Source organism: Triturus cristatus, chromosome 4_1 (assembly GCF_964204655.1).
Source record: "Triturus cristatus chromosome 4_1, aTriCri1.1, whole genome shotgun sequence".
NCBI classification, from domain to species: Eukaryota; Metazoa; Chordata; class Amphibia; order Caudata; family Salamandridae; genus Triturus; species Triturus cristatus.
This window is the reverse complement of record NC_140585.1, coordinates 1202758465-1202890646: the sequence shown is the minus strand read 5'-3', so window position 1 is coordinate 1202890646 and position 132182 is coordinate 1202758465. Positions and strand designations below refer to the sequence as shown.

Sequence of the window (132182 nt, the reverse complement as noted above, 5' to 3'; positions counted from 1 at the left end):
GAAACCTTAACACACATCTTGACCTGACTGAAGACAGTTCGACATGCGCAGAGGGTTACTGTAAGCATTCAGCTTGCGTCATACGGGAGGAGATGGAAGGGTTTGGTATGATAGATACATGGAGAATGAGAAACCCAGATAAATACGAGGGCACATACATCTCAACGACTCGTGCATCATGGTCCAGGCTGGACTACTGGCTGACAAATACGGGGGTGCACGCCTGGACAATTGTGGTGACGCATATGGCGAGAACACTATCAGATCGTAAGCCAGTAATGCTGGATCTAAAAATGCCCACACAGACAGAGACAATTTTCTTGGCGTTTCCAAGCTGAGGCCCTACTCGATCCAGTACATAAGAACACTATAAGGAAGGCCACACTAGATTAGTTTGAGCTAAATAAGGGCACAGTCAGGGGGGTGGGTATCTGGTGGGAAGACTTTAGGCCCACAATACGGGGAATCTATACAAGTACGAGTACAGGCATCCTGAAAGTCATACATAAGCAATAAAAAAAACAGAACACACACTACAAACTCTGGAGAGGGAATATGAGACTCGGCTGGGCATGGCCATATTAGCTGAGATAAGAGCGCAGATCACCGAATATAACGACCTAGCACAAAAAGAAATACATTACATATCGCGCAGGCATGGAGCCAGGACATACTGGGAGGGGAGAAGACCGGGACACACATGGACCACCGAACTAGCCTCAGGTAAAGAACAAACATGTGTTCTGAAGATCACGGAAGAGGATGGGATGGATCACTATAACCCCTTAGAGATACTAGAAGTCTTCAAACATTTTCACATACGCCTGCATAAGTCCTGTGATCCAGCAACAGAACATGAGTTGGGTACGTATCTTGCCGATGTGGCATTGCCATGGTTATCAGAGGGACAAAGGGAATACCTGACACAGCCTATAGGGGAAGCGTAGATAAAAGAAGCCATAGAGGCCCTACCTAGTGGAAGGACGCCGGGACAAGATGGACTGACGAGGGAGTTTTATAAGGAATACACAGACATATTAATGCTCCATCTAATAGAGATGTACACAGAAGCATAACAATAAGGGTACACTGCCGATTACGCTATGAGAGGCACTCATTATTGCGCTGCTGAAACCTGATAAACCAGGGCAGAATTGCGGGTCTTACCGCCACCATATTCCTCATGAATACGGATGCTAAAATATTGGCGAGGATAATAGCCACAAGACTGCTGCTCTTGTTACCACACATGACATTACCCGATCAGTTAGGGTTTATTCTGACTAGATCCACCATGAACAACTTGTGTACAATATTTGCGTTAATCCACAAATAATCCCAAAAATGAAAGCGGCGTCAGCTCTACTGGTTGCGGTCAAAGCATTTCATTCAAAAGAGTGGCGGTACATGTTTAATATATTGGAAAGGATGGGGTTTCCTGCAGGCTTCCTTAAGGGGATAAACCTTCTCTATATGGGCCGAAGGTCTAGATTACATATAAATGCATTTACGTCAGAGCGTTTCTCTTTTCATAGAGGAACACTTCAGGGGTGCAGTCTCTCCCCAATTTTATTCACATTGGCATTAGAGCCACTGACTTGCATAAGACAGAGGCATATGGACTCGGCCTTGCGATTTTAGCTAAGGCCTATCAAGATATCGCTATATGCGGATGATATGGCTCTCTACATCAGGGATCCAGAGAGGAACCTCGCGCCTATACTCCGTGAATATGTCAGTTTCTAACTCTATTCAGGGTTCAGTATAAATTGGTCGAAATCAGTGATAATTCCACTGACAGACTCCACAGAACCTCATGCCCTAGAGTACCCCCTAGAATGGTCAACAGAGCCGGAGAAACACCTGGGGGTATGGACACACAGAGGCCCAGACTTATTGAACAGGGAAAAGTACAATAAAACGCTTGAGAAACTGGAGGACCAGGTGGCAAGATGGAAGAAGCTGCCACTTTCGCTAGCAAATAGAATAGCAATCATGAAAAAAATTATAATATTGCCACGGTTTCTCTATTTATCCACTAGCATCCCGATAGTGTTACTTGATGCATTATTTCGAGCCCTTAGTACGCAACAAATTAAACTCTTGTGGGCTGGGAAACAAGCCCATTTAAAACTGGGAGGAGCTGACGATGTCATATAAGCAGTGAGGGTTTGGTGCACCGGGCATTCACTTATACTACCTATGCGCACAGGCACAATTTGCGTGTTACTGGCATTAACCACAACACACCTGCCGATTGAGGAGGGAGAAGCCCACACGTCCCACTCCGATACATGCTACAGAAATGGCGCTTTAATATACCACGCTCTGAAATCAGCACTGTACAATTAACAACATCAGCGTGGCAGGCCTTAGGAATGAACGTGTGTTTGTGTTGCACACACCTAATAAATATGTGACCTTGAGACACTGTTCAGTGTAGTGTACCAAAGTGTCTATTTGGCGTGCTGGTCAGGGGCGTGTGACTGCCTAACACACGTTTGATACTGCTGCTTCAAGTGTAACCTGGCCGTAAAGAGCGTGAATCTATCAATGATGAATTTTATACAAAATAAAACAATATCGCAATGAATTTGTTGAACAATATCTGAAGTAATCTATTTTAATGTGACAATTTCATCCATAATATATTCCACTGCTAAACAATCATATATGTTAACATTTGCACCACTGTGCTATATCTCAATTATAAGCAACAACCTAAACAGAAAGAGGTTAAAGTAGCCTATTTCATTTGGTTGTCCTGGTAGAGTCCGTTCTTGGAGGAATTTGGGTGGGTATACCTCTTTGTTATACAGTTTGGTACGCGCTCTTAGAAGGGTCGTAAAATTTGAATGTCACTATTTAATTCCTTGGCTTGGACATTTTACTCTCACCTGTGTTATACGAAATAGCATTGACAGTGAACACTCGTGTTGATCTCAATGTAATGATTCAAATGGTAAATAAAGTTTAAAACAAACAAAAAAAGTAGCCTATTTCACAATTGAAGTTGTCATTTCCAAGCATATATGTGTTGCTCAATGCATTTCGGGATATCTGTCCCTTCTTCAGGGGCCACTATAACAAAATTTAAACAACGATAAGGAAGGAAGAAATATCACCAATCTAATATATAGTTTAATTCAGGTATTGAGAATAAACCGATGAAAGAAATATCAAACAGAATAAATTCATGGATGAGGATATAAAAAGTCTTGTGCAAATAGAAAAGAGCTCCCAGTGCCTGGGGGGAAAAGCAATATGAAATGACCTACAAATGTTTGGTGACGTAACAAAGTCATTCTTAAGTGCATTTTGAAAAAAGGTATCCAAATGTGTTACAACACTGCATGTATCGTCTGAATTCAATGCAAATGTGCTGTGAAAAAAAGAACATCTTCAGTGAATAGCCTGATCGGCTCCTAAAGTACTCACAACGTGAATGAAATACAATTCATATCACCCTCCTTCTACGGAACGAAACCATCGTGCCTTCTCCACAAACTTGTAAATAAAACCAACTATGAAACATACGTGAAGAGGAGACCTTTGTGCTACATCCTTAGTTGCATGTCTCGCCGCACATACCTACACACTATCTCAAAGGAAACAATGCAACAACATCCAATAGTTTGTATTGAAAGAGGTTGGTATGAATGCAGGGAAGCGAACAAAATTAGAGAACCTATTAGCATACTCGTAGTTTAAACAGGAGGAATCTCCTGATATACAGTTGAATAAAACTACTTACCGCGGGGCGGTCTAAATAGTATCCGAATGTTCAAATCTGGTCTTAGGAATGAGCACATATAAACTACCTATATACACCCCGGAACTCCCCATAGGCCATCACCCAGAGTTGTCCATCCCACAAGACTCCGGAACAATTGCGGCACTACACTTGGCTGAGATAGAAACAATGGGTGACCTATATCCACAGGGCGCATTTCTGATGGTTGAAGATTTGAAATTTATACAAAACAAAACACCACTCTTTATATTTATATATTACCAACTCAAGAAGGTAATACAAGTATTGTACCTTATGTTCCCAGAAGAACCCGAGATCTTAAGGACCTTACAAATATGACTTACTTGCCCGTCTAGGCGGCACCCGGTCACTAATCTATATAAAACAGCTCTCGTAAAAAAAAACACAGGTTGGCTAATAAAACACTGGGAAGATGGAACCCATCCCTAGAGCCACCGTTAACATAGGAGGGGTGGGAATATAGCTGCACATAAACAGAGAAACTCACATCCAACTGTAATCTAAGGATAATCCATTTCAAGTATATACAAGAAATGTACTATACACCTGCAAAACGTTTTTCAGATTGCGGCCAGCTGATCAGATTTTTTTGTTCTTCAGGAAAAAAAGGCAGACAGAAGAAAAAGCTCTCTTGGTCAGTCAGAAACCCTTACTTTTTCAATTGGACCAACCGTTCAGAATTACAGCTTTGCAAGCTTACTCCAAGAACTCATTAAACCAGATTTGCTCTAAAACGCATAAACGCAGGCAAGTAGCAGATTGTTTCTGTGCTCTCGACTGACTGAATTTTAATCTATTGGCTTTTATAATTGTTTTTAATACCTCCTGTGCACCGCTACTAGGAGAACTTGTGTCCCCAATTCCTCTTCGCCTCGCTCTCTGGTCCACCGCGTAGTCTTCCTTTTGCTGTGGAGAGAGTGGGCAAACCCCCTCACTTCTGGGACCTCGGGGGGGGTAGCAGGCTAGTAGCCTCACATTAATCCCTATATTAGGCTGATGGCGGCCCCCCAGGATGCCCCGATACTATTACGCACTGCATCGGCATACTGGAAGAAAGCGCTATAGTACACGTGCCAGTGCACCCCATACTCAAACAACACACCGCTACTCGGTATCCCTACTGTGAGAAGTTGGCCTGGCATATGCTGTCTCCTAGTTATAGGGACACCTTGCACCAGTCCAATTCGACTCTTATTGATGATAGGTTTAAGGCAACCTTTAAAGAAAGCTATCCTAGGGGTAGCTGTGGAGAGCAGCCTTCAGGCTAAGTCTTGAAGGAGTGATAAGCTTATTGTTTTACCATAATAACCTCTTGAATAACCAAATGAAAGAGTAGTCCACACAGGTATATATATAAAATATATGTATTTATTCTAGACAGAATCCCACAGTCTCTTTGTGAAGCTGTGGCAAAGTTACAATTTCAAACAAGCATTGATAGATACAATAAATAGCACTGTTAACATTGGGCCCCGGGGGGGACCAAACCATATACTAAAAAAGTGGTATAAGAACCACGACAATTCTACAGACAATGCTTAGGGCATTTAGGATCGCTGCCCACTTTAGAATCCACCCCAGGTTATGAGGAAGGGGACCCACGGGAGGCGCATGCAGTGGAAGTAGCTGCTATCGGGAACTCTATTATAGCCTATGGAGAATGTCGCGGTTGGAAATAAACAGTTTTAAAATACTTCTAGCAGGAGTTCTAAGTTAAAACTTTAGACTTAAGCTTTTGAGGAGCCCACTACTACGAGAGTACCGAGGTACCACGGTTACCTGCCCCAGGGAAGCCGGGTGCATAGGTCGTTTTCGATGTCGGGTCGCGGGCTGATTTTCAATGGGAAAATAGTCAAAAGTTCTGCTAGCCAAAAGCGTCGCTGATTCCGTGAAGATCAAAGATGTGAAGATTGCAGAGAAGAACCTGAAAGCAGAGGGGACAGAGTCTGGGTCACGGCAAAGTGACCAGGGGGCTCAAAGCAAAGAGCCCTTCGATGTCGGGTGCTTCAGGTGGGAAGTGGTGTAGCTTGGATCTGCAGCCACGGGCTCCGGGAGGCTTCAAGGAAGGCCAGCTTCTGGAGGGCAACTGTCCCACGTCGGTTGAGGGTCGCTGCGGTATTAGTGTCCAGATTGGATCCACTAAGCCTTGGCAACCGCAACCCACGCAAGATGAACAAATCTGCTACAGTGCAGACCCACGAGGTCTGGGAGAGGTCTCCTTTGGGGAGACTATAGAGCAGGCCTGGAGCAACCAGGGGAACTCTTGATTGTTGAACCAGACCTCAGCTGGGGCCCACAAGTTGAGAGACAAGGGACCGCGGGAGGCGGCAATTTGGAGTGCGTAAAAGGGCACCCACGGGCCACCGGAGGAGGCTAGGGCGCTGGTCTTTGGCACAATTGCTGTAGAGTGGTTGGCTCGTAAACGGGCCAAAGCACAACTTCCCCACTGGTCAGGGTCGTGTGCTACGCAAGAGGTGACCGCTGTCCTGGGGTATTCGGGATCTCGGCACCCACGCGGTCCACGGTGCCCAAACTCATTGAGCACACTCACTGGCCTCTGGGATGCGCTGGAAATCCACCTCAAGGGTGCTGGAAGTCGTCGAAGTCCATAGGAGCAGCGAGGTTCCAACCGGGTCACTTGCAGTGTTTCAGGTGCCTGCCAAGCTGGGGGGTAACTCCTTTACCCCAAGGGAGATTTCTTCCGTCAGCTGGGCAGCAGCAAGTTGAAGGTCAAGACCGTAAAGTTCAAGATTAATCTGAGGCTCTGGTGCCACGTTATTCACCTTTATCCCCAAGATTAGGGGAGTGTCCAGAGTAGTGTCCACCAATGAGAGGTGAGGCGGGAAAGGGTGGCTACACCCTCTCCCCTTTGTGTGTTTCCAGCCTGGGCGAGGGGCAGGATGCCCCTGAACCGGTTCCAAGCAGTGTATGCAGAATGAGGACTCTGCAGCTGCCTACGTGCAACTCTGAAAGGACATTTGGTGCATCCACTCTGTTCCAATCCACATTATCCTGTCTGGGGAGATGCTAGCACCTCCCTGCCACAGGAGCCTTATTGTCCAGCTGGCGAGGCTGGGGTTTTCCCCAGCAACAGCCAGCCAGGGTTGTGTAGGTGGCGGGCAGTAGCCATTTTGTGTTACTTGTGCACTTTTAAATTGGTGTCCAAATTCTACCGCTTTTCCCATATCGCTCCTCTAGCAGGGGGTAATCGTACCCTCATACCCATGGCTGGACTGGGGGTATTATTCCTACATGTTTGACACCAAACACGATATGGTTCTGTGTAGCCAATCTCAAGTTATCACACTATCGCGATAAACTTATAATGCGGTTAAGAGTATATGGTATGGCTACACTACAAACAACCCAGCAATGATTTTACGTAGGTTGCAGAGGGGCCCTACTCAGGTAGGGGTCCCCCCTCACACATACCTCAGTACCCTGCCTTGTAGGATTAGCAAGGCCTGCTATAGGGGGGACCTTTGAGAGTATATGTGTTGTAATGGGGTGGGATATAGGGTACCTATATCCCTGTAAGGGGTGCTAGCACCACCCTACCCAGACTACAGTAGTGGTCTGGTGGTGTCAGTTTGTATGGCTGTCCCAGGGTGGCACAATAAGTGCTGCAGCCCTGGTAGGCCTACTGAGGGACCCATGCCCTGGGTACCTAGGGTACCATCTACAAGGGACTGTCAGGGCATCCTCAGCATCCAATTGGTGTGTACCTAGGGTACTCAAATTGTTTAAGAGAGGAAGCAGATAGGCTGGGGTCCTGGATAGCAGGGCCACAGCCTGGCTAGAGTCATAAAAACAGTCAAAACATCAGCAAAAAGTTGGGGGCAACTATGCAGTCGATGCCACTCTCCTACATAACCCCCCCCCCCCAAACGCAGGGACATTAAACTAACCTTGACCAGTTGAGTCTTCATGTTCTAAGTGGAATATCTGGAGAGGCCATCTGCATTGGCATGGTTGCTCCCAGGTCTATGTTCCACTGTAAAGTCCATACCCTGTAGGGAAATGGACCACCTGAGTAGTTTAGGGTTTTCACCTTTCATCTGTTTTAGCCATAGGAGGGGCTTATGGTGTGTTTGAACTAGGAAGTGAGTGGCAAACAAGTATGGCCTCAGCTTCTTCAAGATCCAGACCACAGCAAAGGCCTCCCTCTCTATAGCTGACCAACGTTTCTCTCTGGGGGTCAACCTTCTGCTAATAAAAGCTACTGGTTGATCCTGGCCCTCCTCATTCAGTTGTGACAGCATCTACCCCCACCTCTGAAGCATCAGTTTGAACTATGAATTCTTTGGAGTAGTTGGGGCTTTGGAGCACTGGAGCAGAGCACATTGCCTGTTTTAGGTCATCAAAAGCTTTCTGACAGCTGACAGTCCACTGAACCTTTTTGGGCATCCTCTTAGGGGTGAGGTCATTCAAGGGGGTCACAATGGATCCATATCCCTTTACAAACCTCCTATAGTAACCAGTCAGGCCCAAGAAAGCTCGAACCTGAGTCTGGGTGGTGGGAGCAACCCAGTCCATGAGGGTCTGGATTTTGCTCTGAAGTGGTTAAACCTGGCCTCCACCTACAAGGTGACCCAGCTACACAACCTGACTCTGCCCTATCTGGCACTTAGTAGCCTTGATAGTGAGCCCTGCCTTTTGCAGTGCTTCCAAAACTTTCCTCAGGTGGATCAGGTGATCCTCCCAGGTGGAGCTGAAGACAGCAATATCATCTAGATATGCTGCACTAAAGTCTTCCAGGCCTGAGAGGACTTGGTTCACCAACCTTTGAAAAGTGGCAGGTGCATTTTTCAAACCAAAGGGCATCACAATAAATTGATAATGCCCACCAGGGGTAGAAAATGCTGTTTTGGCTTTTGTAGACTCCGCTAACCTTATCTGCCAGTAGCCTGCTGTCAGATCAAATGTGCTCAGATACTTGGCTGAGGCCAATCTATCTATGAGCTCATCTGCTCTGGGAATTGGGTGTGCATCAGTCTTAGTGACTGCATTGAGTCCCCTGTAGTCAACACAGAACCTCATCTATCTCTTACCATCCTGGGTGTGAAGTTTTGATACAAGGACTACTGGGCTAGCCCAAGGGCTATCTGAGGGCTCAATCACTCCTAATTCCAACATCTTTTGGACTTCTTTCCTTATGCAGTCCCTGACATGGTCAGGTTGCCTGTAGATTTTATTCTTGACAGGCACACTGTCCCCAGTGTCCACTTCATGAGTGCACCAGGGGGTCTGACTTGGAGTCAGAGAAAACATATGTCTATAAGACTGAAGAACTTGTCTACAGTCTGCTCGCTGCTGGTCAGTGAGGCTGCCTGCCAAGGCTACTCCATCAACTGACCCATCGTCAGGGTTCTGAGAGAGCAGGCCTGGGAGAGGGTCACTCTCTTCCTCCTGTCCCTCATCTGTTGCCATGAGCAACCGATGTCAGCCCTGTCCACATATGCTTTCAACCTATTGACATGAAGTACCCTGTGGGGACTTCTGGGAGTGCCAAGGTCTACCAAGTAGGTAACCTCTCCCTTTTTCTCCAACATGGTATGGGGTCCACTCCACTTATCTTGGAGAGCTGCTGGGGCCACTGGCTCCAACACCCATACCTTCTGCCCTGGCTGGTACACCACCAGAACAGCCTTTTGGTCATGCCAGGTTTTCTGTAATTCCTGACTTGCCTCCAGGTTTTTAGTTGCCTTCTTCATATACTCAGCCATCCTGGAGCGGAGACCAAGTACATAGTCCACAATATCCTGTTTAGGGGGTTTGAGAGGTAACTCCCATCCCTCCTTCACTAGACAGAGTGGCCCTCTAACAGGATGGCCAAACAAAAGTTCAAAAGGGCTGTAACCAACCCTCTTCTGTGGCACCTCTCTGTAGGCAAAGAGAAGGCAGGGCAGAAGAACATCCCATTTTCGCATAAGCTTTTCTGGGAGACCTTTAATCATACCCTTTAAGGTCTTGTTGAATCTCTCAACAAGGCCATTGCACTGAGGATGGTAAGGGGTGGTGAACTTATAGTTAACCCCACACTCCTTCCACATTGGTGTGTACCTAGGGTACTCAAATTGTTTAAGAGAGAAAGCAGATAGGCTGGGGTCCTGGATAGCAGGGCCACAGCCTGGCTAGAGTCAGCAAAAAGTTGGGGGCAACTATGCAGTCGATGCCACTCTCCTACACTTCCGCTATTATCAAATTATATTAACCAATTGCCTGATAGTGCTAGTAGTCACTTAATGAAGCCAAAGATAACCATTGTTTCGTGGTAGGTTAATTAATTCTTTCACTGCCGCCTCCCTAACACAAGGCTAAAAAACTACAATGGTTATTAGGACCTCCAATACCTTCCTTATGTAGTCAAGGTGTGACTCACCTCTTGTTCTCCCTACTTTTCCATGACTCTTCATGATAGGTCTGAATAGTTAATCTTTAATATCTATGTGGCCCCACTTGCCAGGCTAATAAGATCTTATGGGATGGAGGTGGTATCATACGCTGATGACACCCAGATTATGGTGTCCCTCTCCCACCCGGGCAGTGCCTCCGCTCTCAGCTTCAGGAACTGCATGGAGGCAGTTTCTCAGTGGATGATTTACAATTCACTGAAGCTGAACGCAGAAAAAACCGAGGTACTGGTCTTTGGTGGAAATAGGGACATTTGGTCTGCTGAATGGTGGCCCCCCTCTCTGGGAGCGTGTCCTATATCTACGGACTCGGCTCGTAACTTGGGAGTTTTGATCGACCCCGCTCTTTCCATGGCTCAGCAGGTAAACAGAACGGTTGCTACCTGCTGGGGCATCATTAAGATTCTCAGGAAAATCAAGCATTACCTAGCTCCGCAGGCTCGCAAACAGATTGTTGTTGCATTGTCCGCTTCACGGCTTGATTATTGCAACGCTCTCTATGCCGGCATAAATAAGGGCCCTGTTCAACGCCTGCAAACTGCCCAGAATGCGGCAGCTAAATTTGTGCTCGATGCCCCTAGGCTTTTTTCAGCTACAGCTGCTAGGAAGAGTCTGCACTGGCTCCCGATCCAAGCCAGTATTGCTTTTAAGACCCTGTGCCTGACTTATGGGGCGCTATCCGGCCATGGGGCTGGGGGGGTGAAGGACTTGCTGGTACCTTATGCCCCCTGCAGAAACCTTCGCTCTGTGAGAAAGAGCCTGTTGTCAGTGACCCGTTTTCGAAGAGTTAAATGGGGTGGAAGGGCTTTTTCTACTTTAGCCCCTAAACTGTGGAACACCCTTTCCACTGAAATCATAACTCAACATTCGGTCCTGACGTTCAGGAAGGCACTAAAGACATGGCTCTTTGCCAAGGCATATCCGTAATTTGGTTTCCTGGTCTGTTTGATGTTTTTTGGTTAGGCGCCTTGATGCCTTTGGGCTTAGTCACGCATTATAAGATTTCCTTCATTCATTCATTAAACAAGAGTGAAGCTTGGAACTGTAAATATCAGTTGGGCCCAATGTGATTTAACATTCACTTTTGATGAAAGATCACAGTAAGTCTATAAGTCTAAATTAGAAAAACATAAAGCACCACCAATAGCTGCCAACATCTCCTGTATCCCAGGCAAAGTATGACAATCAACTACGATATTTTTGTTTAGAGAACGTAAATCGGCCCACAAAAGACACATTCTGGCACCAAGCTTTTTATCCTGCGCAGCGTGTTAGCGGAGTGGAGAAGCAGGGCAGAAAGTCTGCTGTTTGCATAGTGAGGTGGCGCAAGCAGTATTGAATTGCTTCTGGGAACCACGCCACGTGCCTTTTAATCATGCGCGACGTGTGCGCGGAAAGATGCAGCAAATCGGTAAGCATCTAGCCTATGCACTGCATAGGGAAGGTGGCGAGGCGGTTCAGTGCAAGTAAGGCCCTCTGATTTCATCGTGCATACTTGCACATGAAATGCTTTATAAAAAAAAAAAATTTGATGAAAACTCTGCCTTATTTTAATGGTTGCATGTAATTGCATTATGTAGGACACATATGGCTGATTTTGCCTAAAGTGCACCTGTAAAGTGATGGTCATTGTTTGAGTTGTGCAACAGGGACAAAACATACGCATTGGCCATTAAATTCTATGCTGATTTTGTTGACACAGGTCACTGGTAGTTTGGATAAAATGTTAAAGGAGTGGGGAAAGGCACACGTCTCGGGATGTCTTCGCCGAAGCTGTGATTTATGAGGTATTGGGTAAAATGTATGAAGAAACTGCAGTATCAAAACAGTCAGAAACTGGTTTGCTACCACAAAACAGGCACTGAGTGATATACAAAATGGTCAAACAAACAGATCTGCAACAAAAAGCAAGTTGCTGCGATTGGCAAATAGTCGCAAAAATAACAAATTCTCCTTGTGAATTGGCATGAAAGTAAAGTAGGTGATAGTCCCTAGCTAAAATTCGAAGGAAGCAGTATAAGCTAGCCCTTAGTAAGTGCAAGTAGTCTATGAAGGAGGAAGCTTGGGGTAAACTCATGGAAGCAACAACTATCAAGTGTAGTGCGATGTTTTGGAGAATTGTTAACAGCCCCTTTCTGGGAGTTGAGGCCGCAAATGTCCTTGACGAACACATTACTGATAACGATTGAGTTAGCCACTTAAGGGCAAGTTTAAGGGAGCCTCGGCCCTGTCACCACCATCTGAGAACGGTGGCGAAACCTTAATCCTATCTGTAATGGAGGATGAAGTGAGGTAAGGTATCACTGGTATGACACGCAACAAGGCTCTGGGACCTGATGGAATCCCCCCCCGATCTTTATTTGTCGGATGTGGTATTCTGGGCTCTATTGCTTACCTCTGTAATTAACTCGGACATGCGGTCTGGCACCCCTGCCTCCTGGGCCACCTCCATAATTGTCAGGGTATTTAAAAAGGGGAACAGAGATAGTACCCTCTGTTATAGACCTATATCCCTGTTAGACTCTGTGGTCAAAGTGGTCGGGCGGATACTGTTGGGAAGGTTATCCTCTTGGGCCCTTGACAATAACATCCTGTTGGAGGCCCAATGTGGCTTCTGTTCTGGCTGCTCAACAAGTAATCAATGTCTAAACCTTTTCATGATAATGAATAAGTACACGGTAGCCCGCCCTGGTACCATTTTTTTGGCCTTTATGGATATGTCTTCTGCATTTGATTGCGTGAACAGAGGTAAATTGTGGCAGATCCTTTCTACATTAGGGGTGGACAGGGACTTAGTCTCCTTCATATCCGATCTTCATCGAGATACCAAGGCAGTCGTGGGTTACTCGGCCGACTTGACTGTATCATGCTCATTCCCCGTTAGGGGCGGAGTCCGTCAGGGGTGTATCTTGGCTCTGTTTTACTTAACCTTTATATTAACAACCTAGAGAAAACCCTCTTGGAGACCAAGGCAGACTTCCCCCAGGCAGGACGGCGGGGCCTCCCGGTCCTTCTATACGCAGGGAACGCCGTCCTGATGGCTAGGACTGAATGGGGTCTGAAAACCCTTTTAACCATCTTTGCTCAGTTTATGGGAGACCTGGACCTGACGATTAATAACTCGAAATCATACCTCATGCAAATAGGGACTCAGCCCAGAAGACAATATACCTTCAAGGTAGGGCTTACCCCGGTCCCTAAGTCGAGTGTGTTCTCCTACTTGGGGGTACTCCTGGATTAAAAAATGAAATGGGGGCCCCAACTCCCACACAAGAGAAATGACCTTAATAGGTAGACTGCAGCAATTTTTTATTTTGCCTTTAGACTGGGGTAAAGACCTGTGGGGGCCCTACTTGAGCTATATAAAGCTAAGTGTATCTCTGAGGCCCTCTACGGCAGTGAAATCTTGAAATACGCCAATCAATCAGGGAATTGTAAGCACGCTACTCACCCGTGAGGGTCTCAGGTGCTGGGGGGGGGGGGTCCGCAGATCTGTTTAGCCGAAGAGCCAGGTCTTGAGGGTCTTCCTGAAGCTGTTCAGGGAGGGGGCGAGTCTGATGTCTGCCGGTAGCTCGTTCCAGGTATTGGTTGCAATGTGAGAGACGGATCTTCCGCCTGCTTTGGCTCTGTGGATGCGCGGGGATTCGGCCAGTGCGAGGTTGGAAGATAGGTTTCTTTTGGGTACATGAAAGTTGATTCTGTCGTTGAGGTATTTGGGTCCGTTGTTGTGTAGGCATTTTTAGGGATGAGTGAGGATTTTGAAAGTGTCCTTTTCTCCACGGGAAGCCAGTGGAGACTTCATAGGTGTTGGGTGATGTGTTTGTGTCCGGGGATGCCGAGGACGAGTCTGGCGGCGGTGTTCTGTATTGTCTGGAGTTTGCAGAGTAGGGACTTGTTGATGCCGGTGTAGAGTGCGTTTCCATAGTCCAGTCTGCTGGTGATAAGTGCGTGGGTGACTGACTTCCTTGACTCAGGGGGGATCCACTTGAAGGTCTTGTGGAGGATGCGGAGGGTGTTGAAGCAGCTGGAGGTGACGGCGTTGACCTGCCGGTTCATGGTGAGTGATGAGTTGAGTATGATGCCGAGGTTCTTGGTGTGGTCTGAGGGGGTAGGTGGGCTTCTGAGGGTGGTTGGCCACCAGGTGCTGTCCCATGCAGAAGGGGTGGTACCGAGGACTCCTGTCTTCTGGGCGTTGAGGGTACCATCTACAAGGGACTGTCAGGGCATTCTCAGCATCCAATTGGTTTGTACCTAGGGTACTCACATTAGTTTTAGGGAGAAAGCAGATAGGCTGGGGTCCTGGATAGCAGGATCCCAGCCAGACTAGTCAAAAACCACTCAAATACCAGGCAAAAAGTTGGGGGCAACCATTAGTCAGATTCCACCTTCCTACACCTACGTACACAGGCCTCATCACAGAAAGGAACACCCACAGCTGGTTTGAGGGAGGAGTCACTACACTAGGGTCACTCTTCAATGCTGGGGCTCTCATGGATCACTAAAATTTCACCAGGGAAAATGGGGTCATCGGGAACTTATATATGACATATGCAGCACTAACTGCATATGTTAAGAGGCACTGGGCTCCTGCAAGAGAAGAGCCTCCGACACATGCACTTGCACAATCAATGTATCTGATGGGCGAGGGTCGACATCTCACAAGATGGCTCTACAAAGGTATTCGGGCACACGTGGAGACTACACTTACTGATCTGCGCAACAAATGGTCTGCGGAATTAGGGAAGGATCTGAAAGACAGGGAATGGACCGCCTTGTTAGAGTATCTAAAAAAGGTGTCACGCAATGCCGAATTTGAATTTATTCAACATATGGTCCTCCATAGAGCTTATCTCAACCCACACCGCTTGCAGCGTATGTTCCCGCACACACAGCAACATTGCCCAAGATGCAAGGCGGAGGATGCAGACCTTCTGCATATGTTGTGGTCCTGTCCTGCGCTAGTGGAGTTCTGGACGGAGGTCATCCGGAATGTCAGGATGCTGACTAGTATTCCTACAAAGGAGACAGCTGGAAATTGCATACTGGGGATGTATCGGCGACCAAAATCCGGGAAGGTACACTCGCGGTTTGCTGACTTAGCAATATCCTCACAAAGCGTGCAATAACCATGAGGTGGAAAGCAGCAAGGGGTCCATCAGTGTACTTGTGGCATGGGTTAATGGTGAGATGGGGCAAAGCGGAGAGTGCTGCCATTAGACGGGAAGAGGCTCAAGGGTTGCGTAAAACAGAGATCTCAATGGACAGGACTTAATGCTAGAAGCATTTAAATCCTTACAACCTGCACCTGTCCCAATGGAAAATTACACATAGAGGAACATTTGTAAACAGTCCCCCGATGGCACAATTCCGACCCAATAATGTTTACATGTGTAACTCTGCCAAATGCAAATAGCATTAATTGTGACAACATACGTAGAAGAAGGAACCAGGGTGAACTAGGCGAGGCTTGAGGGAGGGGGGAAAGGAGGTTTGATAGTTGTTGAAGTTAATATAAATGGACTTGCCAGATTGTGCTGATACTACTGTGTTACCTCTTGAATAAGGTTTTTGCAAAATGTACTGTAAGAAATTATGCAAATGCTTGAAAACACTGGAATACTGAGGTGCATGTCTGTAGTTATGCAAGATAAACATTGCTATGATGTTTTTAAAAGTATGCAATGAATGATTTATGAAACAAAAAAACCTCAATAAAGTGTGTTTTAAAACAAAAACAATTAGGCTGATGGCGGCACTGACGCGAACCTAGCATAAACGCAGGGAAGTAGCAGATTGTTTCTGTGCTCTTGACTGCCTGACTTTTAATCTATTAGCTTTTATAATTGTTTTTAATACCTCCTGTTCACTGCTATTAGGGGAACTTGTGTCTCCAATTCCTCTTCGCCTGGCTCTCTGGTCCACCGCAGATTCTTCCGTTTGCTTTGGAGAGAGCGGGTGAACTCCCTCACTTACGGGACCTCGGGGGTTGGCAGGCTAGTTACCTCCCTATATTCAGCTGATGGAAGCGCTGATGTTCAGGGGACATGTGCAGCGGGCACTCCGATGGTGCACCAAAGGCAAGCCTGTCTGCGCCCGTCCGTGCTTGACCATTGCCAGAAGCCAGAATCCCTGCATTTCTCACCTCAGAAATAAGAAACAACACCAGAATCACCTACTCGGCAGAGGAACTACCTAACACAGGTAATCAAGCCAAAAGCGTTCTCATTTATCCACACTGAATCTAACACTCTCTCTCGAAGGCCCTTTTTCCTGTCTTAATTGCCACTTTCAAAGCCACAAGCTGACTAACGAAGGAGTGCCTTCTTTGACCACTATGGATTCTCTGAACATTGGGGCTAATTACACTCACATAGCCCCCTCTAACTCTTATACTAGGTCCACAGATACATGGAAATATTTTCTCTGCAATGTCAGATCACTGCCTAAACACAAAATTGAAATCTGACACATGATTATGTTCACCACACCAGACTTGGGGTTACTTACGGAGACCTGGCTAAAACCTCACTCAACCCCCGCCATTGCTATGGCTCTACCTACTAACTACAATATACCTAGACTAGCTAGGGTAGGTAAAACGGGTATGGGCAGAGGTATGTTTTTTTAAAGTTGACTTCTTGCCCCAGAGCAGCTGGAATGGGGGGCACTTGTTTATCACCCACCCGGCCCCATAGGACCTTTTAGTAATACATTTATGGAACTCATTGCAATCCAGCTACTGTTCTCAAAAACATTTATTTTACTTGGCGACTTTAATGTGCACATGGATGACCCTTTAAATTCAGAGGCATAACAACTTCATACTGATCTCACTTCCTTAGCTATTAAACAATTTGTGAATGGATCCACTCATATCGCCGGTCATACTGTAGACCTGATTTTCACTAACTCCCCCCTCCTGTTCTGTGAACCTCTGCGTTCCATTATGTGGACTGACCACTCACTAATTAACTTCCCCATCTCATCGGCACACATAGCTGTACTTCGCAATAACCCATTCAAGCCAAACTATAGCAGACAATGGCATACATTTTCTCCCGACGTCTTTTCTAAAGCATCACCCCTAACATAGACCAGGCAGAGGATATGCAGGAAGCACTTGAAACATTCCACACATCTCTGAATACAGCCATTGACATCCTGGCTCGAATTAAAATTCATTCCTCGCCAAGACAAACTCCTCATGCTCTATGATACACTTCTGATTTACAGAAGGAGAAACCCGAGTGTAAAAAATTGGAAAGAGGCTGGTGTACAGCCCACAACCCTAGCGACCGAGAAGCCTATAATAAATCCCTATCAAACTATCACAGTAATATGAGAAAAGCGCGAAAAAACTATATCTTCCAGCACCTTGACAAAGAGGGGAATTCCTCTAAGGAACGTTTTAAAACCCTCAATTCCTTCATTAATTCCCAGGCTTGCATAACAAACACTCCTCCTTCACAAATGCTCTGAGATGATATAGCACACAATCTGGAGACTAAAGTAAATGTGATCTATAATAATCCTGCAAGCATGACATTCCGTATTAACCCGGAACCTATATGTGCCGCTGGAAAGACTCCTTACATCTGCACTTTAGGGAAGTTTGGCACCTTTAATATGTAGTCTGCTCAAATAGCTTTCAAAGCTGTAAAATCAGGTTCTCCTTTGGATCTTATTCCAGCCAACATAGTAGCCTTGCTATCTTATCAGATGGCCCCGACTATATGCTCATTACTGAACCTTTCATTAAGCTCGGCGAAATTCCACCTGAGTAAGAAGCCACACAGGTCATTCTGATTCAGAAAAAAACAACCTTCCTGCTACAGACATATCTAATTAGTGCCCTATATCCTTTTTTCCTGGATAAGTAAAATAATAGAAAGTAATACTAATAAACAACTGATGGAGTACCTGGAGTCCAATAGGATCCTTGACCCATCACTGTCAGGTTTTAGACCAATACATAGAACCAAAACTGCACTCTTAGCTGTTACAGACCATATTAGATGCAGCCTAGACAAAAATAAACTGTCTATGCTTGTGCTGTTAGATCTGTCAGTGGCCTTTGACACAATATGGGACACAATCCTGCTCCTGGAGATTGACCCACTTGTCCTGGGGGCAACTGTAGTCAGAGTCTTTAGTCCGGATAGATATCAGGGGTGCCTCCAGTGTCCAACAGAAAAACACAACCAAGAGAGAGAGCACCTTTGCGCAAGACCTTTTAAGTAGGGGCAGAAGGTTCCAGAAGCAAGGCACTTCTAGCCTATCCTGGGGTGCCACATCACCTCTCCGCCCCATCCCATACCTCCTGTACAGCCTGCTGGAACATTTCAAAATGGTATCACCCAGGAGTCACTAGTCGCATCACCTCTGGGGGCCTCAAATATGCCCCTTGCTGACATCATTGCCAGGGCCTTTTCCACCAAATCTTTAAAGGGAGCTCCCTCCTTTGTTGGCTCCTGGGTTCTGGGCTCCCTTTCTTGTTCAGTGAGCTTTGGCTGGCATATCCCTGGTACAGTTAGAGCTGATTGATTGATGCAGATCTTTCCTCCTCAGGAGCTGAATGAAGCACTGTTAATTGCTCCCTTTGTGTGAGGAGGCCTTTGTTCCTGCTGATTTAGAGAAATGTAATTACCTTGGCACAGCAGGGTGACAAAAGGCCTGTGCTCTGAACCTGAAATGAGCCCGAGAACTTTGACAATAGTAGATGACACAAAAGCTGTACAGATATCTTTGTGGAACGCCCATATTTTGTTTTGGCATACTGATTCCACCCCAGTTTGATAAGTCTCCGGTCTCTGTAGGGCAAAGGGAAGCAAAGCCACACTCTAACGTAGTCTTCCCCATAGGTGCATAATGAAGCGTCGCTGCAGACAAGACAGTAAACCACACTGACTTTCCCTTTGAGTGTGCGCTAGCATTATGAAGCCTACCCCAGGTCAACATCCAATCCTGCAGAGTCCCCTCTGCGACAGGCTACCTGGGCATAGTTATTGGGCTGCACACAACAGGAGTCTCCCACGCGCAGCCCGCACATGTGTGCACACACATGCGCACACGTGTTCACGGGTAACCACCCAAATGTCCCTTATCTTTGATGTTTCACAGCGGTCAAATCTTAATAGGCAGACACTGGCGGTAACACACATATTCGTTTTACTATGATTTTACCGTGGGTGGATGCAGGGCCGGCTTTAGCGCTGGTGGCTCCCAGTGCGAGAATCACTTTTGGCGGCCCCACGTCCCATAACCGCCTCCTTGGATTCTCTCCCTAACACCTGCAAAAGTGCCCCTCATCTTTCCTATCATAAGATATTGCTCAACACAGCGCCCCCTGAGGTCACATCGCCCCCCCCCCCCCCCTCAACAGGTCAGCTCCCAGTGCGGCTGCACCAGTCGCACTGCCCTAAAGCCGGCCATGGGTGGATGACCAGTTGAGGCTCATCCACGGTAAAAGGTTCAAAGATCAGGTGGTCAAAAATTGCAAAAAATTGAGAGATTTGATGGGCTGAGCCCATCGCTTTACAGATGTGATGTCCTGTGCACTTCATTTGATCCAGGTACACACACCTTAAAACAATCATTTAAAAAAGAAAAGCCCAGAATGTGTGCATTGTACCTTGGTGTCATGGAGTCCTCTGGTAACCTTAGGTTAGTGGAGTTTGACCCTGCCCATTAGGAGGAATGAATATGACACAGCTGGTCCTTTCACGAGGCTGTGGCGCTTGAGCCTGTCCCTTCCGTGAGAAGGGGATCTGAAGTCTGTCCACGCATAGGGATAAGGGAGATAGAGGCTGTTCATTCACAAGGATGGTGGAGCTTTAGTCTGTGCCTTTCATGAGTTGGCCGGAGGGAGCATTTTGAACCAATCCATGTAAGACAATGTTCTTCTAACTGTTTAATATGGCGCTCCATCAGTAAAAATTTCTTTTTTTTTAATTAAAAGCCTATTTTATTCTAATTATTATATAAAACTTGGTGTTCTGAACATGTGTAGCAATTCATACATTGCAGTTATGTCTAGTTATTCCTTGCATTTAAATAAATGATTGCCAACAAGCTAGTGGAAGCCTGGATTCACTAAAAGTAAAAAATATCTACAGGAGAGGTCTACAAACTGTGGGGTGCCCCCCCCCCCGGGGGTCCTTGGATGGTTTCAAAGGGGGGCGCGAATGCCTCTGCAATTACATGTAAATGAAGATGGCCTGGAACTGTGGCCGTATTCATTTGCTGCATTTCCTGGCTGTCTTCATTTACACAAAGCCCAGATTGCTGTGAAGGGAGGCCACTGAGTGTCAAGAAGTTTGCTGTCAGCGAACTCCATATAAAATAATGAACAAAAAGATTCTTTGAAAAATAAAATCAAGATAAACTAACCCTTAGTACTCTTTTATGTTATGAAACATCAGTTGGCACATACCATCACTACATATGTCTGTGAATCTGAAACCTGAGCAACACACGATTGAACCCTAGTTGACACATTGGGGAATATTGACCTTTGTTCTAATAGTACTGTGAGGTCCCAGCGTGTGACAGCACTGTGAATATGTAAGTTATTATTTTAACCTTGCATTACACACAGTATAACATAGGCTGCTGCAAAGTGATGCAGTGTTTGAAATAAAAACATGTTCCTTCAAAATATAACTTTTAGTAATACGTGATCAGACTGCACCTAATGTAAGCATTTTTATAAGAATAAGATAACACCCCTACATTACCTCTACAAAACAAAATCTTTGTCACTTTGACGCATTAAGCAGGGCCACTGGAATTATGTGGTAAGAGAGGATCAAATTATGCAACACGGTTAATTAAATTATGCACGAAGAAAAGGTAAACTATGCAGCATAATCCGACACATTTTGTGGTTAGCTTTATTTCATTTTGTTTTCATTTTTTGTTATGGTAACACTGTCAGGTGACATATTATGCCTCATTAGTACCAATTTAACCCCTTCAGCGCGGCGTGGATTTCCGCGCCACGCTGAAGGTTCCGTGCGTGGGCGGGGCCATGACGGAACGGTTCCGTCATGCGCACAGCGCAACCGACGTGCATGACGGAACCGTTCCGTCATGCGCGTCGAAGGGGTTAACACCCAAAATACATCAACAAGCAAATCCAAGATGACCAATGAACCTTTATGAATGGCCTTCTACTGCTCTGGAACATGTCACCAGACACGTTTTAAGTAACTTTTGATCGGTTTGAACTAGAATCACATTTTTTTGTTAAATTCTGAAGATTATGCTACAGATGAAGGATTATGTCACAAATGCAGTAAATCCATAACAATGTAGGAAAACACTTCTGCCTCAGAAACTCATAATTCCACTGGCTTTAAGTGACTAATCAATTAATGGCTGGTAAGAGGATGTAGTGTAACGGCCATAGTGGCCGATCTTGAAGCTGGGGCAAAAAAGTTTGAGTTTTGACGGGAGGCTCAAGCATACTGTGATTCTGGACAAATCACTTAATCCCCCTGCATCTGGAAAAACATTAACGTGTCCCTCTGTAATGCAACTGGTGCTCATGTAAAGTGCTCTCATACCTCCTGGTCAAGTACGCGTTATACAAAAATGCTAAATTTCAAGCAGAGGCACCTTAAAGTCAGCATTGACCATTCAGGGGCAGTTGTTTTTGTAAAAAGTAAGTCCAGGGGGTAGCAGGGAGGAAGTCAGCAGGGTTCCATTCAGATGCAGAGCTTTGGTCCTCTTGACGCCTGGGACCTCTGAGTAATGGTTCAGGAGAAAGAGGAAAAGAGTGAGATTCATAAATATAATCACTGAGATGGCCCAGAAGAGAGAAAGCACTGTGTGGGGGCTACATTTTTATGGTTACCAATGGCCAGAGACCGCTTCCTCAGAGAGATACCCCAAGAAAGGGGACAAAAAAAGGGAGTGTTTTTTTAATACATAAAAAAGGGCCATGCATTAGGCCTGGGCGGTAAATTCCATTCCACTCGTGGAATTTGCGGAATTTGGATAATTTCGCTTTCCGTGGAGAACGCGGAATTGCCCAAAATTCCGCGTTCCGTAGCTTCGCGGTATTTTTTGCTTGTTCGCATTCTCAAAATGCGTGTTCGTGAGATATTTCCCCCCAAGCACGCAAACAGCGTTCGTGAACAGGAAAAAAGCATTGCGAACAAGCAATTCCGCGTGTTCGCGGAATTTCTGCCTGCTCGCGAAGATTTTTTACCGTTTCGCGGAGCTTTGCATAGCGCGACTACTCAAATTACGCTCACCCCTACCATGCATTAGTGCAGCAGGTAATGCTGCCAGGTGTGTAAGTGGCCACTGCTGCTCAATTACCATAAAGTGGAGTGGGTGCCCATTTTCCTTGCTAGTTTCATAGCCCATGTTACCCTTGCTACTTTTTAACATAAAGGGGCAGAAGGAATCAATGGTACTGCAGGTACAGTGGCACCAGGACACCAGAGGTATAAGGAGCCAGCTAAACCTTAATTATGGCTGTATACTATCCTTCTTTCTTAGCATTAGGGCCCACTGTACACTTGCCAGTGTTGATTTGGGCCTCAGAGCAATAGCCCATGGGAGGGGGGAAATTAAAGCAGTGGAGACACCTTTATTTGGCCTCAGAGGGATGGCAGAGAAGGGTGTGTGGCTAGATGGGAGTCCGTGTTTTTAACAGAGGGCAGAGCAGACTGCCCTCTTTGCAAGGCAATAGTTAACATTAGTGAAGCAGGTTGAGCAGCACTGGGGCCCTGTGCATCACACATATGACTGTCTCACTTTAAAAAAGGTACCTGGGTGCCTATTTTCTAACATTAAGACCAAGGGCACCGTTGCAGATGAAGGAAAAGAACATGTGGGAGCTCTTTTTTTCTGAAAGGGCCTGTTTCAAGATTAAAGCGATGGTACGTCATGTTGGCGAAGGGTTATAAGAGGCAGAGGAGATAGCCTGCTACTCAGGTCTGAAGTTATCATTTGTGCAGCAAGTGTAGTTGCAGTGAGAATCAGGAATGCGAAGGGCTCACAACACCTCAATGTTAGACTTGGGGGTCTCTAGTTGGCACAGGTAGGTACTTGTGACAAATAGGGACCCTTGCCTCTAGTCAGGGTAAGGGGGTACACTGCTAAAATAGCCCCTGCTCACCCCCTTGGTAGCTTGGCACGAGCAGACAGACTTATCTCAGAGGCAGTCTGTAAAGCATTTGTGAACACATACAGTAATCAAGTGACAACACTACATATGGACACCACACAAGTTTTATATAAAAAATAAGTATTCTTTATATAGATTTAAAACAAGACCATAAACGACAAAAATCCACGATACTGTTACTTTAAAATGGTAGAATTTAGCTTAGTTCTCTTTAGATCTTAAATGCGACACTTTGAGTCAATGTACCTTAAGATGCGACATGCCGGGCAACGAAAGTGTTGCAGGGAAGTTGATGCGGTAGGTCCTTACACGCTAGGGCGGTGATGTGTTGAAGATCTGGTGCAAAGAAACAAAGATGGCGTCTTCTTGTGGATGCAACACGCTTCTCCGATGTTGCGAGATGTCTCGGCTCGATGAGTCAGCTGCAGCGGCGACACCCTTGTCCAGTGATGTGACAACAGTGGCTTTGGCGGCGACACTCTTCTCCAACGATGCGAGACCGCTTCCGCTCGATGCGACAGTTGCAGCGGCGACACCCTTGTGCAGTGAGGCGACGAAAATGGCTGCGACGGCGGCACGCTTCTCCGTGGATGTGAGGTGTTTTTTGTGATGCGGTGCAATGCGACAGCTCCAGCGGCGACACCTTGTTCAGTGATGCGACGGCAGCAGTTGCGACACGCTTTTTCGGTGTTGCGCGATGCTTCTCGTGATGCGGTGCAATGCGACAGCTACAGCGGCGACACCCTTGTTCAGTGATGCGACGGCAGCGGCTGCGACATGCTTCTTCTTCTTGAGTCACGCTTCCAGCTCCTTGCAACAACCAGTCCCTCAGAAGGCCACAATACAGCTACAGGCACTTCCAAAGAACTCTTGGGGAGCTGGTGGTTGAAGTCTGTTGTCCCTGAGACTTCAGCAGGAGGCAAGCTCTTCTATCAAGCCTTTGGAGATCCTTAATAAGTTGAATAAAGTGCACACAAAGTCCTTTCTCCTAACTTTGGCAGTCAGGCAACCACTGCAGGCCAATCCCCCAAGCAGTACTTCAACTTAGAGATAGTCTCTCCTCAGTTTCTTCTGGTTCCTCTCCTCAGCAAAGGTTTCTTCTTGTTCCCAAAGTGATCTAAAGTTCTGGGGTCTGGGTCCCCTTTTTATACACAGTTTCTCTTTGTTCTCTGAAGGCAGAGAGGTCTTTGCCTAGTCCAAACCAGTTCTGGTCAGTCCTGGAGCACTTTGTTGACATGACTCCTTGTTTCCTTTCACAGTGCAGGGCAGTGACATCAGATGCACCACAGGAGGTGGAGCCAGCATTGTGGAGGGAAAGCACAGCCCCATTCAGGTCCCAGGTGCAACTCCTCCCACCCATCTACATGGAGATCTTTCTATTCAGCCCTGTGCTGACTCACCCTGTCTCTGGGAATTTTCCAGCCCCCTGGAATTCCCCAGCCCCTGTCACTCAAACTCCAGACAAGGAATACACAACCTAGCAGAGGCAGGTTTGGATGGTTAGACAAGAAAAAACCTACTTTCTAAAAGTGGCATTTTTAAACACAGAATGTTAAAACCAACTTCACTAAAATATGTATTTTATCATTCTGAGTTCAGGCATACTAAACTTGAATTTCTACCATGTTCCCAGAGTCAGTTAGGATTATAGGATGTAATAATCAAACTGCCCATTCTGGCCTATGGGGAACAGGTAGCCTTGCAATAGTGAAAAACGAAAATGGCTGTGATTCACTATTAGGACAAGCCACACACATCAGGGCATGTCATACCTTATACTTACAAAGCACCCTGCCCTTGGGCCTAACAATGGGGTGTCTGATATGAAGAAAAGGGAATGTTTAGGGACTGGCAAGTGGGTGCACTTGCCCAGTCAGCAGGACAGTACCAGAAAGCACGCAGGCTCTGCAATGGCAGGTCTTAGACACACTTTTACAGGCTGCTTCTGTGGGTGGCACAACCAGTGCTGCAAGCCCACCAGCAGTATTTGGATTTACAAGCCCTGGGCACTCCTGGTGCACTGTACTAGGGTCTGACAAGTAAACCAAATCAGCCAATCATGGAATCACTAATCCATACATCAATTTCATATGCACTTTAGCACTGATCAGCAGTGGTAAAGTGCCCAGAGTCATAAAACAGCCAACAGGTCAGAAAAAATATAGGGGCTAGGCCAAAAGTTCAGGGATGAACCTGCAAAAAGGGCCAAGTCCAACACTCAATTATAGGGGGTAGTATTTTTGGGTCAGTAACTGTTTTTGTTAGATTAATTTGCTGTTTTATGTCCCATATTCAGTGTGGTTGATGAGCTAAAGACAAAGTACTCCTGAAATGATCTCATGAGCCATGCCTCCTGCTTGCAGCCCTCTCCCTCCCACTCAACCAATCCTTGCGGTAATGTTTTGGAGGGGGGGCCTGACATTAAAACATTTTGCTTGGGGGGGGGGCTCAGTATGAATACGTTTGAAGATCTCTAATCTACAGTAAGATCCTTTATCAGAAGGTGGGGAGGGACTTTGAGCCATATTTGAAGCCCTCCATTCCACACTCCCAACGTAGAAAGCCAAGACAAGTGAAAAAAAGAACATTACTGGTGGCACATTACAGAGTGGTTCACTGCCATTCTGCTTTCTTTCATTAAAAACATAGCACTATTTTACACATGATGTTCGTCTCTTTCTCTTTTCCCTAGGAGCATAATAAAGATTCCTCTTGTTCAGAGCGTGCTGCAAACCTGAGATCAATTCCAACCCTGTTTGAAGACTTCTGATGTAATGATAAGTATGGCTGGCACTAGGCAGAGATGGGGATGGTGGGCTCCCAAGGAGCTGAAGCTCAGAGGGGCGCTCAGACCTGCCAACTCACACGACATGCAGCACTCTACCCGCAGCATGGAAGCAGATTTTTTTTTTCTTTCTATTTTCTTACTATGTCAGTTTGTGCTCCTGTTCAAGGGTAGCAAGAGCTATATAAATGCAAACCTTTTTCCCTCTTTTATCCGTCTACTAACCTTCTCAATCCAAATAACTGACTAACATATCCACCACTCAAATTACTTTGATATTTTCACTATACTAATTCACCACTAATACTTTATGGGTTCCGGAGTAGCGTGCTACTCATCGGAAAAGCGCTTTGACGCCTTGTCAGCGGTAGTAAGCGCCATATAAATGCAATTACAATTACAGTGGACCTCAATGCTGCCTCCCATTGGGGTAGCATTAGTGACATGGGACTTGTCGCAACACCATCCCCCCCACTGACCCCACGTTAACTGTGATGCCATAATTGGGGTGCTGTGGGTCCATCATAAACCCAGGTCCCAGTGCACTGGACTAACACGTTCTCCAAGGATCATACAAGACATTTGTTCATATTTTGAGATTCTGGAAAAGCAGATCGCTGGCACCTCCAAAAGAATGTTTGTAAAAACCTAAGTATTATTTTATGTATTTAGCTCTAAAATACGTTCGCATTGATTTCTTCATGTACCTTCAATATTACATTTATATTTCTAAGAGAAAAAACAGGTGTTTACTAATGTTCTACTGTGTAAGAGCTCCAACATTTCCCACGTCTATGCACAAATAGCTTTCTTTTGAGCTGCATTCTATGACGTACTAAACATTAATATACGCCCCAGAATACAACTCAAAACCCGGGACTGAATGACCTATTCATGCATGGCCTTGGACGCCTAGACCTGGGACAAGGTCTTCTTATTATACAATATTTATCAGCAGTAACTGCACCCCTCGCACTATTGATAGTCACTCCTCACCCCCACTCCTTTCTTCTTTCCTTTTCACCTCTTACTGGCACCAGAGGGAAGGCAGCCCGCTCCGGTGCATTTCAGGTGAAGCAGGGAGGCGCGAGGAGACAACGCCTCCAATCTGGCGGACTACGACCAGACTCTGACGTCAACGCCGTTGCCAGCGTCAGTCCCGCGCACACATAAGGGCTCCTCTCTTCATCGTAGATCACCAGCGGGCGCGAGGTAGAGGTCAGTGGTGATCCACACAAAGCATCAGCGGGACAGAAAACCGACGTTCGGACATCCCCAGCATGCATTGGTAGCCTGTGCACGAGACACTCGTAAGGCCAGGGGCAAAGAGGGAAATGGGAGTAGGGCCGCGGTGAAGTGTCAAATTGCTGTTCGGTTTGGATGTTTTGTGTTGTTCTTATTACAGGTGGGCGCGTCAACAAATTAACAGGGTGAGCACAGACAAGCCAAGGGTCTGGTGGGATCTTGGAGCCCGTGCACAAGGAGAGTCCTAAATATGTATGCTATGTAAATCAAACAAACATCATCTGAAATATGATCATCTCTTTAACATTCAAAAAAGTGTATTTCTTTAACATGTGGAAGCTTTGACATTAATACCTCACAGTATAACACTGCGCTGAGAAGAACCGGTTAAAAGTTATAGTTTTTAAACATACATGGTGCAAGTAAATCCAGAGAGCTCAAGCAGGAATTTGGGTAAAAAACCTGATTTTTTTTTAAACATGAACAATTAGTTAACTGATAACTGAGAGACGAGACAATTGTCATGTAAACCCTGTACATGGTCCAGATTATTATAGAGGAATATTATAGTCTATTAAATCAAACACAGTCGCTTTTTGTACAATTGGAATTCTGGACTCACATATTGGAAGGTGCTTCAGAAGTGATAATGAAGAAAAAAGTTTTGGTGAAATAAAATACTTGCCTAAGAACACATACTTTAGGAGCGGAAGCCGCGATTTATCCATGTTTTTTGGATTCACTTTGTGCAAATTAGCTAGTAACTAGGTATTTCTTTGTTTTTACTTATATTAAGGCTTTGTTCTTACATTTTTCTACAGTTTTTATATGGTGCAAACTTGGAACACGTCACATGAGTACAAATTACTTTACAAAACCCACATTTATGTTATTTATAGACAAGGAGAGATTTAAGGGATTTGCCCAGAATCACATGATGTTGAGCCAACTAGACTGGAACATGGCACCCCATGTACAAAGTGGGCAGCTATTTCTGTGAGGCCAAATTCTAGGTAGGAGGAGGCAGGCAGGCAGAAGCCACACATAAGGTCGGCTCATTTTGGGTTACGAGATTCCAACAGGATCTCAAGCTGAGGCAGAGCCAGACTTGAGGCTCGAGACTGGCCTCAGTAGTGTAGCAAATGGGGGGAGGGGGGTCTGCCCTGGGCAGCATGAGTTTTGGGGGCGACGGCCTCCCCTGTTCTTACCTGCTGTCTCGGGATGGCAAACACAGGGACCGCCACGAATGGCCAAAGGGCTATCTACGCCACTGGACTGGCTCAAGATTTCAGTGGCTTGCCCACCTTTAGTTCTTAGTTTTGTCTTTTTTTTTGTTGTTGCAGATTTATATAGCGCGAACTCTACCCAAAGGTATTGTAGCACTTTACTTGAGCACCAGTTACATTACACAAGGACACATTCATTTTTAAGTCTTTGCATTTTCTTTCGGGCAATTTTGTTCTCCGAGTTAGACTGTATGCAGTTGGGACTCAAACAAAACACCTATCCTATATAATAATTTAAACAACTTTGCATAATCTTAGGCAGCCTGCAAGGACAGTAACAGCATTTAACTCCTTATGCTTGCATAGTGTACACAACAATGCGCAGCAGAAGCCTGGGCTTTCCTACTCTGTACAGAAACAGTAGAGCACTGCGGTAGCAGTGTATACAGGGCTTCAAGCGGTGCGGGTATCCCCAGTCGCAGACCAGGCAAAAATTAAACACCGGCGCTGAAATATCACCCGTCTGGACCCTATAGTCATGTCCTAAGCAGGCAAAAAAACGATTGATTGCTCGATAATGGCACTCAATACCCTTCAGGAAATCCACGTCAGCAATTTACATTTCTCTAAGAGTATTAGCTTTTTTTCTGTATGTTGTAGTTCCGTATTTGTTTCATGCAACATAGGCACTTTCGTCAGTGGCGGCTCCTCTGCTATGTTGGAGGAGCGTCGCCCCACTGCTTTTAAGCAGTGGCAAGTAGAAACATAAAATGATAATAGCATTATTATCATTTTATGCTTCATGTCCTGCTGTTTTGCGGGTGGGCCTGGCTGCTCTGCTCTCGGAGCAGGGGAGGAGTGGAGGCCAAACCAGTCAAAGCCCACTTTCCCCGTTCTCCATGCAGGCTGCATTACAGCTTACATGGAGAACATCCCCACCCCTCCAGCCCCTGGCTAAGCGCCGTGTCACGGTGCTCAGACCAATCACAACGCTGCATTGCAGCGCTGTGATTGGTTTAGGGGAGGGAGCCTGGCTGCCTGCTTCCTGTTCCTGGAGTCGGAGGCAGGAGAGCAGGAGCGGGGACACGGGACCCGGCCTCAAGGTACCTTTTTTTTATTCCCCCCCCGTTACCCCCCTGTGACCCCCGCACCCACCGCGTGAGCCATGCCGGCCACCACTGACTTTCGTGTAAGCCATACTGTGAACTGAGTATCCTCTAGGTGTATGGGAAGATAGGGAGACAGGTGTTCATTAAGGTCGAGCCACTGGAATTATGCGATTAAGTGACTGTAGCTTTTTTCACATAATTATGGCTTTGTCGCATTTGTCATATAATCTTTGCCCAGACAGTATTACCATGTGCAAAAATGCTCTTGAGTAGAGGCTGAAGGCATTGCGAGTTTCTCACATTGCTTGTCACAAGGTTATAATCAGGGCCACTGGAATTATGCGGCAGGGGAGGGTAAAATTATGCAGCAGGCTTCAGTAAATTACGTGACAATGAAAGGCAAATTATGCAGCATTATACGGCACATTTTATAATAGCATTACGTTATTTTGTCAATTTTAAGCTTGGTAACACTATCTAGGCATTAGTTGTACCTCATTAGTGCTAGTTTAACACCCAAATATAGCAATAAGCTACAGAAAGGTGACCAGTCATGCTTTGCATAGGGACTTCCAATGCGTGGTAACATACATTGCTCCGTTTTTACTAACTTTTGAACCATTTCAGCTAGAATTTGTTTTTTTTGTTAAAATATGCAGATTAAGCGGCAGATGATGGATTAAGTGGCAAATGCAGCAAATATACAACTATGTGAAAATCTTCACAGTCGGACAATCACATAATTCCAGTGGCCCTAGTTATAATACTGTTCGTTCTAAATGTTTTTCAAATCCTTTTCCTCTCTGCAGAGTACAATGATAACAGATGTGCCAACTGTAATTACCAATTAATGTGAAAGTGTGTGAAGCTTGTATAGAAACTATTGAAATATTCACAGTGCTAAAAAGAAACAAAAATGTTGTGCTTATAGGTGAGGAATGAATGTGTGTGTATTAGCAAGGGATTGTGAAATGGTGGTGATGCAAAGAAAAACATGCAGGACACAGTGTAAAGACTGATGACGAGGAAGGAGATAGCATGAGGTATGCAGATGGAGGATTTCAGAAAGATGTCAGAGGATAAAGGGTGCAAGTATCTAACAGTCAGAGACTGCAGAGAAAAGTTGTCCCAAGGGGAAAACAAATGTGATCCAGACACTCTGAAGAAACCTACCTCTTCCATTGACCTTAGTAATGTTTCATTTACAGTCTCACATTTTCAGAAATTGAATATTTTTAATTCTGTGAATTCACAAGAAAATCATTGTTGTTACTTATTAAAGACACAAACAGAGGGCAACTACAGAAAAGTGTCTTTATTGCAACCCACAGAGAGGAGCAATGGAAAGGAGATTAGACACCACGTCCGAGAGCTTCAATGGTCGTGGACCCTAATACTCCACGCTAACACACTACAAGATTCCTGCCACATGGACAGGCTCATGTGGAAAGGCTCAAGACATATCCATGAGACAAGACAGAAGTAAACAACATCCTACAGAATTTAACATTTCTCTTTTATCTGATACTGATAACAACCTTTGGCAAAGCTAATAAGTCTTGTGTGATATGCCTGGATGCGATAACATGACTCACTGAGACACACCCAAACAATGGTCAGGTGGCACACAGTGTAAAGCAGAAAGGATTCCTAGTTGCGGTTCTTTGGCCATTGCCCTTTTAGAGATCCTACATCCAACTATTTAATCCCACTTAAAGTACTGAGTGTATGTGCACAGATGTGATGTCGCCCCATGCCATGTGAAACTTACAGCCAGTCCTTGCTTATCAGGTTACTGAACTGGGCATTGTGGAACCATGAATTTTACCATTACAATTCTAGTTTTGAAATAAAGATAGTAGGCAATGTTGTTGGATAAAATTCTAAAACAGTCTGTAGGTGTCACAGAACAGTGAGTCAAATGGAAGTATTAACATCCCAGCCATGGAAGCACTAGTGCAACCTTTTCACACAGAGAAAGTACAGCAAATGAAACAGAAATGCAAGAAAATAGACAGACACATGAAACATCACTTGTTCAGTGCTCCACGTCTTGGCATGCTTTGATAGAGGCTCTTTGATTTTGAATGCACTATGCGGATGGACGCTATCCAAGACCATACCCAGTGATTGCCTCCACAAGAACCACCCAAGATATGTATGCACCGAAACTGAGTAGGCCCAGCTGTACTGTAAGGGCAACCCCCTCCCACCAAGTCATTACAATCCCTGTTTCCAGACCTGGATTTTCTTGTGATAGCCTAATGCATTCTGAGTGCTGTAATCTTGTTTTGGATTAATGAGAATAATACCGCAAAATAGTGATCTGTAAGTGAAATGTTCTGGATTGGAAACGATGTCCAAAATGACCTGGAGTGAGGTGGCCACGCTTTTGATGGTGTATGTGTCAATGCTCTAATTAGCCAATTGCAAGGATCGATGGATACAATCTGAACTCTGTGAGTCTATCTAAGACCCTTTGAGTCTTCGTAAGACTGAAACATGGCTAATGAACAAACCAACACGAAACAAGGATTCAGGGTTAAAACCTTATGGGTTTTTTCAAAACTATGATCATTAGTGAAAGCAAAAGGTAATTAGTTAGTCATTAGGAGTTAGCATCAATCAAATTAGTCAAAACCTTATGTTACAGGAGGATTAACATTAAGTCAGCCTCTGAAGAAAACCCATAGAAAGAATTAAGTATAAATCAAACAGACAGACTGACATAGAGTCTGATCCCAAAGAAGGCCCAGAAAGAGCTTAATATAAATTAGAAAACAGACTAGCACAGAGTCTTCCTTCTAAGGAAACTCAGAAAGAACTGGCTCCTCTCCTAAAAACAGCCGTTTTTATAAGGCTTCAGACTACAGTAGACACATACTTGATATGGCATGTTATGACATATTAGCAATGTTTCTAAAATGCGAACTAATGATTATTCTGTTAAACACAATACTTCTAGAGACCCCTACTTCCTTATGTAATCTGTTGGAAAGGCTATGCGTAACTAATTAAGGAAACAAGCTAACATTTCATGTAATATAGAAATAAAATGACTAGTTTAGTAATGAATTACATTCATGAAGCATTGGCAGGAAACTTTGAAAAGTGACAAAATATAGGAACATCCTGAACCCCTGCTTACTTGTCAGAGAACAAATATTATAATACAGACCCACAGAATGAGGCTTCTTTTCAATGATTTGCCTGAAATGGAAGCGCACAAGCATACACAGAGAGGGTTGGACTGGGACTGGAACTAGGCTTGGGCACCAAAATAAAAGTGGTCCCTATTAGAAAATCAGATAGCTAAAAGAAAGTGGCCCACATTTGCAAATAGGGCAGTTTTAATCCTGTAAATACACTTGCATAGATATTTTACAAGGTATAGGAGACTGTGTGCATGTGTGCTTGTTACTGGCAATGTTTGGAGTAACATCAAGGAAATCAACAGTAAAAACTGGCCCACCAGGCCATAAAACCATCCCACAAGCCTAAAAATAAACGGCCCTAACACTGATCTATCAGACCAGCCCTGCAGGCACTACCTGATTGCCCTATGGACCAGTCCAGCCTAGCACATTGAGAAAGGTTTGCTCTCATCAAATAAATGTGCACCATTATTTTTGCAAATGTGAATAGCAGTCAATGCAGGCTAACTGGGTCCTAGTAATGCTAACTAAAACATGTCTAAATTAGGTATTATCTCTAATTAGTAAAATTCAGCCAACGTATGCTCATATTCTCCACAGGCCTCATTATGAGAGGGGTGATAGGTGTAAGGGAGATCTATCAAGCTTACCAGATGTAGTCCAGGTCTCCTGCTTACATTCTGGAACTTGTAGTCTTCACCTTATAATTGGATAATCTAGACTACAAATCCTAGAATGAAGATCTACTTGTTCATTGGTCTGGGAAATTTAGGATCTCTGGTGAGGTGTAGGCAAGCAGCGCAGTCCAGGCTCTTTGTGCTTCCTATGAAAGTGCACATTTAGACGCAGGGAGCAGGATAAATAAGGACCACCGCCAAGGTGGCACACCTTCCCCAGGAAAAATCTTGCATGCTTGCCTGTATTAATATCAGCTTGTGTGATGGGAGCACAAAATCCATCACTCGTTTGTGGGTCCAAGCGAGGCAAATGAGGGACCACCTTTGAAAACACACCTGCTGCAAGAGGCTTGTGGCACCTTCTGTAAATTTAAAACTATCTTCTCCAACTTTTGAAGCTCTAATGGGGCAGGGAGCTTTTTCCTTACTCCATGGCCAGCGTAATCGTAGACTTGGACCTCTTAACTTTCTTCATCTGGCTTCCTGTATGGAAGAGGTATTGCTAAATATTAACTGAAGTCAGGTGTCTAAATTGCACTGTGATGTTATCAATGTGGTTGTTGTGGTGCCCTATGTAATTTCATATGAGGCTGAGAGCAGTGTATTGCTGGGGTTGAATAGTTTAAACCGGTTTGTTTGAGGGTTTAGATGACTCAAGCAAAGATTTGACATCAAATTTCTCAGAAGGGGCTTCTTTACTTGGGCGCGAGGGCTGCGCCCACCCTATTACCGGCATTTGCATTTCTTTTAAAATGCTAAATAACACCAGTGATGTTGTTACTTAGTGTTAGAAATGGGATTTCTGGTTGGCTAGGGCTTGTGCCAAAGCCAGGCAGAAACCACCACTCTAGTCAGGGCTGGGGAGTTACACGCCAAAGATAACCCCTGCTCACCCCCTTGGTAGCTTGGCACGAGCAGTCAGGCTTATCCCGGAGGCGATGTGTAAAGCGTTTGCGCGCGCACCCAGCAACAACACCCAAGGCCCACCACAAAGGAAACTCCACACAAGGTATTATATAAAAATAGCCTTTGTATTATACCAAACACATTAGATAAAAACACACACTTTACAATGGGCCAACAGGCACGGGCAGAGTTTACAAGGGATTATATGTACAGGGGACAGGGCCACATGGACCACTGTCAGGAATTAGCACTTTGTAGAAATTAGCACATAGGACATAGGATATAGGAATAATACTTTAGAACATAGCACATACAATCACTGTAGCACTAAAATAGAACATGTAGCACACAACCAGTAACTACTGGTAACAGGTAAGTACCACCTACGCAACCCTAACCACCTTAGGAAAATGTCATACAGGGAACTAGGACCTCACTAGCACCACCTGTACTAGGAGTAAACAAACAACCACCTAAGTATCACAATACCTGTAGGGGTAATAGCACGTTACACATGATGCATCACATTCAGAGGTGTAGGGAAGGAAAACACATGATGCATAAAAACATTCAGCGGTGTAAAACAAGGCACATGACGCATAAAAACACATTCAGAGGTGCAGGAAAGGAACAATAGCGCAAAACTCCCATTAGCCACCACCTGTGGCAGTCCCTAGGCCAACTGGCCTCGTAGGGGGGCTAGGACGCCCTGTGTCACAAAGTCAGGGCTGGGCTGCGCAGGCTGCGCAAGCCAAAACGTGGAGGGGCCCAACCTAAACGGTGCAGCTGCCCACTAAGTGCTGGGCAGCTGTAGAAAGGAGCCTGGGCACCACGGTGCCTTTGGAACACAAATCGCAGTCACGTGGGGCCTCTCTGGGCTCTAGACAATTGAAATGCCCCGGGGCGCAGGGTAGGCTCCTGCCTGCTCCGGGGCTGGCAATGCAACGCGAGTCCTCGGTGGGAGGCGGGGTAGGCTCCCGCCCTCCTACTTCCGGTCCTGGGTGTCCCGGAGGCCCCGCCCTTGTCCTGCCTGACTTCCTGGCTGTCCCGGCCCGGGCTGCAGCGGTGATTTTCGTCGTCTCCACAGTGGCGATGAGGGGTGGGCTCCCTTGAATTATAAATCGGGACAAAACGACACAGCTGCAGGGTGGGCACCTGCTAGTTCCCAATAAAACAACAATCGAGGTGGGCACTCGATATCGGCAATGTCCCTGGCAGGGTGGGCACCTGCCAGGGGACTTCAGAATCGGCAAAGACGGGGCAAACGCCGGGTGGGCACCGGCTTTCAGAATTAAAGCGCTCCGAGCGCTAAAGGCAAATAACAGCGCTTCCAGGCGCTTAGGGATGCAAATAAAGCGCTCCCAGCGCTTTAAGAAGGATAATAACAAAGTCCAGCAAAAAGTCTCCCCTGCACACAGCAGCAGGTGGGGGGCAAGGCTGGACCCAGAGCCAGCTCACTGGGCTTCCAGGCAGGGAGGTAGTCCAAGTGGCGGTCCTCTGGTCCAGCAGCAGCAGCAGCCCCCCTCAGGTAGGATCCTGGCAGAGAACAGTTTCTGTGGGGACATAGCCCCATTTGTATACAGTACAACCCTTTGCTCTTGGTTCAGGGTTGTGGAAATTTAGCGTGCAAACTGAACATTATCTGCGCCATCTTGCCTCTCCCCAGCACCACGCACCGCGAATGCACGGCCGCCATTTTAGGCACCCCACTCTCTCCCCGCTCATTTTCGATCACCAGCGCTTTCCCCTAGCGCTGCGAGCACCCCCCCGCGCGACGGCCACCCCCGCTCTCTCATACAGGCCATAAACCCTCTCCTTCTGCGGAACCACATCCGACCGACATCCCATACATGGTCATGCCTCTCCTTTGATAACCCCCTTCCTCTGCGCCCCATTGTCCGAACTGGTCCCAGGCCATCACCTAGCCCTGCGGATGCAGTTTATTGCCCCTACTGTAAGGGAAACACCCCGCATCAAAGGGATTACAGTAGATCAAAGCCCCTACCCCCTGAGACCCGGCCGGTTGCACACACCCCCGGGAATTAGCGGAATTCCCTGCTGCGCGATAGCCATCTCCCACTGCGGGTAGGGTGGGAACCTCTACTGTAACTATGTGTGGGATCGGATCTGAGCCGGGGCTTCAGGGGATGTTCTTTCAGGCATCAAGAGAATCTCAAGAATGTACTATATGTAATAAAGCAATAAACCGGTGTATAAGAGACCAGGTCTCAGAGATGCGGTTAGAGCACCTCGTGACGATACCTTGCTGTCTGATCTGATGTGTTCTGCTCCGACGGAATAAAACTTTGTTTCCTGCCTTCCAGTCTCCGGCGCCTGCCTCTTTCATTGGTAAATTATCGAGTGGTATAAGAGGCGATTACCGCCGGGCAAATACTTGAAAGGTTATCGACTGAAACTGCCGCTACCATTTAACAATTGGCGTCCCAAACGTGGGGCCCATCAGCGACACGTGGATCCAGTGGGAGAGGTCCCGACGACAGAGTGAACGACTGCAACGATCGGGAGAGCTCCTGCCCAATAGACCCTCGTCTGGCAGCCGATCATCCGAACTTCACTGGTTCCGAGCAGACCTCTCTCGAGTGATCTACGGTCCTGACTGGGAACCATCAGGAGTGCCGCGGCAAATACGGAGAGTAGAGGACGATCGGGCGCTGGAGGCGGAAGACGAGAAACTGTCCACGCGGTCCGGGTAAGGTCGTGATACACGACAAAATGCGAAATAATTGATTGATTGTTTAAAGCTTTGGAAATACTAGTATTGCTCATTGATTGTGCTCATTGATTGTTCTCTTTGAGATATTCGCTGTCTACAAACGGGGAGGAGTACAAATACTCTCTCTCTCTCTCCCTTTGCAGATAGTGAAGGGTAGGTAACGCAGACTTTTGTCCCCGTTGAAACCCGTCGTGCCTATCTTTATCTCCCCATTGATTGATTGTCCGAACATTGATTGTTTTGGAGAATAGTGCTTTTTGAGATATTCTCTGTTTGCAAATAACGTAGAATAGGAATATTCTGTCTAGTCTTTGCAAATAGTGAAGGGTAGGTAATGCTGACTTTTGTCCCCGTTGAAACCCGTCATGCCTATCTTTATCTCCCATTGATTGATTGATTGATTGATTGTCCGAACACTAGTTGTTCGATATTGGTTCTTTGGAGGTATTCTCTGCTTGCAAATAACGAAGAATAGAGATATTCTGTCTAGTCTTTGCAAGCAGTGAAAAGATAGGTAGTGCTGACTTTTGTCCCCATTGAAACCCGTCATGCCTATCTTCTCCCCACTGATTGGTAGTTGGTTCTGCCCGGACCGCTTATTAGAGGTGAACCATCCGGCTCCACTGGAGGGCACCCCTAATAAGGACATGTTCACTAAATATGGACTAGTCGCCGTAGCTTATACCAAGCTATGGCATAAATATACAAAGAAGGACCCCGAGAGTCAGTGGCCACTGATGGGATCCTTCGACGACCATAAGATAGAAGCGCTAGAAATAGCTCTGCGTAGCAATAAGACGACGCCTACTATGCTTGACAGTATCGGCATGTGGCGCAAAGAAGCAACGCAACGGAAAAAGAGGGAAGAAGTAAAAGCAGAAAAGGAATTACGAAAGGCAGCTCACCTTGCCGCTAGAAGGTTAGAAGAAGACATAAAGGAGAGAAGGGAAACTAAATTAAGACAGGAGCCCGAAACCTCAGGACAGTACGCTGTTAGGACCCCTTCTTTGCTCTACCCTGAGTTGTCCTCCAAGCAGCGAACGAATGACGAACTACTGTTAGGTCCCCCGATCATTTACATGCCCCCTCCATATGCACCCTCCCAGTCAGTAGTGCAACATCTACAACCCCCGAACACGAGCGAAAGCAGTACAGAGGCCTCGGTCCTCACGGCCTCCGCGCCGGCCGAGCCTCCTGTGCTGGACACAACGTCGGCTATAACGTTAGACGACCCAGAGATGAGAAAGAAAGAGTCCACCAGAATGAATCGGCTAGCGAAGGATGAACGAACAGGAATCGACAAGATAGTAAAGGCACTGGTAGGATCCTTTTTGACCTTACAAAAACTAAAATAATGCTAGGAGTTAGCCCTTTGTGGGACATATGAAACCAAGGGAAGGAGTCAAGCTCACGGTCGAGACGACCACGAGGTAGCCCGACTCCATTACTCTCGCTACCTAAACATGTCTGCCCTACTGCCCACCCCGCCCAATAAGCATGACAAAATCCCGCACAAACGGAAGCCTGCTGACACCCACCATCGACGTCACCAAACTAGGGCTAGATCGCGCACAATTGGGCTATGTTATTTTTCCGATTGCACAGTAACCTCCTTGTGCTCGTCATCAGATTGCAAATATGTACAAACACTCCAACGAAGTAGTATAGTTATAACATTTTAATAACTTATAGGATATAACAAACACACCAACAGGATAAACAGGTTAAAACACGTTTTAAAACAACTATTTGCATGACAGTCTGTTGCAACCTCCATCCCAAAGCCTTAACGTCCACGTGACACCGTCCTCGCCTCTCCTTCCTCGAAATTGCAACATTGGCCTGTTTTGGGCGGTTCTTTTAGTCGGCTTTGGGCTATAAAAGCCATGCAAAAATCCATTGACCTCAGTGGCGGACGACTGTGCGAATAGGCCGGAGGCTATACGAAGCGCCGAAGTTCTGGCAACCCCAAGGCGGAGCCCGCCACGCTGTGCGGGCCTTTCCGCTTTCTCTTCTTTCTTTAATAAGGGCTGATGCCCTGGCGGGGGGAGGCGACGCAGACGGGCCTCCCCCACCTCCCCAGGTGGAGACTCGCCAGGCACCCCAACCATCTTTTTCATCGGCCTGCTGAATTTCACCCTGGCACGCTGTGCGGATCTTCCCATTCTCTTCTTCCTCCAATAACGGAGGGGTGCCCTGGCGGGGGGAAGCGACGCGGACGGACCTCCCCCACCTCCCCAGGTGGAGGCTCGCCAGCAGATGAGGGCACCCCAACCGTCTTTGACTCACCGGCCAGCTAAGCTGCACCCAACCGTCTTTGACTCACCGGCCAGCTAAGCTGCACCCAACCGTCTTTGACTCGCCGGCCAGCTAAGCTGCACCCAACCATCTTTTTCATCGGTCTGCTGGATCGCACCCTGCCACGTCGAGTGGATCCTCCCATTCTTTTCTTCTTCCTTCAATAGCGGAGGGGTGCCCTGGCCGGGGGAAGCGACGCGGACGGGCTTCCCCCGCCTCCCCAGGTGGAGGCTCGCCAGCAGACGAGGGCACCCCAACCGCATCTTTCACACGTCAGCCAGCTGAGTTGCGCCCTGCCACTTCATTCGCCGTTCGGCTGAGCCGGCGCCCCTGCACGCGGCCGCCAGGCAACCACCCAAGCACCGGGTTCACCAGGACTGCCGCTAGCACCCGACGTGAGGAGTGGGCCCCCGCAGCAAGGTAATCGGGGACCCACCCCGGTGGTGATACCATCCAAACTGCTGTCGTCGCTGCTACTGGAATCACCCCGGTAGCAGTACCATCCGAACTGCCGGTGTTACTGCTGCTGGCTCCTCTCCGGTGACTGTACCGAAGAGCTGCTGCTACTGCTGCCATTGAACTCCGGCGGTCGACTCCTCCGGATCCAGGCCTAAAGCCCACCGTGAGACAATTCTGGACTCGAAAGCTTGTCTGCTTGGGCATGGGCCCCACCCTTGACAAGATGCTCCCCTCAGCCTTGCAGAATCGGCTGGAGTCATTTGACACTCGACTCCCGCGGACTTCCGGTAAGGACAAACCGCCGCCATTGCTCTTTGCCCCGGACGGCAGCCACCTTGCCTCCGCTTAGTGCAGTGAGAAAGACTGATTCGAAGCGTTGGCGGAAGAACCCGCCTCCTGCCCCGCCCCAAGAACGAACCATGGCATTTCTACGGGGTCGCAGTGACGCCATGCTGACGCAAAATTGACGCTAACGAAAGTTCTCGAACTACTGAAAGGGATTCTGGTCCAACAGCAAATTCATGGAAAGACTTAGACTGTACTCTGGCCCGACTTCGCCCCAAGATGGCGCCGATGTAGGAGATGCCTACACACCCTTGTGGCGTCCCAGTCACGTGACATTTGTGTTAAACAGATATATATATATATATATACGATGCTTCCACACATGATGGTCAGGGAGGGGCGGCAAGGGAACCGATTTTATGCCGTAGTAGCGTTGCTCATGATACTCGACGTCTCCCCACCACGTGGCCGGCCTGAACGGTTGTAGGCCCGTATCTTGTATGCTGACATTGTTTTAAATAAAGGGTCTCTTGAAAGAATTACGGAATCAGTGCCATGACTAATCACATAGGTTGATAGAAATCTCTTCATTTGAATAAATGATTGTTACCCCCAAGCAATAGAAAACAGATAATGCAGTCCCCATTTGCCTGAATCTTTTTGATTAACGGAATTTGTACCCATCACACCTATCTTTTCCAAGAGTTGTTAAACCATGGTCAACCATAGCTCAGGGTATATGCCGAACGCAAGGTATGGTATCTTGCATCCTAATACACGACCGATTGAGAAATGCATATATGACAAGGGAACCCGAATTTAGGAAATGAAATAAATTAGAGCATCTTTGTCTCGGACAAAGAGAATAATAGGTCTGTGGTATCACCCATTCCTGCGACTAGCCTGGTACGTGGTAAGTAGAACTTTTTCGTGTCTACGCGCGCTGGGGTACTTTGAATACTGCATATCCCCTCCCCTCTTTTTTACCTTCTATAGGTCACGACAAAGTTCCGACTGAAGAGTGGAATGGACATGGACCGCACAGAGTTCAATATCAGGGAAAAACATAGACAAACGTTGTGAGATAGTGCGTAAAATTACAGACCACCATTAGGAACATGAAAAAGTGTATGATATGATTGTGCGTGTGTTCTACGATTATACGGCATGAATGTGTATGCGTTTTATATTTGGGTCACTTGAAGAGAGCGTCACTGTATGATTGAAGCACTCGTCCACCGATCAAAGGGAGGAGAATAAAGGGTCCGACACCCCCTAGGATAAACTACAAAATACTGAAAGTACGCAGCATAGAAAAAGAGGACAGGAAAGGAGAGGTCCCCATACTCAACGTAGCCCTGAGTCTCCGTCTTGCATGCATGTACCGTCACACCCTACCCGGCATTTGTGTGTACGTGATCACCGAATTTATGTCTTTTCCCCGCTTGTGTTTTCTTACATGGAACAGACCCATGCTACTCCATGTTGTGTGTGCACCAAGTGGCCTATTTTCTTACCCATGTCTCTCTCGTTTTGTGTCGTATGTATGCCAAATAGCCTACTTGATGCATATCTCTCTCTCTCTCTCTCTCTCTCCCCCTCTCTCTCTCTCTCCCACTCCCTCCCTCACTAAAAAGCCTTCTTACCCTCTTTTCTGTTTGAATAAATTAACGACACATACCTTTTCGGTAAGTGTATAATTGGCCTGAACACGGTGGTGTTCGAACAAATTGACAGAAACAAAACGACCATACTTTACCACGTTACTACCTCTCCTTTTTGCAAATGTTAAGCCTAATCGGCTGAGAAGGAAAGGACAGGTAAGACGACTGATGTCTCCCAATCTGACCCTCAACACGGGGACTATATGTCAGTGGTTTTTGTTCTTAAAGGATACCATCTCCACCACCCAGAATTACCCCTGACCAATTAGCCCGAAATAGAATGTCTAAAGCACCCTGCTCTCCCAAAAATAACCCCAGCCCTATACTAGCCGTCTCAGAGTATTTCGAACGAAACGGCTGATGGCCCTATTTTCTAATAATCCATCGCCTAAACTGATACAGGGTTACCTATTGTCCCCAACAAAGATAATGCTTAGCTTATGTTCCTCCCCGAAAGGGATACTCGTGAACGCATGACAGTAGCACCTCGCACTTACTTTTTCATAAACTTAGTAGTCCTCGGAGGAAGATGTGTACTACCAAACCTTATGTTGAGGCGAATGAGCCTCCACCGGAGAAGCCGGTTCGAATTTTTAATAAACCAGAAAGTTGACAGATGTCAGGCTTCCTGCAACGATTATAGGGCGCAGAAACCGACACCTAGAAGGCCAGACGATGGACAGGGACACCCACAGAACCCTGCACCACAGCAGTAATTAATAGATTAGTAACACGCACATTAACATCAGAATTAATAGACACCAGTCATATAGTAACAGATAAGAACATGTCCGCAACTACTCGGTGGTTGGGAGAGAGGATGAAGTATGTAAATGTCTTCCCTGCCAACTCTCTAAGACTTTTGTTTCTTGTACCCATTTAAAGATAACGTGCTGCCAACGGAAGGGAGGGGTCGGACGTGACGCACAGCCTGGCTGCAGACCTTGGAACATCTATGACATCGACCAAGGGGGAGGCTACGAAGCAAAAAGGGCGTGGGACGAGACACCATTTTCAGGATGATAAGCGCGAGGGGCTACATCGAGACCCCCTGTTCACCGACCAGCGTGCCTGAAGTCTCAACCCGTCGGGCCCGATTGGTGGGCCCAGTGCTGGAAGATTCTGCTCCCCTTGGTCCCCATTTTTTGATCTGATCCCACTCCACCCCCTCTTCCCTCGGCGTCCCGAAGCACGTCACACCCTTCTCTCTCTCACCATCTTTTATATGGATTATGAATCTGACCTACCCACAGAAGAACAAAAGGCAGGTACCCTGTCTCAAAGTACCTATGGTGAACTGTGTTAATGAACAGGGCTGTGATCGGAGAACAATGAATGATCACACCCTGCAACGTGAGAAATTGGATTTGAGCTGGACCTTAGCTCCACCGCCGGTGCTCAACAGTGCCAACGAAAGAACAACAATGAGAGCTTACCAGTGATAGCTCTTCATAAAAAGGACACTGGAAAGAAGAACCCATGTCAAAGTCGAAAATCCTCTCCCAACCACCTTTTTATACTAACTATCTTCTTATCAAGTTTTTATGGTGTTGCATCAATCACTTCCGACTGTACACTGAGAGGTTAAGGAAATGTAACTTTGTATAGTAACATCCATACAACACCAGCCATGTACACGACTACACTGTAACTCTGTATGTATTACCTCCCCGCCTACTTTATCACCTGTAAATAACTATAAGCAAATATGTCAGATTCCTCCTGCATGCCCTAAAAACTCTGTATCTTTAAGGAATGTACGAAAGACATTAACGACATTATAGCTGAAGGTTAACGAAGAATAAATGACGGCCAGGCAAGCTGGCGAGACATGTTAAAAGGGAGGACTGTGGAAATTTAGCGTGCAAACTGAACATTATCTGCGCCATCTTGCCTCTCCCCAGCACCACGCACCGCGAATGCACGGCCGCCATTTTAGGCACCCCACTCTCTCCCCGCTCATTTTCGATCACCAGCGCTTTCCCCTAGCGCTGCGAGCACCCCCCCCGCGCGCCGGCCACCCCCGCTCTCTCATACAGGCCATAAACCCTCTCCTTCTGCGCGACCCTGCTACGGAACCACATCCGACCGACATCCCATACATGGTCATGCCTCTCCTTTGATAACCCCCTTCCTCTGCGCCCCATTGTCCGAACTGGTCCCAGGCCATCACCTAGCCCTGCGGATGCAGTTTATTGCCCCTACTGTAAGGGAAACACCCCGCATCAAAGGGATTACAGTAGATCAAAGCCCCTACCCCCTGAGACCCGGCCGGTTGCACACACCCCCGGGAATTAGCGGAATTCCCTGCTGCGCGATAGCCATCTCCCACTGCGGGTAGGGTGGGAACCTCTACTGTAACTATGTGTGGGATCGGATCTGAGCCGGGGCTTCAGGGGATGTTCTTTCAGGCATCAAGAGAATCTCAAGAATGTACTATATGTAATAAAGCAATAAATCGGTGTATAAGAGACCAGGTCTCAGAGATGCGGTTAGAGCACCTCGTGACGATACCTTGCTGTCTGATCTGATGTGTTCTGCTCCGACGGAATAAAACTTTGTTTCCTGCCTTCCAGTCTCCGGCGCCTGCCTCTTTCATTGGTAAATTATCGAGTGGTATAAGAGGCGATTACCGCCGGGCAAATACTTGAAAGGTTATCGACTGAAACTGCCGCTACCATTTAACAGGGTGAGGGGGAAAACCAGTCGCAGCTGGTTGGGGAGCACCCTTGATGTGCTCAGCCCCTCACTCTATTCACTGGCAGGGCTAGTGTCGTCAGTCGCACCACAGGGGGCGGAGCCAGCATTGTGTGGGGAAAGCCCTGCCCTATTCAGGTCCAAGGTGCACTCCTCCCCAGCCATCAGCATGCTAATCTCACACTCACCACTGGGGCAGACCCAACCAGACTCCTGGAGCCAGGTTCACCAGCCAGCTCCAGCCAATCACACGCCAGACACACTTTACACTAATATGCCAACTCCTAGAAGTGGCACTTCCGCACATGACATAATCACGCATTATATATCATTGCGAAGCATTCGATCACACGAGTCCGCACATACCAAACTCGGGCCTGCACACCCCACGCATCAGGAACTACTAGGGACACAAACATTCCCCATGCATTCCTATGGGAGGGCAGGCCTATCTCACCACATGCACTCAGAGTGCGCACGCACTTTACCCTGGGACACAGGGAAAGTGCGCAGAAACCAAAAACCACTATCACCAGGTCACCAATAAAAGCAAAAAGTTCAGGGGTGAACCTGCCAGAAGGGCCAAGTCCAAAACTTAGCATTTTAAAACAAATGTGGAAGGCTTGCGCCAGTCCTGCTGCTGCTTGCCTAAAGGTTGACACTCCAAGTCAGAGGTTTCTAGTGACACATGCACTATTGCGCATGTGTCACTCAAAAGCTCTGTAAACCAGGCTGACATGGTGCCAGCCCTGTATTCACTGTTTAGGGATCCTTGAAACCGCCCACAAATGATGCAAGGCTAGGTCATATTTCCAAGCAGCCAGGGGTGGGTACAGTAGAAGCCCAGTGCCTTCAAAGGCTTCTAATGTCTGAAGCTGCTGCATGACGACCCTGCCCTTTCCCAAGTTGTCACTGGATGGGGTTGGGTCATCAAGCATAACTGACCCCACCCATCTCTGTGACGTGATGAGAAAAGTAGGGTTTATTGTTTTTATACTGCCTCTAACGTTACTACAATAATCACTGCACTTTCTATTGCGGTGTGATTACAGTAGTAACGCTGCAGTTTATTAAAAAAATGCTTTAATTCTTATTTGATCTGACCACAGAGTCATGAGTCTCAACTAATGACCCTGTGAGGTTGAGTCACATGCTGTATGCTGTAAACGCAATACACTGCTCATGCTCCTGCTAAGTGTATTTCTGTTTATAGCAGTTCAGCTGGATTCGCAGAGTAGAGCTTTCAGTTTCAGTTTCAGCTTCTCTATGAACTGTGGCCGAGAAAGCACATCACCAAACCTGGCCTCGACTCATCAACCTGCAAGACTGACTGGGACAGAAGTTGCCTGATTAGGTAAATTTAAAATATTAAATATTTTACTTTTTATTTTGGTATTTAAGCATATTGCATTGCCACACATATGTTTAGCAAGTCTATCATGAGTACATTTGAGCACTTTACGAGATTTAACTAATTCGATTTTGCATTGGTATTGTGCCTAAAAAAGAAATGCAACCAGACGCAAAATCTGGACCTCAACATATACATTAATTATTTTAAAGCTCTGCCATAAAGAAATTGGCAACAAGGAGGAACGTGATGTTAATTCTGTTCAGGTCAATTGTTCGCAAAGTCTGTATTTTAAGATATCTTATGGGGTTAAGGCACCTGTTGTAGAGATCTTTGTGTGCCCTGAATATATCAGTGACTAATATCAATAGAAAGATAACTTTGGTGGTTAACGCATTTGCTTGAGAGATCTCTGTTTTATCCAGTCCCAGTTTTGAATCAAAGTAGCATAGAGGGTTAATACGTCTCCTACAAAGCACATCATGTCATATGCAGATGACAGATTTTTATTTTATTTAGCTAGGGAAGTGGGTTAGTGCTTTTAACATAGAGATCATTTTGTTATTTGAAGTTCATAAATTGTACTCCTTCTAATATAGCACAGTGGGCTATGAGGGACATGTGACCCTTACACATTGTAACCCTCACTGACTTATGTAACACATCCTGTAAATTGATTTACACACACATGATTTATTGTCAGTATATAATGTGTACATGTGATCTAGAGCGCTGTCACACCCTACATATGGATGAGTAGCACTATAAAAGAAATAAAGACAAAATAGTGGTATTTAAATAATTTGTGACAAACCAGCACATCTGACATTATTATAGTGCATGCATATGTCTTATATACAGAGACTGAACAAATTCAGAAGCATGCCTCTCTTAAGCACCTCTGAAGTGATAACAATCTGTGAGCCTTTATTTTCCCTCTATTGCATTTGCATCTAGGTGTGAGGCTCCAGAGAGCTCCCAGCCAGAATACTGGAACAAAAGGAGGCCTGATGGCCCCTTAACTTCAGTCTTTGTTATGGGTGCAACTGAAATCTGATATGCCCCCTCCCCGTCTGCATGTTGCTGCTCGGAATGAAAGCAGACACCATGCAGGCGCTGCTGAATGTGTCCCGGTGTATTAAAATGACACGGTACGAGTTCAGTATATTTCTGTGGGTCCCAACCACTTGGCTGGGTAGACAGCATCCACCCTGTGAGAATAGTGGGTAGACGCCATCTACCCATGTGTTCTTTCAACTTGTGTCCTAGATATAAGAATCTTTATCACATACAGTCTACATGAAAGCTGTCTTGCCTCTTAGTGCACTAATGGTACTGTCATCAGGGTAAGGGCAGGGACAGAATGATTCTAAGATCATGTTTTAACACTATCACTTTTAATAAAGGCTTCTCAGTGCAGTGCTATAATGTAACATGATAATGTCATAAACATAAGTAATTCCTGACCTGGTTGGCAGACATTACCCGACGTGGATCCAAGGGGTGGCACTTTGCCTACTGTTGTTTTCCAGAAAGGCGCCAGACTATAGGCTGCTTTGAGGGGCCAGTGTGCTTGGTGCAGAATGTTTTCAACCTTGGGGTCCAGTTGCTGGGGAATTATCACTGGCTTATCTGTCCCTTGGATCCCCAGCCGCCTGAAAGTTGCAGTGGTAAAACTTAAACCCACCATCCCTCCTCTAGTCACATAAGGTGTTTCCCTTCCTCTGTTCACCACACCTCCAGGATTGTAGAGTTCAGGCCCAGCGCTGATTTAGGAATGGCCCATGTTTGCTTTTAATTAGCAACTTTAAAGTTCCTGTTTTTTTGGTAAAAAAAATAAAGCCACAGTTTGTTTGTTTCTTTTGCTCCTTGTGCAAGCCTTTTTTAATGTGTTCTACTTTATTTCTTTATATTAGTTTATGGGTGCTTAGTTGATTCAGTTAGATTATTTATTATTTATTGTTACAATTCATGCCTCTGGAATTCTGGAGTTGTGGCAATTTAGGTAGAGTGCTGCTGCAGTGTACCACAGTTACCCATCCGGTCCAGACAGGAAGCTGTGCAGTTTAAAAGGGCTATTCCAGTCTCAGCACTTTGACATAGCCAGCGCCCAGCAGCAAGCACAGAGGCATGCAGCCTCTCTATGTAACAATGAGCAGCTACACTACTAATTTGCAACGTCCGATGCCAGTCTTGGAAGGCTTCTAACCTGCAAAAATAATTATTCACAGCCTGCCTTGCTACCGAAACTCATCTGCTGCCAGCATTTTAATTGGAAGCAGCTGATGCAGTGCAAAGCTGATGATTGGGTCAGGCTGGACTCGGATGATAGAAGTTTGGCAATCAGTACCAGCTCCAACCAAAACAGTCCCTTTCCAGTTGACGAGACGAAACGTGAAGAGAGCAGGAAGTCGGGTGCCGTAAAGGCTGGTGCTGAGAAGGACTGATTGCCATGTCAGATGCCACTTTTTGCCATAGACGAGTGATTCCAACACTGGGGAACTTTAAAAGTTTTGGAACTGAAGGGAAGTAGGTCATGATGCTCTCAGGGGCATGGGCTGACTGTCAGGGTAGTGCAGGAGAGCCCTGGGAATGCACAATCATACATCTCTCTGGCTTGTGTGTCCTTTATCATGCCTAAAGAGAACTCCAGTGAGGCTGATTTGAGAAATGGTCAGCAGCCAGTGGGGGCTTTGCGCAGACAGGTTGAGTGAGTCCAACACTGCTGGGGATCAGTGTGAAGGAGTTAGCACTTTGTGGTGACTGGTAATAAATTAATCTCAGTAGGTTTAGTGACCTTCCATTTCAGTGGTTTTGCTGCAGTTTCAAGACCTTTTTAGAGATCGTCATTGCTCAAATGGGTACAATTTCTGATGTTTATCACTTTACATGGACGTCATTGCTTGGGTTTACTTGCAAGAAAGTGTCACTCGAAGTGTCGCACATTTGGTAATAGAATGTTACTCATAAGTACACTGAACCCAAGGAAATGTCACTCATAAGCAATGTGGATACTTGGCAGCTATGCTTTTGTAAAATAGTGCTCTCAGCTACTAGCGAGTCAAATCAGATCATTATAATTGTCATTTGATTTGACCTCTGCATGCCTATTCTGACTTCTTTCTTCTGCTTACTTGCACGCAAGACATTCTTTACAGATCAACAGGGTCATAATCAGGAAGCTGATTTTCATTTAGAAGCTTCTATAGCAGTCACTGTAAAATCAGAATATAACTTGACACTGCTTGGGCGTCTTGAAATACTAAATGGCACTCAATGATGCACATATTCACAAATATTCACTAAACACACACACACATTGTAGCAAACACACCCTTTCATAAATGCTTGCTACAACCCTCTTGCTTAAATGTACACATTCATTATTGCAGTAACAGGTGCTTAATATGTTCATCAGTGCTGTGCACACAGTTACATAAACACATTTCCATGCACCTTCTCTTATGTTCATACATACACATTTTGTGCTCATACGTTTGCACATCCTAAAGATGTTTTCCTAAAGACAGCACATACATAATCACACAATTTTATGTGCAAACATTTACACAGGCACTCACTGCAATCCATACATACACAAACATTCACATGCACAAGTACACATTTGTTCACATAAACACATGTTTACACATGTACATGCACTTGTTTACACAAACAAGCACCTCCACACAAAATTGCACACAACCTCATGTTTGCAGAGACCAAGGAACAAGTGTGCACTCATGCACATTTCTTGAAAAACCACTGGAATTTATTATTTTAAATGTTTGTGTTTAATTGTTTTCTGTAAAACAGTATTATACAAGACGCATATTTGCCGAAAACATTACATGAATGCAATATAATTGTTGGTAATAATTCTTGTTTTATATCCTTTAGCACTAGAGAAATTGGAGTTAAGACTGGTCATAAGATAATCGCATTCAAGATCAGTTCTGAGAGACATCGAAAGAGGACACATGGTGGCTAGGGCTCCGCTGCAACAGGACCTGATCCTAAACTCAGCCTCCTGGTCCTTGACCCCAGGCCACAAGGTATGACATGCTTCTCTATTTAGCGCAACGATCCACATTCAGCTCTATATTGCTGGCAACTGTGTGGTCAATTGAGGAAGTGTCTTTAGGTGATGCGGCATGTTGGTTTATCCTAGCAGTTCAGTGCAGAGAATATGAGGTTGTATGTCATAAAGTTCACTTTTTCCATGTCTACTACATTAAATTCAAGTTGAAATTAGGAATAGGGAGTTCGCAAAGTTTCACTCTGCGGAATTCTGCCCAGTTACCAAAAAACTCCACGAGCAGGCAGAGTAGATAGATGTGGTATTTACAAACAAGATTGTTGAAAGCTATTTGAACGGAATGTACACTGAAGAACCTTGGGTTAATAAAATTGCAGCTAGAGGGCACTTCACACTTACATATACAGTATAAACACAAATAAATATTTTAATTGTTTCAATGTTCCTATCCAAAATACGGAAAATATAATCTCCATCTGTTTTTCTCAGCAGGTTCTTCACCCCAGGGCCCTCTGCTTCTCCACCATCCCTGACCTTTATCTGCATTGCTCGGGTGTCAGATAGTGCTCGTTGCTCCACCGATGGCAGCAGATATGAGCCAGGTTCCGTACTGCCAATGCCCATATCCTATGCCCGTATCCTACAGATCCGGGCCCTTGGCTCCGCATCAGTACTGGTTTGGTATGTTTTCTTCCTGGGGTCACAGACGGGTCCTGCAGGCCCTGAAGCTGGCACTGGTTCTGTGCATGGCAGGGTGGGCACAGGTAGGAGGCTGGAAACCAGCAGGCTGGCAGCCTGGTCTCAGTGCTGGTGTAGTGCTGGTCTGGGGTGAGTTGCAAAAGAGGGTACTGTCCCATACCTTTCTTTGAAATGGTGGGTTGGAGTTAGTGACAGGATGGGGAAGCACTGGCCTGGCTGGGGCGCTGCTGTAGCCTGGCTGTCTTGATTCTTGAACACGAGAATTTTTCACGCCGTTATGTTGAAAAGAGAGGGAACATTCAGGCCCTTTCAAAAGTAACTTGCGCTATTCAAAATGCTCCAGCATGCATCGATAAAGTAAATTTAGCTAATTTGGTACTAATTACCTTCTGTGACTGTGCCTCTCTTGCATTAAAAGAAAATGTCTTCGCCTTCAAAAATGAGATCTATCACCAAGTATAGGGCACCAGTATGGGCAGTACATTTGCGCCGAGTCTGGCCTGTCTTTACATGGCTAATTTTGAAGAAGAACATATCCTCACAGATACTAACCCATTTACCGGTAACATCCTACTATGGCGCCGCTACATAGATGATATTATCATCTTTTGGAAAGGGGATGAAGAGGCCTGCCGCTCCTTCTTCAAATATATTAATAACATCAATCCCTTTCTCAAATTTGTCGGATCACTGGCTTCAGATTCCATTCCTTTTCTTGACCTTCTAATATCACTAGAAGATGGCACTCTCAAAACAACCAACTACAAAAAACCTACAGATAGAAATAGCCTGCTCCTATTTCAAAGTCATCACCCCAAAGCACTCAGGAACAACTTACCTGTTGGTCAGTTTCTTCGACTTCGGAGAAATTGCAACACCAAAAAAGAATTTTAGAAAGAAGTCGATACCCTGTCTGCTAATTTGATCAGAAGAAACTATCCATGCAGTACAATAAGTCAGGCTCGTAAGAGAGCTAGAAACAACCACAGAGGAGCATTACTCGAAGTAAAAGAGAAGAAGGAAACTGACACAATAACCTGTGTCACATCATTCACTCCTAATTCCAACAAAATTCAAAAAATCATCAGGAAGCATTGGAGGATCTTAGAGACAGGAAATCTGTCACCAGGCCTGACACCCCTGTTCGCATTTAAAAGAACTGAGAATCTGAGGGACATATTGGTACATACCCGTCCAAAAAACAAGATCAATCCACAACCCACCCTTTGGATGCTACCTCCTGTGATGGGCCACTTCCCATGCGGGTCATGCACAGTTTGTCCTCAGACGACCATGACCAAAGAACTAGATCTTGGACTTTCAAAACCATGGCAGCAGAGACCCCACACTAACTGTAGCACCAAGAACTGCGTATACTTGATCACGTGTCCCTGTGGTTCCCATTATATAGGAATGACAGCCCGACCAGTTAAGATACGCATTGGAGAACACAAGAGTACTATCCGTTGCAAACGCTCAGCAACGAGACTACAGAGTCATTTTTTGGAGAGAAATCATCCCCCAGAAAGTTTGCGGTGGACCATTATAGAATCCAATCCTCAATGGTCCACATCTACTTTGTTCGAGCGTGAACAACGATGGGTCTTCAGACTTAAAAGTCACAATGAAATACCCTGGGTTGATCTGACCCGATAAATTACCAACTGGGATCATCATGTAATACTAGTTGCATTCACTGCACACATTACATAACATTCCTTGATGTTCCCTCCCCATTGTTCCCTCCCACGGCTGTCTAACCTCTTCTAACTAGCCCTTGTAACAGTTATCTACACTGTAGCTAAGTCGATACTCCATCACCTTTGCTAGCAGGGAACTGCCCTAATGAGTCCTGGTAACTACTTGGTCTCTTAGCTATGACATCTGGACAAGCACCTCTCCCTCGCATCCCCCATCCTACCAGCCGGAGACCCCTTTCTAGGCTCGCTAGCCTTGAGGGCCACCACACCAATGTGTTGGAGTATTACTTTTATTTACTAAAAGACGCTGGATTATTTTTGTCCACTCTGCCTTTCTTACCCAGGCTCCCTTCTTTTACGGGCTCATACTTCCCTTGCCTTTTCAGCCTGTTTTCTTTTTTTTTAGCCACTTCACGAGGACACTACATAATTTTGTCCTTAACCTCGTGTCCCGGTTATCTATATTCTAGGGCATTCCTAGCCTTCCTGACACCCGTCCTGCCTTCTTTCTGTTTCCACAGTGAGTACGCGGTGAGACTTTATTTCCTTTTTTCTTTGTACCGTGAAGCCCGATACTCAACACCAGGGCATTCTAGCTTCCCTAATTTTTAGCACGGTTTGTCGATGCGAACTTTATTGACATCCCAGTGTCTTTGTGAGTTCCCTCCTTGGGTCCCTTTCCATCATGGCCGCCATTCTACCCCCTACGATCAACTCGTCATTACGCTCTAGCTGCGTGTGACGCCCACACGCGTCGCTGCCCCTATCCCGATGGCTCCATGTTTGTATTTAACGGATACTGCCGCTCTACACGCCGTCCAGCAGCCGTGGCTACCGGGTAGGTGATCCGGAGCATATAGGAAGAGGGCCAAGTAAGTGCCCTCCACCCCCGTAATTTTTATTTATTTTTTGGTTTACCGTTAGTGCTTCCTTCCCGTGTTCAGCACTGTCTTAATCTGACCGGCTCCGTCCACACTTCCTTGTTGTTTTTTTCCCTAGCTGCCTCTTGAAGTACTGGGGTTTTTAGGACCCCAGCGGTGCCAGGGGTAGCACCCTATGACTTCGAGTTCTTCCTGTCTTGGACCACAGAAACATAGAGTCTTGTGGTGGCGTCAAAGATCGTTTTATTATTGACTGCAGCCAGTAACAGCAATCCTAAAAGTACACACGGGTATGTTCTCAGGAGACTGCTCAAAATTACAAAACCAGTCTTCTCCTTATATACAAAATATCATGCTTCAGGCACATATTCCTCGTTTTACGATATGGTCATTCATATGTATTCATTACAAACGAAAAGGCAGAGTCATGATGACCATCCCACATTTCAGTTCAGCCAGCCCACAATTATTTACCCAGCGAGGCTCAGATCCCTCATCAGATATCAGCAGACCCCATTAAACACGGGCACCTCCTCCTCGTAAAACAGGCCATAAAGCAGGAAGCAGAGTCAGGTGTGAAAGAGATTAGTCGGGGGCTTGTGTGGGATGAAAGGCTTTATGGTGTGTCAAACCCTGATGCTAATCACAGGTGGCCGTAGGAAGGGGAGCTCGTGAGACCGGACTGACCTCGGGCAGTGGAGCCAGTTCGCACAGGTCACAGAGAAGTCAATAGAAGGTACATGTGTTCTGAAGGCCTGTGCATGTCCTTAATGTGCAGCCTATGTGAGGGCAACCATAAGATGGCTACCGCTCTAAAATGGAACCCACGAAGTCAATGTGTAATATCGTATACAAAGTGAATTTATCGATGAAACGTTATGCAAAACACTTGTACATACCGCTTTGGTCATTCGCGGTTCACTGATACCGAAATAGGCAGGGTAGGGCCATGCCTCCTACGTGGTCCCAAAATTTAAAGTACCACAGACCCTCCTTTTGCCCTTACATAGGCAATAACTATACTCATATTAATCCGAGTCCAGGTCTATATTCATAAGGTCATGGAGATGTTGCTGTAGCATCATCCTATTGCTTAGCTCGTTCCTCGTTACAGGTTTCCTTATACACGATGTAGCACAGAGGCCACATACTGTAGGAGCACACTGTACACACAGACAGAACAGGAAAAGAATGGCTAAGACCATTCCAATGACCATCAGAATCTTCCATCCCCAGGCAGATATCAGTTCCCAGAACCACCCCATCAGTGACCAATCTCCTTTATCCACGTGAATAGATTCAGATATTTTATGCAGTTTGGAGATGGCTTGATAAACTGTTGGAGCGTTTTCTGGTATGAAAATGCAACAGCTAGATTGGATGACCTTACATACCCCACCACGGTCTGCAAGTATGACGTCTAGAACCATACGGTTTTGCAAAGTCATGAGGCGATCCGCTTGGAGCTCAGCTGTCAAATTACCAAGGGCACCAGCCATTACATTAACAGTGGATTCAACCACACGAGTCAGTTGTCTCAGGTTCCTACTATTGACCATCGGTCCCCAAAATGGCAGGAAACCCAAAAAGAAGTCTCCCGCTTCCTGACCGGCAGTATCCTCCTGACTAACAACGCCTCTCACAACTCTGGTCTTGTGATAATCAGAGGCAGCAGTAAATGTTGGCGGTAGCAAGTTTGCAATATAACATGTGCCCGAGAAATCAGGGGGCAACCATGTATATGCTCGGTCATTGCAGACAAAATATGTCCCCTTGGCAGCCAAAAACGCAGGGAAAAATTGTGATGGAAAAGTGTACGTTTCAGTACAGTCACTTGTCCCCAGTTGAGCTCTTGGATTCTGACCATTACCTTGTAAACAGAACCGACCTATGTGGGGTACGACCCAAATTGGGGATGAAATTTTGCGCTGCTTTTCGCCCAGACTAATGCTATACCCCGTCGCGTTCCAACCTACATAAACTCGCAATTCATCCTTGGGAATAGATGAGTATGCGTCGATATCTCTGCTCATATCATCAACTCCTTTCATTAAGGCCTTATTGTTCGTGCTAGGTCTGATGGAACGCGGTTGTCGCGGGGAGTAGGCATCTAATGCAAAAAGAAACATAGTCTGGAATGCCCATGACGATCCATTATAGCTAAACGGCAGCACTAGATATGGGATACCCTTATTAATGGTATGTGGCGTTAAACCACACACCCAGCAATTGGTTGTATTCATAACTAGTTGGTGCTGGTGCAGGAGTTGAATAAACGAGTTGTTTACAAACTCAGACCGTCTAGCTTGTTCGTGTTCAGGCAGAGGGTGGAAAGAGTGTAAGGAGACAGTAGGGGGAGGAATCGGCTGTACAGTGGTTGCAAATGGCACTTGAGAGGACAATAATACATATCCCACAGTAAACATCATCATACTAACTAGTGCAAACAGACATAATAATACAAAACGTTTGCTCTTCATTATTTTACATATTTTTTTCTTAAAGTTCATTTCCTCAGCGGGTCTCTCCATCTTGAAAAACTCCATCCTCTAATCGTGCTGTTCGCGGCGGGTGAGTTTCTTCTGCTTAGAAATACACCTGTCAGTCCAGGGAACGCCCCAGACTAACCAGAACCGTTGACCTAACGTCTCCGGCTTGTACCCCAAAGTCTTGGCACCGCGACCCTACAGCTGAACCCGGATGGTGGTTCGAAAAGGAAAAACCAAAAATAAGAAAGTTTCTTAGATGAGAGAGAGCTGTACTGTCAAAAATATCAAAGAAAAAGAATTTTTATTTGTCCATAGTTCTAGGCCTCAAGTTATAGCGTTCTCGTCCGGGTATTGTCTGATCTTGAAACAAAAGTTCAGGCTCTGTAGTATCCAATCGGATTGACGGTGGCACAGCTTCTTGCAGAATATTGTCACTTTCTTGCTCAGAGCTTGTTCCTTTCACACGCGCATCGCTAAAAGGCAGAAAACGAGGCACGGTCTCAGTTTCAGAATCAGCGATCCCCTCCTGGACCCACCGGTCATATGGCAAAGGCAAAGGGACTCTTTTACAGTGGACGCCGTGGATCCAGTTCTTCTTTCCTTTCACTCGAACAGCCGATCTTGTAGAAAGAAGGACGAGATGGGGGCCAGTCCAACGGGGCTCATCATTCTTTGCCCGTTGAAAATTCTTCACCAGCACCCACGTTCCAGGATCGATGGGATGTCCTGGAGCTTCAGAGGCCTGAGGCAGAGTATCGTGCACCTGTTGGTGTAAAACACGCAATTTAGCCGTCAATTCATACAGATAGTCAAGCAGTATTGGATGTTCGATTTCGCTAAATTTTGTGGGCCTTGGCACTCCCCATATCTTGGCCGGGTGGCCAAACACTATCTCGTACGGACTAAGTCCCATTCGTGAGTGCACAGTCATTCTGGTTGACAGGAGTGCTAAAGGCAGAGCGTCAGGCCATTTAAGACCAGAGCTCGCCTGGATCTTAGCCAATTTAAGTTTTAAGGTGCCGTTATAGCACTCTACTAATCCAGATGATTGGGGGTGATTTGCAGCGTGAAATTTCTGTGTAATGCCTAGCCCTTCACATACTTCTTTCATCACTCGACCCACAAATTCACTCCCATTATCACTCCAGACCATTCTTGGCATTCCAAATCTAGGGAAATATTCTTTGACGAGGGCTTTAGCTGTGGATAAGGCAGTATTGTCTTTTAAGGGGTATGCTTCTATCCACTTTGAGAAGGCACAGACAACAACGAGTACATATTTTAAATTGTTGCACCTTCCCATGTGGATGAAATCTAGCTGCAAAACCTCGAACGGATACGTTGGAGGTGCAAAATGACCAGCTGGAGTTGGGGTTCCTCTACCAGGATTGTATTTCAGACACACCATACAATTCTTGACCACATTCGCTGCACATTTGGGAATTCCAGCATTTTGCCATACTGGAGCCAACAACTTGCAAATCCCTTTTACACTAATATGGGCCATTCCATGAGCCATCGTCACCACTGCAAGCACATACGCATCGGGTAACAACCAACGCTGATGTTCTGACAAATCGACCCAACAGCCTTTTTCATCCAATTTACCCGTACTTTCTCTCCACTTGCTCAATTCTTTCTCTGTGGCTTCAGCTTGAAGGGACTTCACGCTCTCTATCGTGTCTTCACACATTCCAACATCACCAACCCATCTTGCAGGGCCTGCAACATACATTCGATTATTTACATTATTTGCTGTTTCTTTCGCAACTTCATCAGCAAATGCATTACCACGACCGACATCATCTGTAACTTTCTTGTGTGCACTGCATTTTACAATCGCAATTTGTAGCGGCAAGGTCAGTGACTCAAGGAGATCATTCACCAACTGACCATTCTGAATTTTGGTTCCATGCGAAGTCAGGAATCCACGTTCTTTCCACAAGCGCCCAAAACTATGGGCCACGCCAAAAGCATACTGACTATCTGTGTATATGTTCACCCTCATACCTTTCGACAACACACATGCTCTCGTAAGTGCAATTAGCTCTGCTGCTTGAGCCGAGTTATGTGGTATACGTGCGGTTTCAACAACCGTGTGCAAAGTCGTGACAGCATATGCAGCAGTCGTATCACCATTCGGAAGCTTGAAGCATGAACCATCCACCCATAAGGTACCATCACACTCAGTCAAGGCAGTATCTTTAAGATCCACTCTCCTTTTGTTTCCTCTTCTGTTCTGAACAGACAATCATACTGTTCAATCTCATCTGTGTCTGCTGCAATCGGCAATAAAGTAGCTGGATTCAATGTGTTGCATCTTTTTATGTGTACATGACTCGCTAATAGTGTCAACTCATAACCTGACAATCGAGCACTAGTTAAGTGCTGTATCTTGGTCCTGATCAACAACGTGTCCACTGCGTGTGGAACCTTCACAATTAACGTGTTATTCATTACTAACCCAGCAGTCTGTCGAATAAAGACAGCTGCTGCCGCTGTGGCTCTCAAACAACTTGGCAAGGCCTTAGCTACCGGACCCAAGGTCGATGAAAAATACGCACATGGGCGCTGTTTGTCTCCAAAAGACTGTGTCAACACTGACAATGCACAACCTTCTTTCTCGTGAACATACAATGTAAAAGGCTTGCTGTAGTCGGGAGTGCCCAACACAGGAGCTGAACATAATGCCTCACGCAATTCAGAAAAACTTTTCTGACACTCTTCAGACCATGGGACGAGATTCGGTGTATCTTTACATGTCAATGCTATTAAAGGTTTTGCCAGCAAAGAAAAACTCGGGATCCACTGCCTACAGTAGGAAGTAATACCCAAGAAAGCACGCACTTCTCTCTGTGTTCTTGGCACGCTCAATTTTGCAATGGCCTGAATTCTTTCTGGGGTCAGTTTCCTTCCCTCCTTCGAAAAGAGATGACCTAAGTAGGTCACTTCTTGTCGACAATATTGCAGTTTTGAGAGAGACACTTTGTGATGGAAGGCAGACAAATGACGCAACAATGACACCGTAGCTTCTTTACAAATCTCCTCAGTATCCGCGGCGATTAGTAAATCGTCAACATACTGGATAAGGGTGGCACCACTAGGTAAAACAATTGCGTCAAGCTGTGCTTTTAAAGCTTGGCTGTATATTGATGGGCTTTCACAGTAGCCTTGAGGAGCGCGTTTAAAACGGAAGCTACGACCTCCTAGGCTAAAACCAAAAATGTCCCTACTTTCCTCTGCAATCGGGATGCTAAAGAAAGCATTCTTTAAATCAATCACTGAGAACTAAGCAGCGGAAGCTGGAACCATAGTTAACAAAGCAGTTATATCAGGGACAACTGGAAACTGGGGCACAACAATCTTATTTACCTCTCTAAGATCGATCACAAATCTGTAAACAGGTGGCTGTGAAGGGTCAGTACGTTTTAAAACAGGCAAAACAGGGCTATTGCAAACGTTACCTCTTGTCTCTTCAATTACATCCTTTTCAATCAGATCATAGATAATCGCTAGCAACGCTTTTTCACCTTCATTAGAGATCTTGTACTGGGGAATGCGTGGCAATTTAACATTGGCTTTCAAAGTTACCACGTATGGCGGTATTTCCAAAAGGCCCACATCATTAAGACCAGAAGCCCAAAGAGCATCCGGAAGAGACAACAATTCAGCTGGCAGTTCATTCCTTGACAAATACATTGGAGAAATCACTTCCCTGCCAAGTGAAAGTTGTACTCCCGAGGGGGAACAAAATAATGTTGCATGTAATCTCTTCAACAAATCTAATCTTAACAGGTTTTCACCACAACCTGTCGTTAGGATAAGGGGTGCTTTCAGCTCACAAGGTCCAACAGAAAGGGGCATAGGACTAGAGATCGGGTTCCTAACCGGGGCGCCAGAAAAACCTACTGAAACATTCGTGTCGCCAGACAAAGGTGCGCCAGGGAGTTTTGAATGCATAATTGAACTTTTTGCAGCACCAGTATCCAACAGAAAAGGTTCTGTCACACCCGCTGTAGTCACCTTGACATGCGGTCCACTCTGATCCACTGGCACTGAAACAACTCCCTCTCTTTGTCTACGGCTATCCTAGTAATCATTACTTCCTACATTTTCATCCTCTGCATAATAGTCATTGTTATAGTACTGACCTGTCCTACCAGTTGCATTGGCTTGCTGATCAAAACTATTAATCGTATTTTGAGATGGAAGAGCACGCGCGTTCTGGGGAACATTCCCGCGTCCCCTACCTCTAGGAGCTTGTTGACCACCTCTACCTCTGGTGCTAAAAGCGCCATTAGCGCGCTGTAACAGAATAGGACAACTATACTTGAAATGACCCTCTTCCTTGCAATATGAACATTGATTAGGGCCTACAGGAACACGTGGTTGAGAATACTCGTACCTTTGCACGTTTCTCTGAAACTGTGGTTGTTGCTGATAATTACTCTGGCCACCACGTGGCGGGTAAGCTTGCTGTAAAAGAACATTTGTTTTTAATTCTTTTGTTTTCTTGTCTGCTTTATCTTTCTCATCCTTATCTCTATTTTCGTAATACTGTGCAGTAGCCAGTATTTGCGCTGATGAGGAAACAGCCCAATAACTTTCTGAATCTTTTAACTTCTTACACAACTCGGGAAGCAAATTATGCACAAATTTATCAACAAATAATCGTTGACCACCTTCCGTATTCATATCTTGACCACTGTGGTCAATAAACGTTTCCTCAAACCTGGTGAAGAAATCAGACACTGTTTCATCTTTCTTCTGCTTACACGCAGACAATTTATCCCAATTCACACGCATCGCGGGCATTAAAGTCTTCATGTAAGCAATGATTCTAGCAGGGAGTTCTGCTACCAAAGGGTCAGGCTTGGCACCACCATCTTGTCCATCATTAGCAATAATAATATTAGCCCATGTGTCACCTAACTCTGCAGCATGATCTGCATTACGAATCAATCCCCACAAAGGCTGTGGAACAACATTTCCAAACAACATATCTATGTCAGCTAGATTCATGATACATGATCCTGCCGTCTGTGACAACTCCTTATAATATCCTGCAGGGTTTTTACGGGGATCAGGCAATGTCTGTTTAAGCGCTATTACTTCAGATCGTTTCCAAGGGACATGCACCCAAACACGCTGGAAATGAGCTGGAGCAGCAAGAATACCGTTATTGGGATCAGCCGCAACGGCTTCTTTCCATACCGGAGGGACTTCTCTCATAGGGTATTGACGCACTTTTCCCTTTTTCCCTACAGCGAACTCTTGTTCGAACAGTGACTGATGACAATCCCCATTCCTGAAGGACAACAATGTCGTAACTGCTCTATCAACGTTGGGGCCCACAATTGTGCCTTTGTCAAATTCAAACCGTAAGCGACACAAAACCTGCGGGCTTGAGTCTAGACCATGATCTTCCAATTCCTCACCGAGGAATTCACACATCTTATCAAAAACATATCTTTGCTTTGGTGTTTCCCATTGACGAAAGACACTCATGACAGACTCCACATTATACCTGGATGGTAAACAATCCAGTTACGTGCCATGTGGTCTAATACTTCTTTCTCTTCAGATCCAGGCCGCTGACTACGGAGCTGCTTACGCTTTGAGTCAGGGGTCGCACCAGACGACCCAAATAAAGGTGATATGAAACTAGTAACTGCACTAGCTATTCTCCGTCGTGTAGAAGGAGAGGGTGAGGCAAGAACAGGGGGAAAGACAGAGGGAAGCACAGTAGGTGTAGATGCAGATGCAAGGATAGTATCAGGGAGAGCGCCAAGGGAGGCAGTTGGTGCACCAGGCAAAGTTGCAGAAGGCAAAGGGGAGGCAGGCAGCAAAGTCGGCGGCCCTTGAGGGGGCTGCGCCACAATAGTAGGAGCCGGCTGAGGAGGAGCTGGCGGCTGCAGGAAAGCTTGCGGCACATTAACTGGAGGCTGTGCATTCAAGGGTTGCGGAGGTGCTGTAGCACTCTGCGCATACGGAGGTGGCGAACTCAGCAAATGTGACATTAGGGGATCTTTCTCCTTTTCTTTTAACACATTTTGTTGAAGGTGCGGTAAAACTGGGTAACATTTATCGATCCCTAGTTTACGTTGCCTATGTAACTGCTCATTCATTTGTTCCTCCTCATTATCTTTAAATTGTACAGCTGCTTGCATTATCGACATACCTTTTTCTCTCTTATTTCTTTTTGCTAATTTAATTTCCTTCTGTTTGGCTTCCTTTAGCCATAGGCGGAAAGAATCAAACATCGCCGGCCGGGCTTTCTTTTTAAATAATTTAACTTCCAAATTGTCTAAGATATCTGTATCGAAACTACCAATTTGGGGCCATTTTAAAACACCGTCCTTCCTGGTGTATCGGATCCATACTTCATTATATGCAATGGGGCCCACGCCATGTTTTACATAAAGCTCATAAGTTGGAGTTCCAATTGGAGGAACCGGACACGAATCCTCTAATTGGGAATCCCTTTTACAACCCAAACAAAACAAGTTTCCAAATATACTAGAACCAGACATCTTTGCTCACTAGTCTAGTTTCAAACTTCAAAGGATTATCAAAACGCGATAGTCTCGTGAATACACGAGTCCTTCAGCTTTGACGCTTGCAAGCTCCAAATCAAAGCGATCCCGAAGGGATACCAAAACTAAGAACCAAACTAAGAATTAGGAGACGCTCCACTTATACTTAACTGAGGTATCGATGACGTCACCAGAAGACTCGGTTAATCGTTTCGCTCTACCAAATTATCAAGGGTCCAAAACAGGACGATAGTCAGTCCAGCAGTCCTTCGTAGCCATCAGCAAGCGGGGAACCTCGCAGCAAAGACTTTCGGACCACGTCGACATGCAGGGGTCGATGAAGTGGCGGCCTTCCTCCAGAATTTCCACACGAAGCTCCTCACGAACCTCTGGCTTGGACCAGTACCGCTGAAATCGCCCTGAGTTGGGCGCCAACTGAAGTACTGGGGTTTTTAGGACCCCAGCGGTGCCAGGGGTAGCACCCTATGACTTCGAGTTCTTCCTGTCTTGGACCACAGAAACACAGAGTCTTGTGGTGGCGTCAAAGATCGTTTTATTATTGACTGCAGCCAGTAACAGCAATCCTAGAAGTACACACGGGTATGTTCTCAGGAGACTGCTCAAAATTACAAAACCAGTCTTCTCCTTATATACAAAATATCATGCTTCAGGCACACATTCCTCGTTTTACGATATGGTCATTCATATGTATTCATCACAAACGAAAAGGCAGAGTCATGATGACCATCCCACATTTCAGTTCAGCCAGCCCACAATTATTTACCCAGCGAGGCTCAGATCCCTCATCAGATATCAGCAGACCCCAATAAACACGGGCACCTCCTCCTCGTAAAACAGGCCATAAAGCAGGAAGCAGAGTCAGGTGTGAAAGAGATTAGTCGGGGGCTTGTGTGGGATGAAAGGCTTTATGGTGTGTCAAACCCTGATGCTAATCACAGGTGGCCGTAGGAAGGGGAGCTCGTGAGACCGGACTGACCTCGGGCAGTGGAGCCGGTTCGCACAGGTCACAGAGAAGTTAATAGAAGGTACATGTGTTCTGAAGGCCTGTGCATGTCCTTAATGTGCAGCCTATGTGAGGGCAACCATAAGATGGCTACCGCTCTAAAATGGAACCCACGAAGTCAATGTGTAATATCGTATACAAAGTGAATTTATCGATGAAACGTTATGCAAAACACTTGTACATACCGCTTTGGTCATTCGCGGTTCACTGATACCGAAATAGGCAGGGTAGGGCCATGCCTCCTACGTGGTCCCAAAATTTAAAGTACCACAGACCCTCCTTTTGCCCTTACATAGGCAATAACTATACTCATATTAATCCGAGTCCAGGTCTATATTCATAAGGTCATGGAGATGTTGCTGTAGCATCATCCTATTGCTTAGCTCGTTCCTCGTTACAGGTTTCCTTATACACGATGTAGCACAGAGGCCACATACTGTAGGAGCACACTGTACACACAGACAGAACAGGAAAAGAATGGCTAAGACCATTCCAATGACCATCAGAATCTTCCATCCCCAGGCAGATATCAGTTCCCAGAACCACCCCATCAGTGACCAATCTCCTTTATCCACGTGAATAGATTCAGATATTTTATGCAGTTTGGAGATGGCTTGATAAACTGTTGGAGCGTTTTCTGGTATGAAAATGCAACAGCTAGATTGGATGACCTTACATACCCCACCACGGTCTGCAAGTATGACGTCTAGAACCATACGGTTTTGCAAAGTCATGAGGCGATCCGCTTGGAGCTCAGCTGTCAAATTACCAAGGGCACCAGCCATTACATTAACAGTGGATTCAACCACACGAGTCAGTTGTCTCAGGTTCCTACTATTGACCATCGGTCCCCAAAATGGCAGGAAACCCAAAAAGAAGTCTCCCGCTTCCTGACCGGCAGTATCCTCCTGACTAACAACGCCTCTCACAACTCTGGTCTTGTGATAATCAGAGGCAGCAGTAAATGTTGGCGGTAGCAAGTTTGCAATATAACATGTGCCCGAGAAATCAGGGGGCAACCATGTATATGCTCGGTCATTGCAGACAAAATATGTCCCCTTGGCAGCCAAAAACGCAGGGAAAAATTGTGATGGAAAAGTGTACGTTTCAGTACAGTCACTTGTCCCCAGTTGAGCTCTTGGATTCTGACCATTACCTTGTAAACAGAACCGACCTATGTGGGGTACGACCCAAATTGGGGATGAAATTTTGCGCTGCTTTTCGCCCAGACTAATGCTATACCCCGTCGCGTTCCAACCTACATAAACTCGCAATTCATCCTTGGGAATAGATGAGTATGCGTCGATATCTCTGCTCATATCATCAACTCCTTTCATTAAGGCCTTATTGTTCGTGCTAGGTCTGATGGAACGCGGTTGTCGCGGGGAGTAGGCATCTAATGCAAAAAGAAACATAGTCTGGAATGCCCATGACGATCCATTATAGCTAAACGGCAGCACTAGATATGGGATACCCTTATTAATGGTATGTGGCGTTAAACCACACACCCAGCAATTGGTTGTATTCATAACTAGTTGGTGCTGGTGCAGGAGTTGAATAAACGAGTTGTTTACAAACTCAGACCGTCTAGCTTGTTCGTGTTCAGGCAGAGGGTGGAAAGAGTGTAAGGAGACAGTAGGGGGAGGAATCGGCTGTACAGTGGTTGCAAATGGCACTTGAGAGGACAATAATACATATCCCACAGTAAACATCATCATACTAACTAGTGCAAACAGACATAATAATACAAAACGTTTGCTCTTCATTATTTTACATATTTTTTTCTTAAAGTTCATTTCCTCAGCGGGTCTCTCCATCTTGAAAAACTCCATCCTCTAATCGTGCTGTTCGCGGCGGGTGAGTTTCTTCTGCTTAGGAATACACCTGTCAGTCCAGGGAACGCCCCAGACTAACCAGAACCGTTGACCTAACGTCTCCGGCTTGTACCCCAAAGTCTTGGCACCGCGACCCTACAGCTGAACCCGGATGGTGGTTCGAAAAGGAAAAACCAAAAATAAGAAAGTTTCTTAGATGAGAGAGAGCTGTACTGTCAAAAATATCAAAGAAAAAGAATTTTTATTTGTCCATAGTTCTAGGCCTCAAGTTATAGCGTTCTCGTCCGGGTATTGTCTGATCTTGAAACAAAAGTTCAGGCTCTGTAGTATCCAATCGGATTGACGGTGGCACAGCTTCTTGCAGAATATTGTCACTTTCTTGCTCAGAGCTTGTTCCTTTCACACGCGCATCGCTAAAAGGCAGAAAACGAGGCACGGTCTCAGTTTCAGAATCAGCGATCCCCTCCTGGACCCACCGGTCATATGGCAAAGGCAAAGGGACTCTTTTACAGTGGACGCCGTGGATCCAGTTCTTCTTTCCTTTCACTCGAACAGCCGATCTTGTAGAAAGAAGGACGAGATGGGGGCCAGTCCAACGGGGCTCATCATTCTTTGCCCGTTGAAAATTCTTCACCAGCACCCACGTTCCAGGATCGATGGGATGTCCTGGAGCTTCAGAGGCCTGAGGCAGAGTATCGTGCACCTGTTGGTGTAAAACACGCAATTTAGCCGTCAATTCATACAGATAGTCAAGCAGTATTGGATGTTCGATTTCGCTAAATTTTGTGGGCCTTGGCACTCCCCATATCTTGGCCGGGTGGCCAAACACTATCTCGTACGGACTAAGTCCCATTCGTGAGTGCACAGTCATTCTGGTTGACAGGAGTGCTAAAGGCAGAGCGTCAGGCCATTTAAGACCAGAGCTCGCCTGGATCTTAGCCAATTTAAGTTTTAAGGTGCCGTTATAGCACTCTACTAATCCAGATGATTGGGGGTGATTTGCAGCGTGAAATTTCTGTGTAATGCCTAGCCCTTCACATACTTCTTTCATCACTCGACCCACAAATTCACTCCCATTATCACTCCAGACCATTCTTGGCATTCCAAATCTAGGGAAATATTCTTTGACGAGGGCTTTAGCTGTGGATAAGGCAGTATTGTCTTTTAAGGGGTATGCTTCTATCCACTTTGAGAAGGCACAGACAACAACGAGTACATATTTTAAATTGTTGCACCTTCCCATGTGGATGAAATCTAGCTGCAAAACCTCGAACGGATACGTTGGAGGTGCAAAATGACCAGCTGGAGTTGGGGTTCCTCTACCAGGATTGTATTTCAGACACACCATACAATTCTTGACCACATTCGCTGCACATTTGGGAATTCCAGCATTTTGCCATACTGGAGCCAACAACTTGCAAATCCCTTTTACACTAATATGGGCCATTCCATGAGCCATCGTCACCACTGCAAGCACATACGCATCGGGTAACAACCAACGCTGATGTTCTGACAAATCGACCCAACAGCCTTTTTCATCCAATTTACCCGTACTTTCTCTCCACTTGCTCAATTCTTTCTCTGTGGCTTCAGCTTGAAGGGACTTCACGCTCTCTATCGTGTCTTCACACATTCCAACATCACCAACCCATCTTGCAGGGCCTGCAACATACATTCGATTATTTACATTATTTGCTGTTTCTTTCGCAACTTCATCAGCAAATGCATTACCACGACCGACATCATCTGTAACTTTCTTGTGTGCACTGCATTTTACAATCGCAATTTGTAGCGGCAAGGTCAGTGACTCAAGGAGATCATTCACCAACTGACCATTCTGAATTTTGGTTCCATGCGAAGTCAGGAATCCACGTTCTTTCCACAAGCGCCCAAAACTATGGGCCACGCCAAAAGCATACTGACTATCTGTGTATATGTTCACCCTCATACCTTTCGACAACACACATGCTCTCGTAAGTGCAATTAGCTCTGCTGCTTGAGCCGAGTTATGTGGTATACGTGCGGTTTCAACAACCGTGTGCAAAGTCGTGACAGCATATGCAGCAGTCGTATCACCATTCGGAAGCTTGAAGCATGAACCATCCACCCATAAGGTACCATCACACTCAGTCAAGGCAGTATCTTTAAGATCCACTCTCCTTTTGTTTCCTCTTCTGTTCTGAACAGACAATCATACTGTTCAATCTCATCTGTGTCTGCTGCAATCGGCAATAAAGTAGCTGGATTCAATGTGTTGCATCTTTTTATGTGTACATGACTCGCTAATAGTGTCAACTCATAACCTGACAATCGAGCACTAGTTAAGTGCTGTATCTTGGTCCTGATCAACAACGTGTCCACTGCGTGTGGAACCTTCACAATTAACGTGTTATTCATTACTAACCCAGCAGTCTGTCGAATAAAGACAGCTGCTGCCGCTGTGGCTCTCAAACAACTTGGCAAGGCCTTAGCTACCGGACCCAAGGTCGATGAAAAATACGCACATGGGCGCTGTTTGTCTCCAAAAGACTGTGTCAACACTGACAATGCACAACCTTCTTTCTCGTGAACATACAATGTAAAAGGCTTGCTGTAGTCGGGAGTGCCCAACACAGGAGCTGAACATAATGCCTCACGCAATTCAGAAAAACTTTTCTGACACTCTTCAGACCATGGGACGAGATTCGGTGTATCTTTACATGTCAATGCTATTAAAGGTTTTGCCAGCAAAGAAAAACTCGGGATCCACTGCCTACAGTAGGAAGTAATACCCAAGAAAGCACGCACTTCTCTCTGTGTTCTTGGCACGCTCAATTTTGCAATGGCCTGAATTCTTTCTGGGGTCAGTTTCCTTCCCTCCTTCGAAAAGAGATGACCTAAGTAGGTCACTTCTTGTCGACAATATTGCAGTTTTGAGAGAGACACTTTGTGATGGAAGGCAGACAAATGACGCAACAATGACACCGTAGCTTCTTTACAAATCTCCTCAGTATCCGCGGCGATTAGTAAATCGTCAACATACTGGATAAGGGTGGCACCACTAGGTAAAACAATTGCGTCAAGCTGTGCTTTTAAAGCTTGGCTGTATATTGATGGGCTTTCACAGTAGCCTTGAGGAGCGCGTTTAAAACGGAAGCTACGACCTCCTAGGCTAAAACCAAAAATGTCCCTACTTTCCTCTGCAATCGGGATGCTAAAGAAAGCATTCTTTAAATCAATCACTGAGAACTAAGCAGCGGAAGCTGGAACCATAGTTAACAAAGCAGTTATATCAGGGACAACTGGAAACTGGGGCACAACAATCTTATTTACCTCTCTAAGATCGATCACAAATCTGTAAACAGGTGGCTGTGAAGGGTCAGTACGTTTTAAAACAGGCAAAACAGGGCTATTGCAAACGTTACCTCTTGTCTCTTCAATTACATCCTTTTCAATCAGATCATAGATAATCGCTAGCAACGCTTTTTCACCTTCATTAGAGATCTTGTACTGGGGAATGCGTGGCAATTTAACATTGGCTTTCAAAGTTACCACGTATGGCGGTATTTCCAAAAGGCCCACATCATTAAGACCAGAAGCCCAAAGAGCATCCGGAAGAGACAACAATTCAGCTGGCAGTTCATTCCTTGACAAATACATTGGAGAAATCACTTCCCTGCCAAGTGAAAGTTGTACTCCCGAGGGGGAACAAAATAATGTTGCATGTAATCTCTTCAACAAATCTAATCTTAACAGGTTTTCACCACAACCTGTCGTTAGGATAAGGGGTGCTTTCAGCTCACAAGGTCCAACAGAAAGGGGCATAGGACTAGAGATCGGGTTCCTAACCGGGGCGCCAGAAAAACCTACTGAAACATTCGTGTCGCCAGACAAAGGTGCGCCAGGGAGTTTTGAATGCATAATTGAACTTTTTGCAGCACCAGTATCCAACAGAAAAGGTTCTGTCACACCCGCTGTAGTCACCTTGACATGCGGTCCACTCTGATCCACTGGCACTGAAACAACTCCCTCTCTTTGTCTACGGCTATCCTAGTAATCATTACTTCCTACATTTTCATCCTCTGCATAATAGTCATTGTTATAGTACTGACCTGTCCTACCAGTTGCATTGGCTTGCTGATCAAAACTATTAATCGTATTTTGAGATGGAAGAGCACGCGCGTTCTGGGGAACATTCCCGCGTCCCCTACCTCTAGGAGCTTGTTGACCACCTCTACCTCTGGTGCTAAAAGCGCCATTAGCGCGCTGTAACAGAATAGGACAACTATACTTGAAATGACCCTCTTCCTTGCAATATGAACATTGATTAGGGCCTACAGGAACACGTGGTTGAGAATACTCGTACCTTTGCACGTTTCTCTGAAACTGTGGTTGTTGCTGATAATTACTCTGGCCACCACGTGGCGGGTAAGCTTGCTGTAAAAGAACATTTGTTTTTAATTCTTTTGTTTTCTTGTCTGCTTTATCTTTCTCATCCTTATCTCTATTTTCGTAATACTGTGCAGTAGCCAGTATTTGCGCTGATGAGGAAACAGCCCAATAACTTTCTGAATCTTTTAACTTCTTACACAACTCGGGAAGCAAATTATGCACAAATTTATCAACAAATAATCGTTGACCACCTTCCGTATTCATATCTTGACCACTGTGGTCAATAAACGTTTCCTCAAACCTGGTGAAGAAATCAGACACTGTTTCATCTTTCTTCTGCTTACACGCAGACAATTTATCCCAATTCACACGCATCGCGGGCATTAAAGTCTTCATGTAAGCAATGATTCTAGCAGGGAGTTCTGCTACCAAAGGGTCAGGCTTGGCACCACCATCTTGTCCATCATTAGCAATAATAATATTAGCCCATGTGTCACCTAACTCTGCAGCATGATCTGCATTACGAATCAATCCCCACAAAGGCTGTGGAACAACATTTCCAAACAACATATCTATGTCAGCTAGATTCATGATACATGATCCTGCCGTCTGTGACAACTCCTTATAATATCCTGCAGGGTTTTTACGGGGATCAGGCAATGTCTGTTTAAGCGCTATTACTTCAGATCGTTTCCAAGGGACATGCACCCAAACACGCTGGAAATGAGCTGGAGCAGCAAGAATACCGTTATTGGGATCAGCCGCAACGGCTTCTTTCCATACCGGAGGGACTTCTCTCATAGGGTATTGACGCACTTTTCCCTTTTTCCCTACAGCGAACTCTTGTTCGAACAGTGACTGATGACAATCCCCATTCCTGAAGGACAACAATGTCGTAACTGCTCTATCAACGTTGGGGCCCACAATTGTGCCTTTGTCAAATTCAAACCGTAAGCGACACAAAACCTGCGGGCTTGAGTCTAGACCATGATCTTCCAATTCCTCACCGAGGAATTCACACATCTTATCAAAAACATATCTTTGCTTTGGTGTTTCCCATTGACGAAAGACACTCATGACAGACTCCACATTATACCTGGATGGTAAACAATCCAGTTACGTGCCATGTGGTCTAATACTTCTTTCTCTTCAGATCCAGGCCGCTGACTACGGAGCTGCTTACGCTTTGAGTCAGGGGTCGCACCAGACGACCCAAATAAAGGTGATATGAAACTAGTAACTGCACTAGCTATTCTCCGTCGTGTAGAAGGAGAGGGTGAGGCAAGAACAGGGGGAAAGACAGAGGGAAGCACAGTAGGTGTAGATGCAGATGCAAGGATAGTATCAGGGAGAGCGCCAAGGGAGGCAGTTGGTGCACCAGGCAAAGTTGCAGAAGGCAAAGGGGAGGCAGGCAGCAAAGTCGGCGGCCCTTGAGGGGGCTGCGCCACAATAGTAGGAGCCGGCTGAGGAGGAGCTGGCGGCTGCAGGAAAGCTTGCGGCACATTAACTGGAGGCTGTGCATTCAAGGGTTGCGGAGGTGCTGTAGCACTCTGCGCATACGGAGGTGGCGAACTCAGCAAATGTGACATTAGGGGATCTTTCTCCTTTTCTTTTAACACATTTTGTTGAAGGTGCGGTAAAACTGGGTAACATTTATCGATCCCTAGTTTACGTTGCCTATGTAACTGCTCATTCATTTGTTCCTCCTCATTATCTTTAAATTGTACAGCTGCTTGCATTATCGACATACCTTTTTCTCTCTTATTTCTTTTTGCTAATTTAATTTCCTTCTGTTTGGCTTCCTTTAGCCATAGGCGGAAAGAATCAAACATCGCCGGCCGGGCTTTCTTTTTAAATAATTTAACTTCCAAATTGTCTAAGATATCTGTATCGAAACTACCAATTTGGGGCCATTTTAAAACACCGTCCTTCCTGGTGTATCGGATCCATACTTCATTATATGCAATGGGGCCCACGCCATGTTTTACATAAAGCTCATAAGTTGGAGTTCCAATTGGAGGAACCGGACACGAATCCTCTAATTGGGAATCCCTTTTACAACCCAAACAAAACAAGTTTCCAAATATACTAGAACCAGACATCTTTGCTCACTAGTCTAGTTTCAAACTTCAAAGGATTATCAAAACGCGATAGTCTCGTGAATACACGAGTCCTTCAGCTTTGACGCTTGCAAGCTCCAAATCAAAGCGATCCCGAAGGGATACCAAAACTAAGAACCAAACTAAGAATTAGGAGACGCTCCACTTATACTTAACTGAGGTATCGATGACGTCACCAGAAGACTCGGTTAATCGTTTCGCTCTACCAAATTATCAAGGGTCCAAAACAGGACGATAGTCAGTCCAGCAGTCCTTCGTAGCCATCAGCAAGCGGGGAACCTCGCAGCAAAGACTTTCGGACCACGTCGACATGCAGGGGTCGATGAAGTGGCGGCCTTCCTCCAGAATTTCCACACGAAGCTCCTCACGAACCTCTGGCTTGGACCAGTACCGCTGAAATCGCCCTGAGTTGGGCGCCAACTGAAGTACTGGGGTTTTTAGGACCCCAGCGGTGCCAGGGGTAGCACCCTATGACTTCGAGTTCTTCCTGTCTTGGACCACAGAAACACAGAGTCTTGTGGTGGCGTCAAAGATCGTTTTATTATTGACTGCAGCCAGTAACAGCAATCCTAGAAGTACACACGGGTATGTTCTCAGGAGACTGCTCAAAATTACAAAACCAGTCTTCTCCTTATATACAAAATATCATGCTTCAGGCACACATTCCTCGTTTTACGATATGGTCATTCATATGTATTCATCACAAACGAAAAGGCAGAGTCATGATGACCATCCCACATTTCAGTTCAGCCAGCCCACAATTATTTACCCAGCGAGGCTCAGATCCCTCATCAGATATCAGCAGACCCCAATAAACACGGGCACCTCCTCCTCGTAAAACAGGCCATAAAGCAGGAAGCAGAGTCAGGTGTGAAAGAGATTAGTCGGGGGCTTGTGTGGGATGAAAGGCTTTATGGTGTGTCAAACCCTGATGCTAATCACAGGTGGCCGTAGGAAGGGGAGCTCGTGAGACCGGACTGACCTCGGGCAGTGGAGCCGGTTCGCACAGGTCACAGAGAAGTTAATAGAAGGTACATGTGTTCTGAAGGCCTGTGCATGTCCTTAATGTGCAGCCTATGTGAGGGCAACCATAAGATGGCTACCGCTCTAAAATGGAACCCACGAAGTCAATGTGTAATATCGTATACAAAGTGAATTTATCGATGAAACGTTATGCAAAACACTTGTACATACCGCATTGGCCATTCGCGGTTCGCTGATACCGAAATAGGCAGGGTAGGGCCATGCCTCCTACGTGGTCCCAAAATTTAAAGTACCACACTCTACCTCTCCATGGCCACGCTGAGGAGGCCCATCCCTGAGCGCGGGAGGGTAGGAATTGTGCAGCATGTTTGTTTTTAATACGGTGTAGTGTTTCTGTGCACAATTTTGCGTGTGATCTTATTTACGATCTTTAGTCACGTTCCTACTCCCGATATATTTCACAGTCCCGTAGCTCACTATTATACACCACCGACAACGGTCAGTAGGAATGACGTTTTTCCCTCTGGCGGCCCGTGCACATTCTACGCGCCCCTGACCCCTCGGGGTCTCACTCTTCTTGGGGCTCGTTCACAATCTTCAAGCACAGTTATTGATACAGACCATGGTATAGCCTCACGTTTCAACCCCAGGTGTTGTTTCTTACTGAGGCTTTATGTCCGCACTCAGTACTACCCGCGGGTGTATGTTTGGACCTCTTCTACATCCTCCACAGCCCTTCCCTCTAAGACATGCTTTCTACCATAAATGTGCGGCGCATGTTTTTGATTCTATCTATGCACCGCGCCATCCATGTGTGTGCATGTGCCCAGATAGCATCTCTTTTTGGGGCACTGGTAGATACACTTTCCACGTCATGCACTGATAAACAATCAATACGTCTTGAGTACTTGACATGACGCCCTCCCATTGTTTTTCTCTCCCCCCTCCCCTCTGTGTTTTTTGTCTCCTTCATAGGCCACATCTAGGGACACGCATAGCGACGTGTTCCTTACCTAGTATTTCTAGAGTTTCTCCTATAATTAGGACCCTTGGGATTATAGGGCGTTTCTTCCCGATTCCCAGTTTACACACCCTTCTTTTAGGTCCTGATGAAGCGCTCCAGGATCCATTAGGGACCACTTATAGCGCGAAACATGTTGACCTCATGATATATCTACACATATTCACTACACGGGTGAGAGAAGAGGGATCATATTTGTTCAATTTCCCCTCTCACATAGGCAACAGACTTTGCTTCTCCATCCCCGTGATATATTTTAACCAGACTCTAAGGACATCCTCAATAAATTGTCAGTGTCCTTGGGCTCTTTTTATATTTCACTCACCATCACCTCTTTGACCCACACACCCCCATGCACAAATACGGCAAACTCCTAAAAGATCTCCACTAAAGAGCCCCGTAAAACGGGCCCGTGAGGGACTGCAGCGCCACCCCCACGAGGAGCACCAGCCCGATGATGATGCTATATACCCACAAGGGTGTGTGAGGGCACCTTGAGACCCACATAGGAGTATCCTTACCCTTTCTTGGCACGCTCTAACCTATCTGGAGACACCTTACACTTCCCTACAGCCTACCTGGCTGTTTATTCTTCTTCCCTTCCCTATAGGAACTGTTACCATCCTACATTGCTGTCGCATTTAACTTGGGAGCTCTGGTACAGGACCTTTTCCAATTAGCTCCTCGTACCCCCTCTTGTGTTGAATCGGTACTAATTACCCCTCTGCACCACATTGCCACATGCGATAAAATAGATTAAGGCAACCTAGATGAATGGTAGATGAATATACATCAGTTTTATCTGTACTTACAATTACCGCGACATGCTTAAACATCCATTTCATTATTTCAAAGAGGAGGAACATTTAGATTATTTTCTATAGGCGACTAGTGCCATTCTAAAATGCTCCAACAGTGCACGCACCACAATCAACTGAATTATTTCGACAAAGAAATCACTGTGATCCTTCGTAGTATGTCCATCATCCAGGACTGGTGAGGACTGAGGATGATTTAGGCAGAGATTCTGGGGGCCCGCATCCAACCATGTAAGTGGTATGGTGTTGCAGAGCTACTTACTTTTTAGAGTGAGTGGCGAGGGCACCTGCAAACTCCTCTATGCCAGCAGAGCGAAGTTTCGCCAAACTCCGCATTCCAAGTGCAGTGCAGAGTGGCAAAAACTCTGTGAACTCCGCCGGCGGAGCGGAGTTTGCCGCCCACCCTAGTTGAAATATCTAGGGAATAAGTTTGTGTCCTTCGTTATTAACAATGACAATTCCAAAAATGTTGATTTTTATTGTATGTATTCCTTCATTTATCTAACTGCAGCCTAATAATCCCTCAGTATCCCTTAATGCTTGCCATCCCATAAGCTTTAAAACCCCAAACTGCCCATTAATGCTACCCTTTTTTGCTTAAAAAAACATACTGCGCTTTAATGCTACCCTGACTCATTCTAGCCCTGTACTACTCCTTAGTGCTACTCTGAACCCTAATATTCCCTAACTATCCATTAAATTAACCTTCCCTGAATTTTAGAAATGCATCACGTCTCTCACCCCTTTCCCCCACCTCATTTTAAATGCTCCTGTTTACTTTAGAAGGAGAATACCCCCTTACCCCTGCTCCCAGTACACTTACCTGTGCTCTAAAAAGGCATGACATTTCACCATGTTTTTAAGCCACTACTTATTTTACTGTATTTTTTCTCCACACCATTTTTTACTGCACACAGAGTATGAACAGTGAGCAGGATATATAAAATCTCTTGAATGTAGTTTGACAGTGTGACTGCTGCTGCTGATAGGCTAGCACTGTCTATAGGGTGTAATTATAACCTATGTTTCTGTAAAATAGCTCAGTTCAAACATTTGGAGAATTTAGAAATAGTCTAACTGCAATGTTAACCTCTTAATTGGAAAAATCTAAATTCATTTTGCTGTGTTTGGTACAGATGGGTACTGGATATATCAGAGATCTGCCTGGAACTCTTTAAAAGTGTATTGCTCAACGAGAGACCTATGCCTTTTAAGACAATTTTCAATAATTTCTGTATTATTTGCCATCAGAAGTCAAGTCCAAATGTAAAATACATTGTTTTAGTTTTACTTTAAATATCGGTATTTTATCCTTATAATAGTAATTCAAGACCCTATAATTGGAATACACCCTTTAAATTCTAGGCAGATAACTAAATGGACATGCTTAAGCCTTTCAATATTCACTGGTGTTGTGCATGCAATGGCACCAAGCCTCAAAGCTTACACCATATTTTAATTCTTAACAGGCACCCGGGAGGAGTTCTGTAAATAGCTACAGAGCTATCCCTGTTGGGGGTAAAATGCACATGCTGCTGCAGTTGCGTTCCTGTCAGAATGAAGATGGATGATTAATTGCTGTTACTTGCATGTGCATGACAGTTCATATTAATGTTTATTTAGTATTTTGCATAAAATTATTTGTGACATCATTCGAGGGAATATTTAAAAACAGGCTAGGTTTTTTATCTCCAGTCTGATCTAAAGCTGGACACAATGAACACAGTTGACAGTTTACTCATAAACCCCTTTATGGGCTTGACACTTGCAGATAAACTGCAAGTGAAAATGTTAGGAGCAGCTAAACCTGAAATTAAAATTGAACTGTCTGCAAAAGATAAGGGGAAGGGTTACACACGCCTGTTCACCAGAACCTGGTATAATAGGAAGGAATGGCTTACTGAAAGCTCTTCTAAAAATGCTTTTTTCTATTTCCCTTGTTTACTCGTTGGGGGTGAAATTACCTGGACAAAAACAGAAGTTACTTACCTAAAGCATCTGGCAGAGAAAGAAAAAACATGATTCCTGTAAATACGATTTGACAAATATGTTAAAATGATCTCTATTAGGAAAATAGGACATTGTACAGCAATTGAATGAAGCAGACCATGTGCGAGTAAGAAAACACAATGCAAAAGTGGATAGAAACGGATACATTTTAGCAAAATTGATTGATTGTATTTGTTTTTGAGGTACCTTTGAATTGGCATTATGAGGCCATGCTGAAACTGAAGAGCCTCTAAATCCTGGCTTGTTCAGGGGGCTAGTTGATTTGGTCTCCAGCATTGATAGTGCTATGGAAACACACTTAAAAACTAACACAGTGTTTAAAGGCACTTCTAAAACTATTCAGAATGAATTGGTAGACTGTATGCTGGAAGAAATAATATATTAGACATTTAAGTCCATGCCAACTGGGGGTACATGCATAAAGGGGGGGGGCACACCATGTGCCCCCTTGCATGCATCCCCTTGGCTCTGAGGCAAAAGGGAGGCCCTAAGTTTCCTCACGCCACACTTTTCATGGCGGGCTCAAGGCCATGAAACCTGTGGCGGTGAGGAAACTTGTAATATGCTTGGCGTGGCCGCGGCGGCCCCACCAGCATATTGTGGGCCTCAGACCACTGCACCACCGCAGAGGGATCACGGATCCCCGGCGGTTGCATTGGTCCAATGGTGGTCCGACTGCCAAACTCATAATACGGCTATCGGATTGCAGGTGCACACCACCACTGCTGTGCCATCCCAGGTTTGGCAGTCCACTGACCACCAAACTTGAAATCAGCCTCTAAGACATGTGGCTGCAGTTCATATATATATATCTGTTTAATTTATCAGGTGCTTACAACTACTGATGATTCAAACTGGTATTCTGTGGTCAGGGGCCTAGCTTCAGTGGGTGTTTGGGGGTGCCCCAGCCCCCTTAAAAATGTATAGTAGAATAGTTGAGTGCTTTCAGTCGTGTATGGTGAGTTTTCTGTGGGATCTCACCTTGGAGTTTCACATACACAAAGAGAAAAAAACACACACATACTGGCTCATTCATCTCTATTTTGAATTTCTTAAAAAATGTTGGTTAGTTTGAAAAAAAAATTGTGTTTTAAACACTCCTAACAATACGCACTGCCCCTTAAGCCCCCTCTCACACCCTGCTTCTTATATAATGTCTTTTCACAAGGTACACCCGCGTGATTGTTCGGAAATCTGAAATTCTCACCACCCAATCTTTTTTTTTTTTTTTTTTTTGAAAAACCTTTATTACAGTTTCAGAGACATACAAGTATGGGCCTACAACCAACAGGCCGGCCGCTAAAGCACACTATAAGCATAGACACATCTTGACAACCACATCGGTGAAGCAATAAGAGAGCTACTGGAGTGCTAATCAACTCAGCCAGCCGCAGCCGCAGTCCATAGACAAGCAAAGTAAGGTTTCATATTTTTAAAGAAAACAAAAAACATCACACACACAAGGCAGAGGAGGTCAATAGTAACAACATGTGCTCCCCGTATCGAAGGGGTAAACAAACCCAGGGAGAAGGAGGGGGGGGGGGGGGCAGGCGGAAGAAACCAAATGCACATGTCGCAGGAGCATAGAGGAATGCGCGGGCTAGGGAGACAGAGCAGCATCCATCTCTCGCGTCTGGGGCGGGGCGCAAATACCTCCACGATAGGAGTTCCAAGGACCCCATACCTTAATCCACTTCCCAGGCTTGCCTCTCGCCACATACACCGTTTTCTCTCTGAACATACACCAGTCCATGTGTTCCTTCCACGCAGAGACCGTTGGTGGCCTCTGGGCGCCCCACAGTTGTGCAATGTCACGCTTCGCTACCATATAGCCCAGAGTCACCCACTGCGTCTGCATCACATTGTAATCAGTCGGCTCCCAGACATTCAGCAAACATCTCCTTGCCTCCGGCAACAAGGCTACATGCGTGACTTCTTCTAACACAGCATGCACTCTACACCAAAACCGAGTCACCTCCGGACACTCCCACAGGACATGGAGGAAAGTCCCCAGTAGTCCACAGCCACGCTTACACAGACCATCCACCGAATACCCCATACGCATCAAACCAGGCCCCGTGACGTACACTCTATGAAGTATCTTAAGCTGGACGAAACGCAAGCGGGCCGGGATAGCCACCTCTTTCGGGGAGGCCACCGCTGACACCCAATCCTCGTCGTCAAGTTCCAAACCGTCGGCAATCCATGTCTCCCGCAATGAGGTCAGCAAACCCATTCGATCATTGATAAGCTTCTTATAAATCAGCGAAATGGTGCTATCCGGCACATAGCCGTCCAATACTCTGTCTTCCAACGGGGATGACTCCGGAATAGCCGCAACGTCCGGGAATACGGAACACAAGGCGTGATGAACCTGAGCGTACCGAAAGTATTCCCTATCGTTCAACATGTATTCGGTTTTCAGCATGTCGAACGTCTTAAATTTCCCTTTCGTCCAGAGATCCCCTACCTTGCTGATACCAATCATATCCCATTTCTCAAAGCCTTTCGTAGTCCATAGATAACCCAAATGCCGGGAAGCGTACAATGGCGTTGCCCGAGTCAAGCGATCCCTCCACCCCATCGCCGCATTGGCTGCATGCCACACCTGCACCGCGACCCGCGTCGGGCCTGTCAATCGCGCATCAAGGGACCCCGAGTACAGTGCTCGATTATAATCCCCGCTTGGTAATAACAATTTGTCCATCTCAAAAGCCGGGTTCAAAGCAGGCCCATACATCCCGTGATTGACCGCAGCCAACTGGGAGGCCCAATAATATCGTTTAATATCAGGGAGTGCGACCCCCCCATCGTACCACGGTAGGGTTAGTTTGGCGAGAGCGATCCGCGGCCGCCCATCCCAGAACAGTCGACGCTGAAGACACTCCACCTCCCGAAAATAGCGGGCGGGCACTACGTCCATAGTGTTCTGTAGGGCGTACAAAAAGCGTGGCAGCGACATCATTTTGAACAGCGCCGCCCGGCCGAGCGGCGAGAGCGGCAACCGCCGCCAACCCGCCACATCCGCCCTAAGGCGCTGAAGGGGGGGGAGAAGATTCCGCTCATACCGGGCCACCGGGTCTAGGGTTATAAAGATTCCCAAATACTTAAACCCCGACTGCGCAACCTGGATAGGGCACCCCCGCGGAAGGGGGGGGCCTCCCCGGAGAGAACGTACACACAAGACTTAGCCCAGTTAATGACCAATCCGGAGTTGCGACCAAAGGAGCTCAACACATCCACCAATACAATGAGCGATTTGCGCGGAGATGCAAGATACAAGAGGATATCGTCCGCATATAGGGAGACACGATCCTCGTACTCCGGCGTCCATCCAAGGCCACGCATCGAAGGGTGCCACCGCAGCCACTCCGCAAGGGGCTCCAAACAAAGCGCAAAGAGAAGAGGCGACAACGGACATCCCTGTCGCGTGCCCCTACCCAAAACAAAGGGAGCCGACACCCGTCCGTTGACCACCACCTGTGCCAGTGGGTTATCATAAAGCAATTTCATCCAACCGCTGAACCCCGGGCCGAACCCAAACTTCGCCAATGCTGCCCAAATATACGGCCATTCCAAGGTGTCAAACGCCATGGTAGCGTCCAGGGACGCCAAAATGGCCGGCTCACGCATGAATGGCGCTCTAGCGAGAACGCCATGCAGTCGCCGCAGGTTCAAAGCGGTATTGCGATGGGGTATAAAACCGGATTGATCCTGATGAATCAGGTCGCCCACGACTCGGATCAGGCGATTGGCCAGTACCTTGGCAAGGATTTTGGGCTCCGCGTTCAACAAAGAGATAGGCCTGTAAGAAGTACATCGATCCCGCGGCTTCCCTTCCTTATGGATAACAACAATAGTAGCTAGATGTTGGTCAGGGGGGAGGGAGCCCGCCGCCTGTGCCTCAAGGAACATGTCCCGGAGATACGGCGCAATCTTATCCGGGCGCAACTTATATAATTCGATGGGAAGGCCATTAGGACCCATGGCCTTGCCAGAAGCAATAGAGCGAATGGCCAAAGCAATCTCATCCGACGACGGGGCCGCGTCCATCAATAATTTATCCTCATCAGATAGAGACGGCAAAGCAATGTCTTTAAGCAGCAGGCGAGAGTCTTCCTCCGATCGCTCGGAGACCAGAGAGTAAACCCCATGAAAATACTCCGCAAAGCAATCAACAATGTCACCGGGGTCCGTCACACACACACCATCCACCCTCTCAACAACCGGCACCACTCGACTCGCTCTCTCCTTCTTATCCAACCAGGCAATCAACTTCCCCGCCTTATCACCCATATCATACAAACGCCCCTGCTGCTCCTTGCTCATACTCTTAGCAGATTCAGTAACCAGCGCCTTGTAGTCGGCCTGTTTAAGCCCCAGCACATGCAGTCTGTCATCCGTAACACCTTGCTCCAAATCGCTCTCTAACTCGGTGATCTCATTTTCTAGTCGAACCACCTCCTTCGCCTCGCATTTTTTGGTATGGGAGATGAGAGACAGGGCTTGGCCCCGAAGCACCGTCTTAAAGGCCTCCCAAAGGGAGACGGCAGAAGACACCGACCCCACGTTGTCGTTAAAATAGTGTTCAAGGGACCTAACCAGGTCTGCACGGATCGTGGGGTTTCGTAGGTACCAGGGGTTAATCGGCGCCACCCTCCCCGCCGCCCCAAAGGCGATATCTAAGTGTAGCAAAAGAGGGGAATGATCAGATATACCGCGGGCCAAATGTCGCACCTCCCCAATCATCCCACCTTGGGCCGCAGGCACTAGCATATAGTCAAGCCTCGAAAGACTACCGTGGGCCCCGGAGTGGAAGGTATATTGTGCTTGTCCAGGGTGTTTCAACCGCCAACAATCTATCAGTCCCAGGGTATCCAGAAAGCCCCCCAGCCAGTTCTGGGCCCGAGGGAGGTCCCTAGGGGGGTGTCGATCTTCAACTCCGGAAACCACTGCGTTAAAATCCCCCCCCAAGACCAAAACCCCCCCCGGAAGCCCGAGTAGCAGGCGCCCCAAATCAGCAAAGGTGGCCGTCTGCAGGCCCGGCGGCACATAGACAGTAACCAGCGAAATCAACTTACCGTCCCATCTCCCCACTAACGCAGTGTAGCACCCCCTGTCGTCGTGGAGCACCTCATCCACCTCCAACGGGAGAGAGGTCCTAACCAGAATGCCCACTCCCCTCGAGCCAGAGGTGAAACCAGAATGGGCCAGAAGGCGATATCCCCGCCTGTTCATGGCATGGAAAGAGTTCCCTATTAGGTGCGTCTCCTGCAGAAACACAATGTCCGGCGAAATACGTTTCAAGAACTGCAGGACCACCCCCCGCTTTATCCTGTCCCCCAGCCCATTCACATTCCATGAAAGAAGTCTCAACCCCCTACCCCCATCCCCCCCAGCACAAAATATCCCCCTCCCGGAGAGCACAATCATAATAACACAACAAAAAACATTACCCCGCCTTGTGATGCAAACAAACAAACCCCAACCCCCCCCCAGCAGCCCCAACAAAACTCCCCCCTCCCTGCACCCCTGCGTGAGCCCAAACAGCCCCCCCAACGTGCAGTGTGCCTGTCGCCCCAACATGAAACTCACTACAAAGGAGACGAGAAAAACCCTCGAAGGAGGAAAGGGCCCCAGCAAGCCCCCCGCAACCTCCAAATACCAAAGGGCAAAGTGTTACAAACTGGAGTCCAGTGCAGCCACAGGTGCAAAACGTTACCAGTCCGGTCCATAGCCAGGATCCCAGTTCTATTCCTACTACGCCGAGCACTCTCCGCTCTCCGCCATCCGACCTTCCCGACCTCGACCCCTAGGTAGGGCATCCAGCCAATCTCCCACCGCCTCCGGCCGGTCGAAGAAATGCGTGCGACCCTCTAACTCAACCCGCAGCCTAGCCGGAAATAGCATCGCATATTTCAGCTCCATGTCCCTCAAGCGCCGTTTGACTGCCAAAAATCCCAGCCGTTGCTTTTCAACCGCTTGCGTGAAGTCTGGGTAAAAGCTAACATTGGAGTTCTCAAACTTTAATGGCCCAGCCACCCTCGATGCCTGAAGGATGGCATCTCTATCCCGAAAATTGAAAAGTCGGGCAATGATAGGCCGCGGGGGAGCACCCACCTTGGGCGCACCACCCGGAATCCTGTGGGCCCGTTCCACAGCGAAGAACTTGCTCAGTCCCTTGGGTGCTAGATGATTCACCACTAGATCCTCAACAAAAAGATCCGCAGCAGACTCCTCCGATCGTTCGGGCACCCCAATAATACGGACATTATTCCGCCTGGCCCTGCTTTCGGAATCCTCAAGGCGACGATCAGTCAAGTCACTGGCGAGCCGCAACCTCCGTACCTCCGTCTGCAAAGCGGCCACATCCACAGTTAGGCTCGACGCCGCTTGAGTCAATGAGTCGACCCGGTCATTTGTTTTGGACAGGTCCGCTCTGACCAAAGTCACATCAATCAACACCGAATCCAATTTAGTAGCCAGGGTATCAAATTGCTGGTTCACAGTCGCCTTCATCTCCTCAATGGCCCCCATGACATCCAGCAGAGTCAATTCAGACGATGCGCCCGAGGCCTCCTTGGGCCGCTCAGGCGATTTATGTGATCCACCAGGGGATCCCTTTGACTGCGCATAGCGGTCCATGTTGTTGGCCTGGGTATACGCTCCCCTCCGGGTAGACTTGGGTTTCAGCTTGTCGCCGTCCACTCTCGCCGCCATCATCAGCGACCACCAAGGTCAGCACCCTCCAGCACCCGGAGGAAGGCCAGGCGATCAATGCAGGAGATCCGGGCCACCAACTGAAATAGGCCCATGTACAGTTCAAGAATCAGGCCATGCACTCCGCCCTCGGCGCTGCTTACCCGAAGTCCCAATGTCAGGTTTCGCAGATCCACTCGAAACCGAAAGTGAAAGTACGGGGCAGGCCCAGACTGGCATGCCGCTGTTGTTCACTTCGCACCCGGGCACCTCACCAACTCGAGTCCGGGACCAAGGCCGGATAAGGCCGCAAACTTCGAATCGCCACCAGTCCGGCTCCCGGAGTCCGATTTCGATTTGGAAAACGAGTGGCACCTTAGCGCAAGATCATACACAAAAACCCGTCCAGAAAACCAGGATTATGACAGGATAGACGTGGGAGGTTGCGGAGGCCCTCGGGAGCCACAAGCCTACGCGGCCATCTTGGTTGCGCGCTAGGCTCCTCCCCCTCACCACCCAATCTTAATGACCAACCTATGCCTGTCTGTGGTGCTCTTTTCAGAATGTGTTCGCTCCACTGATGCTATATTGTAAGTGTTGGGTGCTTGAGGTTTTGAAATGGGCTTTTAAAATTGTGTTGCAAACAAGTAGCTGAGCATAAACATAGCAACGAGTAGCCCCAACTCTCTGGTGATATCAGTCTGTAGCAAAAGATAATTTTTAGGTCATGCCTGTAGACCACTTTTAGCTATCTGTTGTTGAAGACTTATTGTGACTATTGCCCTCACCAAAGACCCCGACACCGCCAAGGCGAACCTCCACGAAGGGATGAAAGACGTCGCCGATTGGATGAACAACAGCCGCCTTAAGCTGAACACGGACAAGACGGAAGTCCTCATCCTGGGACAATCGCCCGCCGCATGGGACGACTCCTGGTGGCCGCCAGCCCTAGGCACCGCACCCAAGCCAACAGACCACGCACGCAACTTGGGCATCATCCTGGACTCTTCCCTATCAATGACCAGACAAGTCAACGCAGTCTCCTCATCTTGCTTCCACACACTCCGCATGCTCCGCAAGATCTTCCAATGGATTCCGACAGAGACAAGGAAGACGGTCACCCAGGCCCTCATCACCAGCAGACTGGACCATGGAAACACCCTCTACGCCGGAACCACAGCCAAGCTTCAGAAGAAACTCCAGCGCATCCAGAACGCCTCCGCCCGAATCATCCTGGACGTCCCCCGACGCAGCCACATCTCGAGCCACCTGAGAGACCTACACTGGCTCCCTGTCAACAAGAGGATCACGTTCAGACTCCTCACCCACGCACACAAATCCCTCCACGACCAGGGCCCAAGGTACCTCAACGACCGACTGACCTTCTACGCGCCCACCCGCCAGCTACGTTCAATGAACCTCGCCCTCGCCGTCGTGCCGCGCATTCGGAAAGCCACCGCCGGAGGAAGATCCTTCTCCTACCTTGCGGCCAAGACATGGAACTCCCTGCCCACCCACCTGCGGCTGACCCAGGACCACCTCGCCTTCAGGAAACAGCTCAAGACCTGGCTGTTCGAGCAGTAGCAGACCCCCTTCCCCAAGCGCCTTGAGACCCTTCTGGGTGAGTAGTGCGCGATACAAATGACATGATTGATTGATTGATTGATTGATTGTGGACAATACGAAGACATACAGTGTATTTTGGGTCACCCCATTGCTTTACTTTTGGTTGGCTTTCTGGTCAGTGTGATTTGTTTGCATTTTATTTGAAGGCTTTCTTTCCTCTTCATGTGTTTCCCTCCCCTGCAGCATAGCTTCTTTACCATCCTTGGCACTAGATGACTAGTATCCTTGTATGGCTCCACATCACGGAAATACTTTTTACTTTTTCATTCACCACTTTATGGAAATGGATGCATTTCTTGTTCTCTCTCTAATTTGCTGCTTCCCAACTAACAGCCTGTCCTTAACTGCTCTGCTTTTTCCTTTTCTTTCGTTTTCTCATTTAAACATCCCCAATACTTCTGCTCAAGCCACTCATCAGTGTTTCTTTACCCCCACTGTCTCCACAGCCTGTTCCACCGTTATATGTGTTTTTTAAGGCCTGGAAGCTGCCACTTGCTGTTGAGCAGCTTTTATCTTAACAAAAAGAAGCTTTTGGTGCACTTCTTGTATCTGAAAATTTACCAAATGGGTGTTTCTCATCTTGGAATGGTAAATTAATTCAAAATGGCTGCCACATCATGGTGAATGTGTTGGGACACTGGTGTGTGATTACATATGCATGCAGCATGATGATGCATGCACAACGATGATGCATGCACAACTATACATCACCACATTTTTACCTCTTTTTGCCAATGCTGAGAGCATCAGCAAAAAGCACTGGCAAAGCCCATAGGTCTGCATTGACAAAATCAAAAGGCAAGACCAATTGACTTTGACAAAGCTTATTTCTGCAGCGGCTGTGGCAGCAAGATGGAAGAGTCTTATACCGGCCCTATTTGATTTTCTTCCCCAAAGATGGGAAAAATCTTACATTTTCAAACCCCGGCAGTGTATGGTTATCGCTGGCCAAAAATTAATTTATTTATTTTCCTGTGAAGTTGGATTTACTCTGTAACACAGTTGAAGCTTTTACCTGGTACAGGTGGGCTTATCTTCCGATGGAGTTGGGCATATATTCTATGGTGACTAGGCATACTGTACTGAGCATTGATGGGCATTTTTAGGACAGTCATTGCTATAGTAGAATGATGAACATTTTTGCATTGCTGCTCTAAGAGATCTCAGTTAATCAACCGACACTTACAAATCCAACAATGATCCATTGATATATGAATGAGTATTCATAGAAGGCACTTAGATTCAGGGGAGATAGCATTAGTAGACCAAAAAGGGACACAAACCGTACACAGTAGTACTGCAAGCTGGTTTGAAAGTGTTCTCACGTTATTGGTGAGTTGGTTCCACTCATGTGGCATGATAACTGAGAAAGTTCTATTTCCTAATCTAGAACATCAAAGGGAGGGGCGATCAAGAGAATGGGAGATCTGAAGGGAAGCGACCAACTCGGAAAACCCCTCTCAAGCTCTGAAACGTACTGAAAGAAATTTGGGAACAGTATTGTTAACTTTGGCAATTCCGTGAACTTTGGACAGCAACCCTAAACCTTCAGTTTCAAAGGTAACTCTGGTGAAGATTAATCAGCATGCTCACAATACTAAATCCTATCAATACAAACATGTGATAAGAATTATTTGTCATGTCAATGCTTATTTCCAATGCAGTCAGAAGCTGACGGTGAACAATGTGGCCTGTGTACCTGGTAACTCTACTGGGCCTATACTTTCTCCTCCGCTGGTACTTGGAGAGGCAGACGGTACCGAACCTTCAGGATAAGTATGTCCTCATCACTGGCTGTGACTCCGGCTTTGGGAACCTGCTGGCCCGGTCTCTGGACCAGCGCGGCCTCCAAGTCCTTGCCGCGTGCCTGACACCGAAGGGGGCGGAGCAGCTGCAGGAGGCCACCTCCCAGAGGCTGCAGACGGTCATCCTGGATGTTACCAAAACTGAGAGCGTGGCCGCCATGGCGCAGTGGGTGAAGCGACAAGTGGGAGACAGAGGTGAGACTTTTTTCACACGGGCGGCAGGACTTTTATTTCAACTGGCATTTCTCCGGTTTTAAAGAGGGCCGCTCCTGATGCCTCTCTCACATGCCCCTGCTCCCTAAGGTTGACTGCAGCAGGCAGCCAGAAAGGGGGGAAGTGGAAGTGAGGGTGCAGGCAGCTAATAGCTTCAAGGGACACCGAAATGGAGGAAGTGGGGTGAAGATGAAGGTGGAGAGAAATGGATAAGAGATGGGAGGATAGAAGGAGAATGGACGCCCAGAATAAGAGGATAGAGCAAGAAGACAAAGGGAAGCGGTCTGGTGTGGGCATTTCTGCCAGGGCTGCCTGTGATTCCCCATTACAACCTGTTTTTTCATCATAATTTCATCATTATTTTATGTTTCTGAAATAACCCTTGTAGTGTAGAAAACACCCATAGTGATACAAAGGTGCATGGAGTGATGCGGGCTTATGGATAAATAGATTACCTACTACTGATGTTTTTACTGTTTGACACAATTGTGAAAAGCAAAAGTAAGTTGCCTTAATGTGTAAAGGGATAGTAGCTAGTGGTCAAAATACAATCCCTTAATTTTACGACAAAACAGGCCCACATCGGGAAAGAAAAATCATATGTCATTCTTGTGATGGGCATGCATTTATTATGAATTACTTTTATTTGTAAGGCATCCTAGTGCAGATGTACCTGAACTGAAAGTAACCACAACCAAGCTGATTGCAAGGTGTCAGTGATGGTGTAGTTACGTTTTCAGTGCATTCTTGAACCGCTGTAGCCCTAGTTTATCTCCTCGGGAGGGACTTCTACGTGTGGGTTTATTGGAATTGACCTGCACTGGGGCAAGCATGCCTCCTAGGCTGTCTGTACAATGTACTGTATGAACATAAAAACTGTGCCTTCATCCAGAGCTACTCAGTCTACACACTTTAGAGGTCAGACTTGAGTGCACAGGTGTCCATGATATCACTGATCTTTGTTACTGCTCGTTATGTTTCTGCCGCACGGCAGCAAGGGGTGCGGGCCTTGTCCGTACTGCCCAGAATTTTGTTACTTTTCTTACCAAAGAACCGGCCGAGAGCCTGTGGGCGACTCAGCACACTTTTTCTAGGAGATGTTGGGGACTGGGTTTTGGGAGGAGGGAGGGGGATCCTGGTGGTGGTGTTAGGAGAGCGTTAATTTTTAGTTTTCATGGGACTGGGCAACATGTGGCTACAGATTTCGCTGCCTTATGTAGCAAGCGACTTGAGGGGGGCAACCCACGGGGGGGTCAATGGACAGGGGGGGAGTTATGATTCTATCCAATGGTCTCCATAGCGTCCTGGAATGTTTAGGGTCTGAATTCACCTCAAAAGCGCCAAATGATCTGGAAATATCTCAATGACCGCCAGTTCGAGATTGTGGCATTACAGGAAACGCATCTGAAAAAGTCCGAAGACATGCGGCTTCCCCACAAAGCCTACCCTTTAATTTATAAGTCCTCGGCCAACTCTAAACACAAGGGCGTGGCATTGCTCTTTCGGGCTTCAGCCAAATTTCAGCCCGAAGACGTTAAGAGTGACCGGGAGGGGAGAGTCATAATGGTGAAGGGGAGGCTAAGGGGTACTCTTTGCACTTTTATCTCCCTCTATGCACCCATTCTGGGCTGACGACGTTCCTCTCTAATACCATTGACTTAATAGGCAGCTTCGCGGAGGGCCCTGTGATTCTTCTAGGGGACTTTAATCTGACATGGCAGGACACCTTTGATAGTTTGTGCTCCCACAGGGCGTCCCTTACCTGCTTTTCCAAAGGAGTTCAACAGAAACTGCTCGTATTAAGCCTGTGCGGCGCATGGCGGACATTACATCCTACCACCAAAGACTACACGTATTTTTCCCATGTCCACCAATCCTACTCTAGGATCGACGACTTTTTCCTTAGTCAGATGCTTATAGGGTCCCTTCAAGCTGCTCAGATCCTGTCGATTTCGATATCAGATCATAGCCTCGTGTCTATCAGCCTAGCTTGGGGAGGGAATATGCCAGGCACATCTAGGTGGTACTTCCCGGCCTCGGTTATCCGAGATAAATCCCTTCGAGATGAATTGAGGTCCGCTATCACTGAGTTCTTTACACTCAATACTCCAGAGGCCACTACTCCGCAAAACAACTGGGACACGTTCAAAGCGGTCTTAAGGGGTAAATGCATTCAGTTTAATGCAGTCCTGAATAAACAGCGGGAGAAGAATTGGAGGCCGTGGAAAAATCGCACAAGGCAACACCTACCAGGGTGTTACAGCGACAACTGACTGCGTTGAGGGCTAAATTGCGAGCCATTTACAACAATAGAGCCGAATACACACTGCGTAAATTGCATCAGACAACATATTCCCAGGGTGACATAGTGGGATCCCAGTTAGCGCGTCAGTTAAGGGAGAAGAGGGAATGCGAGTTTATTGGTGGTATCAAGGATGCGGCGGGTCTCCTAACACACGCCGACGACATTAAAGCTAATATCTTCGGTGCATTCTATGGCGAACTTTACCGAGGCACTCCCCACGATACCATTCTTCAACAGCAATACCTCGACTCCATGGACCTTCTCACCTCTCCCCGGTGACTGCGGAGCCGTTGGAGGCTCCCATTACATCAGAGTAGGTTGGACTGGCCATTGCTAAGCTTAAATTACATAAAGCTCCGGGGCCTGACGGCCCAGTTTTATAAAGGCTATGCATCCGAGCTTACCCCACATCTCACCGAGTTCTTCAACGCTCTAGCAACGGACACTAGAGTCTTGGCCTCCATGGCCGAGGCAGTGATCTCTGTCATCCCTAAGCCTGGGAAGGACCCTCAGGTCTGTACGTCGTATAGGCCCATAGCCCTCCTTAACCTTGATGCGAAGCTCTACTCCGTGATTCTAGCCGCCAGACTCAAAGACTTAATGCCCACACTAATCCACCCTGATCAATCAGGTTGTATAAAAGGTCGGCAAACCCATGATAACATTCGGCGCACTATACACCTTATTGAGAATTTAAATACCCTGCAATTTTAGTGGGGTTTGACGCCAAAAAGGCCTTTGACAGGGTGGATTGGTCATTTCTTTTTTTAACTATGCGAAAGTTTGGCTTCGGGGAGAGGTTTATCAACATGGTCAGGGCCAACTATCATCTTCCACAATCAGGGGTATTGGTCAACGGTCACAAATACCACCCCTTTCCCCTCAGCAGGGGTACACAGCAGGGTTGCCCGCTTTCACCCCTTTAATTTGCACTCAGTATCGAACCCCTAGCCGCACGGTTCCGAGCCAACGAGGGAATCCGGGGGATATGCTTTGGAGGCACGGACCATTAAGCATCCCTCTATGCAGATGATATCCTGCTCACACTCTTGGAGCCAGCCATTTCGCTCCGAGCGATGCAGGAGGAACTGCCGAATTTCGAGCTGGTCTCCGGCTTCAAAGTTAATTTATCCAAATCCTCCATACTAAATCTTACCCTCTCTGACGCTGACATTGCGGAGTCAAAAATCTTTCCACTGGACCAAACACTTCCTTCTATACTTGGGCGTTCATCTCACACCTAAAATTGAGGATCTTTACAAGGCCAATTACCCTCCTTTAGAAGTGCAGCTTAAACAAGATTTTAAACGATGGACGCCCCTCTATATCTCTTGACTGGGACGGATTAATGCGGTCAAAATGACGGTCCTGCCAACACTCTTGTATTTATTCCAGGCACTCCCAATTGCACTCGACCGAGACCTTCTATCCCGCCTGCGCTCGTCGGTCATCAAATTCATTTGGCAGGGGGGGAGTGCACGCCTACCCTTCCATGTCCTGCGGCACCCAAAGAAAGATGGGGGGTGGGCCTACCGGATTTCCACGTATACTACCAGGCGGCACAACTGAGGGTGGTGACACAATGGTCCGCCAGAGAGTCCGACAAGCATTGGCTCCATATGGACAGGGCAATTGTGGGGCGCCCAATCTGGGATGTCCTGTGGAAACCAAAGTCAGCCAGGCCAGCGAATGCATACCTCAGCACCCCCACATGTACCACACTTTGGGATCAAATCACGAAGAGGAAGGGATAGACCTCCTTTCCTTCCCCGTACACTCCAATCCACTTCAACACCGACTTCCCACCGGCAATGAGCGAGGGGCCCTTTGACTGTTTGAGGGAGGGGGGTTGCTTAAAATTAGTGGACTTATTCCATAAATATGACATTTTGACGTTTAAGAGTTGCAAAAGAGACTTCCAAGTTCTACACATTGAGCACTACCACTACCTCCAGCTTAAACATTGGGTCACTCTCCCACATGTGAGCGAGGCCGCTACCAGGGAATTCACAGCTATGGAAAAACTAGTACTCAAAGCGGGATCCCTGAAGGGGGTAATCTCCTCGCTCTATGCTATGCTACTAGACACATTACACGAACCGCAGGCGCGTTACATATCCTTCTAGGAACTAGTGCTGGGAAGGGAGATTTCGGAAGAGGAATGGGAACACATCTGGGGAGACATCCCTTAGCACAACCACTCAGTCGTCTTGAGGGAAGCACACTACAAGACTCTCCTGGACTGGTACCTTTATCCCACTAAACTCAAACGCATCTTCCCTGACACCTCAGATCTCTGCTGGCTGGATTGTGGGTTGCAGGGGGATTTCCGTCACATCTGGTGGGACTGCCCTGGGATCCGTCCATTTTGGGAAGAAATCCTCTCTCAAATCAAAGACCTGTTGGTGTATCCCATCCCAACAACCATAGAGGTGGCACTTCTAGGCATTAGGGATACTGCTCTGGAACACCAAACGAAAGCCGACAAAAGCCATTATGTGGGATTGTCTGGGGGCAGCAAAGCTTGCAATTGCATCAGCCTGGAAAAAGACGACTGCGCCGGCAATATCCATACGATATTCCCGCCTGTGGAGAATCCTCTCTTTGGAATGTCTCGCCAATATATTCCCGGATGAATACAAGAAAATTGAATACAAATGGGGCCCCTGGTAACTTATTTGTCCCGGGGTTTACCCTCCGCGGTGTGCCCTCCCTCTTTCCGGGCTATGCATCTTTTTCAATTCTAATCACCTCACCGAGGGTTTGATGATGTACACACCTTCTTCCTAGAAGCGGTTGCCATGGCTATGCAGTTTGATTTATTCACTACACTCATGATTCTCGCTATACTTTTGTGCAGCTCCACCACCACCAGGGATGGGGAGGAGGGTGGGATGGGAGGGACGGGGTTCTCTTTTTGTATTTTTCTTTTTCCCGTTTTAGGGGTTATTCTTAAGGTTATATGTTTCAAAAGACATCTTCTTTTTTGGTTGCAGGGTGGGTGTTGTGGGCTCAGACATTTGAAACTGGATTACAATTGGCTGAATGTTTTGACCCTGGGTCCTGTGCATCCTACTGCAATAATAGGGTGGTATTTGCTTTTGATGCGGAATAAAAAGAATTTTGACAAAAAAAAAAAATCTACCACATCTCACTGGCCTTACTTCCTCACCCGCTCTTTACAACTTTACATCTCTATATGCCTCCCCTTCCTCTATCTCCCTCCCTCTGTGCACCGCACTGCCGTTTTGAGCTCGCCTCCCTGTATTTCTCCTAGTTACTGTACCTTGCTCTCAGCCTCATCTCTTTACCTCACTTCTATATCTCTCTCCAACTGTGAGCCTCACTTCTCTAACCTTCCCAGCCCTCTCTACATCTCCTCTCTCAGTTGTTTACTTTTTTCTTGCTGCCTATACTTCTCTACCCCTTGTTTCTATTACCTCTTTGTACCTCCTTCTTCAATTCATACCATCCACACCACCTCTCTTATCATCACTGTATCTACATCTCTCTTTACCTGACAATTCTTTCTCTACCTTTCCCTCTCTCTCTACTCATCACCTCTCGCTCTACCTTTCTCTCTGTTTTGCTCTTTATCTGGTGTAACTTTCAGTACAACTTCTCTTTTTGTCCCTCTCTACTTTCTTTCACTTACTTCCTCATCTCTACCTGTTTACATATTTTTGCCTAACATCTTTCTACCTTATTTTTCTGTACCTCACCCTTCGGTGTTCCCCGCTCCTCTCACCTCCTTCCATTTCCTTCTCGCTACCTTATTTTAAAATCATGCCTAACTTTATGTCTGTCTCATTCTACCTCTTTCTTTCTGGTTTCCTCACTTGTTGCTCTTTACCTTGTGTCTCTCCCCACCACACCTATCTTTCTATCTGTCTCCATTCTACCTATCCTTCACCTCTCTCGCTACACTATTCTTTCTCCTGTCTCCCACCATTAACATTTCTCTTACTCGGCAGGTGTCATTGTCTAGCTAGTGGGGTAACAATAGCCCCCACGGTGCAGGGGGGTACTGAGCTCCAGGGACCCCCCCTCCAGCATTGTGCACCGGTGGCAGGTTTGCCTGGCCTGAGAGCTCCTGACTGGGCATTAGAATGTTGACTGCGGGCTTCTACCGGCCCGTGGAAGTCCAGAGCACTCCGTTGTCTGCAATGGAGTGCTCAACATTCTAATGTTCTAATATTATGTGCTAGTCTTCTAAGTCATCCTTAACATATCTCTCCTGCAGTGGTAGGTATTAGCAGGTTACATGCTAAGGTCGACTTGAAATATTGCTGTTTCAAGACGAATAAAAAAGAAATGACTTCAGCAATGCTCAAGCTGCCTGCTATTTGTGCAAGTCCCTGAAGGTTTGTGTGATTTAGGGCCTGATTACGAGTTTAGCAGTCCCACTTAACAGTCCATGAGGTGCCGGAACTTGCTTTGGCGTTCCCATTGCGGTGCATTTTTCAAAGGCACCACCGTGGGAACGCCAAAGGAACGTCCTTCAGACAATGAGGAAACTCCTAATCTGGCGGGCGGCCCGTGGTCGAGTTTTGCGGTGAAGGAGCAGAGCGGATCGGTGGCTTGCTGTCCCGCTCCGCACCGCCAAATTTGTAATCAGGCCTTTAGTATTGTTTGGCGTCACAAAGTCTTGAATTAGTTGAAAATGTGCAATTGCTTCAAAGGTCTTTTATGAAATGAGCGCCCAAAATGTCTTGAATGGGACCCCAAAAAATACTTAAGATTGTACTGTAGATTTATATAGCACTTACCTCCCTTAGTGAGGCCCTTTGTGGACAGGTAGCACTCTACTCCGTGAAGCTCAGAGTTGGTTGTAAGTTTTGCAGACAGTTGTATATCAGATTTGTAAACTTATCAGCTGCATGTAATTTATAGTCTGGACAAAAGTTAGTTAATTGTTATTGATGCACATCTTTTGGCTATGTATCTATTTGCATTCCTAATTGAGTCTCTGTGATTTAAGGGAATGAGTATTATTCTATTGCTTCATTGTCCAGGCACACTGTTATTGGATGGCAGTAGTGAGGTTCGAAATGAATATGCTACTTACCAGTATGCATCTGTTCTTGGCATGTAGGGCTGCTGACATTCATATCTGTGCATAGATCGCCGCCTAGTGTTGGGTCCGGATGTTTGCACGTTGTTGTCCTGGAAGAGTCTTCGAAGTATCCTTGGATAGGTGACTCCTCCCCTGGACTACAGTGCGCATGGGCATCCTCTCCATCCTCAGATTGTTTTTCGCCATTGTGGCAGTGATGGAGTAGATACAGAAAGTGATGACCATGCTTGCAGTAATTCTGAGAGCTGCAGCTGCGACAGGCGCCGGGGAGGAGGGAGGGCGATATGAATGTCAGCAGCCCTACATGCCAAGAACAGATGCATACTGGTAAGTAGCATATTCAGTTCGAGGCATGTGGGCTGCTGAATTCATATCTGTGCATAGAATACATAGCAGTGCCCTCTATTAGCGGCGGCTACCCGTGCCAGCTGCAGCGGTCTGAAAAAGTGTTTTGAGAACAGCCTGTCCTACAGCTGCCTGCTGTTTTGACTGCACATCTACGCAATAGTGTTTTGTAAATGTGTGTGTAGTGGACCATGTGGCTGCTCTGCATATATCATGCAGGGGAATATTTCCTAGGAAGGCCATGGAAGCCCCCAACTTACGTGTTGAGTGGGCTCGTGGTGGAATAGTTAATGTGCGTTTTGCCTTTTGATAACAGATTTGAATACACTTAACTATCCATCTGGCTATCCCTGCTTTGGAGATGGCGTTACCTTTGTGGTGTGGGGCAAAGGCAACGAACAGTTGTTTTGTCTTCCTGAATGGTTTAGTCCTGTCGATGTAGTACATGAGGGCCCTCCGTACATCTAGTGTATGTAGTGCCCTTTCTGCAACAGTTTGTGGGTTTTGGAAGAAAACGGGCAGTTCAGTAGTCTGGTTCATGTGGAACTGTGATATTACCTTGGGCATGAACTTGGGGTTGGTACGTAGTACGACCCTGTTAGCGTGAACCTGAATAAATGGCTCTTGAACGGTTAGTGCCTGGAGTTCACTAACTCTTCTGAGGGAAGTGATCGCTACTAGGAAGGCCACTTTCCAGGTAAGGAATTGAATCTCGCATGAGTGTAGAGGTTCAAAGGGTGGACCCATCAGGCGTGTGAGGACCAAGTTGAGGTTCCACATTGGAGCCGGTGGGTGACTAGGTGGAATGACTCGTTTGAGCCCTTCCAAGAATGCTTTGATGGCAGGCACTCTGAATAGAGAGAGGTGCTGCCTGGTTTGCAGATAGGCTGATATTGCGGTCAAATGGACACGTATAGAGGTGTACGCCAGATTGCATCGATATAGGTGTAAGAGATAACAGATGATGTTTTGGATGGATGCGTCCAGCGGGTTGATGTCATTATTTCCGCAATAAATGACGAACCTTTTCCATTTGGCTGCATAGCAAGCTCTGGTAGTGGGTCTCCTGGCCTCCTTGATGATGTCCATACAGTCAGGTGGCAGGTTGAGATAGCCAAACTCTAGGACTTCAGGAGCCAGATCGCCAGATTCAGCTGTTGCGGATCTGGGTGCTGAACCTCTCCATGGTTCTGCGTCAAATGCGCGGGTTTGATCCGCAGCCTTTGATGCGGCACCACGGAAAGTTCGAGGAAGGTGGTGTACCACGGCTGGCGTGCCCACGTGGGAGCAACTAGGACGAGTGTCAGGGAGTGTTGTCGGAGTTTGCGGGCCACTAGCGGTATCAATGGCGCTGGGGGAAAAGCGTACGCAAATCTGCCGGACCAGTTCATCCATATCGCATTGCCCTGCGACTGCGGATGTGGGAATCTGGCGGCGAAGCTTGGGCATTTTGCGTTTTCGCTTGTCGCGAATAGGTCTATCTCCGGATGACCCCACTGCTGAAAGTACGGTTGGAGTACTGATGGGTGTAACTCCCACTCGTGCATTTGGTGGCTGTGTCTGCTGAGCAGATCCGCCATCTGGTTGTCCTTGCCAGGGAGGTGTTCCGCCATGAGGAACATGTTCCTTTGAATGGCCCACTTCCACATGCTCTGAGCCAGATGAGACAACTGTGGAGAGTGTGTGCCTCCCTGTTTCTGTATGTAGTACATTGCGGTCATGTTGTCCGTCCGGATCAACACGACCTTGTTGCATAGATGTACTTTGAACGCCTTCATGGCTAGGAAGATTGCCATCAATTCCAGAAGGTTGATGTGCAACTTATTTTGTTGTGTTGTCCATAGTCCTTGCACTGTGTAGTGGAGTACATGAGCTCCCCATCCCTGGAGAGACGCGTCCGCTGTCAGTACTATTTGTGGGACAGGCTCTTGGAACGGTCGGCCCTTGCAAAGGTTTTGTGGATTCCACCAATGCAGAGAGTTGTATGCCCGACCGCTCACCAACACTAGGTCCTTTAACTGTCCTTGAGCCTGATTCCACTGACGTGCTAGGCACTCCTGAAGTGGGCGCATATGTAATCTCGCGTGCGGGACTATGAAGATGCAGGAGGCCATCATGCCTATCAACTGCATGAACACTCGCGCTGGAAGTGAGTGATTGGGTTTGAATTTGGAGATCAGCAGTTGTATGCTGTCGATCCTCACTAAATTTGGCTGAGCTGTGGCCGCCAGAGTGTCTATAGTCGCACCTAGGTACTGTTGTACGTGTGCGGGCTGGAGATGGGACTTTGGATAATTCAGTGAGAATCCCAGACTGTGAAGAAGGTGAATGGTGCGGGACATGTGGCTTGCACATTGCTGGGCTGACTTCGCTTGAACGAGCCAGTCGTCTAGGTAGGGGTAGACGTGTATATGCTGCCTCCGTAGATGTGCTGCCACCGTAGCGAGGCACTTCGTGAAACCCTGGGCGCTGTTGTCACGCCGAAGGGAAGGACTTTGAACTGATAGTGCTGCCCCTGAACAGTGAACCTGAGGTATTTTTTGTGTGAGGGGTGGATGGGTATGTGAAAGTACGCATCCTTGAGGTCCAGTGTGGCTAGGAAGTCTCCCTGCTTGAGAAGCGGAAGGACTTGCTGTAGAGTGAGCATATGAAAGTGCTCTGAAAGAATGTACTGGTTCAGGGGTCTCAGGTCCAATATAGGTCTGAGCGACCCGTCCTTTTTTGGAATTAAGAAGTAGAGGGAGTACACTCCCGCACCCTGCTCGTGGATGGGTACGACCTCTATAGCGCCTTTTAGAAGCATACTTTGCACTTCTTGCTGTAAGAGCGTTAAGTGCTCTGAGGACATAGGACGGCTTCTTGGTGGTATTGTGGGTGGAGTGGAGGTTAACTCCAGACAGTAACCGTATTTTATAATATCTTTGACCCACCTGTCCGTGGTGATGGAATTCCACGTGGACAGGAACCTTTGTAGCCTTCCCCCGACAGGTGTTATGTGGTCGGGAGGAAGGGAGAGGGCGTCACTGCTTGTTCTTGGGGGAGGACCTGGTGTTGCCGTAGCCGCGTCCTCTGCCCTTTGTGCTGGAGCCACGATATCCACCTCGGGTGTTTTTATCATAGGTGGTCTGTGTATTGCCTTTGTTATATGTTTGTTGTGACCCCTGTCCTCTACCTGCTCCCTTGTTTCCGGGGCGACGAAAGGAGCCGCTCCGAAAGGACTGAGTTTGTAGTGCGCCCATGGACTTTGCAGTGTCCGTATCCTTTTTTATCTTTTCGAGGGTGGTGTCAACCTCTGGCCCGAATAAATAGTCGGGGTTGACGGGCTGGTTCAGTATATTGTTTTGTACCTCAGGCTTGAATCCTGAGATCCGTAGCCAGGCATGTCGTCGCAACATGACGCTTGTGTTTATGGCTCTGGCAGCCGTGTCTGCAACATCTAGTGCGCATTTGATGGAAGCGTTCGTTAGTAGCTGTCCTTCTCTGATGAGCATTTCTGCGCCTTCCTTGAACTGGTCAGGGAGATGTTGGAATATTTGCTCAAGTGTGTCATAGTGCGCTCTATCATAGCGAGCAAGGAGCGCCTGAGTGTTGGCTATGCGCCATATGTTGGCAGCTTGGGCGGCAACTCGCTTGCCAGAGGTTTCTAACACCTTGGACTCTTTGTCCGGGGGAGGAGCGTCACCTGTTGTTTGCGAGTGTGCCCTCTTGCGTGCATTCGCTACGACGATGGAGTCGAGTGGTAATTGTCCTCTGATGTAAGTAGGATCCCCAGGTGCTGATCTGTATTTTTTATCAATCCTGGGGTTTATCACTCGTGCCCTGGTGGGTTCTTTGAAAATGTCCTTGGCTGGTTTGAGGACCCCCTTCAACATTGGCAGAGTCTTTACATGTCTTTCTGAGGATGCAAAGGTGTCCATTAGAAAGTCATCTTCGATGGTATCAGAGTGAAGCTGCACCCCATGGTTATTGGCAGCACGTTCGATAAGAGCATTGAACGCTGCAGTATCCTCCGTAGGAGATGTCTTTGCCCCATAGAGTTGTGGATCCTGTGCATCGAGAGGTGCACTGGGGTCTGCAGGGTCGCCCCAAGTTTGATCAGGGTCCTGCTGGTCATCAGGGTCCGTGTCTACATGGTAGGGGACTTGGTCAGCCATGTAGTCCTCCAATGCGTCTGTATCGGAGCGTGTGGGGGAGAACCGGTGTGGATCCTGGTAGGATGAATGGAAGGGTTCATAAAGGAGAGGTTCCGATTCTGCAGGCAACTTCCTTTTTAGTGGGATCCTGAAAGGGTCCAATGGCGGCTCCGAAGTTATCCTTCGGTCCTGGAGAATCATTCTGCCAGTGCCGGCGTCGATGATACGTGCTGGAGACGTCTCAGCAGGTGTGACCGTAGGTTGGGTGACCCGTGTCCTGAGTTGGAACATTTTTGGGATTGTTGACGGAGGCAAGCCGAAGGTAATGTTGGTCGGCACCGAAGAGGCTGCGGGAGCTCCGACCGAACCGGAGCCCGACGTGTCCTGGAGGACAGGTGTGGTTTTGCTGCCTTGCGTCACACCAGGTCGTACTTGGGGCGCCTTCGAGGCTTTGGCACCGGCCAGGCTCGTAGAGGCGGCCGTAGATTTTTTCGGTGCCGGAGGGTCATCGAGTCGGGGTGAAGAGATCACCGTCGAAGTCTTCGATACCTGAGGCTTAGGTGTCGTCGAGGGAGCGATGTGAGACACAGCAGGCGGTACGGCCCTTGGTGTCGTCGGTGCCGGTAGCCGAGCAGGTTTGTCGGTGCCGATGGCTTTTTTCCGTTTGTCGACTCCAACGTCGCCCGCCTCAAGTTCGGCACCGAAGTCCCTCTTGGTGCGGTCGGTGCCGACGCGGTGCGCTGGCGTCGAAGGCCTCGATCCGACCAGCGCTACTTTCAGTTTCGGTTTCGGTGGAACCTGAGCAGCTTTCGGTTTCGGTTTTGTGATAGGGAAACCAGCCTGTTTATGTAGTAATGGCTGCCGCTGAACGTCCGAGGCCGGGCCCGAGGGCGGGGCCGAAGAACTGCGGGATGGGTCTCGGGTAAGGCCCGAAGGCGATCCCTCGACCGGAGCCATAGGCTGTGGCACTGGTGTTTGAACGGTTTGAACAGGTAGGCCTTGTTCATCATTGGAGCTACTTTCTTCGGCCCCGAAGGCCTCCTCGTCGTCTCCTACCTCGGTGTCGTCTTCACCTCTGTGGAAGAGTGACTCGTCTTCCTCGTCCGATCCGGGTTCGTGTTCGGAAACGGGACTGGAGGGCAAGACTTCCAATTCCTCGACGTCCTCGGCCTCGCCGAAGATGTCTGTCGGGGCCGGTGCCGCGTGCTGCGCCTCGAGTCTCGCCGCTCGTCGATTCCGCAGAGTCTTCTTCGAGCGGAACCGGGCACAGGCCATGCATGTTGATTCGTCGTGGTCCGGCGAAAGGCATTTGTTGCACACCGGATGGACGTCGATGTGTGGGTACTTCGCATTGCATACCGGACACCTTTTGAACGGCGTCCTGGATTCCATCGTCGAAGTCGTCGATGGACAGGTAAATGCGAAAGCAGTCGGTGCTGAAAGTTAGTAAACTAACAAATTCTATCGAAACCCGATCGATAAACAGTACCGACGCGAACTAAAGGCCTTTTGGCCTCGAAAAAATATTTTCCTAACTTGAGCTAAGATAGCACATCCGAACCCAATGGCGGAAAAAAAACAATCTGAGGATGGAGAGGATGCCCATGCGCACTGTAGTCCAGGGGAGGAGTCACCTATCCAAGGATACTTCGAAGACTCTTCCAGGACAACAACGTGCAAACATCCGGACCCAACACTAGGCGGCGATCTATGCACAGATATGAATTCAGCAGCCCACATGCCTCGAACATATAGTTATATGTATTGTGAGTTGTGCTTATGCAGACTGAGTCAGAGACTCTGATTTGAAGAGCTCAGCAGGATTTAGTTTGGGACATTGGGAAGTATTGGACAGAAGGAGACATGAGTTCAGATAGTAGGGGTATGAAATATGCCTTTTAAGCAAGTTGCACACATTTTGGTGATGGCTTACATGTTGTCATGCCAGGGATTACAAGTGCAAGAAGATGTTTTTATTGATGGCCCAGTTGGTTATGCTGAAATATCTACAAAAGAAGAAATGAAGACACTATGCATTACTCTAGCTCCAAAATGAATATGTAAAGCCAAGTAAACTCCAGCACAGCATCAACTACAATTAATGAAGAAATGTTCCCTACTGAGTTGGCAACTCGGTATACAGTGAAGCAGCAACCACATTGTTAGATGTGGTATCTCTGCAACACCCCCTCCCCCACCGTCACTCGTCCTTCACCCATCAGTTGCGGTTCCTCCACGTCTTTGGACTCCCTATTCTAACAGATTGATAGGGTTGTAAGTCCACATGCTTCCATGTGGGCAGCATCCACAAGTTCTGCCCCCTTAAGACACCAGCCTTCAACTCCCAGGTTACCAGACCTAGTCACTCACACTCATACACTTCAGAGCCGATAGGATCAGACAGACAGCAGTGGCTCCTATTCACTCGTCCATAAATCTGTTACATTGTCACTATTTGTATAATCCTCCCTTCCTGGAGGATTCACAAAGTAAACTTCTTCCAGGCCTCCGAACATATGGCTTTTCTTGAGCTAAGCTGTGCTTGTTCCTGCTGTAGTCACATAGCTCGCTGTATGCACTCTCACACAAACCTGCTGGAAAGGTAGACATGAACAAGACTGATCTTCCTTGCTTCTTATCTCTTTGCGGATAGAGTTGAACAGTGTATCTACCAACTGGGAAAAAAGCAATAAAGCTGAACCTAAAAAGTAATTGACAAATCCCATTGTTTAGGCTTTTGTTTAATGAAAGGTCTTATTTAAAATTCATCAGGACACATTGAGCAGGTACCAAGTGGGCACCAGTAGTCATCAGACTTCACTTATATACAAACATGTTTCACCATTCCCAACTTCCTACTCTGATTCTGGTTTCAGTCAGGAAGCACAAGAGAGCACAAGAGCGTCATTTGAGTTTCAGATATGGGGTGAGGGAATCGCCATAATTAGTAGTTTCAGACCCAGACCGTGTAGAGACCTGGAGCCGTCTGACCGGTTGCCGCCACTTTCCAAGTGCTGCAGCTTGGTGTTCCTTCCGCGTTCAATCCCAGTGGTCACTAGCAGCCCCTCTGCACCGCTGGCTACCTTGACTCCCTTGGGGAGGCCACGGCACAGCGAGGGTACATCGACAGTACCTATGGCAGTCGCGAGCAGACCAGGTGAGTGCTGTGATCAGTGTGGGTGCCAGGGCTGTAGCCATGGAGGGGTTTGAAGGGGTCGAGCACCCCTATAAAAATGTCTAGCCCCCTAAATGCAACTGCCAGCATGTCTGAGATTGCTTTCAAATCGAAAGTTTGCTCTGCAGTGCTTACGGGACTGGTGAGGTCGTCCCACATGCAGCAATTATAATAAAGAAAATCATGAAACAGGCCTCACTTTTTGCACATATAACTTTCACTTTTGCTGAAGGTTTAGTAGATAGAAACTATTTGCAGGGAAAGCCACTGCTAGAGGCACAGTCAGAGGCTTTTGGATAGGGAAAGCAGTAACATTGAAGTGATTTTGCACGGAGCGGTACGAGGAGCAGATTTCTCCTGGGCCGTATCCTCTGCGCCCCCAAACCTAACAGGAATAACATTTCTCTTCAGTCTGCAGCACCTATTGAGACTACAGCAGCGTGAGACACACTGTCCATGAATCAAGTTAAAGGTCAGGTCAGGTTTTGATTCTGTTTATAGTTTAACACACCAAAATAAATTGTACGCATTCTCTGCGTTTAAAGCAGGTTTAATTTAATTAAGTAACTGTCACCCACAGCCCAGAGTGCCTGTTGCTGGTATATGGGGGTTGAGCAGGATAGGTCTGGCCAGTGGGGCAATCTACCAGTAGCAGAAGGACTGGTCTGACAGTGGGTTGGCTATTTGTCTGTTTTATGGTCTCAAGAGCAATTTTTTCACAGTTGATTTCCGTGATATTACCACAACCATTGCCTTCAGAAAGCAAAAATGCATGCAGTCGCCCAGTCTCTTTTTTCAAAGCAGCCATACAATGTGTCTCTGTATGCTCACAAATGCTCGGATTTGCAAATGAGGTATTTTCTAACTAATTCCACAATGGGGCCATGTCTATTTTGACGTTTGACTTCATTTTCTGCCACATTCAGCCCTGGGGCTGAGAAGGGAGACAGAGGGTTCTGTCTTATGTGATCCCATGAATGTGGGCTCAAAACTGTTAAAAGAGGAAAGCAGGTCTTGGAAAATGAATGGATGAAGGAGGAAACAAACTTCGTTTGCATTACAATGAAACAAATTGGTGGGTGGGATATGTTTCTTGAACTGCTGCAGTGAATATATTTTTAACCCCTCTACCCATTCAAGCCCCTCTTTGCTTCTTCCTGAAGAGATGAAACTACCTGACATGACTTCTCTTTGAAGAAGGAATCCTCCACCCTCAGACTCAGAAAAAAATGTTTGCTCAATCCAACAGCTTATTGCAGTAAAGAAATAGATGCTCTTACATCTTTAAAAGTGTGCAGGGTTTACGGGTATTAGTAAACAGAATGAAAATACAACTTTCAGTATTTTTCAGAGGGCAGCATTAAGAGTTTGTGGCTAGAGACATGCAAGGTCAGTGCTTGCATTGGAAGGGGGAGGGACAGCAATGTCAATTGCAGGAAATACAGATTACGGTCTGGTACCAGCAGGAGTAAAGGTAGTGTCAAAGTCTGTATATTGTATTATAGTGATATAACGCTTCATACCCTTATCTAGATAGTTAACAACGTGCATTTTTGTGTCTGTATGTGTGTCCACTGATATGTATGCTGGTGGGTGGGTGAGTGTGTGTGTTTCTTTGTGTGATGCATATGGGCAGGGGAGGCTGTCTTTCTATTGACAACCTAAGACAGACATACACTACCAGTTTTGTTGAGTATATCATTTTTAAGGCAAACATGCCTTTCTTTGGTTTCTTCATTCTGAAAAAATCCTCACATTTAAATTACTTTAAAACAGTAAGCACTGCAAGCTTCACATCCCGCTCATCAACCTCAAGAGAGACAGAACTCATAAGAAGCCCACTATTTTGCCTGCTGAATAACCAGCTACTGGTGAATGATTACAATTAATCCTGTCAACCAGCTTTTACATACCCAGTCATGAATGCAGCACACACAGACTTCAACATGCAGCACAACACAAAGCACGCCACATATTAAGCCAGACAAGGACACAACAATAGTCATGATTACATCACATAGACAAAAGCCATGCCTCCTAAGCATATAACACACAGGTCACAACAAACAATACACACACAAAACACACACACATCAAATGGAGCCATATTTTCAGGTGCACTTTGTCTCTCCCCCTAAGGTCCAGAAAGTGCTGCTATGTAAAATCAGTTACTAATGCTTCATTGAAAAGCGGGCATTGTTATCGTTTGCGCACCATGCCTCAATTTTCAGTGAACCTCTATTGTCAGACAAGAATCAACTACAACTAGTAACTAGGTGTGTATCAGCCTTGACCCTCAGCCCCTACAGGTCACAAAGAATATCTCTTTCACACATGACTTGCACCACACACAGTACCTAAGTCTTTTTTAATACTGATAAGTCTAGTCATCTCTCACTAACAATACATGCAATGGTTGAATCAGCAATGGTGTAAACAAAACTGATTTCCCCACGCAACAAAAACTGCCCATCAAAGCACTGGATTCTTTTATGAGTGCCATTTCAGATCAATTGGCTTTCTAGCAAATGTAATGGAACTTTGGTCTAGGACTGCAAAGTGCTCAGTTTGACCCACGTGAAGAAGGCAGGTGCACATGCTACAGTCTTATTTTTCAGCATTGTCCATGCAGTAGAGGAAATGGGCGGCAACATCGGTAGAAGTGGGAACGCTTGAGAAGGAAGTGGGTGGCCTCCTATGAAAAATGTTGGGCACACAACCCTATTTATTACAAATTAAGCACTGTTCCACTGCTTTGTGAACAAACCTCAAACTATTACTTTCTTTTTTAAATGATCAATGAAACTGCTCCTGCATGGCTATATAGAAAAATGTGCCTGATGTGAGGATAATCATAATTCTGCATGCATAACTTTATGACACATATTAATTAAATGCTTGTTTTAGCTTTTCAATTCACCCTTTTTTGAAAAGGCTCTCCTTCTTAAAATGCTATTTCAGATCTTGTTTTTTTCAATTTACACTTCTCAATACCAGTAGTAGCTACTAGCGGGGAGTAGTGGTGGGGCGGGGTGAGGGTTAAAAAAAAAGAAAAGGGGGAGAAATAAATTAATAGAAAGAAAAACAAACATACCTTCTGGTGGCCGGCTCTCCTCCATCCTCTTCGTCCACGGGTCACACAGGAACAGGAAGCACCCAGGCTTGCCATAGCCAATCACAACACTGCATTGCAGGTTGAGATTGGCTTCCCTAAGCCAATCACAACACTGCAATGCAGCATTGTGGTTGGTCTGAGCGCCGTGGATCAGCGCTCAGATGGGGACTGGGGGCCTGACCGTGTTCCCCCACCAGGCTGTGTAATGCAGCCTGGTGGGGAACATGCAAAGTGCACATAACTGTTTGTCCGGGTCAACACGGCCAGCCAAGCAGTCATGCCCACTTTGGAGTGTGCAAACCACTCCTCCCCTTGCTCTGCAATCTGCACAGCCCCTCTCCCGCACCTTTACAGCACCTGAGAATATTGAAAAATAAACTTATAATAACATTATTATCATTTTATTTTTCTTGTAGAGTGACGCTCCTCCTCCTTAGTGGAGGAGCCGCCCCTGCCCAATACACTTTATCAACCGTGATCCACTTTTTATATCACCAAATCTCTCTTACATCTGCATTCCCATGGAACTTTGAAGTGGACCTCGGATGGAATAAGTAGTTTATAAGCAAACATTGCCATCACATGAGTCACTAAGACTAGTACATTGACACATTGGGGCCTACACTGGAAATAGGAAGCTGACACAGAGGCAGCAAGAATGACTCAGGGGCACTTAAAATGAACCTCTAACACTGTCACTAGCACACTGCTAAAGGAAAACCAACAATGACATGGAGGCACTGATGTGGCCACAGTGAAAGATAGGTACAGGGGCACTAGCAAATGGGCACTTTCAGTGAAGTAATGAGACAGGCAAATATACCCTGACACTAGGGCACTGGAACAGGGTACTGAAAGAGGACCATTAGTGTACCTTTGGATGCTGACAGAGGTTCCTTATGCAAGGACACTGACATGGGGACACTGCCATTAGGACACAAACACTAGAACACTGACCCGTGGCACCAACAATGGCATGGGGATGTTGGCAATGTAGAACTGGAAGTCGTTCATTGACATGAGCTAAAAATATTGACACTGGAACACATTAGGACAGTAACACACCTGCACCTCAATGATGCTGATACAAGGCGTTTTTTTTACTAGGACAGTACCACTGGGAAACAGATAATGGAACACCAACATGAGGATATTGACTTGGGGACAAAGACACTGGAACAAACATTGATGCTGGCTCAATGCCATGGAGCAGTGACATCGGGAGATTGCCTTTTGGACTTTAGAATATAAACACTTAGATAGTTATGCTTGAACATAACACCAGGTGATGCAAGGGCACTTACTGGGTGGATGCGACACTGAGGTTCTGACCTTTGGTTGCTGAGATAGGTCACTGACACTGGGATACCGACACTAGGGCACTGACATGAGGGTACATACATATCAATCAGTGAATCACTAAATTTGCATTTGTAGAGGGTGTCAGTCACTCCTGGGGGTATCTGCGCGCTGGGGTGTGAGGTCTATGTCGAAAAGCCAAGCCTTGAGGAAAAGGCAGGAAGAGGGACATAGGTTTACAAACACAGCAGTTTACACTGAAACACTGACCTGGACATTGGACACTGCAACATTGCCAGGTTTGTTACTTCCCAGAACCCCTGTTTGTTTACAGACAGACACTGGGAAAAGTGGCCACTGACACAGAGACACTGAAACTAACATGGTACATTGAAATTGATATACTTACATGGGCACAAGGACAATGGCACAGAACAACTGACAGCGGAAGAATGGCACTGGTACACTAGTGGCAGAGCACTGTCACTGGGAAATGGGTAGATAGGGAAGTAGGGATTGATACTGGAACCTCATGATGGGAGAAAAATAAAGGATAAAAATATGCATAACAGTGTCATAGGGACACTAATCCAGTAAGTCTAATAACACCACAAACACTAATGCTGAGGCACTTAGACAAGGGAGTCAGCATTGAAAAGTGAGTCAGAAATACTACATGGAAAGGGGGCATGAACAGAAAGTACGGGGGTACTGACACTTGTTCATTGACATTAGAGCACAACCACAAGCAAACTGTTGCATGGACCGAGACACTGGAACACCAACGCAAGCGCACTGCAACAGATATATTGACACATGGATAAAGGGATATCACTACTGACAATGGAACACTTGCACAGCAATAGGGCAGTCCATCACTGCCACTGAGACACATCCACCGATATTGAGTGGAACTGGCACTGGAAATGTGACACTTGGAGAATGACACAGACATTGATGGGGATATTACCACTGCTAAACTGAAGAAGGGACACATGTGGACATCAGGGGACTAACACTGGTGATCTTGACATTTTGACACTAATATCAAGCTACTGAAGGACAGACTTGCACTAAAATCATAATATTGACACTGTATTTCTCACAGTTGGGAAATAGAGCTACACAGAGGCACAGACACAGACACTAAATATTACACAAGATCACTGACACTGAAGCACTAATGCATGGATATAAAATATAGGGAGACACACCGGAGACCACAAACACTTGGACTATAGACATAAGACTAAGGCTGTCAAGTCTTGATTCCACAGCATGCCTCTTTCTTCTATTACCCTATGCTTTCTAGCTCTTTTTCTTACTCTTGCAAGATAGTATTCATCCGTGTGTTCTGTCTTTGTCATCATTTTCCAATATTTCTTTTCCTCCATGTTTATTTCTTTTCCGCCCGTCTTTCTTTAGTCGGAGCCCAAATTTAACGATGAAAGATAAGTCTGGGTCCGAAAGATAAGTGCCAGTGCCTGCTACCTGAAACCAACCACACAATTACTGGGCACAAAGCTCTGAAACAATGACTGGGCTGCTGCCTGGTAAGTAGCTGCTGCTTTAAATAGTTGAAGGGGGCCTATCACCACACTCCCTCCCTCAACTATGCCCATGCCCTCCCAACGCCCTATGCTTACCTTGTATATCTCGCCTCCTGACTTTTCCATTGAGGTCTCCTTGGCTGAAGATTATTTAGAACTCCATTAAAAACCTATTTTTTTGTCAATTGTTGTTTAGAAAATTTACCTAGAAATGCTGAATTTTCCTTAATTTTCCCCAAAGGCTTATTGAGGGAGGGTAAACAGACCCAGGCATAATTGCATATACGCACTATTTAGTTTTCTTCAATTTTACTAGGTATAAGTGCGTTGAAAATACCCTTCAACACAGATGTAATTAATGTTTCCCAGTGTTCTTGCTCACTGTACTTTACAAGGTACCATTTCCTATTTGTTATAACTAATAGTGGCAAATGTAGAATAATGGTAACACTTTAGAAAAACTGAAAAATATGCTGCTTTCTTTAAAATCTCAGTATATTGTGCCTTTAATTAGAAAATACTGCGGGTGGGAGGGGGTAGCAAACCAATGTCAAATATTGAAAACCGAAACCCTCCTGTAGTTATTCCTTGGGGCTACCCCTGGCTATGAGCCCGCCCATCACACACTGGATGTGGCCATTCCCCCAGCAACGGACCGGCTAAATGCTAGAAAACCAAGAGAAACAATACTAATTACTGGCAAAAAGACACAGTGCAAAGAGGAACTGCTGACCAGGACAGATCTCAAGAAGTAGAGAAATCCACAAAAACTGACTTAACAACCAGACCGCCAGGCCGGATGACAAAGTGCAAATGTAAAAGACTGTGTGGGCTAAGGAAAAGTGGAATTGGCACACCCACACTAATCGGCAAGGCTCCCCAAAGAAAATGATTTCCAGTTTTCACTAACAGTCATACAAATAAAGCGTTGCCCTACTTGCTTGGAGCACTCTCCCCAGTACCTCACCAGGAGCAGGGTATGCGGGTGAGGGTCAACCAGGTTAAAAAGGATACCTTAGTGGTGAGTGGCACTGCCTCTCAAATTCATACCACTGCAGATCCAGAGTATGGATGGTAGGGCAGGTTCACCCCTCCATCGAGAAACAAAGTTACCACAATAACGATCTAACAAAGCAAACACCAACCTGGCTATCGCGGACCCATCATGCCCAACTGTAAATGACAGTGGAACACCAAATTATATGTTGGCCTCACCCGACGTGATTACACGGCCAAACTCGTCAATAAATCAAGCTTTGAGATTAATGCAAATTGATGTTGCTAAAGGGCATTCCAACGTAGCTCCAGTAGAAAAGGAAAACATCTTCGTTGACAAAATCCAACCTACAGCACATAACAATGTAACAACCACCTCAACGACTTCACATCCGCAACTGACTATGCAGTTAACAGACAACAACCTATTATTTGTTCCGCAATATTCTTCTAAGGAGCCACATGATGTGTTGAACTGCGGCAATGTGTTAAGATTATTTAAGCACAGCACGACCTTAGAAAATGTAAACTCTTTGGACATCCTGACGGTAGCATTCTTCAAACCCAGAGGGGCACAATTGATGGTGCCCACCCTGATAACATTTGCAACCCCAGAACTTGCTCTAAAAGTATATCGGAGGAAAAGACACATTTTGGGGAGGGGGCATCAAGATTATAGCATATGTAGCTAATAACTATCCAGCCGTTTTTGCAACAACATGATCTCGACCACTCTCTCTAAATTCATCAGGGTGCCTGCTGCATCAACCCCAAATAACAAGGGGGTGCACCAACAGAAAAATACAGAGAACAATCTTTCCATCTTTTCAACTAGTGAAGAAGACCCTTTCACACCGTCATTTTTCGGTCTCGCCTGGGGTAGGCTGCGCACATGCGCAGTCTCGCTGGCGAGATTTAATGACTTTGATTATTTTCTGTAAGGGGCTTTAAGCCCCGCCCCTCTTTTCCATTGGCCGGCGTCACCGTTTATGCTAAACGGTGGCCAGCCATTGGAAAAGAGCTGATTGTGACGTTTTCGTTCGGCTTTTTCTGCCGCCCCACTTGGACGGCCTCGCCTGCTTTTCTTCTGAAGTAAAAGGTTTCTTATCTTTATGGGGTCAAACACATGGCCCCATAAAGATAAGAAACCTTTTAGCAGGCGAGGCCATCCAAGTGGGACGGCAGAAAAAGCAAAACGAAAACGTCATGACGAGCGTTTGTTAGGTTTTGAGTAGCGTTCTAGCGCATGGGCTGCTCGTTTGTCTCGCATGCGTGCGCAGGCACTAGCAGATGCTACTCGGTTGTCTGCCTCGCACGGCTTCATGTTTTAAAAAAAAAATCAGATGTGCACAGTTCACTGGGATGGAGAGGTTAGGGTGTGTGACTCGCAGAATTTAAAATGTTAGCTCTCTAGTAACCATTCTAATTACATACGCTACGGAATGCCCTAAGGAGAAATACAGTGACGCGTTTTCCACTGCAGGTTTCCGGTGTGAGAGCGGGCACTGGGACTGCGTAGGTACTTCTGAGCTGCGCTGTATATATCGCCTATCGGCACATTTAACGTTTTATATATAGCGCGCAGGCCACTTTTCCAGCAGCCTCATTGCGCTATATATATCGCCTATCGGCCTCATTGCGCTGTATATATCGCCAATGTGCTTCAAATGAGAACGATGAGAGAGACGCTTTTGGGAAATGTGTGATGAAAGTGGGATGTATGCGGTGCGTTTGTGTATGGTGTGCATGTATCCTCAGCTGTATGAAGGTTGTGGTGTATGTGCATGCAAACTGAAATATGTGTTAGTGGGGACTGTAAACTGCTGCGTTTGTATGTGCGCGATGTTATCCTGTACTCAATTGTGCATATGGAGTTTGTATGCTGTGATTGTAGCACGTGCTCGAGTGCAGTGAGGACTGTGTGTTTATCATTGTGTATGAAGCGACCGTAGTGCTTTCACTGGGAGGTGCTCTCATCTGTGTGTGCTATGTCTATAGTGCTGGTCTTGTGTGTGGCGCTGTTTGTCTATAGGTGAGAATAATGCTGTTTATGGGATGCGTGTGGTGGCTGAATAGTACTGTAATTGTGTGTGTGGGTTGTTTGTGTGTAGGAAGCACGTACGTGTGTGGCGACTGTACAGTGCTGTCATTTGTGTGGAGGTGCTGTCTCAACAGCATTTTGCGGATGTGGTAAATGTGTATGTAGGTGGTGCACGCTTACAATGTTGTGTTTTTGTGTGTGGGTACGTGAGCGACTAGATGACATTATCGTGTGTGGGGGAGTCTGTGTGTATGTGTGAAATCTTATGCGTCTCAATATGATGCTTGGATTGTATGTGGGTTTATGTGTGTGCCTTAACGCTCCTGCATGTGTGGCACACGTGTTGAGTACTGTAATTGTCTGTGTTGTGTGTGTGTTTCAGCAGTATGTGTTTGAGTGTTGACTGTGCAGAGGGGGCTTGGTTACCCCACTGGGGCCGTGTTTTCATTTCCAGACCATCCCTGCTCAGAGGGATATTTACCAGCTTGTAATAGTAAACCGCAGCCCCTACGAGGAAATACTCGATAATTGAAATATCTATATCACTATTGTATTGTAAGGTGTTCATGTAGCGCTTTCCTATCCCTTGTGAGAGTCAAAGCTCTTCAGGAGGGCAAAGCAAGAGGACGCTCCACTGTTGTGTAAAGTTGAGAACAAAGCGCTTTCCAATAACATATCAGGTGTATCTGTAGAGCGCTTGTTCACTCTTCAGGAGTCTCTAGGCACTTAACCGATAAGGTACATTATTGTTACTCAACACAATAGTACTCATTTTATCAAGCTGAGAAGGATGAAAGCAGGGCTTTAAGTGGGATGAAAAAACTGGGGGTTCTCTCAAAAGGGTATGGTCAATGTAATTAAGGGCGTAGCTTAAAAACACGCAAGCTAAAAATCTGTTTTAAGCACAGTGTGCCACACTACTTGTATTTTGCTGTTCCTGTCATTGCGTCCAGATATATGATACAACAAGTCACATCAAACCTACAAGTCAGGACTATTGCCTTTGTCAATGGTTATTAGATGCATAAGGTAAATAAGCACCAACTATGGCTTGTAAATAATAGTGAAAAAGCTTCCATTTAAAGCCCTGGTGACACCACAACAATGTTGCTGCTCATGAGTTTCAAAAAGAGAAGGGAGATACAGAGAGGAGATTACTCTCTTTAAAGGATTTCCCTTCCTCTACAACGCTCACCACACAGTGTGAGGAAGGCTTCTGCCGGCAGACTTTAGTTCTGTTTCAATCCATGCGTATTTTTTTTTAACACAACTTTAATCCTGTGGGACTCCGTTTAATGTTAAAATCTCACACGAATAAATGACTGCTTTTACATGGAAATATATTTTTTTAACCGTAATCCCGTCTTTATATCTTCAGCCTCGCGAACTTCGCAGCTCCACTCACGTCCATAGTTGTTTTTTTACTTGATTTACTTTTTGCACCCACCTGCTCCTTCCGCAGTTGTTTTCTATTTCAATTTTTTTCTCACCCGAATGACCCCTGCCCGCACAACTTCTATGTAGTTCGACAGAAGAAAGTCGATTTTGCAGATTTCCTAATAGTTTTGTTATTAAAAAAAAAATATATACAACACCCATATAACATTGGACTTAAATCGACATATGTTTTAGAAATCTCTTATTTCTTGCATTTTTGACTGAATGCCACCACCTCGTTATCCTTCAGAGATTTGATTAGTTGGGTCCCACTATTGTATTCTAAGGTGTTCATGTAGCGCTTTCCTATCCCTTGTGAGAGTCGAAGCTCTTCAGGAGGACAGAGCAAGAGGACGCTCCACTGTTGTGTAAAGTTGCTAACAGAGCGCTTTCCAATAACATATCAGGTGTATCTGTAGAGCGCTTGTTCACTCTTCAGGAGTCTCTAGGCACTTGGCTGATAAGGTACATTATTATTATTCAACCCAATAGTACTCATTTTTATCAAGCTAAGAAGGATAAAAGCAGGCCTTTAAGTGGGATGAAAAAAAAGGGAGTTCTTTCAAAGGGGTGTGGTCAATGTAATTAAGGGCCTGGCTTAAAAACACGTAAGCTAAAAATCTGTGGTTAGCACAGTGTGCCGCCCGACTTGTAGTTTGCTGTTCCTGTCATTGCGTTCAGATATATGATACAACAAGTCACATCAAACCTACAAGTCAGGACTATTGCCTTTGCCAATGGTTATTAGATGCATAAGGTAAATAAGCAGCAACTATGGATTGTAAATGATATTGAAAAAACTTTCACTTAAAGCCCTAGTGACACCATGACAATGTTGATGCTCTTGACTTTCAAAAAGAGAAGGGATATCCAGAGAGAAAATTACTCTCTTTAAAGGATTTCCCTTCCTCTACAACGCTCACCACGCGCACATCGATGTGCATGCTGTCACTGCAGTCCAGGGAAAAAAAAAACGGCCTGACTGTGCCAGGGCACAAAAAAAGACCGGTACAGACCCGTTTCGAGGCCCCTTTATAAACAAACTTTGCTTTACAATACCATTAGCTAGGCAAATGGCTTTAACTTAATCAAAGGCGAGACCTATTGCATTTTCGATGCTTGTTCTATATTAGGGAATGGCACTGGCTCATAAGGAATGAGCCACTAGGAATAACCTGGAATAGGCCAAACACAAGCTAACTCCACTACGGATAGATTGGATTCTCCTGCTGGCAATGTAGAAAACAACTGGTCATGACTTTCCTTCACCCTGGCAGGCAACAGGGACTTACGAATAGGGAACAAAAAAATATTTGCTCAAAGCACCGACTGGTTATTAGGAGCCACGACAACACCCAGCCCACAACAATCTATAGAATACATCTGCTCATATAATGTATCAGGCTTCACTAAAAAGGTCTCCAATCCAGAGGTTGTGCAGTATTTGAGAACATTTAAAATGATCCTCTTGTAGGAGACATGGGCAGAGCAGTCAATGCCATTGATGGGGTACCTGGAATATAACAAAAACGCACAAAGTTCTAGCCATAAGGGTCGTCCCAGAGGGGTTCTTGCGATATACATCTCAGTTTACCTTAATATTAAGGCAGAGCAAATCAACATCCCTGAGAACTGGCTTCAGGCTTTTAAAATACAGAACTGGAGGCAAGTGGCAAAACGATCTCTTTTGTTACTTCACGAATATATCAATCTGAACTCGATAACAAAGGTAATCGCAAAAAAGCTCCTGGAAAAAACAGTAACAAAACTAGTGACCGAGAATGATGAATATTACAGTAATAGCTGGAGATTTCAACTCAAATCATTTTCATCTGGAGACACGTGATGAGGATATATCAGCTCAAAACCAAATTTGAATATACCCGAATAGACAGAACCTGTTTTGAAACAAAACGAATACAGGGGCTCCCAGCTTGCATCTTTACTTGCAACCTCTGGCTTCTACATCTTGAATGGACGGTTTATAGAGGATAAGCCCCCGTCTTGGTCACACTTCTTGCAAAAGCTGACAACTATAATAGACTACTCAGCCACCCCCTTACCTCTCTTCAAATATATCGGCGACTTTCAGATAGAGGAATGTGAGGATAGCGATCATAATCCATAGATAATCACGCTAAAACTCTGCCCATGTGTACATCCACCCGCCATCTTTTTGATTGCTGATATCAATACAGACAACCTGAAGAGACTAAGGTGGCAAGAGAAGATCCAAGAACAGGATGGGCAAATTTACATAGATTTGCTAGATGTGCAGTAGCTTACAATGTACAAAGCGATCACCAAGTTGGAACAATACTGCCAAATGTTGTTAAGAAAGTTCTGCAAGAACAAGATCTCTAACCAAGATGCAGATAAAGATCCAGTCATTTCTTATAATGCCAACATTCCTGCGGAATCCTGGATACAGTATTGGAGGAAGCACTATTCCATTACACATACAACACAGGGCAACGAAAAAGTATATGGCAGTAAGCTGCTTAGCAGGCCAGGAAACCCATTACAACTCACAGTGTTGTGGCACAAAAATTGCAAACAGGAACTTCACAGCCTGACCAACAGACAGGATAAGCTTCCAGGTGATGTCAAATACGGGACTTTGTAAATATGCTTACCACAGAACCCACATCAAAATATAAGCACCTTAGAAAACATTACAAGAAAGAGCAACAAAGGCAATGCCCCTGGTACCACCCTCTTTAGGTCTAACATTGAGTATTAGACAAGAAAACCGACCATTCTATATAACATAGTACTTCAGACCCAAGTAGTCCCTGTCTCATGGCTTGGATCCATAATACATCCAATTTACAAAGGTGGAGACAGGAGTAATCCAGGCAATTACTGATTGATAGCATTATTAGACATAGACTCCAAATATTTTGCGACCCTTGTCTTGCAAGACCTTGCATCTGCATTCTGTAGTGTAGTTCCTATATCCTTGATAGGCTTTGCGCATTGGAAGAACATACACTATAGATTTGACATAGGACTGAGGTCAGTATGTCTCTATAGAGTATATTAAACTTAATTACTTGTGTGTGCCAGCTAACTCAGAGGTCACTAGAAAATTCTCGAATATACAAGAAGGGCTTAGTCTCTGACAACCGCATAAACATGACAACTTTGTTTCCCTTTAGAATCGGAACAGTCTCAGAATCATGGAAACAATAGATAACAGTTTCACTCAGTCAATCGTGCATTCTTCGTTTCTACGGAGTTGCACAGAAATAGAGAGACAGGCGTTTTCAATAAAAAGGGTTTATTGAACAGTCTTATTTCTCGTGCAAGAGATATGAATTGCTACAATCGTAAGACAGACTGCGATGTGCAATATGTACGAGGTTAGCAGTAAGATAAAATAATACTGCAATAGCATGGTTTGTAGCTATGACATATATTAATCAAAATAAATACATAAATAACATAATGCTAAAATGTGATACTCGTCTGATGCTTCTAAATTGTTCTACCCCAGTGTACCTAACCTAAGTTTGAAGTAGGTGCTATTTCTAAATTATAGCTAGCTATATTTTAGTTTAGCCAAGAGTTGTCAAAAGTTTCTCTAAGTTCTAGTCAGCTCCATACCTGAGAATGAGAGAGGTTGGAATCTCTTTTCTGGACGATAGTCTAACCCCCGCAAGGGAAGTCAGAGAGCACTGGAGCTGGATTCTCTGCGAGGAAGATGACAGCGTCAGGTCAGTGCATCATGCTGGAACTCGATCTCCTTCCGAACTTGCCGTGGCAAACCGCGTAGTCTAGGTTTGATCGAATCCTCCGGGAACCGCAATTTGCCAAGGGAAGTGCTGGTATATTTATACCTTGAAGGTGTCTAGGAATGCCAGTATTGACGTAAAAGTCGGGCAGAGGAACGTCATGAATGAACCCCTAAGGAATAGATGTTCATGCATACTTAATGAGTTCTTGGAGAAATCAATATTCAAGCTGGGGGAAATTCCTTAAGGCTTAAGGGTCTGGTTTTCCAAGAAATCATTGTGACGTGGATGGACGGATGTAGGTGGCCATGCCTGTATTTGGTTTGTACGGCCAGTGTCTAAATATGGGCCGGATTTTTATGTCCAAATAAGGGCAATGTGAATTGTACCTATATAAGGGCATAAATCGGGATACCTAAAAATGGAATCTAAATCTACACACAACAATTCCATGGAATCAATCAGGCTTTCGTTCAGGAAAGGGCACGTTATCAAATCTAGTAGCCGTAACCATCTCTATGAGAACTTCATTTGCTTCCAAATCCATGATGTAAACCTGCTTTGTTGACCTCAAACCAGCCTGTGATAGGGGCCCGTGTGAACTATTATTGCACAAATTAACACACATTGGTATTGCAAGTACCTCTTTGAGAAGAATTCAATTCCTGTATACTTAAACATGACTCAGTGTAAAATTGAGAGACTGATCATGATTCTCGCAGAAGATTCACACATCAACAGGACTGAAGCAGGAGTACATTCTCACTCCGTAGGTGCTTAATACTTACATCCCAGACCTTTCACATGATTTAAATTCTTCAAATACGCAGCCCCCAAAACTCAGTGGTCTTCCGATGATGCACACCTTATCTGCGGATGACCTGCTGCTATTGAGCTTGACACCTGTAGGACTGCAGCGTTTTTTAAATGGTCTCTTCAGCTAAGCACAGCGGAATAACCTTGAAGAAAACCTCATTAAAACAAAAGTGGTTACATTCACTGAGAGACTCCGAACACCTGACACTTGTAATATTGGTGGTCTCCAGATTGCATGCACCTCACAATGTGGCTATGCAAAGGAGTTCAGACAGTGAAAGATGCAACTTTGGTTCTATTCTCATGCACCATACCGACAGACTTGGCCAAATTTGGGAGATATATGGACGAGTTGCGCACCAGACTGAGTGAAGAAGAAGTCCTGACAACACTGGAGGAGTCTTGAATAGCAGCAAGCCATTAAATAGAAAACAGATCTGTTGTTAATTAGTTTAAAGCATAGTTTCAAACGATACATGGAACTCTGTTGCAACAATGTTTGTTTGACGGTTTTTAATACAAACAGTATTTTCCTCACAACTGCAACCAGTTAGAATTTTTGTGGACTTTTTTAGATGTAAGATATACTGTGAAGGATTTTAAAGAATCGTGTTTTTCATTCTTATTGATGTAAGATATATTGCAAATGGTTTTAAGTAATTGTGCAATAAAACTTTTCATTCATTTAATCTCGCATGCACCTCACAGTACAAGTATCTCGGAATGGTCTTCAATTTCAGAGGCTCCTTAATTCCACACATGAATACCATGAAGATGAAGGCTGCTCCCCTAACATCAGGATTCCGGCAGCTCTCACAAACTTTCCATGGTCCTATCCTAGGGCCCCTACAAAAAGTTGTGGCTGCAAAATTCCTACCCACAATAGCACATGGTAATGGATTATACCAGGCAAGATAGCAGGATTCTTGGATTTATTGACGGCTAAAACACACCGTCTAGTCTTCAAAATTCCAAATTATACCTCATAGGCCCAGCTGCGTCGAGAGTTTGGCGTAACAAAACACACTTGAAATAAAAACAATGCTTTTCTTAAAATGTACCGTGGTTTCCATTTAGTTGAAAACAACATTGTATCGCCTCGAGTTTGGCGTAAAATAAACAATCCGAACTCGAAGGCAAAGACGAAATTCAATCTTTTCATGCAGAAAGCCGATTGAACGTTCAAGCATCCCCTAAAGAATTTAAAACACATCTTATTGGACTTGGCCTGTTTTGCAGGGTCATCCCTGAACTCTTTGCCTTCCTCCTGTATTGTTTCTGACCTGTTTTTGTTGGTTTTAGGACTCTGGGCTCTTTACTACTGCTGATCAGTGCTAAAATGCATATTCTCTCTGTGTAAAGTGTTATGGTAATTGGTTGTCCATAATTGGTATGTTTGCCTTACTAGTAAAGTCCTTAGTAAAGTGTACTATGTGTGCCAGGGCCGGTAATGCAAATGCTACTAGTTGGCCTGCTGCACTAATTGTGCCACCCACACAAGTAGCCATAAGAGATCTCAGGCCTGCCACTGCAGTGCTTGCGCGCAGTTTGTTAACTGCCTTGTTGTCCTGACAAGTGCACCCACTTGCCAGGTCTTACCTTCTCTTTTTATGCACACCAGACACCCCAAAAGTAGGCCCAAGGTACCACCTGGGCAGGGTGCAGTGTATGTGAAAGGTAGGACATGTACTGAGGTGTGTACCATGTCTTGACAGTGAAAGGCTGCCAAATTCGTTTTTCACTGTTGTATGGTGAATGAAAACTCTGAAATGAACTAGTCTTACAATTGAAATTTGGCGAGTCTTTTAAAATATGCAATCTTGGAACCCTAGAACACCCCGTTGACCATATAATGTAAACATTCCTTTTAATTTTCTATATATTTATTGTTTTAATGCGTAACTTTTATGTGAAATGGTTTTAATTAACGAAGCACCTTACTAATAAGCTTAAACTTGAGCACTTAACTTCACTCTCCCAGGTCTCTGGGGACTGGTGAACAATGCCGGGGTTAGTTTCCCCATGGCTCCCAATGAGTGGCTGACCAAAGAGGACTACGTAAAGGTGATCGACGTGAACTTGCTGGGCATGATCGACGTGACCCTGAATCTGCTACCACTCGTGAGGCAGGCCAAGGGCAGGATCACCAATGTGAGCAGCAGTTTGGGGAGGATAGCAATCTTTGGTGGAGGGTACAGCATTTCCAAATATGGAGTGGAGGCCTTCTCAGACAGCCTCAGGTAAGAAATGAAAGTGCTGGCTCCCAGCCACCCCAAGTAATTGTTGACATTGGCTTCAGTCTCTAATCACTCACACAGGTGTAACAACGCATTTTTTGCATGTCAGACAATTGATTTCATAGATCGTTTTGCAATAGATAAATATTGTGGTATACTAAAACGGGATGTGTTTAGATACAGATGTAGTTCCATTGAGTGTGAAAAAAAGGTAGTATTGCTGTAGGTGAGTTGCAGGCCTCTTTCAAAGGACCCCATATAAATCCATAGAATCCCCATTGGCACCTTTTAAAGTCCTGCATACATCCCCTTCTAATTCTCTTTGAGGTCGTTCACAATGCAGCAGTGATATCCAAAGGTTTCTCAAATAAGAGCTACTTATGCTCAATGAAAATCATCTCGGGCATCTAATATTATTGGTGTTGAACGACAACATTGGACAAAATCACATTGGTACCCACCGGATGCAGTATTACCAGTAATGATCACCTCAGTGCATCAGGCACGGTTGCCAGCAGTAAAGTAATACCACCACATGGGAAATACATCACAGCCATAGTTTCAATTCCCTTGCCCCCAAGGTAATAATATGATCAGTAAGTCTCCTAATTCCACCATGATTCATCACTCAAATGTCATCTTTTAATATTAAAATTCAACAGTTTTTAACCAGCCATCAACAGCCTGAAAATATCTTTTCAAATGCACACTTTTCAGTACATGGTATACATATTTTATTTCAACCAAGTAAAAGTTTCTTTATATTTAGGCTGGGCTGTGCACAAGAGGGCTACTTACAGGGAGCAGGAGGGTTAACCGCAATGCACAAGTTGCTAGCTGGAGAAGCCTGCAATCCCGCATCTGTGTCACCTCATTAAAGTCTGCAGAGCTCCATGGCCGCCATCTTGAATTAAAACCGTGCAATGCATATGACTTCACAGCAGCCGTCTTGTATTTAAGCATAGGCTAGCTGGCGTCTGGTGTTTTATATCTGCCATCACTTTACATGTTTCTATGTAATTTAGAAAACAAAATGCATAGACGCTCTTCGGAGTTGGCTAATCCATCCGGAGAAGACTTTTAATTGAGGTGCAGGAGCTTGAGGAACCAACTACCTTTCATGACATAGAACTAGCTGCGTTTGAGACTGCAGACAGAGACGTTAATCCTTTGAAGTTTTGAAGTTAATCAGCATGGCGTGTTTGCATCCCTAAATACATGCACATGCTTTAACAAGTATTAGCAAAGCCAATAGGTCGTGCCTTTGGACCTATTGGCTTTAACAATGGTTGTTAGCAATGCTGTACATCATTCCGGACGCTGTGCAGCATGGCTAAAGGAGAGGGAATTTTTTTTTTATGATGGGTAGGGTGGTGGAAGAAACATGATATAGGGGAGAAGTACACAATACAGAGCGCGGCGGAGGGGGAAGCAAAGTACATAAGGGCGATAGCTTGAAAATAAATGCACTCTCATGGAGCGCTAAATCAAAAAGAAAAAAGTAGTGCTTGAAAAATATGAAGTGGAAGAACACAAGTAATGAGGTAATGCTCCAGGGAAGTGAGGACAAACGCAAGAAGAGGAAGAAAAGCTCACAAAGCTAATGAATAAAAGACAAGTAAAGGAGAAAGACAATAAAGCAAACTAATGGTAAGCATCTACGTGCACTGTAGGTGCACAGTAGGTCTTTTCTCAAACAGGCAGCTTGCACGATCTGGTGGGCTAGACTTAATAACCAACTTGTGACTTAAGTCTCCTACACACAACATTGCATTTAGAGTTCAGATCTTATTGAGATGTTAAAGTCCGAGTTCTGGCACCACATGTAGTCATGTGATGTTGCACCATGATATCAGATTGCTGTGGTGCAGTTTTATGCTAGGAGCTATTCAGGTTCTTGCGATGCCTTGCTTTTCACAAGCATTGATTAGCCATTTCTGTGCGCTCTCTATCTTGCCTTAGACGTGATCTTCGCGCTCATGGAGTCAAAGTCTCGATTGTGGAACCCGGCGCTTTCAAAACTGGTATTGTAACCAAGTCAATTGTAGAGAAAGGTTTACAGGACGCATGGGGCCGCATGCCAAAGGACGTCAAGGAGACCTACGGAGAGCAGTACTTCAACGCCTGTGAGTCCACTTCGTGTCTGCCTTGGACAGGGCTGTAGGATATCCAAAGAGGACTTTCTCATAAAAATATTAATATTAATGTATCCGTTTATCTAAAGTGTGTTAGATCTACCATTTAAAATCAATAATTACATTACAGTATCTTAACAAAACACTATTATTTTTGCTTTAGTTCAGAATACCAAGGTTACTGCGATGGGATAAAGTATCAGTGTTAGTACAAGAAGATTGGACAGTAGAGTTTGTGCTGTATGGTAGATTCCTGTATAAGTGCTGCAGATTACATTACAAAAGCTCGATGGATTTCAGAGTTTATGTAGTAACATAATTATATTTTATTTCTAAATTGCAGGTTTTTTGTGTAGAGCTAGCCATGTGAGTGAGCAAGCAAGTGCTTCAGATGAGAAGATACATAAAACAATCAGTGACATGAAGTGTAGTTATATGGATTGACCATTTTCCTAGCTTTCATAACGGAAAGTTTCAATTCTATAAAGGACACAGAGGTGGTAATTATGCTCTTTGTTCATTTTTTTTTTAACAGCAGCCATATCAACTATCAAACAACAAAAACGTAATTTCCCATAAACCAATCAAGAACCAGGACGTCTATTCATATGCTTCTGTCAGCTCTCTTTCCCCCTCTGTTCTCCTGCGACCAAAGCCGGCAGTTGAAAACATCAGTCCTGTTTGGAAGACTCCAATCCAGTAAAAAAAACAGCAGATCAGCTTTTAGTCATCATGGTAACTCATAGGCGAACAAAACGGTTTGACTAGTATTAATATAGTGCATTAGAAATTACAGACCATCCCCCCCCCAATTAGGACTTGTTCTCATGAGCAATTTCAAACATAACGTAAGGTTGAGTCCTTACTCCAAAATAAACCTATCCTTTGTCTCAGGGTGGGCGACGATCAGACAGCAATGAGTAGGCTAATCCCCGCCTAATTATGAAAATGGTCCTTCTATGTTGGGACCGGAGACAGGGATTATGCTAAGTTAAAGCTTGCCTACCACAGGAGCCGCAAAAGAGGGAACTTGGCTTGAAGTAGAACCTTTTGAAGGTCGAGTCTGAGGATCAGTACGTTGCATTCAGAATATATTAAGCGAGCTCCAAGAGTGAAAGCTTTTGATGCCTTAACCCTTCTGGTAGAATGCGCTCTGAACATTTTAGTTTCGATGCCAACCTCTTGCATGGTCCATCGAACTCACCGTGCAATGGTCGGGAAGAGACTGCTTTGTACTGTTTCTGAAGTGCAATGAGCAACCGCTGCTCCCAGTGGGGGATGAGCTCCTCAGTCAAGGCCTCGTATGCCTTGATACCACAAACCACACATGGTTTTAAAGAGCCTGCGAAGGACAAGTATGAGATCAGTCATGAGTTACACTTTGTAGGTCCCGAAACATGGAAGGTGACCCCATAAACATAACGTAAACGTCCTCCCCATAATGTCCAGGGCCCCAACATCAGAGACTCGTCTGCAGGACATTAGGTACAGCAAGGTGCCCAGTTTCACCAACAACTGCTATCGAGAAAAGTATTTATTGACAGGTAAGGGACAAGTTTAGGACATAATTGACATCCCATAGGACAGAATATCTTGGCTCCGGAGGAAGGGACAATCAGATGCCTCTGAGAAGTTTCCTGATGAGGAGATGTTACCCCACAGGATGGCCTCCCACATGGGCATGACCCGAGGGCATCCCTGACCGAAAGGTGTTGACCGATCTATAGGCCTTCCCATTTGCCGCCAGTAAGGCTAGGAAGTTCAAGATATTGACAACATCGGTCCCCACAGGATCCAGGTCCCACTGCTGACACCAACCCAACCATGAAGACCAAATTAATTGGTAAAGTTTGATCATAAACTCTGAGGAGATCTGCAGCACTTTTAGAAAGTCCCAGGACTTGCCCTTGAGACCTGTAATCTTTCACGACATAAGCTGGAGGGTTCCGTTTATTCAGTCAAATGGTAGGGTTCACAGAGGGATCCCTGAGGAGATACTGAAATCGGGGTAAATGGATTGGAAAATCCCAAGAAAATTCCATCAGAACTGGAAAGTAAACTTGCACATCGGGATCCCCACCACCAGCTATACCCGCTGTCTGCGAGTCTGCGCAGTGAGTCTCTTTATCATGGTGAAGGGAAGAAAGTGACAGTCTTTCTCTACCGACCAATCCTGAAGAAAGGCATCGGTCAATACCACGTTGGGATTCGGTTTCCCACTGACGTACCAGGAAAGTTGATGGTCCAGACCAGACGCAAAGAGGTCTATCGTGAATGGGCCCTAGTGGTCTGAGAGGGCTTGAAACAGCAGCCAAAGGCTTGTGTCCCTGAGGTGTCTTGATTGCCAATCTGTGACCTAGCTGGCTGTGCCCAGGAAGTGCTCCGCTATCACCAAAATATGGAGGTTGAGCCAATATTCCCAGAAAACTCTTGGCCAGATCCGAGAGGGCTCTGAACCTTATGCCCCCAGATTGTTGATGCAACAGACTGCCACTATATTGTCCCTTTGTAGGAGAACACACCACTGTGCGTGTTCCCTGGTCCAGCCCTACACATGAAGGAAGCCACAATCAGTTTGAGACAATTGATGTGCAGGGATTGCTCTACGGTGGACCATCCACCTCTGATAGTGAACTCCCCACATTGCGTGCCCCAGCCAGTGCCACTGGCGCCGGAATCTATCACCAGATCCAGCTGGGATCCAAAGGTTTCACATCAATTCCAGGTTTCCATATGTGTGAGCTTCCATTTTTGTTCCTCCTGGGCCTCGTCCGAGAGGGGAATGTGCTGGTAGTACGCGAGGCCATGGGCAGTTGAGATGCCTTCAAGCGTTGCAGGGCCAGGAAGTGAAGGGGCTTTGGAAAATGACCTGAATGGAGGATGACAGGAGGCGGACTACACTTGCTATATGCTGGAAGGTGGTGGATGGTTTGGACAGGGTTCTGCGTACCTCGTGTCATATCTTGCCCATCTTCCTGCATGGAAGACTAAGGGTTGTTTCCAAGAGTTGATCACGAAACCCAGGAAGGCAAGGGTCTAGGAAGGTCTCAGGGCAGACTGCTCATGATTGATAATGAATCCCAGGGACTGGAGGAGAGCTACATTGTTTTTCAGATACAGAGATAACATGTGTGGGCATTGATCCATGAGAAGCATGTTGTCCAGGCACACAATCATGCCTATCCCATAGGTCCTTAGATGTTCGACCACAGGTTTTAGGACCTTGGTGAAACATCAAGGAGCGGAGGATAGGCCAAACTTGAGAAGTTAAATTCAAAGACCTGACCCTGCCATTCGAACTGTAGGAACCAACAATGTGGCAGGAATATTGGGATCGTCAGATAAGCATCCTTGAGATCCAAACACACCAGCCAATCATTGGGTCTTAGGAGGTCCCAGAGGCGATGAATGCCCTCCATCTTGAAATGGCAAAAGACCAGCCATTCGTTGAGTTGCCGGAGGTTGATCACCGGGTGCTGACCCCATTCCGCTTTTCCACTAGGAATAAATTGCTGAGGAAGCCTGAGGGGTGAGGCGTGGACAGCAAGATGGCTCTCTTGGGAAGGAGTTTCTAGATCTCCAACTGGATAAGGGTGAATTAAGTCTCTGAGAAGCAGAGGGGTCAAGGCGGGAAATGTTGAAAGGGGGACCCATAGAATTCTATATGGAAACCCTGAATGGTCTGTAGAACCCAGACATTGGACGTTAGAGTTTTCCAGGTATGGATGAAATCTGCCAGACGGACCCCCAAAAGCCTGTGAAAAATGAGTTATACTCACTGTGTGTGTTGGCGGAAGAACCTAATCCTCATGTACCACCTCGAGATCCTCTGTGGCAAATGTACCCCCTGGTCGGATAGAAACCCCTGAAGCGGGAGGCGTCTTGCTAGTTACTCCACCTGGAGGTCTGACCTGCATTTGAGGCTTGAGACTGGGAGTGCACAGTGGAGCACCCCCTGCCACATACAGCCACAGTTAAAATCCAAGGGGTGAAGATGCGCTTTATTGAGGACTGGGCTTTGTCTAGAGAATTGAATGTTGAGACAAACTTGCTGAGCTCCTTGATGAAAGGTTCACCAAAGAGCCCGCCCTGCACAACCTGCACTGCTTTTGAGGTTGCCAGATCCCCTAGCTTCGGGTCTATTTTAATCAGGAGCGATCTGTGCCTCTCGGGAGAAATGGCGCAGTTGGCGTTGGCCAGGAAAATAATGGCACGCTGGGCCCCTCCAGAAAGTAACTTCGGGTAAATGAGTGCACCGGAGGCATCCTCCGCCAAGTCGAGTATTTTTATCAATGCCACCGTCAGGTCCAGGAGCTTATCGTGGCATGACTGCCAGGAGTGGTCAATGCCCTTCTTTGGGTCCCCAATGTACTTGGCCCAAAATGTGGTCATTCTGGGGTCAATTTCTGGTGTTACGGCCACCGTGCCATCCAGTGAGGGGCAGGGCACTCTGCCCTAAGTTGGTTGCATATCTCTTTGTCAAGGGGCGTGCCCAGCCTTCCCACCACATACATGGCTACTTTATCAATGGGGGTCCATTCGGAGGAACGAGGGTGCATCAGTTCCTCAGGGTCAAGCATGTCAGACTCTGCGCCATGGGCTCCCTCCGTGGCGGGGTCCGTCCACGATGCGGGGGGGCATTAACTGCTATGACCTGTCCTGGTCCGACTCCCTATCGGACCCCGTGGTGGATCTGTCCAAGGCAGGGAGAGGGGAGGGGGGCTGATCCACCCCTGGTGCCTGCAGGCCCTCTAGATCATCTGGTATGGAGGAGAGTGGCCCAGAAATGCCTTTTTAGGTCTGGAGAAAGCATCCAGGTCAACCCCAGGGGTCTGCAGGCATTTGCACAGGTTCTCGGGTTGTTTGGCATCAGGCAGACCTGGAGGTAGGGGGCCCGAATGCCCACTAGGTCTTCCCTCCAGCTGAAGGGTTGTTGTCACTTTTGCCCCACTGCTAGAAGCTTCTCCTCCAAGCGCACCTCAGAGACCGCCTTGTGAATGGAGGTGCCGACTGCTTCACAGAACGTATCTGTGACTGGAAAGTAGGAGTTCTCCTCCTCAGTGTAGGAGTCCTCATATTCCTCCATTAGATAAATGTGAGTGCACACGTGTAGACACATACAGAGGGCAATTAATAACTGGGGGGACCCAGAGAGAGAGAGTTAGGGTAGCGAAGCACTGCAGTCACTTGCACAGTATTGGAGGCTATGAGCCTCTCAGGACATCACACACCCTTTAATATTCAAGGGGCTGTTCAAATACCGCCTAGGTCAGTGTTTGAGTGAGTGGAAGGTAGGCACCGGTATTACATACAAGTACAGACCCCGTGGGGCATATGGACTCCAGGTGGGTCTGGGCTTAATTTCTGCATATACAATGCAGTCGGAGGTTCTCAGCTGTCAGGCACAGGAAGTGCCAATGCGCGCTCCGATCTGCAGAAGCAGGGATCGGTGTCTGCATAAGGAGACGCGAGGCGCAAGGGGTGTGCTCCCTCTGGGGGCTGGAGGACTGCTGTGTGCCCACCGCGCAGCATGTAGAAGGTCGAGGAATGCACTTAAGTGGCTGTGATGGAGCGTTTAGGCATCTTCGCAGCCGCTGAAAATTAGCAATGTACAGTGTGCAGCAAATGTTAGTAACACCACCAACAAAAATTTATACTGAGTAAAAAACAAAGGCAAGTGGTCCCAATACTTATCTCCAATGGCTGCTGGAGCAGTGAAGAAAGAGGGGGAAGAGAACTGACAGGAGCATTTGAAAAGATATCCTGGTTCCCGATTGGTTAATGGACTTCTTCCACTCCCTATGGCATATCGAAAATGAAATGTTTGTTGTTTGATTGTTGATATGGCTGCTGTTAAATAAAATGAAGAAAGAAGAGCATAATCCCTGCCTCTGGTCCTGACATAGAATTGCAGATGGTGAGACTTACGAAAAGGGCTAGCATAGATGCGTTTTCAAGCTATTATAGAGGCAGGTAGATTTGGATGGATAGAGCCTTGGGTAGATGGCTCCAAAGTCTTGGTCCAGCCTTTTTTTCTCTGTTAGTTTTTGGCATTGCTAGAAGCAAACAAGATTAGTTTTTAGTTTTTTCCCCCCTCCAGTGATGTGGACCTTGTCTTGAATGTTAAGTCTTTATTGAGAACAAAAACCATTTCGAAGTGGATTCTGTCTTCGAGAGGAAGCCAGTTGAGTTCTCTCATAAAAGGGGCTGCCTGATAATGTACAACAGAATAGCGGGGCATGTACAGAGCTGTATTGAATAAGTGCCATGTGTGAGTGTGTACTGTAGGCTCATCTTTACTCTTCTTTTTGCAGACTGCAAAAACTTTATTAACCTGGTGGCCGCAGGCAGCTCCAACTTGCACCTTGTGGTGGACTCCTTACAGCACTCTGTCTTAGCCGTCTACCCATGGACACGCTACTCCCCTGGATGGGACTGCAAGTTTGTCTGTCTCCCTCTTTCATACTTTCCAACCATCATCATGGATTACTTGCTGAGCTGGTCATCCCCTGTTCCTGGCCAGAGAGCCATCACATCTATTTGCTCGCCTTTAAAACATGGCAGCTACCAAGAACGCTTGTAAAATCAGCATTCTAGATTGGATAACTGATGGATTATTTCCTCAATAATAACACCTGCCTGCCACTCAATCAGCAGAGCAGGAACAAGCGTGGTTTATATTTCTAAAGTAGACAACAGAAGACCAAAGGTAAATGCAGGTTTTTGTTGGTCTCTTTCGGCCATACAGGACCAAGACACTTCTTCTTGAAAACACTAACTGTGAAATGCCAAAAAGCTACAACCAGTCCTTTTCTTCCAGCGGTTCCAGTCCATTGAACAGCCTTCTAGCGACTTGCAGGATGTACCTGAAATCTTTTCATTTTACAAGGTCTCTTAAACCTGTGCTGTTCCTTATTTCTATTTTCATTCTAAAGAATTTGGGAGGTGTTTCATGATGGGATGTAGAGCTGCCTGATGATGGAGATTGTGGACTAGCAGAGATGTTTGCATCCTTACGCTTTGCATTACATCAACAGGTTTTCTCTTTATGCTTTTATACCACTTCCACCGTAAAGCATCCTGGATGCTATATGGTGAGGTGGGGAATATCATAGCAACAATAGCAATCTTTGAAACAAACAGTCCTTAAACATTAGCTAATTTTGTAAACTAACATACTAAGATGTGCCTTCTGTGATATGTAGTGCCTCTCTAATAATACATTCTGGGTAATACTTGAAGCTTCTGTTCTCTTATAGAATGAGGTCTGAAGACTTACTTAAAAATCCTCAGTCTACAGCAAATTATTTACCTTGATAAAATGAAGGCCCTCGCATCTTTGTACATTTGAAGTTTGGTGTTGTTCTGTTAAAACACTTTTGAGATAGTTTCAAGGGACATTTGTGGTCTCCCGGGAGACCACATGACTTAACTAGGGAAGCAGAACTATGGATCCGGGGCAATCAGGTCTGCGAGAAAGGAAATTCCTAGTTTCTTATTCCTAGTTTTTTTTGTCTTGAGCATTGTCTTCCGGGCAGCACTTTACATAATGAAAATTACAAGTTTTCACCCTTTGGCAACATACTTAGTGAATTACAACATAGGCTTGTGGGAAGGTCATGTAATAAAAAATGATGTAGGACTGAAAAGTGCCAAATCGCTGAATGCAATGAACCGTGATGAAATCTACATTGTTGAAAATATAGAGACGGTTTGAATCTTTGTCTGAAACAGGAGAAGACAGTCAGGTCCACTGAGGCCTGTTTCATTGCTCTTGGGTTTAGGACTAAGGGAGGCCCTGAACACCCACACTCCCCTGTGGCCTCCAGTCCCACCCGCACACCAGCACTGCTACAAGAACGATCTTCAGATCCCGCTGCGTGGGACGCTTTGATTCTGATTGGGTGACGCTTAGTCTGGACCAGGAGGAGGGGCTGAGGTCTATTCCGGGCTTGCTTATTTGTCACTCGAGGGTGGAGGGCGGAAGGAGGCCCACAATGCCCATTGGCCCATGCACCCTTCAACCCTGCCCACGTGCCAGCACGGATACAAGAGCGATCTTCTGATTCCACGCGGGACGCACCCAGGCACAGTCCAGGCCAAGGATGGGACCATCTGCAGCCGCTCCAGTGCTGGAAGAGACTCGACTAAGCACTCTCTCTTTAATTTATGTCCATTTACTCTCTTTTTTCTTTATTACAAGTAATTACTTTGCTATAGTAAGATTGGTTAATGGAAAACCACAGCTTCTCCAGCCTCCAAGACAGCAGGTAGGAAATGCCTCCCCTCCCCTCTTCCTGCATTTCTGTTTTCTTAGAGCGGGCTGTGGTGGTCTTGGAGAACAAAATGACTCTCACCACCTCTAGTATTCAGGACACAATCCTGAGAGTTTGGCTGGGGGAGGGCAACTTATAATAATTTTAACTGGCGTGAGTTTAAAGTCAGCATTGATGGGCACAAGAGGCAGCAGCTCTGCTTTTACAGCTCCCACAAAGACCAGTATTATTAACTATGAAGAAAGTTCATCAACCAGCAGCCGGAAGTATTATATCAGGGAACAAAGTCACAAATGCCTCACCACTGGCTACGAAAAATCGCTTAACTATAAAAGGGAAACTTTATATTCTGCTACCCTTTGACACTGCTAATCACAAGAGATCTGCTGCTGAAAATGAATAAAATTACTTCAGTCCATGCTACATAAGATCTGGGAACGGGTAGCCGGCATAGAAATAATGGTGCTCGTGCCCACTGGCTTGCCACATGCAAAGAGCTCATCATTCAGTAGATAACCCCACTATATTACAGTAACCTCTGCAGGCCACTACATTGGACTCACTTGGTGCTAACAAATTTCCCCTTTTTACCCCAGTCAGAAAAGGAAAGTTTCACACAATTAACTATCAAAGGGATTCACTGGTTTGACTCGCAGCAGGACAATTCTGATGGCAAATGGATTGTGCGTTGGGATGTAAGGATGGAGGGAAAGTCGGACTGAGCAGGGGAATTCAGAGAAGCATGAAAGAGGTGACTGTGTGGTCATCACTTTCAGATGTGTTAAATTAACCGCCTGGCTGTTAAACTGTTGCGCTAACAGGACAGATAACTGCAAAGTTTTCAGACTTAGTTAAAATAGGTTTATTTTTTAAGCCTGGATAAATATATGACTAGCTTCTCACAGAGGGCACAAGTTAGAATGTTAACCTGAAGCAAAACTTCTGTAATGCCAGCTAGTTTGTACGGGCTTCCACCAATGAGTATCTCTCCCTATCAGGACTTGAGAATAATGATTGACAGACCAGCATCACAGACACCAATATTTGCAATTCATCAAAGAAGCTCAAACCTTCTAATCAACTGGCCAGGGTACTAGTGCCTTCGGGGAGCTTCACTAAATGAAACTATTATCCTGGAATGTAGCAGGTCTGCGTTCCAAACTTACCCATAGTGGTTGGATTCATTTTTTTAAACAACCCCAAGTAATTACTCTACAAGAAACATGGGCGATGGAGCCATCGCAGTTAGATGGCTATGTAACTTTAATTTCCTGCCAAGCCTGCTCACCCGAGGAACAATGTCGGAAAATGTATATTACAAGAATTTGAGTGAAAAAAATATATCTATTGTCCTGGTTGGGGACTTTAATACTAAAACTAGCAACTTCCATAGACTGTGCAATTGAAACAGATAAACGCTCAATTTAAATACGGTATGAGGAAACAACTAACATTGACTGCATTGCTGTCCTCCTGGAGTTTTTTTTAAAGTTGATAACGTATTTCATGTTGAATAAGCCCACCAACATTCTCTGCAAAAGGACTATGGGCAATAGTTGTGAAACTGAGAGCCTGCTGAAGAGGATGATGGACTTCAAAGTTCAACCAAGTTGGTTTAGTGATCATAACCGTTAATAATTAGCCTAAGGAAGACCTGTTTGAGATAACGCCGCAAGAAGACATTTTGGTTAATAATGGAGTTACTTTATATTGGAGACCTTTACCCTGAAATTGTATCAAAAACTTTGTCACTTTGGCCTGTAATGAAATCTTGGTAAGCTTAGAGAAGTCTTCTACTCTCTCAATGATAACTGTTGCTTATGAAGCAGTTGTTTGCACTATTTGTAGCATCCTGAGCACCCCTGCAAATACAAACTCATATAACACCCAGCTGGGCTTCACATGACAATGTCTAGAACTATAAGGGCATTTGATATACACATCTTGTCCCCATCTGACACTGACGAGGGCTCAACGGGAGCTTATCTTCCAATTGGCTGGCAAGGATCTGTTGGAGTCTTATGAGGGTAATGGTGTTTTTCTGAGAGCACTCTGAGTGAAACTGTAACTCATGGGTACTGATTGCCTTGGGTGGGGAGCTCGGGCCATGCTTTGCTTTTTATTTAATTCTCACTGCATCATTTTGAAATGGACTGTGTGTAATGTTCTTTTTTGAAAATGCAAAATAAAACAGGAAAAAAAGAATAGGAAGTCAAAGCCTGTCGTACCACAGGGTGTTTCTATGTGTAGCCACAGTGTGTAGTCTCAAATTTCACACCTGGGGCTGAACGACATCAATCTGTAGGCATATTAACTATGATTTATTAAACCCAGTTTGATTTTTTAAAACCCATTTGGAAGTGAGGAACAGTGTTTATCTCGCCCAAATAAAGCTGGAATTTGGTGTGCTTTGTTTTAAAGCTTCTACATAGTTTACATTGCTGTAACTGTAAGCTACAAAGAAGAGGTAAACTAAAAGAAAAGCAGAAATCAAACAAGCATTGGCAAAGACAACATAACTTTTCTTTGTGAAATATTGGTTTTCCAAGAGCTTTTATCGATGGCTAAGGAAGAATGAAAAAGTCTATAATGTGGTTGCTGCATCATTTTGGAGGCGTGCACATCATGCATGTGTGTGCAAACAATTAATTTGTTTATTACTAATCTGAGTTGGAATGGTAAATAAAAAGAAAAAACAGCAAAAGCATGTTTTGAGCA

The 132182-nt window shown here is 46.1% G+C and overlaps 1 protein-coding gene across 1 annotated transcript; it reads left to right on the top strand.

Annotated features, from left to right (window-relative positions):
• The first annotated feature begins 27260 nt into the window (after window positions 1-27260).
• LOC146856389 (retinol dehydrogenase 16-like) lies at window positions 27261-131884 on the top strand. Its single transcript, XM_085654514.1, has 7 exons — window positions 27261-27424; window positions 49821-49975; window positions 86163-86332; window positions 86437-86772; window positions 118798-119056; window positions 121016-121179; window positions 127503-131884. The coding sequence occupies exons 4-7, from the start codon at window positions 86457-86459 to the stop codon at window positions 127769-127771; spliced, it is 1008 nt and encodes a 335-aa protein (XP_085510640.1). The 5' UTR covers window positions 27261-27424; window positions 49821-49975; window positions 86163-86332; window positions 86437-86456; the 3' UTR covers window positions 127772-131884.
• Window positions 131885-132182: the final 298 nt, after the last annotated feature.

Coding starts and splice junctions, on each gene's coding strand:
- LOC146856389 (XM_085654514.1), top strand. CDS start 86,457: ATGTGGCCTGTGTACCTGGTAACTCTACTGGGCCTATACTTTCTCCTC. Junction 119,057..121,015: donor GCCTTCTCAGACAGCCTCAG/GTAAGAAATGAA, acceptor ATCTTGCCTTAG/ACGTGATCTTCGCGCTCATG. Junction 121,180..127,502: donor AGAGCAGTACTTCAACGCCT/GTGAGTCCACTT, acceptor TTCTTTTTGCAG/ACTGCAAAAACTTTATTAAC.